We start from the raw sequence: 144,179 nt of genomic DNA on the forward strand, positions 1-144,179 counted from the left end.
TGGGGGCCCACTGTTCTTCACGTCTTTTTTTTTTAACTCTCCTGAGCTCAGGACTGACACATCTGATTCCACAGATCAATTAATCATCGAGCCCTTGATTAGTTCAATTAACTGTGATAATGAAAAGTTAAAAGAAAGACATGAAGGACAGTGGGTGCTGAGGTCTGGAGCTGAGAACCACAGCCTTAAGGTAAAGTATGTAGTAAAATATACTATCAGATATTGCTCACTGAATGTCATTATAGGAAAGACCAATAGCAATTAGCAAATAGCTGTGCTCTAAAATTTGTGAATTTACTTGCTATCTGGCAAGTGGCATTCTAGCTAACTCCACAGGCATGCTCAGACAGCATGGGACAGTGGCAAATTGTGGTTAGTCTTACAGAAGCCTTCATTAGCAATAAATCACGCTAGCTACTTTTGTTCCTAAGGACAAACTTAATTTCTAACAGCTAAATGTAGGCGTTTTTACGCATAGTGGTTAATCTCTTATACTAAATGTGTTGCACTTCTTCAAATGACAACTTGTAAAGTTAGAGATCCAGGAAATTAGCTTACTCTACTGTTGCAATTATTGTAAATCGCTCCTGAAAAAGGCATCTGCTAAATGCCTAAAGTAGTGTTACAGATAATTCTGTATGTATTTTTGTACTTTCAAATTACAAATTACTTGTATTTTAATTAGATACATTTTCTCACACCAGTATTTTCTATTTTATTTTAATACATTTGATGAGCAAAAGTTGTAATTTGAAACAAGACACTTTTTGATGTATTTGTGCCCATCTCTGATCACGGTCAGAGACACTGAAGTCGAGACAGTTTTCTTCTATATGTTAAATCCACTAAACACAACCAGACATATCAATACAATGTGCTATTCCGGATCATAAAAGTGTGTAAAATGAATGGCACAGTAATAGTGTACTTGATAGCTAACAATTAACGGTGCTATGTAGTTTGCCTTACTGTACACAAAGGTGGGCATTGTGGACTTTAGCCAACTGTTAGCTAGCTGCTGTTAGGAAGCTGACATACCGCAGTAGTTATCCTTAAATGAACTACCAGTCATGTTGTGATATAATCAGGTTGAAATGAAGGGTCACAGCAGAGGTCCATTGGAGAACAATCTCACAAAGGATAAATGCCAACATTAGGTTCTCAGGCAAAAGTAGGCTAACCATGGCAGAGCTGTAACAGTGTTAACACCGACAGATGTTAATAAGCATATCACCATGGTAATAATGTTATAATTGAAATATACAAAGCAATATGTATAGTAACATAAAGAACCATGGAGTAACATGTATGATACAGACAAACAGGCTAGTACAAATAACAGAGCACACTGTGCAGAGACCTATTTGTAAGAAAGAGCAAAAGTAGCAGACAAGAAACGAAACTGCCACCTTGCATGCACCAGTTCATGCACACATTAAGATAGCATAGAAATGTTCAGTAGAAAGTACTTGCTCTTCTGACAGTAGTTTTCTCTATAGCTCAAAAGGTCAGAGGTGCCACCTCAGGGTGTGAATAACCCCGCAAGTACTGGTCACAGGTTTTTAGCTGTCGAGCCTGGGTCAAAGCAATGGGAATTTTTCTCAACTGGCTTGCTTGTGAAACTTCTTACTGGGTCAGCATCCAAAAGGTCAGAAAAGATACCATGGCACTAGCAATGGGGTGGTAAACACTGCAGTGTACTAGAGGTGTGCACCCCCCAACCCCCTGTAGTAGTCTTGGATTTATGACAATATGATACGGCAATATTCCTTTAAAATATGTGATTAACAAGAATTAATCACGTAATATTTGCAGCACCTGTTTTGTTATTGTCTTCATGAATTTAACTTTTAAACAATAACATTAAAGGTGTCTCTTTTCATGAGGTCTGAAATTATGGTTTTCCACCGCTTGTGAACATGCAGATGACTCCAAATTGGACATAGACATCAACAAAAGCATCTAGATTGATTTGGGAAAATTTCAGTTGAATATTCAGTGAGGAAAGTTGTCTTTTGGCATATTGTGTTGTACCAAGATTTGAATAAGGCAGATTGAGAATCTTTGTTTTTGCTCAACATACCCAGGCCTCTGACTGTCTCCAATATAAGTATCTTGTAGGTACTAATTCTTTTGTCAGGGTAGATGCAAAACTTAACAGTATATATAGTGCTCGCCATGAGGTTAGCCAAGCTTGTAGTTGCTATAATGGCATTTGTCCTGCAAAAGTATACTACTAAGTATTTACAGATGTCACAAACCTATATAGCTTTACTTGGCATTGCCTGAACACTTCCTAGTTTTAGCTGTGGGCTGCTTGATTTGAATATTTCTAAAGTTTGACCAATGACCACTTACCAGTGAGCAACAAATCTGAGTGACATGGTGGAATGCATATGTTGATAATCAGATACTTGACTTTGTAGCTCTAAATAAATTTACTCAGCTTTAAATGCCAAAACTAAACAACATTATTAGAAACATGTCCCATTGGTCGGCTGGCTAACAGGCTTTAATTAGAATAGCTAATTTATCCCACCTATTCTATTTTTCTTTTCTAATTATCAAATTTAATTACGATACTATGAAATTAAAATAATGAAACAAAATAAAAACTTATGTAAAAGGGACATACATGACTTTGGTCTTCAAATTTCATGATTTTATGAAACCATACTTTTTATTTTTGCACTCTTATAACCGAAATTTCTTTAAGAATTACTACACGAGATGCAGTCTCTCTGTCACTAAGAAATATTTGTCAAGATGTGCACACTCGTTTAGGGTTGGATGTACAACTAGCCACTGCTCACCCTGTATATTGAAACACCTCTAGGATTTCAGGATGTAAATAACAAAAACTTTATTGGTCAACAAAATTATTTATGCTAGACTGAAATGACGTATCACAACAACCTCATTGACTACGTCGTTCAACTTCAAGATGGTATATGGGCCGATATATCAACAAGTGGATCTTCCCCTTTAAATGTTTGCAACAGGCGTTTTGTGTTTCCCCCAAAGCGCACCTCCCCACAAACATATTCTTTAGCTGTCAACCAATAGTAGCCAAGAGAATCGTCGCCTCCCATCATATTTTGCGCTAGCCTGAACTGTGTGAATACATAAGTACCTCATGGCAGTCTTTATCTGAAATTAACTTTCATCATGGCCGGAGGTATAATGATAAGGAATTTGCACAGACTTTTCAGCCAGTATCTCGGTGCTGCGCGACCATATAGAACTTGCCTTTATCACACCGAAAGGGGAGTGTACGGATACAGACCCAGGCAAACTGAAGAAGACGACACCATACCATCTGTAGGGACCCATACCTTTTCGTTAAACCAAGGTCAGCAGATTGTGGCTTAACTTTTCTGGTGACAGTAATCCCCTAATTTACGATGTAGGGGGCACGAGACAGTTTACCTCGTTTTTAGTTTAGTCACCATAGGTGCTTTGGCATGTCGACAAAGCAGGCCAAATAGCAATGTATGTCGTGAAGTTTTGAAATATTGTCGTTAAAGTTGAAATCAGAGTGCATTGCCGAATTAATTTAACACAGACAGGGTTCACATATCCACTGTCATTTTCTTATTTCTTGTTCTACAGCCCGCAATGACGTTGAAATCTGTGTTGCAACCGCGATGGCTAACTTTATGTTATGTACATCCATTGAGATTAAAAGAAGTTGGAGCCTGTTTGAGTTCATGCAGATTCAGTCAAAGACATTTCAATAAGGTTACTCAATCACATTAGCATTATTGTTTCGAGATAACGACTGTCAAATTATCTGTCACTGAAATGCCCGATTAACCTGTGTAGTGTGAGAGGTTTGCGCGTTTATACCGTGAATACCGGTATATTGCTTAAGACAGCGATTAGAATTGTGAGCCCTCCGAGCGCACCAATACAGACGACGGAAAACTGCTCTAGGGACTACAGAAGTGACAGTAAATTTGACAGTTTGAGCGATTCCATTTGGTAAAGGAATTTCCGGGAAGAGCCACATGACACTCGCTCGTTTTCAAATGGATAACGTCGACTTCGAGGAACCGCACATGAGTGATGTGTTTTTGGAGCACTCATAATAGTGAACAGTTTGATCAGTTTGATTCATTGTTCGTGCAGCTGCTTGAAATATTTCTCCTTAAAAGCATTTAAACTTTTGTGCATGAGGTGTATCTTTAGATGTGGAGAAGGCAACTGCGGAGCTGTGCAACTCCGGAAACTATTTGACTGCAAATAATTCACGCAATCAAGTCTTTGGTCCATATTAGGTTTTCTAATTATTATGTACTGCATAAAGCAGCTTTATAAAAAGATCCATTTCGTTTTGCATTGCTTGAACTTCACCGTGAACACAGGTTAAAGGAGCTTGAGATTCAGCACCATAAATAACTGCTCAAGGATTCCAGAGTTTTGGAGAGAAACAAACATGTGCAAGGTTACATGACAAATTGCTGAACGCTCATTCCCAAAATTCTGAGGCCTTGACCAGACATAAATTTAACTACAGTTTGCACTTGTTTCAGCTGCAGTTTCACTCTGTATCACCTGGGAACTTTCTCTCAAAAACATTTGCTACTTTTCAGGATCAGAATTTGCCTGTTTGTAAAGTGTTAGCCACGAGTTTAACAAAATTCCTTTCTTTTGCATTGTGTGCAGATGTCATCATGTAATTAATGAGTGACAATGTAAGGGTTTAAAGCAGCCATCCGGTAAGGCAGAGCAATTCTGTTAGGAGTAATCAGTGATGTGCTTTTGATTTGAATTCTTTTTGGTTTTACTTAATTTGTTGTCTTGTGTTAACAGATCATGGTTTGGCTCGGCTGGTGGAGGCTTACCGAGCACATGGCCATAAAGCAGCCAAAATTAATCCTCTACTTCCCGATGCACCGGTCATTGAGAAGGTACCTGAAATAAACCGGCTGTCTGGAACCCTCCAGGGACCCTTCAATACAACTGGTGCGTGGAACAATATACAACATCAACAGTTCTTCAACTTCCAGTCTTCCAGTATTGAATATAGTATCAGCCTCAGAATCTGTGCTGTGATTGCAGTTTTAGTAGAGATTGAATTAGTTATTAAAGAATCATCATTTGTATTCCTGGTTTGTACATTACCTGAGCCAGATGCTGTTTTCTGTTGTGCAAAATATTCCATAATACTAAGAAATAACAGTTGAAATATTGTTGTCTTCTAGTATGTAGTGAACATCTGCTTTCTCATGCCTTGCATTCAGTGCTTTAAATGTGATGGGGTAGGGGTGGAATGTGTTTTTTGTAAATATCAAAGTAGCAGTGATAAACACAATATTGAAATCTGTCAAAAAATGTCTATTTTGAAAAGAACAGAAACAGTGCTGCAGCCCAAAGTCCCCCAATGTTACAGTGCCTCAGAACACTACTACAGAGAAAACTGGGAAAAATAAATTAGTTAAAAGTAGGACAGCATAAAATGAAGGGACAGATACTGATGAATAAGTGAGTATGAGACATGTTGCAGGCCCAGGTCTGTCTAGGGCATGGTCCAGCCTTGTTCCTTGGCTGAAGCCCAGGCCTGGAAAGGTGGATGCTTGGAGATGGCCTCTCTTTCAGGACTGGTTGCTTAATGCTAGAGGCTGTGGTGCAGAGTATGCCAGATACAACTCAATGCTAGCGCTCCTAGTCTGGCTATACTGCTGCTGAACAAACAGCTTGTTTGAATATGGGCAGCAGTCAGGATCCAACCACCTTTTTCACAGTGGTTACAGGCTATGTAGAGCATCCAGGGGTTCATGATGGGCCTCTGGGGCCAGTGGATTGTAATGATTACCTCCAGTGTGTCTAGCCCAAGCTGAGACTGTCATGTATGTGATGTGTCACCTGATGGCTGTTACTTTCATTTTAGTTTGACTTATCTTTTATTTATGTTCTAACCATAGTCTTTTTTATTTGACCCAGTCTCCCAGTCACTTTGTTTTATTGTAAATCTGATAGGTCTACTTCTAACTGCTCTCTCTCTTATGGGATATCAGGTGTGCAGGTCAAAACACAGAACACAGTTCATCATCCCAACCCTAGGTATCCAAATCAGTGACTGTTAAATTTCATCTCTTGCTTGCACCAGGTTGAGACTTAGTACAGTTGATTACCACAGACCAAATAAAGCCAACTTCAGTTGTCATCACCTTCTGGAAGCACAACCAGTTTTCTGATAAGGTCCCTACTGTTGTTACCCATAGTGGACAACCGTATTAAACAGTTAAATGGAGACTGACAGCCATATTTAGATGTAGTGTAAACACAGACATAGTTCTGTAAGCCTATAGACTGATTTACTAAAGGCTGTTCTGACAGTCAGTAAGATGGGTATCTGCCTTGTTGTAAGCATTTAAACTGGTTTGTACTCTGACCTTTTTTGTTGCCCTGCTTGCAGTATCACATGTCTCGAGTTAAAAATCACTTTAGTAGAATGTTATTAAAAGTATTGCTTACATGCTGTATTGCCTTTATATTACTCTATCAAGGTGTGGTAAACATATATTTTGTAAAACAGCTCCTATTGTTCTTTTTTTTTATGGGGTGTGTGATGGCCCTCTGCTTCCATTTGGTGCCTACCAGAGGTGATTTGTTTAGTGGACAGGCTTGGTTAAGCCAGATATTATCCATGGCAAAAGAGAAGATCAAGGTTCTAGGTTGCAGTTCACTAGGGCTGAATGATTTGGGGAAAATATCTAAATTGCGTTTTTTCTGACAGATATTGCAATTTCGATTTGATTTGCGATATAATTTTTAAAAGTCAAGCTTCAGTTCAGTATTCACTGTGTAATAGATTTAAAACATGTGATGGAGCATTACCACATGAGATACCAACAGAATTTTAATTGCTCTATATTCTACTGCACAGACGATAACTTAAAGATATGGAATTGCTTCCAACATGTATGTATTGCAGTTTTTTAAATTGGCATAGAACATAGAACAATTGAACATGTAAGGGATAACGCATAGTCATTATCGAAAAATAAACCCTAAGATGGCGAACAGGACTCTGCTTATTATACGGTTACTTGCCAAAACGATAAAAGAAACTTCACACAATGTTTCATTCTAATGATTTTATTGCTGTTTCATGGCTACCGCTGAGTCCTTCCAGCAAACAGAACTTTCAAGTTGCAAGTGTTGCACAGCAACATGTTAGGCTACCTGCAGACTCATCAACTTTTTGCAGATAGCCTGTTTATTTCTGTTACAGTAAGTGAACAGACTACAGAATGATATAAAGATCAGAAGCACAAAACCCGTTGCCAATTGTAGCGGTTATTCATTTTTTTCATCTGTCACTATCAAGAAATATTGGACCTCCGAACGTTGGGATGGCCCATTCAATTTAGTGGAACTTTCTACAGTATTCGAGGAGCTGTAGGTCAGACGCGCTCCATAACGTATATCCTAAATCGCAGCCTTTGCGATTTGCTAATAGCATTGTTTCAAATTGCAGTTTCGTTTTGTAATTGATTAATCGTTCAGCCCTACAGTAGATTAGTGGTACTGGTGATTTGCCCCAGTGGTTGCAATAGTGTTGATTGTAATAAATGTCAGTTTTGGTGTGTAAGGGAAATTTGGAGTCTCCTTATGGAGAGTTGCTAAGTCTCAGAGACAACACACTTCAGATGTGATGAATAATTGCCTCTTTATTTCATGTGCATTGGAGAAGCACACCTCAAAGATGAAGCGCAGTTCTCACTGAGGTTAAGGAGTGCAGAGCTTTTCATACAGTAAGGCAAACAAGTCCAAGGACATGTGTGGGGGTTTGCCAGATAACTTTTCTCATGGAGCACAGGTATTTGGTGTTTGCTCCCAAGTGTTACAGACACACAGAGACCTTGTCTTCTACATTATAAATGCTCATTGTTTCTAACACACAGATGCATTTTGCCACATAAAGTAATAAAGCAAGCCCAGGTCCCTATAATATTAAAACTTCATCGTGACAATTAGTCATGAGGTACATTTTCCTCCTAAAAGTTGCAGTCATGATGCAAATCGATATTTTTCTCACAGGTGTTTAAATAAATCTCAGCTTTTTGGAGAATGAAGACAATGCACACAAGCTTGGTTAAAGTATGCTGTTCATTGAGACATTGTACTCTGAAGGGGTGTTCTGTAATGCGGAGAGGTTTTTCACACAATGCTCCTTTTTATCTCTGACCAGTCACTAGGTATTTGGCCTTGCTCATGCAATCAAACCATAATTACTAGCAATCTTTAGTCGCCAGACGTAAATATTTTCACACCCCCATATTCTTTTAGCGGAAATGTATCGACACAGAACTCTCTAAAACATGTCAGTTATGTTGGTAACAGACAGTTTCACAGAAAGGTATATGTAATGGCTATTTGTATGTATGTATGTATGTATACTAATTATGAATAAAAGAAAGGAATATTTAAAGAATAATCACATTCTCGCAGTGGTCAGGATTATTGGATTTTGAGCTGATGAGTTTGATGACTTCATGGACTGAATCAAATGGATTTTGCAACAATACATTATCTATATAGAATTGATTAAAAGGTAGTTATGCACTTATTATCATTATAATATTGTTATTGTGCTGTTTTGCAACAACTAGTGGCAAGTGAAATTATGTCATCAGTTGTTACCACACTACATATGTATAGTGAGGTGAAAAGAAATGATCTGTCTTCTTTATGCCAGTACTGCTCATAGAATTTCAAATATTTCAGAATCTGTGCTGTGATTGCAGTTTTCATAGTTATTCTGCTTAAAGAATCATTATTTAAATTCCCAGTTTGTGCATTAATACGAACACCTAACAGTTTTATTAACGGCTCTTGGTTGGCACTCCCTCCTAAGTCCTATATTGTTGTAATTGCTTATTTTTATTATGCTTAATTTGCTAAATATTTTCCAGATATATCTCTATGTTCAAAGTAGTAAAAAGCATTAAAAATTAATCAGATTAATTTGTAATATTGTCTCACCATTATTTTCAGAAGTGGGTATGACACTAGACTGAATAACACCATTAAAATGAGTTGCCTGAAAAGCACTGAAACCAAAGAAATATAATAGCCATGGGATTATTGTGATCATACCACGTACTAACAGTTTGAATGTTCCGGGAAGAGATTTTTTGAAATGGCACCTGAGTAATCATTGCTGGGACCTAATGAAAAATTAGTTTTTGCAGATTAAATGCAGAGTGCAACCAGGTTGCATCCAAAGAAGCTTTGTTTTAGGATATACTTTCAGGTGGAGTAAAAAAGTGATTTTTTTTTTTTTGTACATTTTGCTAAGATATATGAAGATGGTGCCCAGGCCCACTTATAAGCTTTGAAGTAACTGTATATTCACAAAGGACACTGTGGGCCATAGCCCCATTTTTTCCAGGACAGTTGCCCAAAGCATACTTTTGCATGTTCCGTTATCAAGGCAGAAGGACTAAACTGGGTCAAAGCAGCCCCCAAATCTCCAGAGTTGAATCCCTCCTAAAATTTACATTTGAAAAACCCACCACAGACATTCACTTGTTACTGCAGTCAAGAAGCATTGACAGAAAAGGCTTGTGACTACTATATAAACTCATTGTTTAACATTCTTTCCATTGTTATGTATCACCAAGGTGGACACACCTGCTGAACTACTGTATAAAGGTTGATGAGTTGAAAATGAGTAGATTTGCTAGTGTTGTAATGTTGATAAAATTAAATATATATATATATATATATATATATATATATTCCTTGCAAACAACTCCAATTATTATACAACTCATTAATCTAAAAAACTGCAGAGAATGAAAGATACATTTGTGGACTGGCATCTTAAACCTTTAATGGTAAATGGCTGTTCTTGTCATAGTATTTACATTTGGGATGCATTTATACTACTGAACTGACATTCAGAGTCACCTCAATAAGCATCAATACTTGCTATGTGCACAAAATCTGAACTTAGGTCGTCACACCTCGTTTCCTCCAAACAACTCCTACCACAGAAAAACAGATGAAACTGGTTTGTCTACATTCTTTGTCTATGCACTGCTGTCTGCAGACCGCCTGCAGAAAATCAGTTAAAGTATTTGCAATCAGTACAGTTGTTTTTCTATTAACCTATTTTTAAGAGATATTCACTAATGCTGGAGCAAGCTCCCATTCCTATCTGTTGTTATTTCACAGCACAAGCTAGGAGAAATAAAGAATTATAACATAAGCATCCTATAGCAACAGTCAAGTCTGCCTATTAGTTTCCTTTGCTGATTTGGGAGTATGCGCTGTCAGATTTGATTGGCTTCATGATTCCCTTCTCATGTAGACAGGTTCCCAACAGGTTATGAGATCACTATGTAGGTCAGCGGAGCTTAAAGAGCTTATTGCCGTGGTCTATGCCAAGCACTTAAATTGACATGAAAAAAAAAATGGTTTAAAGTGCCTAAGCTTAACATTGTGCTGAACCCATTGTCCCAAGGCCTTGGGAAGTGTCCACCTCTAGAGCCTTTTTTTTTTTTTTGCCCTTCTTAGTATCCTGGAAATGATGTTGCTCTTATCAAGGGGAGGGAAAAGTAGGAAATCCTGGAACCCTCAGCAATGTAGTCGATGCATTAGATGTTAAAATAGCTGGGGTTTCTTCCTTGTGATTGCTGTTGTCAAAGATGTGGAGGTTTGCAAGATATGCAGATTTTTTCAATTCTATTAAAGTCTGGTTCAGTGGACTTCCAGTGACTCTACCCTCTTTTCTGCTAGTGCAGGAAGCCATTTCTGTGAAGTGCAGGTTATGAAAGTCTTTATCATCGTGGCAAGCTCAGATCTTTTCAGTGTCAGTTTTTTTGTAGTTTTTCCTGTCATACACCAAGCCTCTAAATGATTAAGACTCTTCTGAAAAGTATCATGCTTCGATAAGATTGATTCAGTTATACTGGCCAGTACACATCACCATTAGTTGCACTCATAGGAAACTTTGGAGCCAGTTCAGCCTCACGTCTTGTCATTTGACATGTTCAGGTCAAATGTGTGAGGAGTATTAGTTTAACTTTGCAGCAGGGAAAGCAAATCAGAACGGTAAAAACATTGGAAATTGGTAGGTTGACACATCACAATTTATCAACCTTGGCATCAGGGCACGTAGTGTCTTGAGATGTTTCCATTCCTACATTGCTAGTGCATAAAGAGAACTCAAGTTTGGTGCATCATGATAGTTGTGAAATGCTTTTTGTGTACTGCTGAAGTTTTGATCAACCTTGTCCTGTTTGTTTTCACATTTTCCACTCAGGTTTACGCCACTTTGGCAAAGCTGAGGCATCCATTGAAGAGGTTGTAGCGTACCTTGAGAGTATCTATTGTGGGAGCATCTCTGTGGAAACCACACAACTCCAGACCCTACAGGAAAGGGAGTGGTTTGCTGACCGTTTTGAGGAACTCAAAAAAGAGACTTTTTCTACAGAGGAGAAAAGGCAACTGGCTAAACTCATGCTTGAATCACAGGTACCACAGAGGCCTTATCCAAACTTTTTTAAGACAAAGGAAAAAATGGCTCATTTTAATTGGTGATTTGGACAAATTAATATTCTGTTCCAACCTGATATAATTATGTGCTAGATTTTGTGTGACCCTTACCAAAAAGATTGTTTCACTAAATCTCTTCTGTGAACGGTAACTGATGTGTAGGCTGAATCTCTAATTTGCAAAAAGTTAAGGATGCTATATCTGTTTAAATTTTAGTCCAGTCACAGTTATTATGTATAAGCCCATTAGTAGTATTGCTTTCTGAAGTCAAGGCCTAGAAATTTATACATGTTCTGGTATGAGTATAAGCACACACAAAAAAAATGTTGGAGCTAAACTGTAGAATTTTGTAGCTTAGCTATCATATCTAAAATTAATGTGTACTTTTAGACACTCCTGTAGGACATTGGGTGGGGACCAATTACAAAAATATTAAGGAGACTAAGGGGTGTCAGTTGTAATAAGTCGACGACATCACGAAAAACATTAAGTTAAAAGATGTTACGATGTGTCTCATGATGATGATGATGATGATGATGATGATGATGATCGTCGTCGTCGTTGTTGTTCATGATAATAGTAATAATAATAATAATAATAATAATAATAATGATAATAATAATAGTAATATAGGGAAAGCAATTGAGATGAGATTTTAGTGCTTTTTAGTGCTTTTTAGTGGTTTAGTGGTTCCCTTACTGTGTCTTCTTTAGGTCACCTGCAAGAATGATTTATTTGCATCAGCAATTTATTATCATGTACAGGCAAATTTGTGGCCAGTGGTTGTAAAGGTTATTAACAAGATTGGAAAAGGTTTATCCACTTCATAGGGCTTCAGTTCGTAAGGTCAAAACAGTTTCAAGATTTATCTTTTACTGAATTTTTTTCCTCTCTCTGATGTGTCAGATTTGAGTTCTTCCCTGAGTTAAAATACAATGGATTCCTCTTAATAGTTCTCAAATAGAAAATAAAGATAATTTACTTTAACCACACAAAAGAGAGTTATTAACAACTCTTAAATGCTTCCAGCTGGCAATGTGAGTTGTCATGCATACATGCAAATTGTCAAGAGATGAAAGGTTATTGGAACAGCTGAAGTAAAAACAAAGTTTAAAAAAAATCTTTTATAGATTTGGGAAAAGAAATTGTCAGATTTGCAAAACAAAGTCAACAGTCCACTGTAAAAGACTAGTAGAATCATTTGGAGTAGTTGTGTTCCTAACAGGACAATGATTTGCATTGTGATGTTGTTTTAAGGAAGAGTTGGGAACAGTTACATCAGTACAGAATGACTCAATGATGAGTCAGAACACAACAAAGACCTCAACCTCTTTTCTCTCTTCCCTCATTCTGCTTGCTCCTCTCTTTCCTCCCCTACTGGAGTCTTGTCACCGCCTTCACATCCACCTCCCTTGAAGATCCTCCCATGAAGATTTAAAAAAATTAACATTTGAACAGACTGCCTCACCACTACGCTTACTAGGCGATCCTTCTGTAACATTAGCTTTGTTTGCCCCACTTTCCCTTTAGTCAGACCACAAAGTGAAGTTCGCACCAATTTAAGCATAACATGAAAATTTACCAGATTATGACTGAATTGGGATTTCTTGCATTGACAGAAAAGTTTATTTCATTGCCTTGGAAAGGTATGAAACGAATGGTACTCCCTGACTGATTTTAAATATTTGGGGAGACCACAGATGAAGCATTATGTAGTGTTTCAGTTCTGTGTCTTGTTTCTTTGCAGTTGCTTTAGAAATGAAATACTCTTAAAATGGACAAAGCCCTGATTATTCTGAGGTGGAATTTTACTCCTCAAATGCCACTGGGGTGTGTTCTGGCCCCTTTCCAACTACAGATAAAAGTTGACAGAAAAGCTTAGATCTGCTGCACTGGCGTCCAGCCTCTTATAGTTGTGGCTGATAATGGTTCTCTCACCCCATATTACAGCATCAAGCAAGAAGTGTCTGAGTGATATGATGAATTTAAGAAATGGGATTGCAAATTACACAGACATTATGAGTTATTTCCTGTTGAGATCTGTTCAGATTTCCTGTTGAGACCTGCGAAATAACAGAACCAAGAATTAATACATCAGCATGTTCTACAAAGACAATTTGGCTGAATATGGATTTTTGTAATTGCAATAACAAGACAGGATCATATTTTTTTTCTCTGAGATAATATTTGTTTTTGCTAAATTGAATATCTGTACCTGTTTTGTGTTTGTGACTTTTAAGGAGTTTGACCGGTTCTTGGCCACCAAGTTTGCCACTGTGAAGCGATACGGAGGTGAAGGAGCAGAGAGCATGATGGGATTCTTCTATGAGCTCTTCCGATCAGCATGTTATAGTGGGGTGACTGACGTGATCATGGGCATGCCACATCGTGGTCGTCTGAACCTGCTGACCGGACTGCTACAGTTCCCTCCTGAGGTTGACTGGAGTTAAAGTCTGCTCTCAAAATGCATGCCTGTTAAGTTTTAGCCTAGTGGATATGTGTGTATATAAAGACTTTCTTCATAATGCTAAATTTTAGTGTTGTGCCAGAGGTTAAGGCCTGGTTAAGATACCCGTAGGAGCTGAGACTTTACTTTTACTTTTTTACTTTTGCTTTTTTTTTACATGCTCCCTTTAGGTGACATTATTCCTAGTTACAACATTGACTTCCATTGTTATGCTGACGATACTCAGATTTTCTTACCTATCCAGCACAATGACCGCTCTGAATTGGCTAACCTTGAGGAATGTCTTACCCTAAATTTTGACAACTGCATCATCTCTCAAAACTCTTCAGCTAAAAACCTTGGTGTGATTTTTGGCTCTAGTCTCTCGCTAGTCACTCATATCAAGAACACAACCAAAACTAACTTTTATCACCTCCGTAACACTGCTAAAATTAGGCCCTTTCTAAGTATGGCTGATGCAGAAACCATTGTTCACGCATTCGTCACGTCTCGCCTCGATTACTGCAATGTTCTTTACTCTGGCCTGCCTGCCCCTAGTACCAATAGTCTTCAGCTGGTCCAGAATGCTGCTGCTAGAATTCTGACCCGAACGAAGAAGTTTGATCACATTACCCCTGTCCTGGCTTCCCTTCATTGGCTCCCAATTCATGCAAGGGCAGATTTTAAGGTTCTTTTATTAACATATAAAATTTTACATGGGCTTGCGCCTTCCTACCTATCTGACTTAATTACACCCTATAACCCACCTTGCACCCTGCGCTCTCAAGATTCTGGACTATTAGTTATTCCAAGAGTTAAAAAGAAGTCCGCCGGCAACCGAGCCTTTTCCTACCGCTCTCCCTTCCTCTGGAATGGTTTACCTACAGAAGTTAGGGAGGCAAACTCTCTCAATACCTTTAAAATGAGAAGAAAGACTTATCTTTTTTCTCGAACTTATGCATAATATAATTTTGATTTGACTTTGTTACAGACATATAAAGCCCTTTGAGACTATAAATAGTGATATTGGGCTCTAAATAAACTTATTATTATTATAATTATTATTATTATCATTATTATTTAAGGGACACAATCCCTTGAGTGCGCACGCACACACATACGCACACACACACACACATACAGATTTACAAATTTTTTATGATCAAATTGCGATAAAATATGTGTTCCCTTACTTGAGCGTAAACATATCCATTCAGTATTAACTTTAGAACAGAATTTTAGTGTCACTTGTCTGCATCTGTCTGCATTGTTTGAAAGGATTGAAATGAGCCAAAGGTCTCACCATTGGCTCATTTCCCACCATTTCAAAAACGTTCAAATCAAGACATAATACACAAGTATCAATGTATTTTTTATGAAACAGTTTAAAATGCTCAACAATAAATTGATGCAATACATACACAACTGATTTAGAAATTGATATAAAACATCGGCAGTTACGTTAAACACTAACATTTACCCCAGCTTTTCACTGAAAAAAAACACTGAGCGAGGCCTTTACTCATTCTCACTCATTATCTAAGCCGCTTATCCTGAATAGGGTCGTGGGGGGTGCTGGAGCCTATCCGAGCGCTCATAGGGCGAAAGGCGGGGAAACACCCTGGACAGGTCGCCAGTCCATCGCAGGGCAGCAAGGCCTTTAAATGTCATAAATAGGTGGTTTGATATAAAGCACACTCTTAGGTTCTGATCTGAAAAATGTTAAGAGGACATTATTTCAAAAATCTTTTCTAAAGAAATAGTAATTTCACTCTCTGCAGGGTTTCTCCAGGTTGCTACACATTTGGTTTTTCGGTGTTTCAGCTAATGTTCCGCAAGATGAGGGGTCTTAGTGAGTTCCCAGAAACCTCCCCCTCTATTGGCGATGTGCTTTCTCACCTAACCTCCACTGTGGACCTGGACTTTGGGGCAGGACATCCACTCCATGTTACTATGTTACCTAACCCCTCCCACTTGGAGGCCATCAATCCTGTGACACAGGGTAAGACTCGTGGCAGGCAGCAAGTCAAATCTGATGGGGACTACTCTGCACACCCACATGCTCAGCCAGGAGACAAGGTCATCTGTGTTCAGGTATTGCACCTACTGAAATTTAAAGTGAAATTTCCTCCACTATCAGACTTTCAGCATGCTATTCATAGTGCCACAAACAGGTTTACAACAGACATGTTTCTTCAGCTTCTGCAATCTGGATCACTTGATTTCATGCCAAAAGAAAATCTTAGTACCTGTTATGGTGTTTGTGGAAAGTACCTAAGAATAGGATAATGAAATAAGTTTTAAACATGTTACAGGATAAGGGAAGAAGTCGCAAGAAATTGGAGCATATATGTGAAGAAATAATCTCCACCTACTTTACTCTCACAGGTCCATGGGGATGCCTCATTTTCAGGGCAAGGAATTGTACCAGAGACTTTCACTCTGTGTAACCTGCCCCACTTCCGGGTTGGTGGCAGCATTCATCTCATTGTGAACAATCAAGTTGGTTATACAACCCCCTCTGAGAGAGGAAGATCATCATTGTACTGCAGTGATGTTGGTATGTGATTTTTGTAGTAATTGTATTCTGATATGCATGTACATAATATTTTTATGACCATTTTTGTGTAGAGTGTCATATGACAAATAACAAAAATCTCTTGGTGCTGACCTGGTATATCATTTCTTCTATATTGTGCAATCTGTAGTTTATGGAACACTTTTAAAGGTTGAGAGTTCGTGAAATGCACGGATGAATTTTTTTATTAACAAAACAGCCTCATTCATTTTGGTAATCACTTCACTTTTGTTTTGGAGACTCGTGTTAATTATTATTGAATAATGTTAACCTTGTTTTTTATAACTGAGTAATGTTTAATGCATTGCTCAGGTAAAATGGTGGGTTGTGCTGTGGTCCATGTGAACGGGGATGATGCTGAGGATGTGCTTAAAGCAACACGGCTGGCAGTGGAATATCAGCGGCGCTTCCGAAAAGATGTGATTGTAGATCTGTTGTGTTACCGCCAGTGGGGGCACAATGAACTAGATGAACCTTTCTTCACGAATCCAGCTATGTACAAAATTATCCGGTGAGTTATTCATCCAACTTTGCATGGGTGTACTGTTGAATGAAAGATCTGGGGATTGTGGTTACGTTTATTAAATAATGGGGAGGAAACAGATGTATTTTAATCGCGGAAGTGCCTGCATTTTTCTTTTTCACTTTTTTTTTCATTTTTTAGGTGAATAATAAAGCCATGACTTAACCATACAGATAGACATGTGATTTCATGTTCTTTGAACATAATTTAAACTCTTGTTAAAAGACATCTCTCACTCCCCTGCATCTAGTGTGTCAATTAGGTAGTTTTTTAGTGCCTGAAGTAATTTCTAGTGTTAGTTTGACTGAAGTGTTAACTGTTTTTTTTTTTTTTACATTTCATAACTGTCCAGCTCCAGAAAGAGCATCCCAGACTCATACTCAGACAAGCTCATCTCAGAGGGGCTAATGGCAGAGGAAGAACGTGGACAGATCAAGTCAGCTCACTATGCTATGCTCAATGACCGACTGTCCAATATGACTCTGTACAGCCCCCCACCCACCAACCTCCAGGGCCGCTGGGGTGACTTGGTGGAGCCACAAAATCGTGTCACTTCATGGGACACAGGTGCCCCAGTGGCCCTGCTGCAGTTTGTGGGTGCCAAGTCAGTGGACATTCCTGAGGAAATCCAGCTGCACAGTCACCTTAGGAAGACACATGTACAGGTAAAACTACATGAAATGTTCCTGTTTCAAAGGGGAAATTTTTATACCATGATAAACAGCATACTGTGCTCTAAACCAGAGGGCAAACACCTTGTAAATTGTAATATTTGAATTCATCTAAAACATAGGACAGTAATATTGAATTAAAAACAATTATGGTTAACTTAAGAGTGTGGGCCTCATTTTACTGTCATGCAAAGAGGACTCGCAAGTTTTTGTAAACATGGTCGTGGAGTTTTGACCATGCACTGCACCTTTTAATATTATTCATACTTTTGATGAATATGTGGAAAAGAGAAAGGTAAACTAAAAACCCTTTGATGAGCAGCAGCTTAAAGTGCTTTACTGTATGGCATAAAAATACAACAAAATGGAAATTAAAAAATGTAACTAAGCAGTAAAAACAATTAGTTAATATATTTGCAAATGGAAATTTGAACTGTATCTTGCCAATTTTATCTGATTTTCGTGAAACTGTAGACACATAACAGAAACATGGAACTTCATTGGTTATTCAGTCTAGAGCCAAAATGGGTCTAAACGGTACATCGTAACAAAAGCTTATGAAAAAGCATTAAAACTGTTTTACTACTTGCAGCTCTGGGTTAATTAGCATTGGTTGTGTAAGTCAAGTTTAGACCAGAGTTGTGCAACGTTAGTTAAAATTTGTAAATGTGGTTGTTAATGTTTGACAAGGCCACATAAAAGGCTTAGATAATTCATTTTTGTATATATCCGTAACTATCTTTTTTGTGATCTCAAGAGGCATCTAAAATCTAAAATCCATCAGAACACTACATTAGATTTTAGTGGACACTAAAATAGAATTCCCTTTGGGTACAAATATCTAATAATAGTGGATACAGACATATTAGTTTCAGTATTCTTATCAAATAGATATTTTTAGATATTGATAAACAAACTTATCAACTTCATAAAAATCTTAAAAGGCTGAAATTACTCCTACAGCATGATTACTTTTGTGGCAATTCTTGACAGTTTAAAAGTGCCGCGTGTAATTTTGTGGATTTTTTTTGTGGAAACTGTTTTCAGAAAATAAGGATAATTTGATTATTTCTTTTATTAAAAAATAAAAGAAAATTTTAAAATATATGTTCGTTTTTATTAAGGCTATGAATAATTTTGGTGAGCACATCACATTCATTTTGCATTTTCAGAGCAAGTCACAGAAAATGGGAGCTGTTCCTAAGTTTGGCTTTGCTGTGTGTTGTTTATGAGTGATTTCAGTCACTGCTCATGTGTCAAAGTGCTTTTTGCTCAGATGCTCTGAGGCAGCATGGGTAAAGTGTGATAAGAATTATTGATTATATATGTAGAATCTTCTGTCATTCACAATACTCTTTGTAACAGCTGAATCAGGCTAACACATCTAAGTACAATCACTTGAGAATACACCACACCTAGCATTATTTTACCATATAATCAGTCAGTGTTAATGGAATTCTGACAATAAAATATTAATTAAACTTAAATTTGTCTGTTTTCGATAAAAATTTGTAATGTTGTCATTGCAGCACAGCTAGTCCCAAAAATAGTGTCTGTTCTTGCAGATGCGACTCCAGAAACTTGAGGAGGGAGCCAAGCTGGACTGGTCCACAGCTGAAGCCATGGCCTTCGGCTCACTCCTCTGTCAAGGTAAACAGTTTTCTTGGCTTTGAGAGCATGTGGGTACTGTCTGTAGATACTTCCACTATAGGAATGAAAAGGAAAAAGCTACAAGTTTTGCTTTATTTGTTTATTTATTTATTCACTCATTCATTTATGTATTTATTTCTTACTTGAAGGTTTTAACATCCGGATCAGTGGCCAAGATGTGGGTCGAGGTACATTTAGTCAGCGTCATGCCATGGTGATTTGCCAGGAAACAAGTGAAATGTATATTCCCCTTAATCACATAGATCCTGAGCAGAAGGGCTTCATGGAGGTAAATACTAGCGTTTGATATTTGATGTATGTTCACAAAATGGGTGTTTTATAAGCAGGTCAAGGTTCAGTTAACTGGGCTGGTTGAAGGTGGAATGAGGCATATAATTGTAGAATGCTGAGGAAGGCCAACATTGGTAACAGAAAAACTACCAAAAAAAGACTGTTTTGGAGCATTTGTCCATTTGTATCTTGCAAATTATAGTGTTATATGCATGAATGTTATGATGGACATTACCAAAGTCCAGATACCGCATTAGTCCATTATAGCATTATTATATAGTCTTTTCTACTTTGGACAAATATTTTTGAAATCATTAATTTGCCATTGTTATATTTATATGTTTGTGTGTTTTAGGTGTGCAACAGTGCCCTGTCTGAAGAGGCTGTACTGGGGTTTGAATATGGTATGAGTATTGCCCAGCCTAAGCTTCTACCCATATGGGAGGCTCAGTTTGGGGACTTCTTCAATGGTGCCCAAATTATCTTTGACACTTTCATCTCAGGAGGTACAATCACAACTCCAACTTTTTTTGATTTTTAGGTGCCCTTAATTTTTGTCTGAAACGTTATATCATTCTGATATTTTCATTTCACTTCACATTCTTTACATTCTTTTTAGACAGTGTTGTCTGTGCAAGTAGCCCACATCATTCGCAGTTCAAATGAAGCATAGATATGAACGTAAATTTTGAACTGAAGTTGCATGAACATTACATATTAAATTACATGTTGGCTTGTCTAGGTGAGGCCAAGTGGTTGTTGCAGAGTGGCATTGTCATCCTGTTGCCACATGGATACGACGGAGCTGGGCCAGAACATTCATCCTGCCGCATTGAGCGCTTCTTACAGGTGAGTTCACCTGTTCTCTGGTTTCAGTTCTGCTTTTCTACTATGCAGAAGGCATTCAGTCATCACAAGAGTATTTATTATGAAATGTGTGTGCTAAGAGGACTAAATTGTTAGAAAAGTATTAATTAGAAAAAAAGTTCCAGTTGGAATACCTCTTTGGTGTTCAAGTAGGTTGCAGGTTAATTCCATATCTGTCTGTCTACATTGTTTTGAAAGTGCTGGAGTATGATGTGAGGCCATTTCACACTCAAACTGTGTATGTAGACTGCGGATCAATCTTGACTATTTTGAGTCAAAATGATGGAAAATACACAAAACATAGTCTTTCAAACGCTTGAATGTATTTTGTCATTGCACTCTTACAGTGCAAGTGGTCTACTTATCCATCTTATGTACTTATTGTTTCTGTACTACCATAATTTTGCTTGACCCCTCAGCCTCCCAACCCCCAGTCATCTGTGATTTCGTCATCTTTCTCCAATTTTAATTTGTCTTAATTTGTACTCAAATTAATATGTATAGAAAGAAATGTTTGTTTGTTTGTGAATTTCTGTGAACTTCTAAGATGTGTGACAGCAAAGAGGAAGGTGTTGACAGTGACACAGTGAACATGGGAGTGGTGCACCCCACCACCCCAGCACAGTACTTTCACCTGCTTCGGCGTCAGATGATTCGCAATTTCCGCAAACCACTCATTGTTGCTGGACCTAAAACACTTTTGCGTTTCCCAGTGAGTCAAGTTCTTGTTCTCTCTGTGTCAGTGGTTGTTTGATAGTGTCAGCTATGTAAAAGCAAAACCAAACTTAAAAAGCTGTTGTTATGAATTTCAAGTATGCATTTGACTGTAAGTGTCCTTGTTCCACAATCACGTATTTTGTCATCATGCATGCTAACATGTGAGTGTTTTTGCGCTTGCTGGTATGGGTTCATTTACTGAGCTGGAATGTGTTTAGACTGTAAGGATTAGACTGTGCATGACTGATTTTGTAAATCATTGAACAACAGGAGACATGGAGTACTTTTCTTGTCCTTCACATTAGGGGGCAGTATCTACCTTAGCAGATCTGGCTCCAGGCACATCCTTCAAGCCTGTAATTGGTGATCATTCAGTTAAACCTGAAAGGTAATTGTCAGATCTAGTCTAAAAAAGAAATATCATGTACACCAGAATGAACCAATGTAACATATCAAAAGAGTTTGACTTGTTAATGTAATGGTCAAACGCCCTAAAGATGTTCTTTTACCTAAATTTAACAGTGCTCTGTTGTCTGTGCAGTGTTCAGCGGGTCGTGCTGTGCTCAGGGAAACACTACTATGCCTTGCTGAAACATAGGGAGACGTTACCAAAGGCCACTGAGACCACTGCATTAATAAGAATGGAGGAGCTGTGCCCCTTCCCACTGGAACCCTTGCAGCAGGAGCTGTCTAAATATGTCAATGCCAAAGGTAAGCCAAAAATCAATGCTGGAAGCTAACCATTGGACTCAGCTTCACATTAGTGGCAGTGGCTCCAAGTTGTTATTCTGACATTAAACTTTATGCTCAGATGCTCGCAGTATTGAATTTATTGTTCACGTGTATTCATTGCTTTTATTTTTACAGTTGTTTTTCCTAAGATTCTTGAACAGTACACAATGTGTATTCTTGCAGAGTTTATTTGGAGTCAAGAGGAACCACAGAACATGGGCGCCTGGTCCTTTGTGGCTCCAAGATTTGAGAAACAGCTGGCCTGTAAGGTAAGGACCTGTGTTAGACTGCTCTTAACATGGTAGATATGTTGACCTGTTATTTAGCTGCATTATGTATATAATACAAATAAGCAAGTGGTTTTCAAATGTGAGGTTCAGGACAACATTTTGTCATGTAATGTACCAAACATTTTACAGTTGTGCTGGGTTGGTGAGGATTGATTGACGCTCCTAGTAATAACCCTCAATTTGTTTTCTTTAAACACTGTTCATGTACCACAGATTTGGCTAAAATCGCATGTCATGTGGAGAAAATTTGTAAATACTTATGACAGTCAGAAACTAGAGTAGTTTCTAATAACTTCCCATATCAGTTCAAGGCCAGATAATAATTTGAGTAGGCTGAACCTATATTGTGGCTTCCAACCACAGTTTAACATACTTCTAGGCTTGGTTTAAAGTATGAAACCAATAAATAAATAAGAAATGTTCACTGTGAATGCAAACCTGTTGCTATGAATTCTGGAAATTTAAATGGCTGGTTTTCCCAAAGGTGATGAAAATTTGCTATCTCTGATAAAATAAATCTATAATGTGTGTTTTAGACAACACGTTACTCACTTTTCACTACCATAACAAGACCTCTTGGTTGTACATATTTCCAATGTTAGCCCATTCCACTTAGACTGTGCTTTATTGCCTAATGCTCTTGCAAACTTTTCTGCACTGCGTGGTAGATGGCCTTCAAAGTGAATGCTGTTAAGCGCTGTGGTGGAGTCCTATCTGAATTTTATAACTCCTAATTTTAGCTCTTTTATTTAAAGGTAGTTTTTGGATTTCACAGTAGGTTCTTGATAAATACTTGATACTTGATAAATGTGGGTTAACTCTCTTGTGAACTTTATTGATTGCTAACTGATATTGCCCTTTGCCTTTCTTTAGTTGCGGTTAGTCAGCAGGCCTTCACTACCTGCCCCAGCAGTAGGCATTGGAACTCTTCACAAACAACAAGAAGAGGCAGTCCTGTCAGCCACCTTCAGTTGATGCAACTAAAATCGACACCCTGTTGAGGGTATCCTCCTACACTATCCTCCTACATCCTCCTATTTCAGCATTTCTGGATTTCATACTTCAATGATAACGATTTACTTCTTTTTGTCACATTGTTTTTTCAGTACAGTTTACACATTCGCAATGATAACACTAACAGTGATCACACAGGGTTGTAAAATTAAATTGCGGCCAAATGGATAATCAGATAAAACCTCTCTGTAGAACAGATGAATGAAACCACAGCAGTTTTCCCAAGCTTCTTAAACAAAATTATCCATCAGAGTACAACACAGCAATGACATAGTTTTACCCAATTTCAGTTGAAAATAGAGGGATTCCCTTTTTGCTTAAGTATTAAAATGAAGGAATTAATTGGGATGTAAGCGGAGGTGCTACAGCACAAGTAAACTTACCCTCAAAAATAAGAGTAATGAAAAGGCACTTAAGAATTTCATACACCACTAACAAATGTTTAAGCGCTAACTCAGTTGCACGTGGTGCTCGAGAAATGACATGATTATAAAATTAGGTTTGGACTGTCAGTGGGTTCTGAATTATTTATACATGACGTGATTGTTTTAGCTGCTGTGATGTGTGGTGTTTTGTAATATACATGAGAACTTTATTGTTTACATCTGATACAATAAATGGTTCCTAAAATAATGACTGAAGATTATGAACAAAAAAAAAATGGAATTAAAAAAATGGATAAAAAATGAGATGTTCAAACTTTTGTTGATTTGTTTATGTGGTTACTGAAAGAAGAGAGTGTATTGCTTTCTTTTACACTATGGAGTCACAGCATATAACTTATCATTATAGATCTCCCCTGATTCATACAGCACCGTTGCCATAGACAAAAGAAACACAACCATATGCCTACTTTCCTACACAGTAAAATAGCCATGGTATCTCTTATCACATAGGTAAGATCACTATGATAGTGGGTCGCCTACTAAGAAGTGGGAGAGGGACATAGCAGTCCTTGCCCACTGAAAAGAACATGATTGGTTGTGCTACCTCAGACACTTGGTAACAGGCTGCAAATGAAACACTGTTCTAGGTCTCGCCTCAGCTTTGAAAGCAGATTAGTGTGTGGTAACACCTAACCAACGATTTTCTTGAATTTGTAATATTTCAGTACTTCGTGTACCATTTAAGAGACGTGTACCCCATAGTCCTTTTGCACAAGCTTTCCCAACAGTCACCTGTTAACATATGAAAGACATCTCATGCAAAACAGCACTATTTACTTTTTACATTTACTTTTACTCAGATTTTAAGTTCTTCTTTTCTTCTTTACTTGCACTTGTTTTTTTGTGTCTTCAGATTCAGTTTATCTGTGAAAACTGGACTTGCACAGAAAATAAAGAAAGAAAATGGATACCTAACTCATTATCTGATGTATTTACAGATACAAGCCATTCATACAAAACAAACTGCTTGTTGATCTTTTACTACTACATCTTCCTTCTTTCTGCGTCTCCTTTCTTTCACTGTCGATGCCGTGTGGGTCTTTAGATAAATAGCAACTGCTTTTGTGTATTTAATTAAAGCATTAGCATGGATTCAGGATACATTTGTTCAACTATACCACTAAGTTGTATGTTCTATGGAACACTGTTTGTGTCTGCGTTACACATGATGATAATTACAGTTATGAGAGGATGAAATATAACTGTTAGCAGTGGCATATGGGACATGATAACGCTCCCTTTCCTGAGATGTCATACTTGTCATCATACTGTAGGCACCAAATTACATAACAGTATAAGATGTTCAACTTTATGACAGTGCGAGGTCTTGGATTGTTGGTTCCAAGGGCAAAGATCTCTGTACCATAGTGGTAATTTATTGTTGTCATTCATAGCTGGAAAGGGGAGGAAAGTTTTGCAATTAGTGGCCATCTTAGGTGAGCCTGTAACCTGACAGCGTACATGACCAAGTACTAAAATGGGGGAGTCAACATCTTCTAAAATGCTCCGATCTTCAGATGCATGACAGGCTGTCAGGACAGGTTGACGTCAGTGAGCTATTATGTTGTCAGCTCTGGGTATTCTATTGTTTGTGAGATAAGAAACTCTGCACTGATCTTTTAAAAATTGCAACTTTGAGGTTCTCCCTGGCAGAAATCTGTCACATTGATAGAAGTCTTATGGATTTGTTTCGAATCTTTCCTTGTCTTCATAATATAGATGGTTTTTAAGCCAGTGCTAATCAAAAGAAGGACCTCCCTTAAATAGATGTATTTAACTTGCCATAAAAAACAAATCTGGTATCAATATTTAAGCAATCAGTTATTTTAAGTTTTAAATGATACCTCAAAAACAAACTATTATTGTTTTAAGTCACTCAAAAAGGGGATGAAGCACTGAAGTTGCACTGAAGTACGTGAGTGTCTGAATAATTAATTTTAGCTCTGTCCATTCTTCAGTATTCTCATTTTAAATGTGGCAGCAAATTGCACCATTGTCCACAACTGAAATTGATGGTGGTCAGTTAAATATTGAGAACTGAACAATGTCACAAAGATGTATATGAATTATTATGGCCACTCATCAGTCTGGCCATGTATTTTTTTGTATATGAAGAATGTTTCCAGAAATATTCCTCAAGTGAATTCCATAGTAATTACAATCAAAAAGCATCATTTTGCTTCCTTTCTAGTTTGAAGAAGTATCAGACTAAATTCAAGGCACTCATTTATTGTCAACATTTTAACTTCCTTTTTCATAAAATAGATTTAGAAAAGCAAGGACAGTTAAGAATGCTTTCATGAACAGCATTGCCTAGCATTTCTGAGTAGAAGCCTTGTCTTCTGTTAACTTCTGCTTTATTTCATAAGTTAGAACAAAATCTGACAGACAAACTAAAATAAGTATATGTAAGAAACAGGCTGTTACTCTACCCAGGGAAACTTTATTTGATGACATACAAACACAAAGTGACAGTTGCACGTACGCACAGACAGACACAGTTGGAGACATATCCCACACATACTGGACTATTTTATTCTTTCTTCTGGTCCCGTTTAACTCCACTGTGAGCAGCTTGGAAATTGGTCCACACTTCCGTGTAGAGGAGTGTTCCTAGAAAGACCACTGCGGTGCCTATCCAGTGCCAGACTGTGAAAGGGTTGTGGAAGTAAAGGATGGAGATGATGAGGCTGAGGAACTTGCGCAGTGTCACCACCAAAGTCACAGTTAGTGAAGCGCACTCAGTGGTCAGAATAAACACACCCCGAATGCACACATATCTGAGAGGTTGAGTTAAGGTGAAAATTTACAACTCCAAAGGCGGTTTATTAATGAAAGCCCAGAGGACATCTAACAATAAATCTGATTTGTCTATTAGAAAAGATTTTCCCAGTTGCTAGACAGACACCAGTGGGCTCTGACCTTATCACACTACATGACTGGAAGTAAATCAAGGCTACAGATACATGGTTTCTGTGTTGTGTTGTGTTGTGTTGTGTTGTGCTGTGTTGTGAATTGGACCTCTCCGATTCATTTGTGAAAATCTGATTGAAAAGCATCCAAAGAAGAACCCAAAAAAGGACCACAGGGCAAGTCAAAGTCTGTATTCCATTAATCTTTTGAATCTCAGAGATTTTGTCCCCAAATTATCTAATAAATAAAATAATCCATATAAACTGTCAATGGCTGTTCCTTACACTTGTTGCACCACTGTCAATTGGTTGAGTTAAACAGATGTGACATTACAGGACTTGTATATTATCTGTTGACAATTTTGAACTGTTTCTCTGCTTATTGATTACGAGTACATATTCTATTAGATAGTGCTATTTGTCTGCATGAATACTTGTGTTCAAACCTTGCCCCCAATAATTTGGCAGGATTCCCACAGTTGTCATTTCATTTCTAATCCAGTATGTAAATATTATACATATTAATTTATTATACATTCATTACATATTCCCATCTTACACTGACTGTCTTTCATAAAAAATAGGCAAGTACATGTAGTGGGATAGTATCCCACTACGCCCATCCTGGGTTTTTAGAAAAACATCACTTGCCCAACTGTTAAACCTTACTTCATGAATTCCATGCCCCTCCACTTTACTGTGACACTGGATACTTGATTTTGTCCACGTCTAACTAAAAACACATGGGGTGGCAAAAGGTGTCAAAGCCCATGGTAAAACTGATACTATGATACCAACTGCTTTATCTCAGCAACAGTTCATGATGCAAAGTTCATCATTTCCTACCTTACTTTCCTTCTAATAAACACCCAGTCTCACAGGCACAGGTGCTTGGGTATGAGAACTGTGGGTGAAGATACCTTGATGATCAGGGAAGTCAATAACATCAGAGCTCAACTACAGTGTGCAGTGTGGAAGGTGTGACAGAGTGGAACATTTCCTGGCACATGTTAAGTCTTATGACACCACATGAGGGATGTCTGAACACCATGACACATTGTAAACACTGTTTCTGATGTTTCTATTAATGCTTTAACAGTTAAGGTTTTGTCACATGGATACTTCCAGAAGGATAATGTGGCATGTCACAAAGCATATACTGTCTAAAGATGGTTCCAGGGGCAATAAGGTGAGTTCAGTTTACTAACGTGGCCTGTACAGTCCCCAGACCTCAACCAAATGGAGCATATTTGGAATGAGATGGAATGGGCTGTTTATAGCCAATGTGTGATACCATCAAATCAGAAAAGACAAATATCATTGTGGAACACCATCTAGAATCTCATATGGCCATACCCTTTGAACACATTTGCTTTGTGTTATATTTACAGTTCTTCAAATGTAGTTTATTATGGCCAGTAGATGGCTTCTATGGGTCCAAGCACCATAAAACCAGATTTGGTAACGTTATTTGAATCAGAGAGATCTGGTCTTGTTGTTTTGAAAAACTGGAGTAATATTCGATATTACTGATTTCATCCTGCGTGAGATCAAATCTTGTTCATTCTTAAGTTCTTAATCTTAAATACCTTTGAAAAACCAGCCCTGGTTATATTTTTTGGTAATTACAGCATGGACTTTATAAGGATACTGGGTAATGACATTCATCAACAAGTAAAACCACATCACTGGAACAGACTGTCTGATGACAGGAATTTCCATAGCACCTTTAAAGAGAAAAAACAATTATCACAAAGGATGAAAATTGTGTCAAAAAACATGAATGAACATTGTGCGAGCATCAGTGTAGTAAACTCATGTCCTGAGCAGCCAGATAATTGCAAATATATCAGCTTCAGACACTAAAGGACAATTAAGAAAGATTATGAAGATTATGATTTGCTGAGGTTACTCATTTACTGCACTATCCCGGCTAGCCTTTGCTATCATGTTTTGACAGGGCGAAATTCTACTTACTACTTTGACTGAAGAGTACAGCATGATTATAGATGTCTGTAGAGAACAACAGGAACCCAGGCAGTGGTAGACAGTGCTGAAAGAAGAAAGGATTTAAAACATGTACATTTTGTTGTGTAAATTCATTCTTTTCCCTTCAGTCTTTTATCAGACATACAGAGTATGATTGTTGTCATTGACAACATATCAACATAAGTTTTAATTTTGCTTGTAGATTGGTTAACAAATGAAAAAAATAATTAACTAAGTCACTGTTGTGAAAAATCACAGAAAACCATACTGGGGGAGGTCCCTCCTCCATAAAACTTTGAAATTTTTAAGCACACCTCATGCACGAGAATAGACTTTCCAATAATGCCAAACTTCAGAAAACAGTGAAAGAAACAAGTTTTAGCTCTATTAAGTCCTTCATTTTTTCGGTTTGACAAGCGATACAATAACTAACTTAACCTCAACAGCAAGCTTGGGTCTGCATATCAGCAATCCACTTACCCACCTATACAGACCACCTAGCTAAAGGTGGCAAATTAGTGAACAAGCTCAGAAAATACTGATCCAAATTCTCCAAACAAATGGCATATCAACCAGTAATAATTAGACAGGATTATTACACATGTTATCAGCCTTCAATGCATACCTTGTTAGAAACACGTGGAATAGTTTCAACTGCACATGATGTATTAAAAATATGAGAGGGCAGACAGAAGCATACGGACTCACATTGTAGAAAAGAGCTTCCTTGGAGTGCTTTCCATACTGCTTGTATAACATCTCTTGGAAAATCCCCATTCTTGCTGACATAAGCAGGGCAAAAGTCAACATGCCAATACCTGTGCCAAGACAGACAAAACCTAGCATTTATATTGAGTTTGTGTGTGAAACATCTACAGTTCTGAATATTCTTCAAACCTGACATTACACAGCAGGTTCAGGTCAATGAGTGAAGGTTAAGTGTTCCAGAGCAGAAATAAAGAGGGGGATGCCGGCAAATACAGCTACCACAAATGAACTCAAGTTATGTTTGGATCAGCTGGCAGCACAGGTCTTTGAGATATCAAATTTCTTTTAGTGAAGTCAAGCACCTAAGGTGCATGAGCACAGTCTATGACCATCCATAGTTGTTATGAAAACTGGCACACTGGTAGGGGACCATGCAAAAATAACATACAATATTTTCAGGATGACTTTGGGAGGCCTATGGGTCTGGCCCTACCATCAGTGACTCTTATTTTAATTAGTAGGAGGCAGTAACGATAATTTCCCCTCCTACCCATATTTTCCCAGGTTACAACCATGCAAGCTCCTTAAGATACTTATACCCCTCTTCCAGCAATGCGTAAAAAACTACACTGGTTACTCACAACTTACTGTTGCTGCACACAGACCTGAGAGCCCTGCAGGTCTAACTACTTCTTCTGAGGCAATTGCAAATATTTGAACTCTTACCTGTATTTCAGCATTGACGTGTTAGTAGAGTTCTAACATTTTTGTCTGTAGTTGGCAAAGTTAACAAAAGGTTCACTCCTCTAGTGCATATGAGCAGATAATTTAATGTGGCTAAGAGGTGATGAATAGAAATGACTTTACTAAGACTGCACTATTATTGGCTAGTTCTTTGCCATGTAATCGATAGGCCTTTTATTATGAAATCTGATGTACATATTTGCCAGTCTACTTTGAGTGTAGATGCGGATGACTCATCTCACCTCTCCACACCCTTGGAACACAGGCAGTGGGGAATACTAATCTGAACCCGTCTGGGCGAGTCTGAACACTTTTCAACAGATTTCTAATGTTGCATATATCCTTGAGTGTCACCATAAAGCTAAAACTGAAAGTAGCATCTCTTGTCATTACATTGCAGCATGACAGTCGGTTTGCATGCGTGCTAATTAACTCCAAGCCCAAATGTAGACAACTGGTGAAGTACACAAACTGTGAACGACAGCTAACGCCCGATTTTCTCAAAACCTGCAGGACACGGTCACATGTTCATAAGACAAAAGGGTAATGTTTTAGATTGTAGACGTAGCAGCACTGTCTCAGATCACAACACCTGTCTTGTTATCATGAAATATGACACATGCTGTTTATTCACCATCAGAAAACGCTTATCTCATGTGCCATTAAGAGACTACCATTAAATTCATTTATGTTTTTTTGGGGGAGTATTTTTCTTCCTTTTAAGGCAGAGCAGGAATGTATGTGTGTCATATTAATATGTCTGATTGCAGCTTAGAATGTTGAAAGACACATTTTTGTTTCATAGCTGAGCATTATAAATTAGATATGGGATATATGGGACTCTCTACAGACACTGAGTACACTCAGCACTGACAATGAAAATGACAAACAGAATTAAGCACTGATTTTTATTACTTTTTTCAAACTGTTTCTCCGTATCAACCCAAAAATGTTCATGATATAAATCTAATTCTGAAGCCATGCATTCTGGATTAATATGTTTTGGAACAAAGTCTTACAGTGAGCAAGTCTGAGTGAGTGAAAAAGGAAAAGCAGTGATGATGTAAAACAGACTCAGAACACACACATACTGTATACAGCCACCCAAACACACAAGTTTCAGATATGTAGAAGCAGACCTACCCAAAAGCCAGTGCAAAAAGGCATGGACTCCTCCCTCCTCTGCAGTCCCATTTATATCATGCTTCAGATGAAATAAATAAAATAAACTCATATTATGACATGCAAATGACATTTCAGAGATTAATGTGTGAGACAGTCTGAGACTCTTACATAGAAATAGGAGATAAAACCACAGAGCACCCTGGCTGCAGAATTTTATTTTTATGTGTGCAGGAATATTGACTGGATTCATACCAATAATGAGATACATTGCTCATCAGTCTGGATATTCTGTTCATGTCAACATGGTGTTTCTTTCAGATGTGTTTTTTCTTTCAAAGACAACGGAGAAAATCTTACCACTTGTTTAGCTGACATAAAGGTGCAAATAAAGATCCCCAGAGATACCAGAGCTATAGACAGGAATTTACTCCTTGAATATCTGCATAGAAGACCATAATGTCCACGATTAACATTTCCTAATAGACAAGGCAAGTTACATACCAGAGGCCTACAGTGACACAGAAACATCTGACAGAAGACTCCCGAGTACCACACACAGTTAAGACACTCTCTCACAGTACAGAGCTGCAGCCTACATCTGGGATTCATGGTTGGAATCAACATCATACCCAGGGGTACTGCAAATGCAATTAGTATTCCCTTGTGTGGGTCTTTTGGCAAAGGTAACTTTGACTGACAAACTAGTAAACAGTGCTCTCCTCCAAGACTGTTACAGCATCGTGTTTTGCGACGTTTCACAGGTATTAGATGAAACATGTGCTAGTATCACTGACCTTGAAGGGGCTGCTTCAATGCTAGGATGAGACTTAAAAGAACTTCATGGGTAACTGACTATTTCAAATTTTGGATAAAATTAGGGAATTAAAAAAAAAGAAAGAAGAAACAAAACAAACAAACAAAAAAACCAAGACTAACGTGCTCCACAAAATCGGTCAGAAGAGTTACCTTTTTTTCAGTATGATAATTCCCAGTACCATGTTAGCAATCAGTGACCCCTACAGAGACAAGAGTTAGTTGCACGATAATTATACAATTAATGAAACATTTTACTAACTCTTCATCTTTCATACAGTTAGGGAACCAGGTAAGCAACCAGAAAGAGAGTGCACTGTTAAATCAGAGGGGACAAATGCAAGAAAAGCATGCCAAAATTAATTATAACACAAGAAGGTGTAAGAGGGTTGATTTCAAATTAGTTTTAGGATTTAAGGCATACTCACCGATCTGAAAATCATGTGGAGTGGCATTGCAATGTTGAAGTTCAGGGCATAATTGTTCATCACACTTACAGTGAAGAACATGGTCACCATGATCACATAGTTACTGTGGAGATTTAAAAAAAGAGAAGTGAAGGAATAGGACATTTAAAAATTGTCTTTTCAGGTCTCAGATTGGTACTGCTTGTTTTTAATATCTGACTATTACAAAAAACAGTATCTTACATAGATCAACAGAAAATGAAAACTAAATAACAAACAGTGAGAATAAGAGAATGGGGAGCTATCTGCACTGATACAATAGTATAAAACAAACATATATCACTAATCAACAAGTAGCCTGTCTAGTATTTTGTGGGACTAAGGGTTCTACTCCTACATCTCATCATGACTCAATGCCACCATCAAAGAACTACTGAACAATCAAGCCATACCCAGAGTAATACAATGTCTGTAGAATTTCAATTCTTTTTGAAGTTCTAGAAACTTGCCTTAAGTATTCAAGCTGTTCAACATCATGGTTCTGTTTGAAGTAAATATTATTTTTAACAAGATTGTAAAGCACACAACTTTTCAATATTCTTTTGAAAAGTTTTCATTCGGTAGCTCTGCATAATCCAATAGTCCAAAAATTAAAACAGTTAAGGATTTTTTTGTTTGTTTGTTTCCAAGTGGGCATCAGAAGTCAGAAATTTCAGGTACACACAGAGGTAGACCATATGGAGCTAAGTGCAAAAGTCCATATTCCACTGTCACAAACGCAGATAGTGGGAATAGAGCTTCTGTTCAATCATTGGCGACTGCCATACTCTCCCATTACAGGGGCAGGAAAGGCAGGATCTTGTTAATTCAACTCAAACTAAATGAAGCCACTGAGCAGAGAAGATTCCATATTAAAGGTCTCCTTCTTACGATCTCAAGCATATATTCATTGCAGTATTAACCCACAAGTTCACAGACATCACCCCTACTGAACAAAAATTCATTTACCCCTGGGCTCCTAATTCCATGGCTAATGGTTTCATGTCAGCTGGGCCACATAGGCTAACTGTCAACAACCTATGCATTCATGAATGGGCAAAAGTAATTGGCTTTCTGCTGCTCTGTTTCTTCTGCTGTATTATGCAACCTTTAAATAATAATAACAACAACAACAACAATAATAATAATAATATTTAATTTATGAATATACATGTGTTATTACATCGAAAATCATTGTACTCTGTGTACTTAAATCTTATTTTGTACTTAATCCTTATTTTGAATGTGACACAGCATAATCATTTTAAAAAATAACATGGGTATTTGACTATACAAGCATTAAAATGCATTCAGCAAAAATCCCCCAAAATAAAAAAAAAACATGCTATACCTTATGGGTATGGCTGGCTTCTTCCTTCCAAAATCTGTTTCAAAGATGAATCCCTCAAGTGCAATAAAGGCAAACTGAGCAAATGTTACAATATTCCCACATCCTGGGTGATCCCTGGAAAACATGCAAAACAGTTAGTCTATCTCTCATAAATTACTTTAGGCAAGTACTCACCATTGGCAGGTTTGAAGGACAATGAGCACACTATTCTAAAACAAAATTACAACCCAGGACCACTATAAAACTCTTATTTTTCTTGCATATCTTAACACTGGGTTCTATAAAACTTGATAAATTACTCCTGACACTCTCTGCATTGCTTGTGCTGTCAAGTTTAAATAACCAAAATGCTATTTTTGGTAACCAAATAGGCATGAGAGAATATGGACATTTTTTCCTTTTCATATCCTACAATCACATCTGGACAGATGAGCAAATATCAGCAAAAAACTTCATGAGGGAGCCCGTGTCCCCTACATGTGGAATGACCCAAATAGAGTTTCTTTGTCAAAGAGCATTTATCGAAATAGGCTAGGTAAGGAGAACAGTGTAACTCTTGAACGCAAGATTCTGAGGTGCACGCTCCAATGTGCTGTTGCTGCACGCATCTTATTACAATATGAGGAGCATAACACAGTGAATAGACTGAAATTATAGTTGATAAAAGTTGCTACTTATCAGTGTTCTCACTGGAATCCTCAATCATTTGTGCGTTTCGAAAATGAATCAACATTAATTTAGTCAACGTGTTGGATGAGCAAACTGACAATAAACTAAGAGGTTTCAATTGAATCGGCTGGGCGGCTGATGTACAATAACACTGACGTCGTTATAAGACTGTGCTTCCCTCCTATCAGATGAATGACTCGACGGACCTTCCTGAACGTAAACGTAACCAAACCGTATTTTAGCGAAGCAGCGAGTGGGGCTGCTTGCTAAAACAACATACTGTGTGGAAAGGGAGGGAATGAAGCAAATTATATTCATACACACACGAATGCAGATGCTCTGTTGAATCAGACAAATATTGAGCCGAGTGAGAGGACTCAGCGGAAAGTTTTGCACAAAATCAGAGAACGACCCAAATAAACTGCTAAAAAGCATCAACGGCACCAGTCTGAATCGGGTCAGTTACGAAAGATCAGATGCATGTCCGGTGTACTGTAATCACAGTCAGGTCAGTCATTGGTGAACCATATTCGTGAAATGCACAAACGCACCAGTGTCTGTTACTGGTACAAAATTGGACAGAAAGCATATTAAACTTGTGACAGTACTCACCTCACTAAAAGTTCCAAAAATATGACGTTGCTACAGCATCCAATAAAAACTAAAGCGATTGCAAAAACTGTATTCATTTTCACAAACGAGTCGCTAACTGTAAACAACCTTATTTTCACGGCATTTGTCAAACAGCAATCTTGTTAACTATACATAAACACTGAAAGGAACATCCACGGCTAACTTTGTGAAACTAGCCCTGAAGACGGATTAACTTCCGGCCCAAGGTCACTTCCCATATTTCAAAATAAAGGTCTAGAGACTCGGGAAGGGTATGTTCACTGCAATCATGCCTGCGTAGGCTCCGGCCTGTATGGGTTTTGCTTAACAGTCGCGAAATCTTTTGAAAATTACTTACTTGCGTGTTTCGATAGCTTCAGGGGATAATAACGCATTGGCTAAACTTGAACTTAATAGCCATATGTGCACAAAGTGTCCAAATACCGTGGCAGTGATGTGTGTGGATCTGGGTTCCAGTGAGCCAGCGTAGGGTATTTCCATGTGTCTACCTTTACATTCAGGTTACAAACAAAAGAAAATTAAATTTATGAAAACATTATAAAAATTAATTAAGGGTAGCTAAGAAAAATTTGATTTTTTTAGCTTAAATTTACAACAGTCTTTTGTGCTTGCTTTCAGTAGACACTGTTCACCTCATGGGTGTGGCATATTTAGAAGTGAACCCTGTGGGCTTATGCAGAATAGTTCCCAAGACAACCAGCATAAGTGAAGTATAGAGAAGTATATTTTTACACACTGTACTGACTGTCTTATTGGTTGGCAGAGCTACAGCGAGCGTGTCATTCATTTTTCTGGTCCAAGTCATCACAGGCTGCAATTCGAACAAACCATTAGATAACTGACTTTTAAATTCATTTGTAATCTCTTGTGCACCAACTTAAATATGACCACCATTAAACATGTTTATTGACATAAATGAAATACCATTCATTTAGAGTGTGAGCACCTTTTGCAGCAGTTTCCCAAATATGTAACAAATCTCAAAACAAACTCTGTGCTATATTGACCCAAGGTGCCCTCATTCCAACTCTTTGAATTTAGCAGTTGGGTGATGGTTCTTTCATTCAGAAAACAAGAACCATGGACACCGCAGAGAGAGTTTTTCTTGCAAATTTCTAAGTTGGTCATAATTTGTTTTTGATTTAAACTGTATCCCAGGTTCATGCATTTTCTTTGAATTATCTGTATTTTTCATGCATTTACCATACAAGATTGCATCATTGTTCTGCAATATCCAGGAGAAATCTTGAACATTTTCAGCTAGCAACTGCATAAAGTGCACTGTGTTCATGAAATTTAACACCACTGTCACAGACAGATCAGTCATAAAAGAAGCTGCAAGATACATTTTGCTGCAGTTTAATAAAGATTCTTTTTTTTTTTTTTTTTTTTTTTTAGCATTACTCATAACTCATAGTTTTCAGATGAATATGCTTGTAAAGGTGTAAAACAGTGTTGTAACTACAATGTAAATATTTTTATGATTTTTATTTATTTATTTTTTTTGGTATATTTTTTCTGTGATTCATTTTTATATTTTTTTAACAATTTTATGTTTGTAATGAACAAATCCTTAAAATGCGATCATGTAAAGCCACATGTAAAATCACATCATAGTGACCCAAGAACATCACCCAAAAACAAGCCAACTCAGTTTGTATGGCGGTTGTATTATTGAGCAGGATCAAGGCCATCATAGTGGAACTCTCGCCACTGCTCTGTACTCGCACGCGTCCTCTCATCTTGTTCTGAGAGTCATGAAGAAGAGATGGGTTTTGACTTGATGTAAATCAAAATGCAGTAATTTCACTTGTGATTTACAATGGGATGTGTATGATAATGAAGATAAGTGAATAAGAAATAAAACTTTGACTCTCTTTGGTTTACATGTTTGAAGGCAGAGTAAGCTCACCATCATTCTCCTCTTCTGCATAGCTCTCAAATTCATTTAACTTTTCCTCATGGTAATCCCTTTTTCGCTTGTCTGCGGCCAGCCTCTGTCTTTGCTCAGCTGTGAATGTGGGAAAGATGAAATTTTAAAAATTAACAAAATAATTTTATAATGAAACTCTCTGTTAAATATAGCAATGTGACATCATGCTACTGAACAAACAGAATAACTCTGATACAGATACGTGTACACACACCCACACACACAGGCACACACACTGACAGTTCGAAGTTATGTGTGATTTTGATAGTTATATTGTACTGTATATTATTATTCTTGCCCATTTTTGTAAAGCCTACACACTTCTCTTTATACTTAATACTCAATAAGATACAATCTATTCTTTTCCTGGATGAATTTTGAGAGTTGTGTAGTGTTTCAAATTACTGGGCACACTGATGTTGACTTATGTATCAAAAAACATGGCTATAAAATGTTGATAAGAGATGGGCTCTCCATGTTACCCTGTGGCTCCTGCTCATAACCACATGTGCTTTCTGCTGCAGTGCTCAGCAGTTAATACTCCCTTCTCTGGTGAGTACATTCACCACACATGACAAGCTAGCCATCTAATCATATCAGATCCATTCTGTCACATCACACAGTTTACATAACAGTTTGAATCCCATATCAACATTAGTGACTAATTAATAGCTTTTCTTCCATTTAAGTGCATGAAATGTCGTCATGTTGTATTACATTATTTGAAAAAAGGAGTAAAATTTAAGATCTAATGTACAAAGGTCCAGTCCACAAAATTGTAAGGTCACAATTGTATCCACTTAAGGGCTGTATCTGTAACTCCTGCTGTTAAAAAAAAGGATATTGGTGTAAATGCACAGTAGTTCTATAAAAAAGGGTGAGACCCTTTTTTAAGTAAATCAACAAGTAAGCCATGAAGAATAAAGTAATGAACATAAAGAGCCTTACCATCAAGTTCATCTTGCGACTTCACAGACCTCCTGCCACGTCGTTTAAAAAAGTTGGAGGCATCAGCCTCTGGCATGAACAAGCCCATCGACACACCTTAGGAAAATGTTGAAAGAAAGTTCAAGAGAAACCAAACAAATGTCCTAAAAAAAAAGATTTTTAAAGCTTGTTAAAATGCAGAGGAAAACAGCTTTGCAGTCACCTGGAGGATTTGCCGCTTTAGTGTCCATGTGAGTATCGGGAGCAGCTGCACCGTCAGCCCCATGGGACACTGTAGCAGATGAGAAAGGATATGGCAATTTCAATCTTTATCAGTTCCACTTATAACTGGTAGATCTTTTCTCATCTATTTTTGTGGCTGTCAGGATCCAAATGTTATGCTTCCTATAAACTGGTGGAGCTGAGATGCCCTGTGGAAATGCTGTCCCCAGTCACTTCATGTATTGCATCATACTCACAGGCAAAGAGCACAGCAAAAAGGGTGAGGAGGGCAGGTTGCATCCAGGACATTTTGAGAATGGTGTCCAGGCTGCAAAAGGATCAGGAACAAAGGTAAATGCTAAAATATGAGTCTTCGAATGGGGAGGAGCTTGTAGCTGAGACTAGTTGCTGGAATTTAGAGGGCCTATGTGGTTAGTTGGACTGTTGACAGGTAGAGAAAATGGGAGCCATCACAAATGTGAACTGTGTTTGCTGTTCATAAGTCTCTTTTTTCATATTCATGACTTTAGGATCATGAGTTTAACAATAATAATAAAGTCACTATTTACACACTATATAGAATGCTGACTGCCAAATATGAGTTGATATTTGAGCTGAGATTTCACTTTGTTTTGCATAAAATGGGACTTATGAACACCTTTGCAGGCACTTCACAAGTCCATTACAAGGCCTGCCCCTAATTCCAATCCTTCACCAGTGTTTTAAAGCTCCCAGTTTCAAATTTACAATTATTTTGCTGTACTCTAATATTTCCCTCACATTGTTTTTCTGTGAAAGACCCAAATCCATTCAGAGAAATCTCCACTGGATAGGTATGGGTGGAATTTCATAAGCAAGGACACACTACCACTCCAAGCTTGCTCAGGTGTAATGCTTACAGTACCTGGCCCTTCTAACAGAGTGTTGTTCTGCATACATGCCTTTTTTTAATCCCTTTCTCAACTAATTTGGAATGGTCAATTACCTATATTATCATGAATCCCCACCATGGTATAGCCTGTGTGGCAATCCACTGAGGACAAGAGCCAAGCCTCCTTTGATACATGTGGGAAGTGCACCACTGTCTGTTGTTACCTGCCAGTTTACAAGCGTCAACATAGAGTGTGTAAAGCCCTTTGTTTCTTGCCTGGATTCTGCGGTAAATGTGCCAGATTCACCCTGACACCAGGAATCGCCGAAGTGCAACATACCATGTCTGACTGACCCTTGCAAAACACAGTCATTTGTATTCTTTGCAACACTGAAAGAGAGTTAACTGAACTGAACTGAAGATGGATGGAGAAACTTTTCTTGGATGAAAAGACCTGGCTATTTAACTGTGGCTCTTTATGATTTTAAATTTTGTCGTGCCAAACTCGGCAAACCTTTCGTGTATTGACAGCTGACTAAGATCAGCACAGTGTTGCATCATTTGGGAGTGCACATGGCCATGGACATATGGGAATAGAAACTTGAGGACTCACTCCTTCTTTGTGGCACAGATGGAGAGGCACAAGAGAGAGGTACATATGCATTGCACACACCCTTTCAGAGAGCTTCTATGCAAGAGAGGCTCATATGTGAAGTTAGTGGTACCAAAATTTCTTGATCCTCATCTAACGAGAAATCATAATAGTAGGCTTCACACGTTAGCGAATCAAAAGACAAAGTGTAAAACCGATAGAAGAGTAAAAGGAGAAAATGCACAGAGAGACCCAAGAGATGGGAGCACAGTACACAAAGTGGTGTAGCAAGAGGGAGAATAAGTGACTTAACAAGCAACAAGTTCTCATGGAATTTAAATTTTAAACAGAGTTAAGCTGGAAGTGTTAGCCTGGACCGACTGCCCGCAACTTCAGCTTTCGTTTGAGATAGATGACAAGTTACCTAAAAAAGCTTTTAAAGCTTCCACAAGCACCACCAAAATGGACTTGGCAGAATCTAAACCTTTAGGGAAAACGAAGAAATGAAAACTATTCCAAAAGAAAGGGTTTTTTTTCTTTCTTTTTTTTTGAAAGTACTATAATATCGCATTATAGCAACCCACTTATGACTGCACATAGCAAACTGCATAACTATTCAGTGACTTAAAGGGAAAGTGATTTGGTCCAAATGCTGCCAGACAAGGTATGTGAGTGCTTGCTAAAAATAAATCCACCATCACTTCTGTTCTGTCTGGCTGCACTGCGTTTGCATAGGGGGAAGGTGAGATGGAAAAGCTCAAGAGGCTTAGCAACAGCTTGCAGCTGGAGATAATACGACAATGCTCATACCATAGAACAATATTTATTATATATAACGTAAGTATTTTTGTCTCGCATTCACCTACTTGATTTAACACATATTTAGTGTAAGTACCCATGAATAAAGTTTATTTAATGTAAGATTCACCTGAAGTTTGCCCACTTAAACAGGTATTCGCATTATTAGTTAGATGTGGGATGCACCAAAACAGTCACTGATTCCATGACTGTGTGTTTTCATTACATATATAAAACATAAAAGTTATATTTAGTAAATCTGAGAGACAACAACCAGTGCAACTGTGTGGTATGGGAGTCATTAAGATTAAAAAAAAAAAAAAAAAGAGCACAACAAGGTGCCTGAATCCCAACCTTCTATTTGCCTCCACTGCCTCCACTGTCTGGATCTTTCTTTTTGTCAACACAAGCAGAAGCTCTCTAAAATTGGCAGCATAGAATTGGTAAGGAGTTTTGATTGAATTTTACAATACTGAATGCAGTGACATTTAAATTGAAATTTTTTTTAGCAAACATATTCATTCTTGCACATTTGCCATGTAACACTGAGTTCTTTTAAATATTGTTTAAAGAAGTTTATTTTATAACAGTTAGTTCCAGTCGAGTACATTGATTGAAGAGGAGCATTCCAGAGAGTGCTGACATTTTACTATTATGTATCACTTTACAGATGTTCCAATGCAATTGTTGATCACACCAGCACAAACTTAATTCGCATTTACCGATAAAGTTTCTGTGTATGATAAATAAGAACCTAGCTAGCCTGCAGTTAGGTATGATAAACAATAGCTAGATAGCAAGCTGTCTGTATATCTAGCCCATCCATGTATGACAAAAAGTAGCTCGCTAGCCTGTAGTGGGCTATGATTGACAGTGGCTTGCTGGCCTACCGCATAACTAGCCTTTACATGTATGATAAAAAAGTAGCTGGTGAGCCAGCTGTCGAGTATGAAAGAAAGTAGCTAGCTAGCCTTTTCGTGTATGATAAAAAGCAGGGAGCTAGCTAACTAATCTGCAGTCAAGAAACTGCTGATGTGTTGCTTGACAACACATGTAAATGCAATCCTGAAGGAACTATTTTTTGCTGGCAGAGCCAAATAAACGCTAAACACATAATTTGTTGTCTCAAATTATCATTGCTTGATAAACCGCCTTGTTTGCGGAACTGTTGTATAAAAGCAATATCACACTCAAAGCCTGTGGCCTTGGGCCTATGACCGAATCACAGCCTTGCTGATATACAGTATAACAGCACAACCTCAACTGTGACATTCCTTACATAAATTTTGTTTTGATAAGGGAACCCTATCTCCTCCATGTATTCCACTCTTAGTCTTTTACTTTCAGAGTAGTGATGTGTCGTTCGTGGGCGATTCGTTCAATTTGAACTAATCTTTTGTATGACTCGGGAGTAACAAGTTGTCTAAGTGATAGATTTGTTCATTTTTTCCCTAAGCTAATACTATTATTACTGGTGAGGAGAGCTTGTAAGTCCACGATCTGTACCCGGAAACACGATCCGTTCTGCACATATGTGTACTGACCTAATTGGAAACACAACTTATTCCTGCACGATTTGTACCACGCATGTGTGAATGTTTTACGGCGGTGAGCATGTACACTTGACGTATGGCAGGCAGAGAGTTCTGCTCTGCACATGCGCGTAACTACTTAATTGCATAAAAACTAATTTATTCCTGCACGATTTGTACCACGCATGTGTGAACATTTTAACCGGAAACAACTGGCAGTCCCCAACGAGAGTCCGTTTAAAGATATTATGACATAGATATGGGAATGTTTCTATATTTATGTGTTATAGAGCGAGCAAGTGACAGTCATCATTTTTTATGCTGCGGATTAGCATTTTTGCAAGTTCCGGTTTGTTAAAAAATCCCTATGAGTAATGGGATTTTGGAAAATCGAGAAAATAACGCCCATGAAAATAACACCTGATTGACCCGCATTCAATTTTGTTCAATAAAATGCATGTGTAGATGGTCTCCGTAAAGACTTAAACTCATTATATCTCTAAAATATGTCTGTTGCCACCCCTCTGCTAACAGTGAAAAATAACAAGACTACATAGCAAGCCACCTAGCCAATGTGTCATCAATTTCACAAGGTGAGCAGAAGCTAACCATGCTAGATTTAGGAGCTAGCTTTACCATTTGGGGATCACAAGTGTTATCACAACAACCATGCAGTTGACTTAAGTAAACATCGATTACCTAAAGATTTTTTTCTTCATACATTATCAAAGACAAATGTGACCATACACCAAAACAGAGCTTAAACGATATACATTTATTGACACACACAACAGTTCACCTAATTACACCATATCCCATGATTAAAGCAAAGCGATGTAAAAAAAATCACACATGCGTTGAACAGATCGGACCACAGATATGGATACATGTATCCATATCTGTGGATTGGACAGTGTCATTAAAGAGATCGTCGTAAATTCTGAGCATGCGCTGACTTTGGCGCACGTGCAGAACGGATCATGCTTCTGGGTATGGATCGTGGACTTAAAGAGCTATCAGACGTTAGCTTGATAGCTGACGTTAGTTATGTAGCTATTGAATGGATGTTAAATTTGCCTTTCTGTTGGAACGAGCTCATACACTACACGTCTTCAATGACTAGGTAGGCTAAAATGAATAGCTATCATAGAACAATCATTTTTTATTGATAGGCACAGCGCTCTCATACGGGCAAATTAAGTAATCAGTCATTTCAACTGAATAACTTGGTAGGCTGTGGTTCAAAAGCTTACTTAAGAGCTCAACAAAGTGAACTTGTGCATATACTTTACCAGGTCAAGCAAACCATGTTGCTCATAGTGTTTGAGAACCATCTTTCTGTCATCACTCAGAAGTCAGCTACAGTTCCACACTAGTTCCAATGAACGAAATGAACAACTGACTAGAAAAAGGATTCGTTCGTTTTACTTAACGAGATTCAAAGATCTGAGTCAGTAAAAAGATCTGAATTTCCCATCACTATTACAGAGGCTCCATTTTTATTGACAAGGTCTTTCTGGGTTATTAGCTGAGTCAGAGGCTACTCAAGCACTCTCATTTTATTGCTTGTTTTTCAAAGCTTAGCATCTAATATATTACTATATGAGAGAAATTTTCAGTCCATTATTTTTCCCTAGAAACTAAAGTATAAATGTGTAATTCATTAAATGATTATCTCTGTCATCATGTTCTCTACTTTATTAATATATCATTCTTTTGTTGAGTTTTGGTGTCTAAAAGACACAAATGGTAGGGAGACTGTGTTGCAGTGTAGAGAATTTTTGTCAATAAGATTCTTCATCATCCATTTTTGTCATAAATGTTAGATTGATAATATATAAGAAAACCAATAAAGTAGTTTTATTTTGGTCATTAGTCAGTGTTTTTTAAAAATGCTCATTTAATGTACCACCAACCTCTTTCAAAGTTTTTTAGTCCGTTTTCCAGCCAGCATGCAAAATAAAACAAACTGACTATCAGGACTGAGTAGTGTGATTCTTTGTGTATGCAGTTAGACAGAAATGTGATCCTGAGTCTGGAAATCTGAACAGCAGTATTCAAATATTTACATTTTTTACAGAAGTAATGGATCACTGACCTTTTTTTCTCCAGGCATGTCATGTGCAATCATGAATGAAGACTCATACTGACACATTTGCAGGTCAAGTCTCATGCCGAAGTTTGCTCTACCTTAGACACACATGAGCTAACTCTCTCACTTTTTAAGATGAGAGAGTGAGATGACTACACTTTTCAGAAGACTGTAATTACTTTTCTGATGTGTGGTTATTGGTCCTTTTGGCGCATGTTCTTTTTTCTGTCTCATAGTATCATGTGCACCAAGAAAAAGAACACATGTAAGACTTGGATGTTCAAAACATGTACTTTGTTTTTGCACCATACAACTTACTTGTGACTGTGAAAGTTTGTATCAGAACCAGTTGTATGTTCATGAGTAACGCAAATGACCATCATCTCTGGAACCACCAGTGGCTTGGAAAGTTACACGCAAGTATTTGTTTCCATTGTTCTATTGCCATACTCTAAAAGGCTCTCCTACTATCGGAGAGTGCATTATATGTATCAGCTGTACAGGGTCAATCTCAACACCACTTCAACAATTGTTGTCTTCTCAGGAAAATTGCTAAAAAAAAGTTGTAAAACGAATCTTGATGAAGTGTAGTTAACTCATATATGTTAATAGCTGTGCATGACTCCTGTGTTCCTCGTTTTGCATTTGCCAGTTATGAGCAAGTGAGTTTATGCCAGGCAGTTACCTCACTATCTGTAATATTTATTAATAAGTGCAATAATGTTCTTTACCAGAAGAGAGCAGTGCACTCAAAGCATGGATGCAACTGTGCACAGAGCAGCTGCAAGGATTTATACAACGATTAAATCAATATTATTCTTCAGATCATCTAGAATACAGCATCATGTTCATTTCAGTATGTTATTGAGTTACACTGTGTTAACAACACAGTCCTCTGTTTTAGGATGCTGGTATTTTCAAGTGCTCACTCAACAGGCTTTGCGAAATAGATTGTTACTCTATGAAATATTTGGTATCATTTTGTATCTCAGCTGCTATGACACTATATTCAAAATTGTTGGATCATGTAAAACATTTGAATCATATCTATTGGACCTCCCATTATAATTTTTTAAAGTAGTTCACACAACAAACAGAACAAACAATGCATGATGCATTGCCAGGCAAACAGAGCAATCAACATAAATGTTTCAAAACTACAATCTCAACTGAAATATGAAAAAAACATGGAGGCGTCATTAAGTGTCTTGATCACTCAGTGAAGCTGGACACAAAAAGCACATAATGCATATTTTAGACTTGACCCACTGATATAAACACAAACACATAGAAGTCATGCTACAGTCTCCTTTCTTGAGTCCTGAATGGTAAAAGGTTTTGATCGATACACATTAAGCTGGGAGAAGGCACAGCACTATAATGAAGTAGTATAAAAAGGTTTGCTGATATTAAATTGATGACTGATTGGTGTGAGTTGTAGTGAGTTGTAGTTGTTGTTTTTTTTCATGTGCAGTTGATTTAATGTATAACTTTAGATATTCCTGTTGTAGGACCCCATACAGAACTGTGTTCACCATTGTCTTTTTCAGATGAGACAAAATTAATATTATTATGACTAATGATAATCATAATAGGAAAAAAGAGGAGGACCAGGGAGAAAAATAAGAAGAAGAGGAAGAAGAAGAAGAAGATAATGATCATGATAAAAATGACATTATCCTTGAGTGTTGAATGTCAGTTGCCACTGTCATGAATCCTCCTTGTCTGTCTGTTGGCTTAAACTCACCATAATCGGTTTGAAAATACCACAGACAAACACATTGTTTAAAAGGTGTGTTATAATGGAAATTAGATTATTTTTACATATTATCACTTGTTGCAACTACACCGCTACAGGGGAACAATTTGCACAAACATTTTATTTTATCTGTGTAGGCAAATTAGTGGCTAACACTGGTGCTACTATTGTACCAGGCCTTTTGTCCTCTGAGGAGTAGCATATTTATATTGATGATCAGTTTGGTGTATGTTATTAAATCCTGTGTAATACTGATATGGATCATCCATCAGATGTTCATCTGAGTCACATCTGAGCAATTCAGATACCCTGCTATGCTTAACACTGTTGTGGGCATGCAACATGCATTTCAGCTTGTGAGTAACTTCCATATTGACATGTTTTCTGACAAGTATTCTCAGTGTTAGAGTGGATATATGTTTATGTCACATTATTAAGGAGTTTACCTCTGAATGTCGACAAAAGGTGCACAGGATTCACTTTTAAGATGCATATTGTCGCTCATAATAAAAACAGACTTAATGTGACATCACTCATGTAAAGATAAATCTAAACTTGTATCCCTTCCTCCTTTTTACATGTCTAAGGGCTTATACATGGCTTTCTTTCACTGTATTCTGCTTAGCTGCTTGTGGATTAGTATGTCTTAAACTGTTATTTCTATTGCTTTGTAAATCATCCATTATGTAAAGTGAAGGTAAAACATTTGCAAGTTCTGAATGTGCAAAATCTCTTTCTTTGTAATATGGTTTCTTCTGTACCCATTGTAAAGTTTTGTTGTTGTTGTTGTTTTTGGTTTTTCAGATTTTACTTCAGCTGTTAAATTTGTAGGAACTAATCACTTCTAAAATAATTATAACTGAAATAGTTATGGGTATTTAAGTGTTTCGCAAAAGGTTTCACAGAAAGGTAAACATTATGCCAACTCCTTACCTCTCCATACAGCTCTGGATACCAGTAAATGAGAATAAAAACTCTTATGTTAAGGCAATTACTCTATTTTAAATATCTCCCAGTACTTTGAAAAATACCCTTCCATGGAAAAATGTCTCAGCACTGTCTGTTAAAGGGGAAAAGGTCAATAGTCTTAGACTTACAGAAGTATTCGGATAATTGAGTCAAGACAACAAACCTTGAGAGGGAGGAGTCTGTTGTGTAGTGTTTTTATTCTGTGTGGGTTTGCTTAGACAGAAAAAAAGCTTGTGCTTGTACTCCAGTCACATCACATTTCAGCGGGAAACACTGGTGATGTAATCTATCTGGTATGTGGGCACTTTGTACGAGAGCAGCTGATGAGTAATGAGCGAGATATGCTCTGAAAACAATACATGTTCCTAAGGTATGAGCGGAGCTGGTTTCCTTACTCTGGTACTGGTAGATTATATCTCTCTCACTGAAGGTTTTTCAGGCACATAGCTTCACAGCAGAAGCATGTAATAGCATGTATTCACTAGCTGTGCTGTATGGACCACACTGATGTTGTTTTACATATTTTTTAGGGGGACAAACACTAAACGTGAAGCCCATTATTGTTGTTGTTGATAGCATTCAGTGACTACCTGGAACTATAGTTTTTGTGATTATTACGCTCCAAACAGTGAGGTTGCTGGTTGCTGGCAGTCTGGGATAGTTCGTAAACACGCTATGTGGCTTCTCATAAAAATCGGCACACCCGTAGTCATGTTAAAGTCACATTACACAGTGACTTTGGTGTCCATTGGACCAACTCTCCACCAGTTCAGAATTACATTCAGACAAATGGCAATGCAAACTAATATGTAAGTGCATTGTAAGAGTTTCAGATTAAATAGGCAGATCTATGGGGCCATGATGACATTTGTAGCAAACGCATTGGAAACCCATTGCAAACTGACCATACTCTACCAATCAAACATATGCATGAAAATTTCTTATGTTAAACCATGTGACTGCTCACCTCATGAACCACCTTACAATCAATAGTCAATCTGCTGAATCTCTTCATCAGTTTGGTAGACAGCGTTTTCTGGTATAAACCTCTGGCCTCTGCTTTGAAGTTATATATCATGCAGATCCCCAGACAATCTTTCCTAATACATTCTGTACATGTATGGCTGCTTTCTATCTTTTGTGCATTTTGTACAAAGTCCCTAGTGTTCATTTTAAAACATCTCCTCTGAGACGTCTGTTGATATGCAGCTTAGGCTATATTGGGTCTGGGAGTCTTTTTTACTTGTTTACCATTGGAGACAATATGGTTTTACAATTTCCTGAATTTTCACTCATATGTCATGTACATTTAAAAAGAAACATCTTGAGTGGCCGGAAGACCACTCTCAGCACCATCTCTAAAAATCAGTTGAGTGTTTTTAAAAACTAAAACACTTGGCACCAGAGAGCAAAATGTTCTTAGTCAAAAGGTTATATTGATTATACATAATAATTTTGGAATGTTTCAAAAGACAACTCAACAAACATTGTGTTTTAGAGGACAGTGGCAAATTGCTACTTATTAAAATGACTAAAACAAAAATTTCAAAATTTGAAATGACCATATTTTTATTTGCCAAATTCATGGCATAAACTGGCATAAACCCATTCACTCTTCAATTGTTTTTTTCACAATGAGAGCTAGCACCATATCTAGATCATCTTTAGGCATATCTTTTTCTGAAATAGAAAGTGTCTGTGTAAAACTGTGGCTGAAAAGTGTTGTCATTGATTTTTTTTTTAAGGAGAATTCAGGTCAGAGTCAATGCTGCAATGATTGTTCTCTCGGATACTAAGACAAAAGATCCATTGCTACAAAGTCAAACAGAGCATTTGCTGTTTCACGTCACTTGCTGGGCTTCTTCCTATCCCCATGTCAAATACGTACTTTGTAAAAAGAAGTTAAAACACAGACGTGTTTGCAGATTGCCCTTTTTTTTACTTGTTTTTGTATATCAGTATCAGTCGACACTAAAATAAGGAGACAGCTTGGCTTTTAGCGGTCAAGACTTCATTGTGCTTATCTTTTTTCTTCAGCTCATATATGTTAGGATGGTCAAGAGTTTCACAGTTTTGACAAATTCGTGTAGTCGGATACTTTAAAATTGTATACTATACGCGTTCACTTATTTATTAGCCATGAAAGATTTGTCACCCAGTCTCAGTCAGAGAGACCACAGACACATCATCAGCGTCATTATTGTTGCAGAGGTAAAGATGGGAAAAAAAAAAAAACAAGCAAGACCACAGAGGAATGCCAAAAAGAGGAACAGGTCCAGGGAGGGGAAAGGGGAGGAGAGAAGACAGAAAAGGAGAGATGTTTTGAAAAGAGCAGAGGAGTAAGAGGGAGTGCATATAATATAGAAGGAGAAGTTAAGAGAGTAGAAAGTAAGAAAGAGAGAGTGTACAGAGTGAGACGTCCTTGAATAATGCAGGCACTGTGGAGCTCAGAAAGGCTGTTGCCACACGGCGAACTGCTGTATCTCCAAACACAAAGTGACAGGCTAGCGCAATGGGGGAGGTGCCTATGAAATATTCATCCTGCTAAGTAGGCCTCACCCCTGGTCGAGCTGATCCAAAGTGATGTGTAACCGTGTAATGCGCCGAGGCCCAGGAGAGAGACCCATATGTAATTCACTTCACTTTGGCGCTAGGACACACCGCAGCCCCCAGACCTCCACCAAAATACTCACCCATCATATTCCGCTCCAAAATACACACACGCAGACACACACACACATGTATTGGCTGTTACTTTATTTGTTACTTTGCGTACTTTACTCTGTATGTGAGAGGAGACCATGCGTTCTCATAGAAGTATTTAAAATATTCTCATTAAGAACCACTCACTCTTTCACTGACAATATGCAGTTATACACAGAGCAAAGAGCTGGATTAGGTTCTGGCATGACTATGCGTGCGTGCGTGCGTGTGTGTGTGTGTGTGAGAGAGACTGAGTATTCCTACCCTGTGAGAGTATTCCTACCCTGTGTTACAGAAAATGAAAGTTAGTGCTCAGTGCTGGTTGTGGAAATTGGCACACTGGAACATCAATTCCTTGAAACTCATCCTAGTGTCAGCTGAAACAAAATTAGCAAAAAATAAATTACAAAACACAAATAACAATACACGAATGTACAATATTGTGTTTTGTATGAAAGAAAATTGAGAAGACACAATAACAAAAAAAAAAACAACAGAGGAAAAATATATGAAGAGTAAAAAAAATAAGAGAGAGAAAAAGCATAAAACAGTTGGGAGTACAACTTTCTCTGAAATGTTTGCCTTGTAATTTATTGTTGTGGCTCACATTTTGTTTCTGTGCTCTTCATGTTTACTTTTCAGCTTGTTTGTTTGTTTGTTTGTGTGTGTGTGTGTGTGTGTGTATGTGTGTTTGTTTTGGTCTGTTTGCATGCCTTTATTTTCTGTGTATGTTTTGTAATTTGCTTATTTGTTTTGCACTTCCAGGTGTCTGTGGTTCAGATGACAATAGGTGAAGAACTAAAGAGATACTCGTCTTACAATCTGTTTCTTTCCACAAACTATGCATACAAGTGTATAATATCAGTCAATATCAGTTTCCAGTCAATCCTGACAATGTCGCTCATGATACCAAAAATCAAAATCCAGTTTCTGCTCTGACAAAAACTCTTGGCTTGCATTTGTTGAAGTTGACTTTGTCACCCACTTGTGTTATGTTCTTATCTTATATTTACTTTTATTCATTTAGCAGACACCTTTACCCAATGCAACTTCCAACAGGAGCAGAAGCATGTAGCCATTAAAAAGCTGCTTGTGGCATAAGTGCCATCACTAGATTCAGTATTAAACCACATAAAACTGCAAATATTGATAACACCGACGAGGATGGGATTCGAACCCACGCGTGCAGAGCACAATGGATTAGCAGTCCATCGCCTTAACCACTCGGCCACCTCGTCTCGCTTATACAATGTAAGTACAATTCCCGAGAATGCTGGTTTTGTCATCTGAGCATATTTCTTGTTACTTTTTGAGCAGTGTTTAAAAAACATCTTGCAGTAGTAAATTGTGAGGAAATATACCTGAGGAAGTGTAGCCAGAGTTTGCTTAGGGTATCCATAAGGGCTAGGTCACGCTGACATATGACTGCTATAGTATTTCAGTGGATGAACTGTGTGAAATTTTTCTCCAGTGAAATTTGGATGGTGTTATCTGACCCAGTTACATATCATTTCCTGTAAAGACAATACATTTGATGTGACACATTTTTTTTATATTCATGTTCTACATTCCAAAGGACATTCCATAAACTAGAACTGTCACAGATGGGCCTTGACCACCATATGTCTCTATGTATGGTTACCTTTAAGCTGTTGCTCATTTTTTTACCTCTAAGCTGATGCTCATTTTGATAGTAAGAATCTGCTTGCAGATTTTGCAATGTTATGGTCAGTTTTTACATATGTCTGTGTTCATTTGTTTGACATTTACTTCATTTGCCAGGTAATTATATTTATGTTTTTCTCAGTGTTTCTTTGAGGTACAAATTAGTCTCAATAGTTATGGCCCCTTAAAAACCTGGGGGGTATTCCAGTGGGTGGGTTTAGTGAAAACCTCCTAATAGAAGAGGCCTATTGCTTTGTTTTGCTAGGAGAATGAAGCCATACGGCTCTTCTATTAGGAGGTTTTCTACTTACTCTGAGTTAACTAACTCTGAGTTTTCACTAAACCCGCTTTCTGGAATACCCCCCAGGGTAAGAGACCTGCTTGTAAACAGAGAGAGAGAGAGAGAGAGAGAGAGAGAGAGAAGCTGTACAGCAGGCATTTCCTGCAAAGCAAAAAGATAAATGAGAGCATCAGCTTATTTGTTGAAGGGAAGTCCCTGATTTAAATCACACAGACTCCATCCCAACAGGAAACACTCAGTAATGATTCAGACACTGTGGACCTCAGCCAAATATAAACTCAGCTAACAATTCTAGGAACAGAGAACATTTTTTGGAGTAGTGTATGGAATGTTCCCCTGATGTCTTGAGTTTTGATTTAGTCAGTGTTAGGGCGAATATTCATTCTTCACTCCTCAACTTAGGCCTAACTGGGGAGTGATTACCATTTCCCCATAATTCTCAAATATTAACACTTTCTAAACATTAGAGTGAAATGTAGAAGAACACTGGTATGTTAAGTTTTCCGTGGGTTAGAAGGACATTCATTTTTATGCTTTAACATAACTTGAATGTACATACATTTACATACCATGCATTTACCATATTTACAATATTGTCATTTTATGATCTCTAAAACTTCAGAATAGTAATTAGGGGCCAAGCAGCGAAGCTGCAGGTACCTATTGTAATAGTTAGAATTTTTCACTATTATTATTATGACATTTTCTCCTCTGGAAGTCTATGGCAGCCCATGGAACCCCTTGGTGGATTTTGATGAAATTTGGCACATTGATAGAGGACAGTCCAAGGTATCTAGGCACCAAATTTGGGGTCAATCCATGCAGCCCTGTAGTGCCACCAAAAGGCCAAGTTTCAAGGTATATTTTTGACTTTAACTTTTGAACCCTTTGTCCTAGAGTTGTGATCTTTTCCCCCTCTGAATCATTGGGTCATGGTGAGTCAAATGCATCCATTGCCATCAATTTCCATCTTTTAGATTGTCCGCCATTTTGAATTTTTCAGGAAACCTACACTTCATCTACAAAGTAGTCTGATCAAAAGTTATATAAAGAATTTTACCAGGTCAAAGGATATGGCCACTGTCTTCCGAAGAATTTCAATGGTGAAGCCGCCAAAAACAGGAAGTGAGCATATCTCAGCAATGCTTGGATGGATCGATTCCAAACTTGGTACATGACATCGAGAGGAGAAATCCTGAAATCCAAGTTTGACTGCAATTTGACTACATGATGGCGCTATACCAGAAAAACACATAAAAATGTATTAATTAACTTACTAACACCGACATCACTATTATCAATACGAGGAAAGTCAAATATTGCATTCACTGATTGTGGCCTTCATACTCACTCAACACTCTCTTGGCCTCTAAGACTTTCACGGGAGTCTTTTTGGCCGCAGCTTGGCAGAAAGCTGCATGTTTTTCTGTACCAAACACCACCATATTATGATACTGGTCTCTACCCGCTTGTAAAACAGCACTGAAGTACAGCACTCGAGTCTTTAAGGACGTTTTTACTGGGGTGACACTACGGATGTATCCGTGGATATCCTGCTCTTCCACTTTAAGCCTATTGTTGGGAGAATCTTCAGTTGCCATCATTCATTCAAAAAGGTCAAAATGGACTCTAACTGTACCTCAACTTTATGAGCTAGACACACACACTGCACCACTCACGCTCCAGACAAAACACAGCACTTCTGATCATGCGCGTTTCCTTACTGGTTAGACAACAGACCACTAAAAATGTAGTCCTACCAGACGACATAAACAGTTTCACAGTCAGTAAAAAAGGCACATCACACTACACGTCTCTGAACGCATGATTTCAGTACAAAAACGCTTGAAATATATTCTCGTCGGGAGATCCACACAGACCTCTAAAATATAAGCATTCATGAATGGAACTTCAATTCTACGATGCATAACTTTCACCATGCCAAAATATATCTTGAAAACAATCATCTCACCATCACCTAAACCATGTTTTTCAAGGCTTTTTTTCGACTATGATACACATTGTTATATTACAAAACACATATTCTAAAAAACATTGCAAAAGATGATAACCTATAAATAAAAATCAGCATACATGGTTTATGCTCAATGACTACATTAACTGTATACCAAAGATATGAACGTCTTCTCAGTGCCTTAACGTCAATGCATCTTACACTGGCGACTCCAAGCGGAATCCAAGAAAAGCCTGGCTTCGTCGCTTAAAAGCAATAAAAAAGAACAAAACTGATGACAATAACAAAACCTGAAACAATTTTTAAGAAAGCACTTCTTGTAATTATATTGCAATTTTAGTTATAAAACCAACCTGACACTTTTACACTGGCTAGGCTGGCAGACAAGAAAACTCTTTGCGGTCATAATGGTCAAAGTCTATTAAGGTAACTCTGTACGTATTTTGTACCGATAGAGTGATGCCAAACGTTTTTCACATTCACTTACTCTCGCACATCAAATATTCAGATGAAAAATATCTCCACCACAGAACCCCTTGGTTGATTTTGATGAAATTTGGCACATTGATAGAGTTTAACCCAAGGTATCCAGGCACCATATTTGGAGTCAATCCACGCATCCCTGTAGTGCTGCCAACAGGCCAAATTTCAATGTAAATTCAAGGTACATTTTTGCTCATAACGTTTGAACCCTTTGTCCTAGAGTTGTGATCTTTTTTTCCCCGAAATCCTTGTGTCATGACGAGCCAAATGAAAGCATTGCTGTTAATTTCAACCCAATTAGATTTTCCACCATTTTCAATTTTCCAAAAAAACTACTTTTGCTAACCAGTCCTAAATTGTTGATCTTATCACCACCAAGTGTTGTACATATCATCTACAGTTACCTCTAACCATATGTTATCAAAAGAATTTTGCTGGGAGAAAAGATATGGCCGCTGCCGTCCAATGAATTTCGATGGCGAAAACTCCAAATAGGAAGTGAGCCTTATCTCAGCAATGCTTTGTTGATTGTCGCTGAACTTGGCACACATCATTGTTTGGCCGCATGTGGGTGCTATACCAAAAAAAACACATAAAATGTATTAAAATACCCGTAACTCCAGCATGAAAACAGATATTTCAATGAAACGTCATCACAGTATCAAGCCCAAACTGGAATATTATGACCTCCAGCTGTCGGCCATTTTGTTTGTCAGCCATCTTGGAATAAGCAATTTTCAATGGTAGGTCATAGAAGCCCTTGTTGGATCCTGGTGAAATTTGACACCTTGATAGAGGACAGTCCAAGGTATACAGTCACCAAATTTGGTGTCATTCCATCATTGCTTCTAGCACCACCAACAGGCCAAACTTTATAATACATTTTTGCTTATAAATTTTGAAGTGATTGTCCTACGTTTGTGATCCTCAATTGCCCTAAAACCCTGTCTCATGATGAGTCAAATGGATCCATTTGATCAAAAATCACCACATTGGTATATCTGCCACATTGAATGTTCCAAAAAACCTACTTCTGCAAACTAGTCCTAGACCGTTGAAACTATCACCACCAAATTTGGTATGTAGCATCTAGAGAGAGGTCTGACCAAAAGTTACCAAAAGAATGTTGTTAGGCCAAAAGATATGGAGGCTATCATCCAATGAATTTCAGTGGTAAAGACTCCAAAACAGGAAGCAGCCATATGTCAGCAACGCTTGGTTGGAGTGATGTCAAACTTGGTATACTTCGTTAGCAGGGCAATTACTAAGTACCCACCAAGTTTCATGAAGTTTGGCCACGTGGAAGCGCTATATCAGAAAAACACATAAAAAATGGAGTAAAAAGCCCATTATTTCAGACAAAAAACAGCTATTTTATCCAAAATTCTTGTGAATTATCACGGTGAAGGACCCTAGTTGGGAAATTATGAACCCTCGGTGTTGTCCATTTTGTTCTGCAGCTGTCTTGGTATTATCATGTTTTCCCTGTCTTTCCATGGCAGGCCATTGCAGTGCTAAGAAGATGTTCCTGGAATCTCCAAAAGCTGTGAGAGTGGATGTCAATGTGTCTGTCCACCCTGTGATGGGCTGGTGTCTTGTGCAGGTGTTGTTCTGATTACTCGTCTACCTGGTGGCCATGAGCTGCTTGGCCCCCTCATTGCTGCTTGCAGCTATATTTATTAATATAATCATATGTTAATGTTTTCTACACTGAAATGCTGACAGAACTTCACTACATCCATTCTGAATGAGCAAAGACAAGTTGTAAGAAACATACAAAGCTACCTTGAGAACATCAGCGATGCATATGTGGATATTTAACATGTTCTTAATCTGGAAGATGTTCACTCATTAAACAAAATGATGGCACATGATAATCCCAATAATGAATAATCCCAATAAAAATAATATCAAAATGTGAACAGTAGTATTTACTACTTTTAATGTGAATCAATCATTTTTTATATAAAACGAGGGCCATAATTAAAAATCAACTTGTTTTTGTGCTATTCTGAGATTTTATAAGAAAATGGATTATGACCACCAAGTGCTGACAAAATCTAGCTATCATGGAAATATCCAACGAAAATATTTTACTAACAAAAATGGATTTGACATTTGATAAGGAAGTGTTTGACTTCATACCTGCTAGGAGCATATCACAGTGGAGAAAATCATGCTGTTGTTACATGTGGGAGTCCTCTATTGCAAACATCTGAAGAGAGGAAAAAGAAATTTAGTAGGACCATGTTTGGTCCCAAATCCCACCTTTTACCCCAGGTTAAGATATAGTAGGAATGTTCTTTAGCCAGTGGTATTACTTGAAGTTCATAATTGAAGTAGAAGTCATAGTTCAAGTTGCTGTTGATGTTTTAACACTGAAATTTGTAGACATTTAAAATGCATTAACCACATACTCACTCCAACCAGCTGCAGCCCCCTCACCAAAAAATTACACAAAAAGGGCAACTTGATTCTAACAACACCTTTGTTTCTTTACCTTGCTGACACTATATTTCATAATAGGGTGCCTACCTTCAGGGAGTGAGAGACCAAGTTAATACGTGAGATAGAAATTAGAGAAAGGATTTGAGACAGTGTACGTATTGAGGACTTTGCTCTTCAACTGGCTGGGCCCCTTGTGCCCATGACTCACAGCAACCCCTTTCATTTTTGATGAGATTAGTTCTGCTGACTGACTCGACAGAGTTAGTTCTGCCAAGTGGTTTCTTGCCATCCTATATGTATCCTCAGCTGTGGAGAGGCTCCATGCTTCACATGATCATGATGGATTCTGGATAAGGTGGTAGGGCCATTGTTTGTGCTCTTACTGAGTGTCAACACAGGCAGACTCCTGAACCTCCTTTCTAGACCCCCAAAATCACAGAATGTAATCTAATAGATGGTGATATAAACATCTATGTGATGTCAGACTGTGTTTCTGTGTTTTCTCAGGGTTGTTTGATCATGTCATGTGAGGGGGCTCTCTGAGCTTAATTTTTTGGCACTCCACTCACCTGTAAAGCAGTAGCAGGGAACCAAAATTTTAGTATTTTTCATGATAATGTTATGAATGATATAAAGCTGATAGAGTAGAATAGAAGTACTTTATTGGTCACACACACCAGAGCAGTGAGCAGTGAAATGCAGCCTCTGCCTTTAACCCATCCTATACACCAATCAGCCGCAGGCACCTGGAGACCAACTCCAGGTCTATTTGCCAGTGCCTTGGTCGAGGTTACCGACAAGAGTATTAATCCTAGCATACGTGTGTTTGATGGTGGGAGGAAACCGGGGAGAACATGCAAACACCACATAGAAAGCACCTGGGACCTAAACCCAGTGCCATCTTGCTGTGAGGCAACAGTGCTGGCCACTGAGCCACAGTGAAGCCTATACACACACACACACATACACAGAGTGAGAGAGAGAGAGAGAGGTCTGCATATGTATACACAGAAGAAATGACTTAATCATGATGTGTACTGTTGTAGTCACAATACACTTGACACTTGTTTTGGACGAACTGCTAATGAAACCACCTAATTAAAGACCTTTACTGCAGCTGAATTTGTTTTTGCAATCCAGCCTATAATGCAAAGCAGCTACTTTAAACTGGCTTGCTATTGACTCTTACGTCAGTATTTACACAGATTCATTTAATTCTGTGTGGGAAAAGAGTGAATGCTGTTCTCCTCTCACTAACCTAAATTCCCTACCACACTGTATTGCATTGAAGGCAGTAATCTGAGAAAACTGAGCAGATGAGAGCATTGTTTGGAGGAGAGATTTGCTCTGAGTCCATATCAGCTAAGCCTGTGCTCCGTCACTGACAAGTTCTCGACACGATCCAGATGACACAGACCATGACTGCTTCAGCTAAGAAATGGAGAGGCTGACAGATATAAACATAGACAGTGCGTTTGGATTTGGAATTTCTGATTGATAATCTGATGAGACGTCTCTGATAAAGGTGTGTTTTTGCCCGTCAATGACTGACACTCATGAATGACCCCAGTGCACTAAGCCAATGAAAATGCAAAGGTCTATAAAAGCTATCTGGAGCTTGTAAAAATTTCACTTGGTTAACACCTAGTAAAAACTCAACAGGCTAAGAAAATTTTAGATTACACAAAAGGTAAAACAGTATCAAGTAATCCTTGTTGAGGACAGCTCTGAGAAGCATGTTTATAAGCTTTTAGAGATGAGAGAGTTAAATGTTAGTTAAAAATGAAAGGTGACTGAGTTAAATGGAAAATGTTGCTTGTGATTTTCCACAGAGCGCCTCTTTAACTCATGGTGAAAGACAAATCCACTTTATTTGAAAAACTGTTAACCACACCACAAAGTATAAACATTATTTAATGATATTACTGCATTGATGTTGCTGACCTTTTCTAAAAGTTTTTGGAGTCACTACAAATTAAATTTGGAATAAATCAAGAGTCAAATAAATTCAAGAAGATAAAACAAACACCAGGTTTGTTATCATACAGATTAGCAGAGGTTTCTCAAAGAGAAAACAATAATAAGTCATGGAAAGATGAATTCTACCCTACTTTAGATGTCATGGCTGAAACAATGGTCTCAAATATTAAGTACAAAGCAGGCAAGTACAGCTTCCATTTAAATAACATCTGAAAGAAAGAAAAAAAGGGGAAAAAAAACCCTCAAACAAAGTCATTGAGGTCCTGAATGTTTACATTCTTGAGGCAGCGCTATGATTAGAGTTTTTCATTATTGTGGTAACATCCTAATGTAGGCATCCATGTATGGAACAAAGCTGTACCCTCCAAGTCTGACAGTCGCCATCCAAGCATTCCTGATAAGATACACAGGAGAATGGTAACAGTAATGCCATATCCATACCAAAGTGATTAACAAGCTTATCCATCCATGCACAGAGTTAGGTACAAGATGGCGTATGTGATCTCTTAAAGCCTAAAAGTTTATTGCCCGAACAATACACAAATGTTTGTGTACTAGTTTGAAGTATTAGGCCAGAAGATGATGTAATAACCAACATCTGTTTGGACACTTATCTCTGTTACTAATTGTTCAGTGGTTTCTAATCTGTTTTTGACCATTTTGACTCCTGACAGACTGTCATTGCAAAATATAGTCAGATGTTTTTAAGTTTTTTTTTGGGGGGGGCAACTAACACTTAAACTTAACTTAACAGGGGGCCTCTCGTGGAAAGCTTTACGGTCTTTCTTTCTTCCTCTCTCTCTCTCTCTCTCTCTCTCTCTCTATATATATATATATGTGTGTGTGTGTATGTGTGTGTGTGTGTAACTATAGATTGAGCAATTGTCAATGCAGCACATTACATTAGCCAGGTCAGTCCTTGAAATGATAAAGAAGCATGAATGGTGGTGAATCAAAGTTTCAAATGGACTAAGTGAGGACTGAAGAGGGAAGATATATACAAATGTTTTGTTTATGTTTTTTTCTAAACTGATGCATTTTGCTATGTGATGAAAGTGGTGAGAAAAAAAAAAGTTAGCCTATCTAAAAGGGAAAGGGAGTTGCTCTGAAACGTAGAAAGGCAGGAAATGTTTCCAAGTTGCCCAGTAAGTAGACAGGGTGTGTAATGAGAAAGCGTTCTGGTCATAGATGATGAAATGGTAACTGGGGATACAGATGAAAGGGATTTCCAAACATAGATGTGGAATTGGTCGCCTGTCTGCTTCTTGCAAGAGATTTGTGACTGGATATTTTGAAACTGAAACTCAGAGAGAGGGAATCAGCAACTGAGTTGATGTATCCAAGGATAAGGGAAGCTTTGATGATGAATTGTTTACTGGCAGAAAGTCAAGTGAGAGAATAGAGGAGCTCTATGATGGGCTGAGGGTCTCAGTGGTCTTTATAAATGGTTTACATTTGTTTATGATTACTTACCTCCTTTTCTGTGGATCTTGATGGTGGAGAACCAGTGAGTTTAGAAGGCGCGACAAGAGAAAGCAGCATTAGGGATAATCCAGATGAGATAAACTGAATTGCTGGACCTGGCTAGATTTACAAAACTGAGGAGCAACTTGATCCAAATGTAGGGCAGCAGTGAGGTTTGGAATGAGATGGTGTCCAAGGTGATACCATGTAACTCTAAAGCAGTTGACGGTCCTGTGGATCACTGAAATCACTGTATATGTACGAGGAGATCAGGGAAATGAAAGGGTAGTTTACATAGGAGAAATCACTGAGAAAGCAAAAGATGAAAGGATACGGTACGGAGTCTACAAATGAGTTGAAGATCTTAGTGCTGCTCATGCAAAGAATTACTAGGCCTGCTGGCTAACAAAAGATGCAAATAATCTGGATGAAGAACAGCACCTTGAGGGCAGAATTAATATCAGCTTTAGAGAGTCAGTTTGATGAGGATGATGACATGACGAGTAGCGTAGGGGGTCATCCTGACTTGGCATGAAGTTTGACTGAGAGGATGGAAGAACCGTGGATGTCACAGAGGGACTCTCATGATGTCTTGCTTCACTTTCTTAACCAAAAAAAAAAAACCAAACAAACCCCAAAACAGGCCATGTTAAATTCTGAAAACAGAGCATAGGAACATGAAAAGAGAGGCAGAAAAAACAGAGGATAATCCAAATGTAGGACTATTTAACAAAAACTGATGAAGGTTATGTGAGTGTGGAGGAGCTGGGTAAAGGACAGGTAAAGGAATGGACTGTAAGGAGTTTGGACTGGGGGGGGGGGGGGGGGGGGGGGGGGGCACCACAGATGCCATGGAGCATGTGCTAAGACATAGAATAACCTCTGTCAATGAGATTGCTATACAGTATGCCGGACAACAAACAGAAGCAATTTACAATTTACAGTTTAGCATTTACCAGATGCTTTTAGCCAAAGCAGCTTACAATCAGTGCATCGGTCGGATGAAACATGGTGGCAAGGCAGCCACAAATGTTAAAGGAAGGCAACTTGACAAGTGAAGACCTGTTTAGGTTTAAACATAAAGGTAATACTCTTCCCTCTCACTAGTAGAGAGAAAGACTCCACAGACAGACACAATCAAGAAAATACACAGCCATATAAATATATGTATATATAAATTCTTAGCAATGGGAGATCAAGACTGAGCATGACACTCCCATAGAGATAGAAAGTCAAAGTAAATTCAGGCAATTCTGAGGTCGGTCAGAGGGATGAGGCCAAAAAATATGGTTATAAAAACACTCACACAGTTAATTTAATCCTGGTGAGTTAGCTGTGTGAGGCGTTGGGCATGCCAGGGTTTAATTCTCGGCATCAGGAATTCATACAAACACAAAATTTCCCTTGGCAGAGGGTGGAGGTGACTGAACTCATACCCTGGGTGGCATTAAACAGGGATGTCACAGACAGGAGATGGTGGAAAGGTTTATAATAAATCCCCAGAGGAATTAGATTCTTGCCTCTGCACAGGCTTACTAACGTGAGTAAATGAATAAATAAACATGCTATATACTAACCGTTAGCTATTGGAATCATATAATTCAACACTTTCAGTGCATGTGCAATGATAATGACACATTCTCTGTGTTTATGGGCTACATTCCTAATTTTTCTAAACCTTCCTTTCTTTAAATGCCAGCAATATACAATATGCTCAAAAAAATCCTCTGACCGCGGTATGTTTCGTTTGTTCTATTTGGCTCTTTCTTTCAACACTGTGGATTTGACTTGATCAAATGGCATTAAGATGGATAAAGTACCAGACTGTTAGTTTTAATTTTTAACAGTGATCCTTATTATTTAGAAATGACATAATGTTTGTACATGGTCTCCCTCATTTTAGGGTACAGCAAGTACTTTTTCAATCAACTCCACATCTGTCTCTTACATGACATTACTGCACTGGCACAAAAACAAACAAACAAACAGACAAACAACAAAAAAAAAAAACCAGCATCAAAGAGGTGTAAATACAAGTGAAGCTGGCCACCATGAGGTGAGAGAATTACATGGAATCAAACACAAGCGTTGCAAAAACATTTTGCGTGCCAAAATCAACAGTTTGCTACATCATTAAGAAGAAATCACGCACAGAGGCAAAACAGCAACACCAAAAAGTGTGTCACTGTTCCGAGATTTCTGGAACTCATTGTATATCACAGCTTTTTAGTTATTTGAAGAACTACATGAAGTCAGCACTTGGCAAGGGCAATAGGTAACTGGGAAAAAATCCTAAAGGGGAAAAGACCTGCCTCATTGTCCTTTACCTGTCCTCTGTGTTTGCACCCAAAGGAATGTGTAGAGATTACCGAGATCATCCATTTATGTGGCTTTCTTTTGGGTAGAGCCTGGGAATATTGTAGTCCAAGGATTCCCCTTGGAAGACACAAAGAGTATGTTCTCTCTTCCTTTGATGTGTAACAAGCTTCGGAAACTGATGTCATTCCATCGTGAGAGTGTAGCTGACCAACAGATTTGCCCATGTTTTTGCACGGACTTGCAGATTCCACACATCACTATATTTGGTGGCTCCCATGAAATGCACATGTTAATCTAATCAATTGCATCGCAGGCAAGCAAAGTTTGCTCTATTTCTGTGTTACAGCCTCAAGATGGACTGTTCTGAAAATTTATTTACTTTCTCACTTGACCCCTTTTCCACTTCCATGGGATTAAACAAGAAGTTTTTTTTTTTTTTTTTAAAGAAACCTCATTTTTATTATCCCTGTGCGCTAAGTTCCCAGACTTCAGTCTGTGACAGTCTTAGTAATGGCCTCCTCGACCATATTTGGTGGGAACATGCTGCCCTTTCAGATTTGTGAGCTAAGACTTGAACAGGATGTGAGAATACTCAGTAGTGCCAGTAGAATTAAGCACAGAGATGAGCATGTAGTATTGATGTGCATAATATGCGTGATATAATTTATTTTTCTCTATAGTTTTGCAGTGGAAGTTAGTTGTAAAATGGAACTGATTATTTTAGGAGGATAGTCCTGGCTCATTATTCTTTTAACAGAGACTTTGGCTAACTGAGATTCTGGGCAATCAGAGCCAACACAGCATTGCAGGAAGTGAATGGGCCTGAAATCAACCTCACTTACGTGCTCTCTCTTTCCCTCTCCTCTGTTTATCTTTCTTTCTCTTTCTCTGCATGATAGGCTGGCATGGATCTGTTCCCCATGGCAGCCTTTCTGGAATTTCCTATTTTCCTGTGATTGTGTTGGTGGACTTGGAGAGAGGGGTAGATTTTCAAATTTCCATGAATGATCTTAACAGGCCTGATCCGATCTCAGTAAATGTTTGCTCAAGTATAGAATTAAATATGACACATCATAGGGGGCATGCCTTTTTAGCACACATTGAGGAGCAGGTGAAGGCAGCTTGTTCATGTTTTTTTGTTTCTTTTTTTTATATATAATAATTTTCACACTTAAATATCTCACCCTTTGGAACCCTCGGCTTTTATTCAGCTTTTTTTGTCGTACCAGAAGACGGTCATCCTCCTCCACAGAGGCAAGGAGAGGAGTGTGCAGCAGAATGTAAACATACTGTAGTTTAGGACAGACTGTTCTGATGCTTGGCGTCTTAAATGTAGCTCAGATTTATGAAGCTGAAGTGGGGGAGAGGGAGGAAAGGAGTGGAGCTCTTTCATTTTCATGGCAAGGTTACTCTGACTCTAACTGAGAGGAGGACAGAACAGGCCTCAAAGTTCTTTCTTTCTTTCTCTCTGTCAAGGACAGTGCGGCTTTGGTACACATTTGAGCACAAGACTCCTCTGTGTTTTGGCTGATAATCGCAGAGGGGTCTGTCTGAGGCAGCAAACCCAATCATACAAAGCACTACTTTTAAAAGTCTCTATCTGATTCGATGTTGCTCTCGTTTATTAAAAGTTGTGAAGAAATGTCAAAAAGGTCAGATGGTGTTCAACTAACAAACTTGCTGAAGGATCTTTATTGTTGTACACAAACGAGAGAGACAATTTGTCTCCATAACGGCTCTTTGGGAAGAAACATTTTTACAACATCTTTATTTACTTTGTAGAGATGAAATTTGCTTTGTTTTCAATTTTAGAAAAATCTAAAAACAAGACATTGTGTCAAAACATTAACATCAAAACTGTTAAAATTCCAAATGAAAATGGATCAGATAACAGCCAAACACACCCATAATTGTGTGTAATTGTTAAAGATACAAATGCAATCTGACTCATCTACATAAACATTCTGCAGGAAACAGGGAGGAGGGAAAATCTTTTCCTCTTTACCAAGTAGAGACTTCAAAGTTTTTTTTCTCTGATGCGAAAATGAATGCTTGCATCATTTGCGCATGGAGGACACAGGGAACACAGAGTGAGTGTTTTAGTGGCTTGGTGAGACTAATGTGATTGGATGGCTTCAGTGAAGCGAGAGGGCTGAGGAGTGCAGCGCGAGGTGGCCTTTGGGACGACCAAGCTCTGCCTCCCCAGATAAAATTTAGACTCCATGCTATCTTGCAGCCACCATGTAGCAAAACACCCTGTAGCTCTCGGTGAAAATATGAAGTAATAAATGAACAAAAGGACGGGCTTGAGAAAAAAAAGGATTTTGTTAAAAACAAAGGAGAGGCAGAGGAAGAGAAGGAGGAGACAGACAGAATGGGGGAATTGGAGAAGAGTTGAATCTGGAATTGGAGAAGTCATTTGAATCTGTTATGATACATGAAGACTTTACCTGAGACCACAGGTCGTTTGACTTTTACAAATTTGCAGTCATGATGGGAGGAGATATAATTGAAGGTGATTCAGTTAAAAAAAACATTTTTAATAAGAGTAAAATGCTGCAATGTTCAAACTCTCTCTCTATCAGCCTTCTGCAGAGAATGCCCTTAAAATGTTTATAACATCGTAGAGTACCTAATGTATCTTTAGAGTGGTTGAGAATTCAAATAAGTAATGGGAACTCTAGTTACCAAATGTACTTACTTTCACTGCAGTAAGGGAGAAAATAGAAAACTTAATCAGATTCCTATGACCGACTGTCCATGAAAAAAAAAATAAAAATGGTGGAATAGTGCCTCCCAAACGGTGTCTTCCATGATCTTCCTTTATCTTGGGGGTAGCACGTTGTGTCAGGTGAGCTAAACCGTTATGTTAGGATTCAATCACTTTGGAGAGAAGGGGAGGTCTAATCTCCTCCTCAGAGGGTGTCTGATGTGGATAACCTGCAGCACACATAAGGGGCTTCTCCTTCTGAGCGTCTCGTGCATTAGCAGACAGTCAATGGAGAGTTATACACTAAACCCATGTCAGCTGTCTCAGTTGGTCATAAAATTCTCAGCTAGTCTTGTGGAATTATTTGATGGTTTAAAAATGGCACTGGTCAGAGTTGTACAAGCCTGGATGTGGTTCACTTTACTTTCTGACTCTGGCACACTTTACCCCGGAGACACAATAACCCACATCTCATTCTGTGGCTTCACTCACACTGAATGAATAAACTGTCATGAATGAATGAGTTACCATGAATGAACAAATGAACAAAGTACAACTGAACTAAAGTTGAACTGTTGTGGGGAACTCATGTCGTTCAACTTTAGTTCAGAGATGGTACTTGTAAATTTTATATCCTAAATTTAACTGATAAGTTCAGTGTTAGTCAAATTGCTTCTTCCCTCCGAGTCACTTCATCGATGTAATATTACGTAACCATCTCAGAAATTAGCAAGCAATAACTGATAGACGTGTTTTACAGTAGCATTATTCAGGATTGCTATTTATTGGTTCTGACCCTGGCTGATTCATCTGCCCAGTGTGCACTGTGTAAAAATGCCTTAAGGGATTGACCGCCATGATTAATTTTTGATGACAAACGTCAGTCATAAAACTGAACTAAATTTCCCCGTATCCTCTTTTCATTCACAAATGTTGAGCAAGTTCCATGAATTTAAATTCTCATTATTCACAGTCATTAAATTTTACAGACCAGATGCAACCAAAACACTTATGGGTATTATAGGCATGATCTTACAGTTCTGGCCACATTCCGAACTCCTATGTGGTTTTTCCATGGCCACCTGGAGCTTGACTCAAGGTGTAGAACCAAACGAGCTGACAGCCTGATTCCTGGTTTATTTCCACTGCAAGCTACAGCCCAGACCTGAAGTAGCATTACTATTCATTCTGCAAAATGTAGAACACATAAGAAACACATTTCATGCTGTTTCCAAATGATTTTATGACATCACTGGCAATCCAAGTGTTGGTAGTCCATGCTCTATCATTACAAACCAATGCTTGTTTATCCCACACGTTGGGCACCGTGTCCACCACTGACCATCCAAAGTCTATATGGGCTTGTACTTCCATACTTACACACAAACTTCTGATTTTTTTGAGGTTAGTTTGGTATTTGAATATCCAATCCAAGTGTTTTGGAAATAGAACTTTTCAGTCCACCCTTCTATGACATTTGTAAGACAACACACTCTTACACAAATCAGTGACTGTGACATTAACATCTTCTTGAGGAAGTCACAATGAAATGGTTTGAGTAGCAGGTTCCTGGTTCTAAGTAGGGCTGAAACAGCACCACACATTTTATGGCTGAAGCTCTGAAGCGAGGCCAATGGAAAATGGGAATAAAACGAGAACAAGATTTGGCCTGGTTCCAGGTGGTTCCAGATGCTAATGGAAAAGCAGCAACTGATTCATTTAGTGATACAATGAAACTGGCTAATATTCAAACAGATAGGCATTCAGACTAGAGTCCTATGGGATATTGCTGTGGATGCAGGTGTTTCCTGAATGATGGTTTTGTCTTCATTGATGTTTAAATAGACATGATGACATTGATATCTCAACTTCTTCCAGCTTTGTGCTCCTGCAATGACAAATATATCTCGAACTGTAGTCACATTTAACTGTCACCATCCGGAATTTAAGTCTGTGGTCATATTTAAAAGCAGCTTGTAAGTTGCGACTGCTAGCTCTTTTTGGCCAGCCACTTTATATGTTTCTTTCGTACATTATTTGTGTATTTATCCATAAAGTGACTCAAACAACCTGCAGGAGATCTACTTTTCACCCAGTACACCTACAACATGTGCTTATGCAGTACCTGACTCCTCTGAAAGATGTGTTGACTATGCCTCATCTGAGCCAGGTAGCCAAACTGCTTTTACTCTCTCCTCTGGCCTATAGTACTATAGGGATTCAAACCAGCAAACTTCCCCTTTGTGTTGTGCTCCCTTTACCCACTGAGCTACTGTCACCTCAGGCCACATCTGCTGCAGACCACGAATCATATCCGGTTGGATTCCATGTCCTCTGCATTCTTCCTCTGTTTTACTCCCACCCACTGAGTAAGCCTGATCCCAACTGCTTGGGAAAGCCTCTGCTCTTCCACCTCCAACTCAATAAGGCTTCTTCTCTTCTTTGAGTCATCTTCCCTCGTCCTTGGTTTAAACATGTATTGGGTACTATGTCCTGCTTTCAATATATGAATAAGCCCTAAAATATGTACTGGCAACCCTCAGCCATGCTTTAAAAGGATGCATTGATAATCAAAATGCAACATTTTAACTCATTAAAACACTAATGACACCCTCATTGAATAAACACAGATCTAGAATGATCATGCCAACAGCCAAACTAAAACATCTTGTGGACAAATGAAAGACAGGCTGAGCAGGAAGTCACTTCTGCCTTTACATATAGCATTCTTAAGACTTAAATGCCATCATGCTTAAAAAAAAAAAGAAAGAAAAAAAGAAAAAGAAAAAACCATGATTCCATAGTCAGTGTTATTGTTGTGCACCAGTAATTTGTTTGCAATTTGTTTAGCATGTGTTAAGAACATACGAGCAGAGGATACATTTCTGACCTAGTCTCTGAAACAGTGGACATGGGAAAGCTTTCATGTTTACAGGTGTTGTCTGTGCATCCATACCATCTGCAAAACCATGCATCAGTGTGTAAGGAGCACGCCATAGTTAACACTGCTGATTAAAAGCTGATAGCCCTTCACTAATTTCTTCATCATACTCTCGCTCACTCACAAATTGCATGCACACCATATACACATATTACCTCTCCGTTTCCTTTAACAGTGTTCCCAATGGAGAGCGCATATATTTTTAATTCGCGTTCCATTTATTTTGCTGGCTTCTTCTGAAAAGTGCCTGAACATGTGAGCGAGGTAGTTTTTAACTTCTGCTGGGGGTAATGAAGTGGAGGAATCGACTGTGTGGAAGAGAAGCAGTGAGATGGAAGACAGACCCTTGGAGGGCTGCTAAAAGCCTGCCTCGGGTTGTGTGTGTGTGTGTGTGTAAGTGTGTATGTATGTGTGCATGTGTGTATGTATGTGTTTGTGTGCTTTTCTTACTTCAGGCCAAGAACTGCAGTACTTTATCCCACTAGCGTAGTTAGTCACCTGCATTTGATTCCATGCACCATCACAATACACAACATCTCCATGTTAAAAAGGCCCACTGTCACTCTCATTATGAGTTACATTGTGTCTAATGTACTTTTTGCAGCTCATTTGCATTCAGACCTTGTCATGTGGTGGATATAGTCATAGGTTTTCTCTTTTATAGGTTTACAAGAGCTGTGATTAATGACGGAAGTGTCTTTTCAATGGCACTATGGTACAAGCTTTTTCACTGCATGCTCATGTCATGATACCTTCACTGAAAGGAAGCACATTTAAGATCTGGGATACAGCTGATCACTCAAATACATGTTTGACTCATGTCGGCCAACATTATTTTACATGATGTGAGCTTTTGTGATCTTGTATGCTGTCATCTTACATGCTTGTTCTAAGCTACTTCAACAAGAGTCACAGTATTCGTACAGTATTCATAGGAGCTTATCACTTGCTGCCTGTGACTGAGGTGAACATCAGAGCCTAGCCTGTGTCCTTTGAGAGTCACATGTGAAGATAGTGACAGACAAGTCCTTTTAAGGAAGAAAAAAGGGAGAGTCACGCTTATCTCCCACTCATGGTGTTGTCCCTTAAAAAAAAAAAATCCCTGCTGTAGCTTGTTTGATTTCTCTGCTCCCCCTACTCACAAACTATTCTTGTGTAGCAACCCCTCACAGTTTCCATGAGTGGAGTTCAGGCTTGGTCAAGTGATCAGAGGGGGAGGGAATTGATGATTGGGGACATGGCTGTGAGGAGCCATTGTTGTACCAGCACTCTTATCGAACGGTCGCAGTCAGTAATCACAGCAGGTTTCAATGCTAAGCAAATACCCAAACCATGTGGTACAGAATTGTTTGTGTTTCCTCATTCATTTTTTTTCTTTCACATTCATTTGTTCAGCTCAACAGAGATACTCTGCTAAGGCAGTGCTTTTTCTGAGGGGGCTCATCCCATAGAACGAGAGTTGTTCTGAAAGCACACCTCTTCTAAGGCTCTGAGTGAAGATTAAGGTTTGGGATAAACAAAGAAGGTGTAGGTTACACACCAGTACAGGTTTCACTTCATAAAGCACTAAAATGAAAGAAAATCTAAGAAATCTAATCTAAGAAGATCTAATAAAATATTATAATATCCCAAAGCCTCTATACAGTCAAAGGCATTGATGAACAAAAAAGTCAAGTTTTCAACTTTAAACATTATACACACACATCTCTCTGGTCACAGACACTCATATGTCTATTAAAGAAGCATTAATATTGTCACACTTGTGGATAGACTAATCCATTTTCCACAATACAATAATAGCACTATTTGCTAACTTCTGCTTAGTTGATTGGCCTTTGATGTGTACACGATCACTGTACAATGTTATGGGGTGAAACATAACAGATGTATTGAATAGTAGGATCAGAGAGTACGTGCAGCAGTTTCATGTCAAATCCATATTGGGACTAAAGAGCATGTTTGGGTTCATTCTACCACTGCACAGAGTGAGAGAGGTCAGAAGTATGTTTCAGTCCCTCTGTCTCTCTCTGCAGTCTGGTTCCACACAAGGGCTTAAAGAGTAACAATAGCTGGAAGTGATATTTGTCTTCGCTCAACATGCTTTGATGTTGTGGCCCAGCTTTCTTCCCTATAAGGACTGAAAGCATGACTTAGTTCTAATCCTTAGTAATAGACCCCTTTCAGATTGTTAAACTAATAAAAGCCTCAGAATTGGTAGACCACACAGGTTTATATTCATCATGTCAAATGGAGATCTTCCATCCTGATAAGCTTAACTGACCTAACAAATTTTCTGTCAGCCATTCTGCCTGCGCAGTTATCCATTTCTGCCCTATTTTTGTCAGGCTCACATTTTTTTTCTGGTCAAATTGAGTTTTTATGAGGTGTTTTCTCTTTAGAAAAGAGTACAGCAGAGCGCAGGTGATTGAGGTATGCTCTTTTTCTAATACTCTAAAAAAGTAAACGACAAATGTTTTGTTCATCCAGACAGTAGAGCATTCCATAAAAGGTCTTCCCTCATTCAATCTCACATGTTTACATGGGTAATTGTTCTGGGAGTGTGATGCATTTCCTGTGGAGGGTTTTTCTTTTTTGTTTGGCTCTGTAGCTCATTAAGCATCTCTTCCTTGCTCCTTACCGAAACATATCAGTTTGCTCTATACAATGAACATATTCTAAACTACCATCTTCCTATTTAAAGCAATTCTTTAAAAAGATGAAAATATCATGAAACACCATTTTTGAATAAAAAAAACAGAGCTTGTTTAAATAACTCTTACAAATCCCTCATGAGCTCACATCAACAGTTTTACCTCACAGCCGGAAAACCAGATGTTCTGCTGCCTTTTAACTGAAACTGTTTGTCAGGACTAGTTTCAGTCTATCAAGATGATCGTGTGGATTGGTAGTCCTTGCTTCCATACCACTGGCCATGAACACAAGAACAAATTCATCTGTAGGGGTTATGTCAAAATGAGTGGATGCGCCTTTTAACTGACATATTTAATCTGCTACTGACACACAGAAACTGCTGAGGGGGAAAGTTAAAAGCCAAAATGCTGGAACTTTTTCCTTTCAGATTAGCAAAGTAACTGTGGAGCCACTGACCTCAGTGCAAACAGCATAGGATGAGGAGCACAGGAATGGGAGGTAGGGAATCACTGTAAATGTCTGGCTGAAACTCTGGCAGCTGAGTGCTTGTTTGAGAAAACTCCTTAAAAGGAGCCTTGGCTTTCCTGTTACTATAAACCAGAAGTGCTATGTAAACCGCTCTTCATCCTTCTCTCTGCCAACAGTTTACAGACACTCTGCTTTCCCTGCAAATGTCCACTCTCGCTGTGTGTGTGTGCGTGTGTGCGGGCGCGCGCGTGTGTGTGTGCGTGTGCCTGTGTGTGTGTGTGTGTTTGTGTGTAGTGGGGGAGGATAACCAATGCCTGGCACTGTGAGGTCAGACAGGGTGCATAGGGAAGTGGTCCTGACTATTGCTAACCAGTTGTGGGACATTGAAACATTGTTTTTCGTGAAGTCATCCTATGAATGTTGTTTTGAAACTTGAGCACACAGCTGAAGCCAAACGATGATGCCAAAATTTCTGAGTTATTTGAATGTCCTGTCCATGATATTTTCTTACTATTATTTAATGAGTAAATGAATGGAGTGACTGCACAAAAGAGAACATAATAAAAAAAGAAGAATTAATGCACTTTAATGACGAGCACAGGACAGATAGACTCAGTATGTATTATAAAAAGGACAAATGAGGAGATTTTAAAGTATTTACCACAATGCTCTCTTGAGGCATACATGAAAGTGCAATAAGATGAACTGAATATTTTATAGTGAGAAGAAAGAATGTAATCTGACAGGACAGTAAGACAGTAGAAGTTGACTCCTGCTGGAAAAAGGTTACTTGGGGAAGTACTGGTAGTACTTAAGAGTCCAAGGTCTTGTGTGCAAGAACTAGCTTTGTGAGAGATCAAAGAAGCATACATCGAGGATTTCTCTGTTTCCTTGTATGGCTGAGTTTGTGGCACATGTTAGGTATTCCATTACCCTGATAATCATTATGATAGGACCAACAGTATCATAAAAATATCCAACAAATGTCCTTCAATATCTCAGACATCAGACAACCTCCCTATACATTACTATTTGACTTCAAAACTTACAACTCTACGCAATAAAGAACGTGACACATGACATGGTGGACTCTGAACACCATAACATTTCAATTATGTGAGAGAATATTATGTTGGATGCATCCAGAGACTAACAGTATTGTGGATGGCATTACGGGCGCACAGAACATTACAAGTGAACAGACAATTTGTCTCGAAAAAAGGCAAAATTTATCCCTCAGTTTGTCATGCTCTTCTGAACAGCAACTTTTATCTGTGTCAGGATTCTTGATATTTTATTTAAATTATTTTGTGTCTTTTGAGATTACACCATTATTTATTAATTTTGTGCTGTTGAAAATACTGCATTTTTCTGCAGGCTGAATGCATTGTCCACAACTTCACTTTCTTTTCCCTGCTGCGTTTAGGTGACAACCAGATCATCCCAAGAATTCTCACTGTTTAAAGTATTATGCACAAAATCCTCAAGTAAGGTAAATATTGTTGAGTAAAAAGAATGACTTTTACTTTTCTGTCAAACAAGCCATCGTGATTTGCTGCATTATGTATCTACAGGCGATTCTGTATTCCATCAGACTGCTGATGTGAAACCTGTTGTATACAGATGCAGATGTGCAAATGAACATTTATAGTGTATTCACAATGTTCTCTGTCTTCTGTCAATTTTTTTACAGGCCTCAGTCATAAACTCATCAAACTGCTAGCCATGGTCTTTCACGTATGTTGTTCTTATGTGCTTTAGTCCCGCGCTTCAGCGCCAATTCCAAGGAAAATTCCCTGGCTTCATTTGAGAGCACGGGGTCATGCCCTTACTGCCGGCCTGCATAAGAATGTTCTAATTCAGGTCTTCTCTCTCTCTTATCTCTGTCAAGCTGAGACCGCTGGAGAGCGTGATGGGGTGCAGTTATTTATACCCCCCTGAGAGGCTGATAGAGTTGCAGCGGTGAGAGAGTTTTATCACCCTGCTATACTTTGGGAAGGACGAGAAAGGAGGAGGAGGTGATCTCTCTGTGTGCCCTAAACTCTTGTGCTGCTAAAACCCACCCTTCATAAAGCTCTGTTTGTATCTATGGTATGTGAAACTGGAGGTTATCGTTTTCTGCATCTTAAGGGAATAATAAGTAATTCATATACAGTTGCACTGAAGTATTAACAAATTCAGTTCAAACAACAAACCATAAGATGAAATTTAGTTTGAAACAACAATGATTTTGAGAAATTCCTCCAACATGAATCTGATCTTTGGCTAAATAAGATAAGATAAACAACATGGGTAATAAGGTGCAGTTTTTACTAAGAAAAAGGAGCTATTATACTCTTCCAGATTAATAAAAGTCTGGCATACACATAAATTATTTTTTAAAATATTAAACAAAATATTTTCCAGTAATATTTACTGTCTTTGAGGATGACATGGACTGCCATTTCATTAATTCTGAACCGTTGTGTATAAACTGTTGTGTTTCTTCATCAATTCACCAAATCCTGTTTTGCATGACCTGTATTTGAGTGCTGCATTCTTTAATTGTGGACTTTCAGACTCCTTAAACATGTGCATGATTTGTAACAATCCTGGTTCTGATCTGGTAGATAGAAAGTAATTTGTGGCCTCCCTTTAAAAATAAGTCAATTGTGATTTGGAATGAGACGTGAAATGACCTGTTTGAGGAGTGCATTTATGGCTGTGCACTAAAAGTTCAAGAAACAAGTTCATATAACTGAGGAATTGGAAAAAACACTTCCAAAAACATTCTTTGCTGGGGTAAAGCTCTCCGTTAGTCTTACTTATGGTTCTATTGCCCAAATAAGAATTGTTTTTCATTTAGATTCTTTGCTCATGCGTTGCTGGTATCTGAAAACAAATCTGTGCTTTCATATGAGGAAAATAATACAGAAATTCAAAAGAATAGAAGTTTTTAGAGTAATTTGGGACGGCATCCAGCTGTGAATATGAGGTTTACTGTCAGCTGAAAGAGGTATTTTTCCACCAGTGCCTGTGGCAGCACACAACATCCACCATTACTTTAACCAAAAATGGAAAATAATCATAAATAACGCAGAGGCTGGGACCCTAATCTTGTCAGCATCGGATCTCACAGTGTTTTTTATATTCCTAGTTATAAGATGAGCGAACTAAATCTGCAGCAGTTCTTTAAAACCGATAACAATTTGTGCCTCTGCCAAAAGTACGACAGAGTGGAGAGGAAAGTGTTGCTGTAGAGACTATTTTTAGGCAAGCTGTAAGAAACAACACTGGGTCAATGATTACAAAAGAAGCCAAATATTTCCAGAGCCTCCCCCTTAAGAGCCCAGACTGATTGTGCTTGCTCACAAAGTCAGGAAGCTTCTTGTTCAAACGCAGGTTAACTGTGCTCTACTTCTAAAGGAGTTGTGGATAATGTCATTTTAACTCATGCTGTTTGGGGAACTCATTGAAATTCAATTAATTTACATACAGTTGTCCATTGTTTTCCCCATATATGTTATCTTACTTGTAATTTCTTGACTAAACAAAAGTTAATATGAATTTCACAGTGTGTTTAAGGGCCTGGCCTTATTCTTAGTATTTACAACACATCTGTTTATCTTTATTTTTCATCATCTCATCTTTATCAGGCAAGTCCCCCCCCCCCCCCCCCCCCCCCAACACCAATCTAAATGTTCCCTCCATTGGCCATTTTCAGGGCATCTTGTTTAAATGCAGAATCAGGGCTGTTCACAAAGACTGGTCTGTTTGCGTCAGAGATTTTGGGGGTGATAATAGGACCAGGCTAATGGTAAGAAAATCAGTGTTATAAACATGGGAGACCACCACTGACACTACGACTCACATTCCCATCCCTCTTCCCCATCTCTGTGTTGACAAGACTGGGAGTAAGTGCCAGGGGGTCAGCTCCAGTGCTCAGGAATTTGTCCTTTCCTGTGATTCCCGTAATTTTCAGGAGGGAGGGCCACTGGTCAAAAGAGGGTTAATTATGTGTTACGAAAAATAAAATCCAGCACCTGAAAATCTAAACTGAACACTGACTATTTACAGAGAAGATCGGAATACAACAGGGAGCAAAATATCAAAATTTCCTAGACACAAATAGAACCCAAACAGAAATGAGACCATAATATAAGCAGCCCCACAGTTAAGCAGATGTTATTTAATTGTGGTTTGCGGATTTAAAGGCAAAAAGCAGTGAGGCAATTGTTTTTATTTGTCCCTATTAAAGAATAAACAGAAATGCATTATGTGGACTGTTGTTGTTTTTCAATCGCTGCACAAAATAAAATTTACAAATGAGCTAGGCAAACAGCAAATCACACTTATTAGAAGTATTTATTGTTATTAAATATGATCAGCAATGAAGTATTATTTTTTCTTTTTTTTTTAGTTTATAGCCATTGACTGATGCCTGTAGGTCTCCACCCATCATACAACAAAACAACCAACCAGAAAGGCTCAAGGGTTGCACACATTTCGTGCATGTAAAGCTAGCCACGCACTTTTCACATGAAAACTACAATGTATTATGATGATGATGATGATGATGTAGTCATGTAGACTTAGAGGAAAGTAAGACAGACAATTGTATATACTCTGAGAGGTATATTAGTTAATTAAACAATAACATTTCCATGAGGCATGGAACTAAACGAGGCAATTTAAGCGAGAAATTACAGTTTTACCACGCGAGAACATATAAACCTTAATACAACAAACACAGAAGTTTTGACAGCACCTACGATTGGCCTAGAGCGTTCCCATAGACACAGTGATGTAGTCGGAAAGTGGGCTGGGCTTTGACCCAGCTGAGTCCTATCTGAATAGTCAGTGCAACTTCATTCGCCTTAGTATTTAATATAATTGTCTGGCAAATGGCAATGCAGAAAAGAAGGGACTGTGTCGTCGACCTCCACCTCTAAATTGAGCCTGGTTTCCAGTTTCTCTCTTCTTTGAATTTTCACTTCAACGAGCTTAATGTGAGCCAGGGGGACAAAATTCACTTCTTTTCCCTTCTCTCACCTTCACAGTGCACCTCTCCACTATATCACATTTAGTTTTTGCTCTTTAATTTTGTGGTACCTCCTTGGATACTTGGCTTAAAGCACGGCTTCACCTGGGCACCCCTTTTCTGAAGTCTCACGAGACGGCACCAAGATTTCTTCTGCAACTTTAACGCACATCAGGGATACTCCACCGACAGGAAAACATTTTTTTTCTTGTTCAAAGAAGCGTTAAAGTAACACAATGAGTCTCAAATCTGATTCTGAGCCGAACAACAATGTATCATTAGAAGAGGAGGTAAGGGAACAACGCTATTCTCTGATACGTAAAAGTTTTTTATAGCAAGCCACTCCTGGACAGTTGATATCTAATTCGTTCGGCAGTGCTATGTCAGTGCTATGAATCTGTTGCAAAGAAGAGATAGGTTAACTTTTGGAGGCATTGCGTAGTCGGTGGTACAGAGAGAAAATTCTTTCAGTGTTCATAGTGTTTTAGTAACCAAAACGTGCTGTCATCCCTCAGGATTGTTGTTTAACTCGGAAATCTTTAACATAAACAGATTAGGCGTTTGTTTGCAAAGGGTGTAGTTTTAAAGTAGTAAATCCTCGTTATTTCAAAGAACTTTTAACACGACGGCATAGTTTTCTTCACAGCAGTTTGTTTATTATCTAAAGCGGCCAGATATCTTAAACCGATAACGTATTGTTTATATTAGCAGGCACCCTGGCGCGGAAAAGTGTGATAGTGTATTTTGAATATAATGGAATTAGGTTTAAGGGATTTTCGGTTTTCTCTCCCTCAAGTGAGATCAAACGCATAAGCTATTACCTTTACCGGGTTTTGTTCATGTGAAGTATAGTAATTACAAAGCACAAAAGCAGTCTGTGACAGAATAAGTTCTTCCTGCTTTTAAAAGCTAACTTGACACAAAGTAAACGCTTTCTGTTTTCCTCCAGCGGAAATTGATATGAGCGCAGGTCTTCACATGTGTTAAAAAAAAAAAAAAAGCCCATCCGAATACTAAATTACCTAAAACCTAAATTACTCCCCGGAGTGTCACCTTTGGCTTCTGGTTTTGTTCCACAGAAATATTATGAAGGGTTTTCTCATTGTCAGCTTTGTTTCGTTCCGCAGTTTCAGTTAACCTGTTGTAAACTTGGAGTCACTGAGCCCGTCCTGACCTAGAGACTCCTGAGTTGTACCGCATAGACGCCGGTCTGTTTCTGACAACCAAGTGGGGAGCTGGGTCAGCGGGCCTGATTTTGGTTTAGATGGCACTCACATTAGAACTTAAGAGTGCATTAACGTACTGTAGCCGCTTTGAAAATCTCTATGAAACCTCAGTGTATCGACGTTGTGTTACGACTGGCAAAGGTCTAGTTGGGAATACTGAGGAAACATGAGCACAGCTGTTCCCACTATTGTTGCAGGGCGATAGCCGTGCGCTGTGGGTTTGGTGGGAGAAGGGAGCTCTTGGATACACCCTTGTGACGTTCATTGCTCAAGTGGAGCGTTGTATGACCGTATCAGTGTATACTGGACACCATTTACAATTTGCCCATGTTTATGACTGGACTTTTTCAGAACTAGAGCCACATCGTATGGTTTTCTTTGGGCCTTTCTGTTCATACACTACTTACCACATTGTGTCTCAGAGCTAGTCAGTTATCTTAATATGCATTTGGTTTACAACTCTGCATAAATCCTCAATTTGAGATTTATTTGACATGGACTGTGACATGTATTGACAGAGGGTGCCAGTTCCCCACTTAATGTGGGGTGTGTGTGTGCACACGCGTGCTCCTTCTAAACACTGTATTATATCAATTATATCAACATATTATATACACAACAAAATTATCTGCTTTAAACATTATCCAGTGTTTTATCAGAAGTGAGTTTTTTTTTTTTTTTTTTTTTTTTTTTTTTTCTTTTTAAGTGTAATTAAATCTTTGTTGCCAAACACAGTACCTATTCTGGACATTTCTAATTAAACTCCGCTGAAGTGTGTCACAGGAGAATCGACCATAAACATTGTGTCCATGTATGTTGTGAGTCATTTTTTGAAGGTAATTAAATATAGGCTTATAATAATGTTGTGTGGAGCCCAGGTCCTTGGGTCTCGCTTACAAAAAAAACCAAAAAACCTTGATTTTGTTCTTTTTTTTTTTTTAATATGCTCACTGTACCTGCAAATTTGGCTGAACATGAGGAATTTGTATGAGAAAGGGGTTTGAGTGGTTAAGCCTTTTGGTATTGTGCTAATTGGGGGAAACTGAGGATCTCACTTTCAGTAGTATAGTCTTGGTTTTAAAGGCATATTGACGGTAACTCAAGAGCAGTTGTCTTATACATTTTTTGTACTCTGACTTGTATTTGGATGTTTTCAAAAAGCGGGGAAGCTGGATGGATCTGTCGTTGTGAAGTAGTAATTGCTATTATAGAAGGATTAACCTGGCTTTAATTCCTCCTTGGGTAGTACACTCAGGGTCACTGAAATGTAGGAAGTGATGACTAATTTCCAGTGTATGATGTAGTGGCGGAAATTGTCCCCAGAAATCTGAGCCTACTTTTTGGATATAAAAAAAGGCACTTGAGTGCAGTTCCTTTATACACCTGAGATTAAAGGCCAAACGGAGATTATAATACAGTTAAAAATTAGTGTTTAAGAGAAATCCCCTTACCAAAATTAAGTCTTGTATTTTCAGGAGAAGGTTTTGGTAGGGGAACATGGCACAGAATGAAATGGCTTAATTCACTTGATCTTGTATGTAAACAACTACTAATAAAACTATGACTTATGGCCATATTTGTCTCTAATCCCAAAGTTATTTTAATGCATTTTTAGTTAGACCAAAATCCTCATTAGTATCTAGACTGTATGGAAGAGACTTATCCTCTGAGATGTAAATGTTGGCCAAATTTCTGATTCAGGTTAAACCATTTTTCTCTACAAATTTAAAAACACGACAGCAGAAGAGGCTCTCATGCTGAGATTTATTCATTCTTTTTGCGGTGGGTAAAAGGGGCTAGAGCTGCCTCATTGTAGGTTGGGTGCATGAGACTGAACACCGGAAATTGATACAACATTTTAAAACACAAAATTGTTTTACAAAGATTGAGCTTTGTCTCAGTCAGTTTCACAGGAAATTAGGTGAGTAGTATTGAACAAAATGCTCTTTGGCTCTCAGTACTTACTAGTTAAAAAAAAAAAAGTTTTGAAAACTGACATGAACCTGGTTATCCTTCACTGTGCCTCTCTGTGTCAGTGTCATGCTTGATACATTTTTCATCCATTCTCAGAAATCAGTCTGTCAATTTACCTTGTATTTAAGCTAAATGTATTAATACCCTCAATCTAAAGGGAGATTCCTGCATTATTTGCACTTTCCACACAGTAAGCCTTTATCAAAATACTCGCTCACTTCCGTTAGCTGTGCACACAAAATTCTTGGCACGCGACTAATGCTGCCCCCCCCCCCCCCCCCCTTTTCTTAATGCCCGGGATTTTTTTTCAAAATGTGCAGTTAACACTTACCAAAGTTGTCTTAGAATATAGAACATAAAGAATTTGATGTAAACAATATGTCACCCCCTTCACCTCACCCCCGACATACATTTGAAGCCATTATAGCACCAAAGTGGTTGGTATTCCACAAAGTGTTTAGATATAATAATGAAACTGGTTACTGTTTTTATCAGCCTAGTCAGAACAATTTGTTAGATACTCAAATGTTTCCTTTTCTTAGGTACGAACACTGTTTGTCAGTGGCTTACCAGTTGACATCAAACCACGTGAACTTTACCTGCTATTCAGACCATTCAAGGTAGGACAAACTTTCAAAACTGCAGGGAACTTTTTTTTTTTTTTTTTTCCCTCCCAGAGTAAAATGTTAACTTTTTTTTACTTGCTGTCATACAACATGTCAAGCATGCATTTTTATGCTCGGGTCATCTTGGCAGATGGAGCTAAATGTTTCTGGATGGAGTCCATTTACAGTGTATACTGTCAGGCACCACTCAAAGTAAATGCTTTTTTTTTTTTTTTTCTGCATCCTTATTTCCAGGGGTATGAAGGATCACTCATTAAGCTGACTTCAAAGCAGGCAAGCCCCATTACTTTAAGAATCTTTAAATGGAGAATTGCATCCTTTGGATTTTGTATGTTTTTGTGTACCTTTTCCATTATTTTTCAACAGATTAGTTTGTATAAAGTAACAAATATTGAATAATCCAGCCATCAGATTTCTTTATTTGATGGCTGGCTCATTTAGTATTTATCTACTTGGTTGTAATAAAGGGATAACAATAAACAGCTCATTTCATCTGCAAACATTCCAGATTCAGCTGAATTTATTTTGATACTTAATATGTTTTAAGTGTTTAATCTGTCCATATGCTATGTCTGTTCTCATGTGAATATGACAAACAATATCTTACACTTCCCTTGCAGTGTATGTGGAGTAACTGTCATTTTAACATTTATTCGATTTCTTTCTTTTGTCTCTTCCTTTTCTTTCCAGCCTGTTGGGTTTGTTACCTTTGACAGCAGATCTGGGGCTGAAGCGGCAAAAAATGCATTAAATGTAAGCTGCCATGTGTCTGTGTACGGATCTGAACCAGTGCTGAATTATTGATTAGCACCTACTCCCTGCACTCTCCACAACCTTCCTGGCCAGATCGGGCCACTTTTTGATTTATTTCTAAATCAAAAATATTTCTGTCTCTGGACTTATTCAAAAGAATTCCATGACGTCTTTGGACTTCTGGCCCTTTTCTTTCTTTTTTTTTCTTTCTTTTTTTTTTTTTTTATTAAGACTTCTACTTCACTTCTACTTCAAATACCGAGATTTCCTGCAGATGTCTCAATTTTTATGTTTAGCTTTCACACTTAGTGAGTACAGGTTATCCCATCTTTAATCACAGAATTACTGTCATGCCTTTGTATAAAAAAAATGTGCTGCTTTGGCAAAGAAATGTACTGTTTTTATGATCTATTTTTATGATGTCTGAAACCATGAACACACATGGACCACGACCTAGACAGCTCTAAAATTCCTCCTCTCACTCTTTAGCCGGATAGGGGTTAGTTTTTCATGGAGCAGCAATTCACTTACATGTTTCCACAGTCTGTGGATAGCCAGTCACCAAGGTTCACCTGCTAGGCTTTTCTCTGTTAGGTTTCTCACGACATCCGATTTCTCCCCAGGGCATCCGCTTTGACCCCGAGAGTCCTCAGACCCTGCGCCTTGAGTTTGCCAAAGCCAACACAAAGATGGCAAAGAGTAAGCTGATGGCCACACCGAACCCCACAAGTATCCACCCTGCTCTGGGAGCACACTTCATTGCACGGGACCCGTGTAAGTGTGCAGCTTCACCTAGGACACACTCACCAATTAATCTTTTTCATTCACCCCTCCCTCCCCTATGTATTTTTGTATTTAAGTGAACATGGATGAGTAGGGACATTCACCTTAAGGTTGCCCATTTTCATATGTTTGGACCTAGATTCATCCCTCTGGCCATGGGGGTTTTTTTGTTTTGTTTTTTTTTCCGCTTTCATTGTCCTTTTTTAATACTCAGTTTCCCAAAGATTTTAACATGCACAAAGTAACATGACTGTTTTGTTGTTGTTGGTGGTGGTGGTTTTTTTTTTTTTTTTTTTTTTTAATTAGTTTACCTTTCAGTCACTGGTCAGATGTTTATATTTATGCATATACCAGTAATTATAACGTGTTACAAAGTCATTAGTAAATCTGTCCCATTATTTCTTTGATCACTTGGGGGACTTCATTGGGATGTTATTAAAGGCAAGACGGCCTTCCATGGCTACAGTGTAGATATATGCAGTTTGTTGCATGGCCTTTTCATATTTACAGATTATTAGTGACATTTCTAGAACTTTCACCGGGGGGGGGGGGATTATAGAATTTGGCTTGCACACTGGTTTCTCATGAATTCTCCTACTCCTCTTTTGCACAAGAAAGTGATCACTCTGATGAGTCAGTTAATGGTAACATGGACATACAATGGGTTTTTCGATGCAGTCCCTGCATCTGTAGCTTGGACTATTAAACTTTGCCAGCCTCATCTCTTAAGTTTGAGCTGTTGAAGTAATACACTACCTCTTTATGTACTAGTGGGTGTCTGTGTGCCTTCAGATGACCTAACTGGAGCTGCACTGATCCCTGCATCTCCAGAGGCATGGGCCCCTTACCCCCTTTACACCACTGAACTGACTCCTGGTCTTCCCCACGCAGCCTTCACCTACCCTGCAGCGGCGGCAGCGGCTGCAGCCCTCCACGCCCAGGTGAGGGACCAACCGGTGTGTTTCCCTCTTCTACTCGTCTCTCTTTTTGCTGGTCAATCTCTCTGACATTCATTTTAGTCTTGTAAAATACACAAGTAAGCTTACAAAGTTGTTTTTTTGTTTTTTTTTTGACCCATTTTGAATGCTGCTTTTCTCATCGTCACCATCTGCTACAGACACAGATGTAGTCTTAGGAAATTGGAAATCCAAATAAAGCATGCCTGATTGCTGCTTCCCCCTTTTTTAAATGTTCTCAAATTAACATTCTTGCAGGTAAAGCGGTTGCCAAGTGATGCCATTGGACTGTGTTTCTTTTTTTTTTTTTTTCCTTGCCTCTGAGGTTGGATTATGCATTGGTTGAGTGAATCCGTAGCCTATCAAGGCCAGTTAAACTTTAGCCAAGACTTCCCTTGTTTGGACTTTTACGAGCTCTTGAAAAGACTCACGGAAGAGATCAGTTGTTTTACTTTATTTAGTTTTGTATTTGCACCTCCAATTAAATGGTTGACTTTACCTGTTAAGATCATTTTGATTTGTTTTAAATTGGGTTGAGATATAGCAGCAATATTTTTCCAAAATACTTTTCACACTGCCTTTTATTGACTTAATTCTATTCTTCTCATTGATTTGTACTTGACCAAGAATGTCAAGAACATAGCTTATGTTGCACATGTGTTGTGTAACATGCTGAGACTAGGCAATGATATGACATGTGGCTTATGACTGACTGAAGCAACTGTGCTGCAATTGTCTGTCTCTCTGGGCCTTATAAATGTTTAATGGTGTTAACTTGAACATTTAATCAGATGTGACTGGTTTAGAAAGCTTGAACCTGAAAGTGCCAGATATTGATTGCATGAATATCCTTTGTTGCCTGTTGCTATGGCAACAACCCAGAGCAGACTAAAGGTCAAGGATAAAAAGGTTTGTCAAAGCTTTACCTGTCTGTAAATGTCTCTTCAAACTTGGGTTAGGCTGTTTGTCAGAAGCTATGGTTCAGTGAGGTTGCGCCACACTTTTGTTTATCTTGTACGGCAGAAGATTGGGGGGTGGGGGTGGGGGGGTGGGGGGGTCTTGTCAAAAGCTTACAGTTTGGTGTATTTGGCTCTTTGTTATAGCTTGCCTTATTGTCCATACTTCTGTCAGTATCTCAGAACACAAAGCGTTGGCCATCTGACTGCACTTCTCTCCTTGCCTTGCCCTCTGGGTGCTGAGCCTGAAACACTTAAGTGTTGCTGCCACAAGTGCAAAAAAAAAAAAAAAAGCCTCAAGTGACTTGAAATGGCATTAGCTGATGTAGAGCTGGAACGACTGGAACTTGTAGTGATGAGCCATAACCTTTAGGGATTAAAGCCTGTAGACATATTGATCCATTGCTGCACCTGATTGATCACTGATGCGTGAGAAATTACCCAGCTCGACTTGGGATTATTTTGATTTGCGCAAAAATGGGCTGAACTTTTCATGGATATTATGATTTAAGTGCTTGTTTAAGTAAGCAGCGCCATGGTATTTACAAAAACAAAATGTGGCATCAGGTTAACTCTACAATTCTGATGGAATGCCATCTTTTAAATGGAATTACTGTTTAACCATGGGTATCACACCACTTTTTAACCACAGACATTATATTTACCCCCCTCAAATAGCAGAGAGAGAAAATACCTCCCAACATTACTGCAGTCAACAACGACCTGTGTGTTGTTGCACTGCAGTGCCTTTTTTTTTTTTCTCCTGTTGAAATAACAATGGTAGTTGCTTATTGACTACACTCATGTATAAACAGGCTAGTCCTCTTTGTATGAAGTTAATTGTAAGCCCATTTCCCAAGCCCAGCAGGGCTGAAGAATGTGGGGCATGTACCCAGAGCTTGTTGGGAGGGTTTGACACAGCGACGGGGTGTGGAAGTGCCAAACTCATTGTCCAGTGTTCTCATGCCCTTCGCGAGGGCATACAGCTCTCGTGCGTTTTCCAAGCAGTGGTGTTGCCACAAAAGCGCAGCTAATGGCAACTTGGTGAAAGATTTGTAGCTTGTTTGTGATGACTTTCCTGTTGCCACACTTATGATCCTCAGACTCCACTAACGTTGCCATGGTTGATCTAAGTGCTTACACTCTTACATCTTAACACATCTCATCATTCAGCATTGTCCATTGTAATCCGTTTTCGACTTTATCTGCTAGGTGGATCAGTGTTCCCAGAAACAGAGAACAGTACACTTAAAAGTATACTGCTCTCCATATGTCAGATTTAGGATTCACCTCTTACAGCACTGTTACTACACCATACCTAAAGTTCCATCGGCACTGAAAACTGTAAATTATTGTAAACTGTTTGTGTGCTTGTGCAAATGAGGGGAAAAAAAGGCTTAGCATTGGTCTAGCAGACTCGGTGTGAGTTCCATGTGGCAATAAATGATATCCATCTCCTCTTTTTAGATGCGCTGGTACCCCTCACCATCTGAAACTTCACAGCCTGGATGGAAGTCTCGGCAGTTCTGTTAGGTGTATAGTAAGTATCGCTTGTCTGGTGTTTCTTTATTATTCCCACAGTGGATTAGCTTGACAGCTGCCTTGACGTATTTATGTCTCATCAATAAATCTAATAAAAATGCATTTCTCTGCAGATACCATTTCATTGCCGTTTTTGTTGTCCTCCGTGGGGAGCAAGTTGTTACCGGGCTCATCGTTTTAATTTAATCAGGTTTATTTAATGGACAGATGCATTATGGACTATTTTCCTTGGATATCTTCTATAAAGGACTGAGAACATCTTGTGGATATTGATCTGAAGCTGGGATCTCTTTGGCAAAAACACTTTCGACGGTACTGTCTTTGCATTGTAAGGCCCCATGAAGGATAAGTCTTTGTAGATGTGAGTGAAAATGTTCTGTGCTCAAATTTAACATTCAAGCTGCTCTTTATGGTGTGTGGGTGTGTGTGTGTGTGTGAGAGAGGGAGAGAGAGAGAGAGAGAGAGAGAGATGGGGTGGGGGTGTGGAATAATCATTATGCATGACAATCATTATGCATGCCAACTATATGGCGTGTCTTAGGATGCAAAGTCCTTTTGTGTGTTCTGTAGTGCTTGTGTCGCCATAGTGTGAGGTCTCGGCGCCCCTATGTTTTCAGTATCTATAGTTTTTGCTTCTGTGAAGATTTTTTTTTTTGCTTCAGTTGCTTTCATGTCTAACTTTTCAAGGAAAGAGGCCAACATCTTGTTTCAGTCAAGACTTTTTGTTTGTCTGTTCAGAACAGATCACACATGCACTGCGTTTTCATTTTCTGTATTTTGATTGTAAAACTGTCCAGGATGGGCAACTGTGTTTGGTAACCCACCTCCTCTTGACCTTGAATGCATTCTTCCCCCAACAACCTGATCTTGCCAAAATACCAGTATCTGTGTCTTGAATATGTCTGGACAACAAAAATAAGTACAAGTATTTTTGTACATTTATGTAATGAATATTTATGCATTTTGTGCAGTTAAGTAATCTGCATAAAATGTTTAGTCTTCCCTTGTGTTATTTTGATAGATGTTTCTGTCTATATCCTGTTTTGAAGTAGAAAAGTGCAATTTATTTTTATTTGTCTTGGTGTTAAGTACTGAAATATTCTTACTGTGGCAGAACTGCTAGTTTAAATGGACTGCTAACATGAGATTGCTGTTTAAAAAAAAAGAAAAAAGTGGGGGGATAATCATATTCTTTCAGAATGTGAAACTGGATAATAAACAGATTGATCTAAAAAGGCTGATTTTCTTTGATTATTGAGTAGGGTAACTCTGGGAGCTATTAAATAGAATTTTGCCTGTAGGGGCTATTAATTTGCTACCGGCCTTGGTGGGCGTCTCGCAAAACTGCATTTTTGATCCAGCCAAAACCTTACATTTATTCACGGAAAAATGAAGAGGAGGAAAGACTTGGATTTCTTGTGAGACAAATTTCAATTTCAGGGCATTGATTTAATTTGTCCAATTAATTGGGTGTTATTACTTGGTTTGGTACCTCACCATGATCTCTCTAAGAACCACTGTTTAAGGGCCCTCAGCTAACCCTCTACATCAACATTATCAAACCAGAGCTGAAACAAACAGCAAACCTTAGCTATCACCTTGAAAGAACTGAGCAAATTGTGCAATTCTTTTAGTAAGTGCAGTCTAATAATTATGTGATTTAAACTGGATTTAATGTGTTCTCAAACTGCCAATAATGGGCACTGCTTTATAAACTGTGTTTCGTAGAGCTGTGCTCATTTATTGGAGCTTTAAGTGAGACTTAATTCTAGTTGACCTCTTCTCAGTTGCTGAATGCAGCGTTCAAAATGTTCATGCACACATTTAAAGGTTAAGTTCAATTTCCAGGGCACAGGAGTGTGTTAATGTTTGAAGTGGATCATCTTTAACTATGATTGCAATGTGGTCTATGCTCACAAATGATTCTCTAAAACCTGCTCAAAAATAGGGGTATTGAGCCAAAATGGATGTTTATATGACAATGTCAAGTTGCACTGTGAGCAGACTTCAACATCAGATACTGTCTCTTCCTCCTGCGTGGGTTCAAAACCTTATTTTCATCCACATGACAGCAAACCCACCTGCCGATTTTACTTTATTTTTGTCTGTCACAGGCCTCCTAAGCATTTGAATTAATTAACTTGAACTACGTTGGAGTATGACTTTAAACATTCAAACATACTGACACCGTTACTTAGAAGCCGCTCTCTTGGCGTACTTTATTTGAATTGATAAGATCACAGTAATATGACATTGGTGTGAGTGATCTTGACAAGCAGCCATTTTGCTTTCACTTCACCTATATTTAGAGCAGTGCTCATGAGGTGGAGGAGATACTGAGAGAATGGTATTTCAGAATTCTCAAGTCATGAAGTGATCTGCACCCTCTTAAACAGTGCAGATATCTTTGGCTTGTTACCAGAAAACCAGAGAAGGAACATGTCTCCCTCAGGAATGTTAGAGGATTGATAACATTATGATTAACGATATAGATGTGGAATCCCCCTACCTCAAAACAGATGGGATTTTCTTTTGCTGCTTTTTGCTACTCATGCCTGAGTTTATGACTCAAGGATGCTGTAATACATGTGGTATTTAGATTTGAGCAGCTTCAAATACAGGTACCTTAATGTAAGCTAAATATTTTTCCTTGAAAGACTAGGTGAATATATCGCTCAGGAGAATAATATGAATATCAGTCATATGAGATAATCACATTTTGTCAAGATTCAGTTATGTACTGAACAAAACACTTCAGTGGTCTTGACAGAACAGTTGTCTGTTATCTGAAAAATGTGCTCTGCCAACAGATGGCATCCTTTAAATAACTACATTCTGATCTGTCCAATTCACAGTGAAACAGACCATGTGATTTGTATGTGAACGTAAGATAAAATGCATTTTCACACTCAGATTTCTGTCAACTCTACATGTATATTTGACCTCATTGCATGAAACATTTTAACTTTTATGGCTTTGGATGTTTAGCCCTGAATTCAAACTTTAAGCAAACTTCAAACTTAAGGCCTAAGTATTATTCAGCTGCATTTTTGTGAAAACTCGTCCCCTAATCATCGTTTATCAGTTTGCCTTAAAACCTCAGGCAAGAAACCAAACTGTCCAACAAAATAACAGCTAAGGAATACATCTCTTGGACTGTTGACTTTTGCCTGAAGTTATGAAGCTTTTTGAGATTCTGCTCTATGAAATACTCCCCTAGGAGTGCACAGTCTTCCATGGGAGGTGGGACTGTTTTTCAAGGTATCTGACTTGAAGGTATTTGTGTCCTGTTTAATGAAACATGCTGAAGACATTAGAGCGCTGAGGACAGCCTCATACATTTGTGTAAACCAAATAATAAACCCCTAAAATTCATGATCTGCTAAATTTTAGAGAGCAGCACCCTGTCATCTGTAGAGGGTGCATCTATCCTTCATTTAGCTCTTGACTATGTTCTTTTACTTTTAAACCCTCCATGCTGTCACAGGAATAACATTTCGTTAAATGCAGCTACCCATAACATTTTCAAAAGTAACACATAGGTGTACCATGTGTCTTGGTTGTTCATCATTGTTAGATTTAAGTGTTCTATTGTAAAAGACACGGTTACTGCTACAGTCCCTGATTAATGATTACTCACTGCTATGCTCAATAGACTGCCTCGGGAAAACTTTCAACATGCACAGGTGAAATTCCAGTCATGTCTCAGTTCTTTTTCCCCATTTTGAATGCTTCTAAACAAAGGCTACTACACAAATCAATCAGTTATAAAACATATGTATCACGAAAAATTTAAGTACAGAAAAAGATACATTATCTTTAAAAAAACTACACAAATGTATATTAATACATGACTCTATACAGAAAAAGAAAAAAAGGAATAACTATGTAAAAAGGAGTATGAAGCATGGAGCTGTAATAGCAACATAAAGTATAGTATTGTGCATAAACACACATAACACATGCTACATGACACTGAGATGACTGACTGCATCTAACAACCCATTTCAGGTTTTAAACATCAATACAGCCTGACAGATATCCACTCCCTTATTTAGAATAGTAGAGAGGCCCTGGCCCAGATGTCTCAGTGCTAGGGCCCGCATATCCAGAAATGTAATTAACTGAGTTTAAAGAATTTTACTATCTCTAGAGCAAAAATGCTAAGAATATTTTTGAAGCATTCAAGTGTACTGAAGGCCTGGTACCCAGTGACACAAATGGAATCACAACTCAGGTTTTAGAATTATAGGATTCTCATCCTTTAGTATCTGTCTCCATTTTCTTTATATATGTGGAGGATTAAATCAAATGAGCCTAAATTAACCTACATTACTTACATTTACACCACAAGTTATAAAGTGAGGACACCAGAGTCATTTTCAGTGGATGAAAAATTGCAGTTCTGATGCATTATCAGCTAAAATGATACATTTGCACTGAAACAGTAAGCAGAGCAGTATTTTAGATCTTTATATCATATCTCCAGGGAACCATGATTAAAAATTCATTCTTCATACTTCATAATGTTACATCATTAATGCACATTTTGTGTCATACATCCAATATAGCAGGAGTTTGAGTGACTCACCCCTTGTGGTGTTAGGCTGTTAGCTGAGAGGCCTGTTAAGGAGATGTGTTCATCTCATGCTTTGAATGGAGCAGCTGCAAGGCGAAGGAGGTGGGAGGGTCCACGACTCTTGCTGTCAGCCCAGATAAAATCAAATGGCCCTAATTGATCTCAACCAATTGAAAGCTGAACCAGGGCCAGTTCAGTACTGAATGGTCTTACTAGACTACACTGAGTTTGTTCTGTCCATGTCCATGTCTGGGATTTAGATAACAACTCTGGATGTTCTGCGTTTGTAGTGTTTTTTTTTTTCAATGGAATTACATTTGTTGTATTTATTGTGTGAAATACATAAACTCTATATGCCCCATTTAGTATTCTTGCACTGATTTTGAGCATGTTCTCTTTCCATTCAGTAGCATTATATACAAGACATCACATCTCTCCAGAGACTCAAAAATTTAGGGGATTTGAGCTACTGTTTGTGTTTATACTGATATTAAGAGAGAGTGGCCCCATGATTAATTTTGTATAAATGTATTCTTGTGTAACCTTGAAGTTTACACACGGATTTAAAATGCCTTTAAAGTAAGCACAAATCCAATTGATAAAAATACAATTACACCACAATATAATATCCACTAGAGGGCAGCAAAGCTTATACTCGACATTGAGATACCAATGTCAATGTCTGATTATATTCACAAATTTAAAATCTCAAGGGGGTACTTGAGGAAAATAATATGGGTTGAAGGGGTTCAGCTGGCAAAAAAGATTGAGAATTCCTGCTGCAGTCTGTTGACCCCCCACAGGCTATCAAAATAACACAGACTCTCAAAATAACTTGTTGTATATTTGTCTAATAAATTAGACAAATAAATAATGCATACATACATAACACAAAGTGTGGTGCAGTATTTGTTTAAGCCCTCCTTTATTAATACATGCACACTTACAGACAGACAGATAGATAGATAGATAGATAGATAGATAGACAAATAAATGAACAAATAAATTTCATTAATTGATCTCAGTGTGTATATGTCATTTACTGACTACCTGCCTTTTATTCAGTTACTAACTAATTTTGTATTGTGGCTGTACTTCAAGTTCCTACATTTGTAGGATCTCCACCTTTGAACAGAAGCCTGATACAATAAACTGCTTCCTTGTGGATTGTTGTGAGAAACCCACTCAGAGGCCATGACTACCATCTAGTGGCAAGGAGTAAAACTGACTTTTAAGATTCAGAACGAAGGGGAGTCTAAACGCTCTTGTTCAGAAGCTTCACTAGATCAGAATTTATCAACCCCAGTCTTAATGATCAAGGCCTTTTCCGTCTCTGATGTGCTTCCTTTTTACCCACATTTATCATTTCTATGCTGTTCTCTGCACTTGTAACATGTCTTTTGTAACTGCACTTATAACATGTTATATTTTTATATATGATAGCTGCACTGTGAATTCTAGAATTCTGCTACTGACAACAACAACAACAGCAGTACTACTACTACTACTACTAGGCCTACTACTACCACTAATACTACTGCTACTGCTACTACTAATAATAAGAATACACGCAAACTATTTAAAAGTTTAAGACACAGCTCACATCCGTAAGTACAGAAACTTTCTCAGTACTACTTGTTTCACAAACACAATAGATTACTGATGCCTGGTGCCCTTACCTATGAGTGACACGGATCAGCGTTGTATTACTTGCCTGTGGGTTAACAACTACCTTACAGTCAGAGACAAATGCGCTGAATGAAACTAAGGCCTTCCCCTTTCATCACCATAAAATGAATCCTTTTCTTTAGGATTACCGAAAGCCATTAAACGTCACGTGACGCGAGCATCATCTGTAGTCTTTATCTCGGCTGTGCAGAGTTATAGCTGTGCCTTTAAGAGGACGCTCTATCTCCGTACAAAATCTCCATCGTTGTTTTCTCGAGGAGAAGCCGCGGATATGTCTGCCAGCTCTGCCTTCAATGATGAAAAGGGGGGCTCCTCGAGCGTCGGGGAGCCCGAATACGGCCACGACCCAGCTAGCGGAGGGATTTTTTCCTCCGACTACAAAAGGTAAGAGTAAAAGTGGCTGTCGATAGCTTGTTGTGGATATTTTTGTGTGTCAAAACGCATCATCGGTAGCTTATGGGGGAGGTGCGAGGTGGATGCAGTTTCCTGCCTGTGAAAATGCAGAGGAAACGGCAGGCGATGGATTTTATTTTTATTGTGTGGATAATATACACCATAAGCAACAATAACGTACTGAATACAAATGAAAAACGGTCGATTTCTTTGTGTAAGAAAGCAACCCGGAATGGCCTGTGCATCATGGAAACAGCGAGGCTTAGCCGGGCAGGAGACATACCAGTCTGTCCGTGATTTTGCTAGCTCTCTTGTTTGCCTGAACACATAGCACTGCTTTATTGGAACTTTTACTTCGACATGACATTCTGTATATCTGTAAGTAAAAAAATACGTAAATACGATTTCGGGAAATAGAAAACCTTTGAAGTTGTCCTTGAATGTGGGGGAGAAGGCTTTCACAGGAAGTTTCAGAACTAGATGCTGGACAGCGCTCCAGTGCTAGGATAGTAAGGAAGGATAGTTAACACCTGAAAACAGGCGGGTTTTTTGTTCGTTAGCACATCAAACACTTACCGTGTCTCCATTTCATGTAACTCAAACGAAGAGGTCAGATCAAACGAGAACTGAAAAAAATCACAGAGATTAAAGAGCCTGAGCTGCTGTTGCTCCAGCAAGACCTTCTTCTTCTTTCTTCCCTTTTCTTTACTGTGTGAACGGAGGCCTTACTTCCGGAGAGTCTCTGCCAGTTAAAACTTACTTCCATTAGTAATCTCTTTGTGTCTTTTTAGTCAGCTTTTAAGACAAAAAATAAAGGACTACATTTGAATAGAAGTCTCAGCATGATATCCTCACAGTTGAGTGAAGCTAAGCCCTTTATTTTGTTTTGACATTGTGGCAATATCTGCTGGTTCAGCTCTCCTGTTCAGAGACCTGATCCGGCTGTCTCTTTGACTTTGCCCAAGCATATGCAGGAAGGACAGCAGAATTCATAATCACTGTTGTGGTATTCAATAACGGTGTGTGTTTGATACTAAGCAGACACCAATACTCAGCAGTTAAGAGACCATTAAGCCTGAATGAAAATCAGACCAAATCAAGTACTGCAGTACTTTTCAGTACTGCTCAGGTGCAGAGACATCAGATTCTTGTCAAAAATGAGAACATGAGAATATCATGCAAGAACAATGCAAACATGATACATCACCAGGAAGCAAGTCCTGAAAGAGATGTTTTTGGTTGCCTCCCAGTGTTCTGTCTGATTAGAGGCAAATCCAGATTTTTTTTTTTCTTTTCTGGGCATCTCTTTGTCTTCTTTTACCATTTGACGTTTTTTTCAATCATCACTTACTGCCTAGACTATCTAGCAGCTACAAAATGACTTTTTTATTACCGCCTGATGTCTGTAATAGCATATTCTTTACCAGTGTAATAGATAATGATTGGTCTAATGTACATAGCTAATGTAGAATGCCAAGTGTTAAGTCTTAGGTATGGCGTTAGGTCCTGAATCACTGAGGTCATTTTGTTTTGTTAGGGTTTGTTTTTGTCATGGAGGGAAAAAACACAAAACACTGAGTTCAAGAGAATTACTCCTGTTACTCCTGATTTAGTAGTTATTTCATGCTGTATGTATATTGCCACTGCAAAAACACTACATATATATGTTTTCTTACTGTTTTTAACGTTAGAAATAGATATTGTGTCTTTAAAAAGAGCACTTCTCAGTGATATGTCAGCCCTTGAACCGGTTGAATGAGAATTGCATATGAGAACTGACTTTCCAAATTGCTCATATCAAGGAAAGAGATGGGAAAGCAGATGCTTTCTAATTTAGCCAGAACCACCATCCCTCCCTACTCATGTATGCCTCTTACTCTCTCTAGTGCTATTTTTGGAAGCGCCAGTTGCCTGATCAATGAGGGACCATGCAGGGCTTCGTCTCTGCTTTGCTGTCACAGTCAAAATCTCATCAGATTTGTTTGGCTTGTGCCCTGACTGAAGACTCTAAAACGAGTACTTTGCCCCTCCCCACTTTGATCTTGTTCATAGCCCAGACCACTGCTTTTGTTTGATGTCTGTTTTTCTTCCCAGAGCAATAACGCGCACTGTCAGTTTGCATATCTGATTTGATTGTCTTAGGTTTTTCCTGTTCCATTCCTCACCTTCTCTTTCATCTATCACACTCTTGTAGAGGTGGTGGCGACATCTATTATAAGCCGTGTAATGAATCACACTTTATGTTGTATCTACAATACAGTACAATCTGCATAATGGTCCATTTTACACTCTGAGTGGGTTTTCTCAGAGGGACTGGCTTGTCAGAGGTCCAAGCACAGCAGCAGTCACAGTGCAGAGAGCAGTGGGGTTATGTGGGGTAAAGTGCCTGCTGAAGGGGACATCAGCAGGACTGAGGCATCTTAGTTTAGATCTAAGTTCACATCGTCTGATCACCAGCCCTTTCCTCTTTCATCTGATCTAATAATTCTATGTTTATATGTTTTATGTAAGAGCGTGTTCCCGAATTAAACTAGATTTTGTCTCTGTATGTCTTTTTTTTTATCCCTTTTTGGACTATAGACATCACTTTTTTAAAAAAATATCATACAATAACAGTTTCACAATGTATATGTGAGTGTGTTATACAAATTAAAAATTGAACTATACGCATTGCAAATGATTTCATGTTGCTCAAATTATTAACAGAATTTAGTAGCACATATATCTAAAACAGGTTAACACTGACTCACATTCCTAGCACCATGCCGTCATTATCATGTAAGTCCACAGATATTCACCCCTCACCCACCCAGGTTAACAAGAGGAAGACATTTTACAGAATGCCTACACGGTCCTCAGTGCTAACCAGTACCACAGGTTACAATGTAATTGTACTTATTTTATAAAGATGTCATGTTTTATTGAGAGTGCGAAGAATGATCAAATACTGACAAATCTACCCAGAGATTAAAGGTGGATAAATTAGATCAGTTATAAGATGGTTTCAAAAATAAGCACAGTACTTATGGAATTTCAGGTGGACAGAGCTAGATCTAGAGCCAGTTATTGAGTGGTGGTAAGTGTTGTTGTACATAAGCTGTGTTGTTTGTTGACAGAGGAGATGTCTTGGAATAAGTGTGATATTTTTACAGTAAATGAGAAAAGGGGAAAAAGAGAAAGTAAATGTAACATAGGGCTAGTTTGAGGAGAAGCTGTGAACAAGAATAAAAAAATTATAACTAAACAGTTACCATATAAATGAGATAAATACTTAGATACATGTATAAAATGTGTTAATGCTGTGGTCTTCATAGAAACAAATAATACAATTAAAGCCCAGTGACTATTTGAAGTCAGTGTGTATGTGTGTGATTGTTCTAAAAATGAGGAAAAACATGCTGCTTGAAAAGTCTGAGGACCACAAAAAATGTTCTCAGGAACAGAGTAAAATGTGCTGACATACTATTGCACAGGATGAAATTTTAAAATGATCAACTTAATAATGTTAACTATGGGATTATGTGTTTCTGTCCATACCCTGCTGCAGCAGGTATGCACACTCAGCTTAATTGTGATCAGATACCCTCTCAGAATGTCCTGTGTCTTACCAAGGCAATGGGAAATATCAGCAATGGGGTAACTATGCTTCATTGTTATGTTTGGAAACCTTTCCTTAGTGAGCCTGTCACTGTGATTCTCACATCTACACCTGGAGAATTCACCAGACAGATTTTCCACCTCCTTCCATAGCTGTTTAAGTCTTTTTTTCTGCCATCTGGCATGCAAGTCAAAATATTCTCTGCATTTTTACTTTCTCATTTAGGCTCTGAGCCTCATTACACACAGACTCAAAATTTTGTCTGTTTTTTTATTTTTCACATCTCGATTAGAGCATCCATTCACAGCCATCAGGTGTCATTTTGGACACATCTTCACTTACATAAGAGGCACTTCACCGCTTTTTCTTAGGAGCAGGAAAGCACTGGCAAACACTGGAACACTGGATCTCTGATCTTAACTACATCAAACTGATTCTTCATGCATGTAGTGGTCTTTTTGTGAAAGACACATATTTTTTAAAGGTGCCTGGAGCCTGGTAATGTAAAGTGCTAGATACATATTGTCTGGTAGAATTACACTCAACCCATAACACCTGCTTACAGAAATCAGCATAATGATGGTTACTTTTAATGTTGTGTTTTCAGAGCAAATAGATTCTTTCGCACTCTTAGTTTTTCTGTTAGTGACGAACAGATGGTAAGGAAACGTTACATTATTTTAAAAGAAACTGCCAGAGTTCATTTCCGTACCAGCAGAGGGAGCTCAAGTTATTTCTACGACAATTGTGGAGGTATTTTGCAGTTTGACTAGAGTTCATGTGTAAACTGTGAGTTCAACAAAGCAAACAGTCTAAAGTCTATCACACACTGCAGTGCTCTCCCCCTCCTCTGTGTTTTTCATCTCCCCTGGCCTTTAATAACCTTTCAAAGAAATCCTATTAATTACTGTCACAGCATTGTCTGTCAACTGTCTGATTCCTCCTTAAACTGGAGACAGTTGTTATGCACCATAGCACTTACATGACCAGCATGAATCAAGATCCTCTTGGGGAGTTTTCCATTTTTCTGCTTTTTAGCATCATCCAGTTAAAATATTTTAACTTGCGTTGAGAAGGCCAATTATCAAAAAAAACTTTTATTAGTCCCCATGTTATTTTGTCTTTTTACGTGCAAATATTATATATGTTGAGATGGCAGTATATTTGTGCTATATCTCATCAGTCTTATTTTTTCATTTAAACAGGAGTGACAACTTCAGGGCACTGAGCCAGTTAATCCAATTTTAAGCTTTATGACAGTCAAATCATGAAACCAAGCGCAGGCATGATGGGCATGGCAGAGCAGAGCATGATTTGATCTGTAGAGTCTAAAGGACAAAAAAGACAATGTGATTCACTTTATTAACTGTAGGAAACACAGAATCTCAGTTGTTACAGAATTTGTTATTTTGTTCATTTTAGTGATTAAATGTGGGTTTTAACTCCCATTTCTCCAATGCACAGGTGAAAAATTTCAGCTCCACTCACTCTGCAGTAAGCATAGCAGAAGAGACTTCATGTCATGGTGTTGCCTTGGCAACCTGTCTGATGAGCCATAATGAATGTTGCTTACTGTACTGTACTTGCTCCATCTTATTTGGTTCTGAATTGCCAAGATCATATTACAGCTCTTCTATAATTCTGAGGGGGAAGTGACTGACATGTGTTTACAGTTTGTTGCCTTAAGATGTGTGTCAACAGGAGAATCTGAAATAGGCTCAGCACGTATGGACTTAACACACACTTCTTATGCGCACACTTACATTCACCTGCAAAAACCAGCATAATACACTCCAGTTGAGGATCCAGCCTGCGATGGTTTCACATGGTTGACATGGTGTAGGGTGGGGTTAGTGATTACTCTGCTAATGATTTTGTCTTCACCTTATATTGCTACATGCCTCCTCTTTCTCAGAAGAACACGTAACAGCGTTCCAAAAATCCACATGCAAAACAACTATCATGAATTCATTATCAGTCTACAGAAGTGCAGTGTCAAGGGCCTGACCTGAAGAAGGCTGAAAACATGTGGCTCACCTCAGTGTTCTGTGGACTGTGGGCAGTTCATGCACTTGACCTCTGTCTTACTGAGCTTTATTTTCGAAACTACTTCTCTATTTTATCTGTTAGGAAGTTAACGTTCTGAAAGGGTTTACTGTCCAGAACAGCAGGGGGAGCAGATTCCACTGATACTGCTCTCTGCTGTGTACCGTATTTGTCTGGTACAAGCTCTCTCTCTCTGTGTATTTGTGTGTGTCTGTGTGTGTGTATTTGTGTCTTCGTGTGTGTGTGTGTCTGGGCTGCATGCAGTGCGTGGCATGCAATATCACAGTCGTGATCATTCTGGCTCATCTGTCAGCCTGATTTTTGTTTTCTTTAGGAGCATAACTGCAGATTAACCAGAGTAACATAACACTCTCGTCATAATAAAATAGGGTTAATGTGTTACTTTGAGTACTGATTTAAAAATGGGTTTGCTATTGGTGCATTCAATGATGCAGTTAATCAGTTGGTTCGGTAGAATGTAGGCAGAAAGCATAAATGGCAGAAAGGAAGATGAATCAGGCGACATGGATGTCACGTTCTCCTCCTGACAGACCCCCTCCACAGATGCCTTTATGAGATGGCACAGATTTTTCTGGTGGCTCATACCATACAGGTTATGGGTGTATGGAAGAGGACAGCCTAGCCTAACATTTGTAATGCAGCACCAGTCGTTCTTTTGAACCAGTCTTGTAAAAATCACAGTCCACCGCATGTGCAGTCTATAGACGGCTTTAGCCCCCCTCCTCACGGACTGTCTTTCTCATTGATGTGTGTAATTTAGTACTTTAGTTTCAGTGCGGCGCTCTTCTCCATATATCAAACTCCTCATGTAAGCTACAAAGGAACAAGTCAACAGTTCTGTGCTCATGACTCCTGGCCAAAATGTTAATCAGGGAGAATGACTGTAGATTCTGGTTGTCTCAGAAGAGTTCATATGATGACAGTTTGGGATCTTGTAGTGAAGGCCGGTATATTAGCAGGTAATCATGCTTCTGGTTTACTCTACTAATTAATTAAAGGGAGGGTGCTGACAGAGACATGGCCCCTGTAAAGCTGTTACAGCTGAGTCATATCCTTCTGTGCGTATAGAGGGAGTGAGAGAGAGATGTGAGGAAAAGAAAGACAGTGTGAATATAGTGGGAGAAAGAGGGGACATGAGCAAGAGAGAGAGAGAGAGAGAGTTAGAAGGAAAGGTAGTGTGAATGAAAAAAAGGGAGGAGAAGAGGGAGGTAAATGAAGCAGAGTGTGAAAGCAGAGCAAAAGAGAGAGAGAGAGAGAGAGAGAGAGAGGGAGGGGGGGTGCTGCTAACGTGGCTGTGAGAGTGGGCTGAGCCATTGCCGTGGCTGAACAGGAGACACTGAGACGTCGGTGAGTAGTCGCAGCCAGCTCTCTCAGGAGATAGAGTCGAGAGGAAGGCGACTCCCGCAACAGGAGCCGTCTCTCTTGTCATACCGTGTCACCTCTTTGACAGCAGGCTCACCTACGCGGCATCTCCGAGGAGCTTGTTCTGGTCACGTCATTCCTTTTTTGTGCCTTAAACCCCTGGATAGAACCTGGGGTTTCTCTGTCTTCTGTCTGGAGTTCCTTCAGTTCACCTGAATCTGAGAGTCTTGGAAACAGCACTCTGGGAATGTTGTAAAGCTCATCGTTGTCAAGCAAGTCTTTCAGAAGTTTTTTTTGGGGTTTTTTTTTTGTCTTTTTGGAGAATTTTAAGAGTGAAAGAATTGCTAAGTTCGGGGGTCTCTCAGAACGATCAACAGGTGTTGGTTGTGAGCTTTTGTAGCTTTCGCTGGTTTTTGCTGATACTCTTTACTTCAGAATGACACCAATGCAGAAACTGCTCCAGCTGCCTGTTAATGCAGTAAACATAGTGAAGACAGTGCAGGGTCAGAATCAGGAGGAAGCCAAAAGCCCCGTTCTGACCCCAGATGGTGGGCAGCAGACGTGGTACAGCGCGGTCCAGCCAGAGGAACTGCGCCACCTGCGTTCCACAGGAGGGGGGGAACAACAGGAGGAAAAGGCTCCATTAGAAGAAGGGGTCACCAGCCCCCAGACCCAGCCACTGCGGTAGGGCTAACATACACACATAGAGACACACACACACTTCCTGCTGGTAGGTCACACACACACACCTGCTGTCTGCTTAAGGGTGCTCAAATGCTCCCGTGCGTATTTGGTAATGCACAGTAGACCTGTTATTGTATATGTGTTTCTGGTTTCTGTGTGTGTTTATGAGAGAGGGGCAGGGTGAGAGAGAGAGAGAGAGAGAGAGAGAGAGAGAGAGAAATGTTTGACTGTAACAGTAGCAGTACATTTCTGCTCCCTCTCCTCAGTGTTCAGTGGTTTGTTTGTTGTTCAGACACACTGGAATGGTGGTTTACTGTCAGCGTGGCTTTGTCACAGCTCTATGGTGCATTTGATGGAGATGGAGAGGCTCACAAAAAGGAGGAAACAGGATTACCAAGAAAGGTTTCAGCTCTCAGATCATGCTTCAGTTTTTTCCTCCTTGTAGCAACTTCCTCTCCTTGAAAGTCCAGGATTTCTTTCACTCTCAGTAAATTAAATCCAGTATTTTTTCCACTTCTCCTACACATCTTGAATTTGAACAGATTATCAGACAACTCTATTTCTTCACTCCCATTCATCACTTTTAATTCATGAGAAATATATATTACAGGAAAACCAGCCAAATTTTGAGAGCATATCGACAGACTGTTTTTGTTTTTGTACACAGATACTGTAGATAACGTTATCCGAGCATGCCAGGATTACTGTTATAACATTCTCTACCGTAATAAATAAATCCAAGAACCCTGTAAATTAAATAGTTCAGTGTTTGCTATGTGGTAAAAACTAGTATTAAATCCAAGTTATCTGTTTAACTGAAGAGATTTTAGAACAATTTTTAGGTACTGCTGTAACTGCTTAAGCAAAAGTCGTGTTTTTTTGATGTTTGAGAGTACCTGCTGTCATTTTGCTTTGAGGCTTTGCAAAATGACAGCCATAATTAAGTATTAGAATAGAAACTTCTGTTCTACAAATTTAGTCCCCTCTGCTACAGGTGAGCTACTCTGCTACTCAGTACAAGTACATCAAAACTAAATAAATCAGTAAGATCCAGTGCAGTTTCCATTCTCTCAGATAATTTCACATCAAGAGATGTATGGAATAAACTGCATGTCACCTGTTCACAGATAATTGCTTTGACTTTCTTATGAAAAACAGACATTTCCATCAGTTACTTTAAACATGCTCTGTAGGCCTGTTCTAGTCTACTTTGCCACTCTGAAACCTTTAACATGAACATAAAATAATTTCAAATAACACGACCCAGTTGTAGTTACCAGAAACTTGACTACCATCTGTGTGTGTGTGTGTGTGTGTGTGTGTGTGTGTGTGTGCACTATGTAATTAATTATGTATGGCTCTAATTATATGGACCAAGACCCGTGCAGGCGAAGGAACTGAAGATAAAGGGAGACCACAGTAATAAGAAACTCTTTACTGGTGTTACATTTTCCTGATCAGACATTGTTCCAGGTGCATTTAAACAAAGACATGAAAGATTTTTTTAAGAATGAAATTGGTGAAACATTGATCAAACCAGCTTCATCATTTGTTGAAGCTTGTCTTGGTTTGGAAAAGCACTGTAACACTGATGTGATAACTGTTTCTTTAGAAATCTTTACACAAATGCTTTGAAATTATACCATTTTAACACTGTAAAAACAAAATAATCATACGTTTCCAAAACATGCCAGAAATATCCTGCAGCAAAGCATTCAAAACAGTGTTATCCCCTCTCAAAATTTAGCAAGAAAATCATACAATCTAGCACATGAGTACAACTTATTTGTGTGATCGATGGTACTAAGACATTATGAAAAATCTAAAGGTGACTATGCTTTGCATTTTATTTTCAGTGCTGTAATATACAGCTGACAGAAGCATTGGATAGAATTACCATTCAAAGCACAGAAATGAAGTTCTAAACTGTAGTGCTTTATACTATTCATGATCTCTTGGTAGAGCTCTCCACATATATTAACTCTTCATTCAGTACTCAGTCTTTTCAGCTTCCACTCCACAGACATGTTACTGTAGCATTTTCAGTTAAAGTGTTTGTTTGTTTTTTTCTCAAGAGCACAACTGATTTCCTTTAAATAATGCTAACGGGAGAACTGTGTGAAGTGTTTTGGAAAGTGATTAAATGAGACTGATAATTGAGTTCAAGCAAAATCCCATCCTGGTTTCGATTATGAAAAAAAAAAAAAAAAAAAAAAAAGTCGAAAAACCGAACATGAAAAGTAGGAAGACACAGTATGGTTAGGGGGGTAAACACCAAATGTGCCCTGGCGTGCCACATTATCTGTTGGTTTTGTGGGGGCTGAGCAACTAGACTAGCATCTCTCCTCCGAGGTCCCCATCTTACAATATGTTCCTTAAGCCCAGTCAGCGCCTGTCTTTTCAGCTGTTCACTCACAGTCATCCTTGATCTCTGGTGACTCACAGCTCAGTTTCTCTCAGCCCCGTTGCTCAGTCTTCCTTTCACGATGTACAGTGCTAATTACTGTTAGAAACAGACCCCTGTCTCTTCCTGCCATTCACGCTGCTTTCCTGATCCCGCGAAGATGCTACGTACGTTAATGAATGGCACTTTTGTCGCTTAGGAGATATGACGTGTTTGAAGAAAACAACCCAACAAAAAAAAAACAAACAAGCAAGCAAGCAAATATACAAAGAAACAAAAAGTTGTTTAAAAAAAAAAGTTCCTCATAATGTAGGCACAGTTGAGGTGTGGATTAATTAATAAGCTTGTTGAAGTGCTACTGAGGTGTAGTTAGCAGAGAGACAACGTGGCATATTGATGTTATCATCTCCTATATAGACACAATTGAATTCATGTGAGAGCTTCATTCACTGGTGCAGATCATTTCAAATTTAAATAATCAACTAGTCACACTGAACTCATCCTCTGTGTGGAAACAAAGAAACTTTGAAAATCTACATTAGACACTGGATGAAGTCTTCCATCCACGTGTAGCTTTTCCCAGGGTGTTGTTCTTATGTACCTTACCTATTTTGGAATGGACTGTGGCCCTTTTTGAAATAATCTTCAAAAGAGAGTTAAACTAAACGTGTATTCATCCCAGTTCTTGTTCTGTGGCTATACCATACACATTGCAGTTTATGCTTTTTATTCAAAGTAAACTCATTATTTCATAAGAATTCATGGCTGATTTATGAATAACAAATATAACACACTCATTTAAAAAACAGCGCACTCATTACTAGCATTACTCTGTATCTTTTTTGTTCACCCTTATCAGATTGTACTGTAATTTCCTGGTGACTGTGTGTGGACATATCAAGTCATTTGCCCTTATAAAGTTCAGTAGGCTAAAATGTCGCCATGTAAACCTGATGTTTAGTTCAGGATTTAAAACCTACCTCTTGACAGAATGCCTATCCATGTAGTACTGTGAGTTGCTTTCTTTGATTGTTTTTTCTTTACTGTTTATTGACCAAGGTTACACTAGATTCTTCAGTAATTCTCAGATTAGATGTAAGATGTGTGTGTCTCACTGTTGTTGATGTAACTTGGGTTTGTGATTAAAGCACATTATTAGCCACGTGTGGTGTTGTGTTATCATGATCCTGTACAGTCTGTTTGATTTTTCACTTTCCTTATACTTGCACAGTAATGACAATAATTAGCTGTGCAGAGCAAGCAGCAGTGTAATGAAATACGCTGATTAAAATTCATAACCGAGAAACTGGGCCAACCTCCGTTGACATCACTGTCAGACAATGAAATACCATCCCTACATCTGTCCATTTGTTCTCTTTGTTATTTTTACCGTTGTTTATTGTGGTTTGACATGAACTGCTTGCCTTTGACATTTTATAGCTATTTTATAATGGACATGAGTGTATACAAGGTTATGTGTGTGTTTTTCAGTAAGTGAATACATTCATTTGAGTAGAAGAAAATACACTCCAAACAACTGCCTAGCTTTACAAAATTAGTTCTGTGTGTGTGTGTGTGGGGGGGGGGGGGGGGGGGCGGCTAGGTTCCAGCTCCTCTTCAGAAGAACATGGTAAGCCTAATGGGATCCAGACAAGTTTTGGGGCGTACTCAGCGTGAGATTAGTGAAGTTGGGAGAAGAAAATTTCATTTTAGGTCTCCTGTGTGTTGATTACCGAACACCTACAGTCATGCTATGCGGTTGGCCTTCATTCCCAGCTTGCAGCCCTACAAATCTTCTGTTCCTATGCTGCATAGACAGAGCCCTCTCCTTTTACAATTACAGGAGCTCTTAGCAAATGAGTCTGTTCCTGCCCAGACGTCTTGATTTGTTTACAAATCAAACAAAGCTGTCATTAAAGACGCAGAAGTGAACCACAGGATCCGAGAGATACCAGTAAATATCATTCTCATCCTGCTCACTCTCAGCCACTCTGTAGCAAAAGTTCTGTCTATAAATTCTATTAAGCAAAACAGAGTTGGATTTAAATAAATACATAAATTGCCAGAAATGTGGCCAGTAATGCACTGAAATGGGCATAAAGACCACCTGTCCCTTATTTTGCCTCATTTCTTACAACAGCTGATTAGTGTTGCTATGTGAGGTTTTATTATTATTTTTAAATTTATTTTTCTTTTTTTGCAGTACACTGATCTTCTGATATGTGATCTTTGAATGCATAGTTTAACTCCCATATGTGTGGGAATGCACATTGCAGCATTGTGGTTTCCACTTGTGTTTGGTCATCTGATAGAGCAGGCTTGGACCAAATCGCCGTTTGTCGAGCTCCTGTGTGCTTCTCCTGACAGGACATAGATTAGTCCTGACAGAACACAGAGGCACACCATGATTGTGGAGCAATTTATGCTGTTAGACATTCAGTTTCCTGACAAATTAAGATTCTGATTTGAATCAAAATCTTGTTTTCCTCTCACTAGCCTGTGTTAGAGCGTCACATGTACTACACTGCTCTGAAATGATCGTCTTTTCCAAGGCAACTCTATGTTGAGAAGTGAATTTTTCTTCATTGAGTCATTTCGATTTGGTTGGTTTGGAAAGATACTGTATTCCTGCACCATAATCTAAAGTGGAAATTATTTCAGTAGGCAGTGAAGGTAACTTTTCAGCAGTCTAGATGTCTCCTGCCTCTTGCTTCAGCATGTTTCTGACATCAAACAAACTAACAAGCACAAACTGATCAGGAGAGGTGTTGTTTGGATTCACAGGGGTCACAGACCGACATGGCAATTTGATTGTATATCTACAGGTAATAATAATGAATAATAAATCCTCAGTGAGAGTATGTCTAAACATATTATAACTAACCCTCTCACATTTCACTTTTATTCTAGAAGCGTTAGCTACGTACAGGAAGAACAAAGCCCATTGTTTTTCCTCTTCTTGTCAAAACAAATCCCCTAATTATTAGAACATACTACATTGAGAAATTAGAACAAGGTCTGGCTAGAGACCTTAAACATAACATTTCTTTATAAATAATCAACAGAGAAAATTGTGTACAGATCACCTACAGTTTATTAAAAACACACAGTTTCATTTGCAGAGATGACTCATCCCCATAAGCAAACAGTAAGCGACTGCAGAATGGCGGCTCACCGTAAATGCATGTTTAAGGTACTCATGCGTATAGGAAACTCGTGGAAAACGAGGGATATTTTTTTTTGTTCACTTACTGATCTACTCTCTACTGCTGCTTTGAATTTCAGAAACATCAAAGTGTGACAAACAGGATGCTGCTGGAGAAATCGGACTGTAGCTCACTAAATTTATCTGATTTTGTTGTGGAGGTCTATGGACCAAGTGCGTGTCTTGAGCCATTGTAGAAATCATTCACTGTTTTATGATTAGGTTTGTGGTATGGATTCCCAGTGGCAAAAACTGGCCCCCTGCTTGGAGGAGCTCAGGCTTTTGTCATTTCTGTCAAGGTCTGCCTTGAAAACAGGCAGGGGTAGATGATACCAACGAACGTGCTATTCCAGTGTCATAGCAACAACAGTCAGTTCAGCTCCCGTTCCATCCTCTGTTCTTCTGCACCATTAACTTATCATCTTACTGATTTACTGTTTTATTCCAACCTTTCCTTGATCCGCTCTACGAAGCAAACCCTTCCATTTAACATCTGTCGCCATGAAAGGAGAAGAAATTCTGTCATTAGTTTTAAAAGATGCAGGTGATCAGGCATCTGCGTGAAAAGTGACAAACCATGGTTATCCACCGATTTAAAAGTGAGGTTCCCTGAGAAGCCTCAGCTTATCTCGTACTGAAAGACAGTATTCGTTACAACAGAAAAGGATAAGCTGATGTATAACTGATATTCTGCTTACCTCACCGTCTTAAATCATCTTTTGCTTAGATAACAGTAGACTTTTGTTTTGGTTATGATGTTGAACTCCCAGAATGCATCTACTGCAATCTAATGTATGACACAGCAGCTTAAAGTTAGAATATCACTGTACATTCATATCTTTTCTACAATGTGCTTTAATGACTGCTAATGCAGCAACCGTCTTAGATGTTAGTTTGTCGGAAGGACACTGAGATTTCAGCCAAAAACACTTTAACCCCTTTTTTTGCAGAGAAACCTGCAGTCACAAGCCGCATATTCAGAATCGCCGTTTGCCGTCGCAGATGTTCCCTGTTACGCAGTGTATGGCAGTGGTTTTGTGCTACAAAGTGTGTGCCAGAGAGTACAGGAACATTCACCTTACATCTCATCAATCAAACTGTCAAACCAGCGTTGACTGCTGTCCTGTCTCCATTTCACTCCCTTTAGAAGCTATAGGCTTTATCCTTCAGACGGGAGACTGTCCACATTGCAGTCAGCCTGGAACCCCGAGGAGCTGCAGATGTAGTGCTGAGAAAGGTGCAGTGATCCTTTCACATAGATTTCAATACAGTATTGATCCAGCTATATGCCGTCAGTCCCCCCCCCCCCCCCCCTCCGTTGTAAGGGGGGTGTTTTTGAAGGATAGTAAATCAAAATAAAATATCGATGCAAATTTCAGACTAGGTGCCACGTTCCATTGTCCATGTTCCATCTCATGCTCACACAATATTTTACTTCAAAACACATTTCATCTAGGAGTTCAGCTTGTATTGTAAGAGGCAATTTAATGCTCAGTGACCACACCGCTCCCTGCGTGGCAATAAATAACTGTGACTCACAGAACCTTTCAGGCCTGTGGACGTTGTGTTTTATGTCATCTCGTCCACTCTGTGTATAAAAGACATAGGCACATTGGGTACACACAGGAGGTCATGCAGAGAGAGCCAGTCAGCCCTGTTTGTATGAAGCATTGTGAAGCTTAAAAAAAGAAACAATTTCATAAACCTTTCGTGTTCCAGCTGGATGCTGAATCAGATGATTATGAAATTTGAAATGGACAGTTGTGGAAATAGGCAGTTCTAGTTGTGGACTTGCACATCAATTATTTCTGGCTGCAAAACATTTTAAATTTACAGAATGATATTTTTGTCAGATAGATTAGTTCTGATACCTGTGAGCTGTTTAGTGCTTGTAAATACATAAATTAATAGTGATGTAACAGATCATCAAACAATCTGGCTTCTTTTATGCAGTCATCCCATCTTCTGTTCTGTTTTAACGACATTTTTCTATGACATATTCTCTGAGCATCTCAAACTGTTGTTTCCTGCATCATTCAAAGTAAACAATGAATCACAGATTTGAGTTTCAAGAACCTCTGTCTGTCAAATGGTGGCGTCATTGAGTAAGGAAGACACATTTCACATCTGCTGCATTCACGGGGCCAGACGGCCTACACTACGCCCGACTATTTCAGTACTGCCATACAATAATTTGACAAAAAAAGAAAACACTGTATCACGGTTGCTTCCTCCATTTTGGGGTTCTCAATGCAATAAACGATGCTTGCCATTAAGTATCAGACACGGTCGCACGGAGAAAGTGGATGATTACAGGGTAGATGATATTGTCTGAGTGTGAGACAGATATGCACACTTTGAAAAGTGCAGACCTCATACACTCAGCTCATGCATGGAAAATGGATTTGAAATCTATTCACTGTGACGTTTTTCATTCAGAGACACAGCAGCTCTCTCCTCCTGGTCTTGAATCACTTCCTTATTACGTACATTACAATACACGTGGTTACTTTTCTATTTTATTTATTCTTTCTTCCTGCTTTCTTGCTAATTTCCTCTTGATTTTGTTTCAATCCGACTAGAAACGGCTCAGAGATCACCTCAACCTGCAAAAACCATTAATAACTTCCTAATTAATGTACTGCGAACGCTGTTATTTTTTAGTCATAATTAGCTAAAAAGAAGTGCACACGTTCACGAAGGATGCGCAGAGAGATCAGTTCTGAAGGAACCGGTTTAAAAGCTCTGTGATCGGAGCGTCAGTGATACAAACCTGAGATTTGTGTAAGCAATGTGTGTGGAGGGGAAGACTGAGCACATCCAGATAAGTCCTATTCCTGTTTCTGTTTTCAGGCATGATGACTTGAAGGAGATGCTGGACAGTAACAAAGACTCCCTGAAGTTAGAGGCAATGAAGAGAATTGTAGCTGTGAGTATTGTCTGCCTATGCCTTTCTGCCATCCCTGCTTATCTGTTAGAACTTAAAACCACATGAAGCATCTCCACCACAAACTAATGTTCAGTAATCAGAACGAAGTGCTCTACAATTTAGACATTATAATTTAATCAAGAAAACTACAGTGTATGATAAGCATCTCAGTATCATGTTGTATCCCATTCCTCATTTTTTAGTAAGGATATGTCAACATGTCTTTCCTGAGTTACCTGTTTTTTTAATCTGGTCAGAGTAGACTTGCACAGGAGCAGACAACTGTCTGTGAGCCCACGGACACCCCATAAAATATTAACTAAATTTGAGCCTGTTCGTAAAGCCATGAAAAGGTTGGCTGCCCAAAGTAGTGTTTCATAACTGCATCATACTAGGGACTGTTTATTCTCTTTGCAGCATGTATGAAGAGTCTAAAAAAACAGACACACAAGCACATAGTTGGCCATTGCCAGACATTTGCATTGACTAATACGTAGGTCAATGTGTCCAACCACTTAAAAATGCCTCAGAGGACAATGTTAGCCACTCTCATGTAGTCTTTCCAACAGATTAGTGAGTTGCTTACTTTTAAGTATACGTTGTATATTTTATCATGGATGTCAATAAAAATCCAGTATCTCAGTGCAACTGGGAAACCCAAAAGACTGGAAACCCTGGCTTGCAGTGATGTAGAAAAAAAAAAAAAGACAGTTGGCCAATGTGCCACAGCTGGGGTTTGAGCTATTAATCTCAGATATAGGATGCATCTCTGCTCTGTGAGACAGTGCCTTTAATTGGGTGTGCAGTCTGGTTTTTAAGGGTCTTTTAGTAGAAAGGTTGCAGTCAGAGAAACAGATTATACACACAGACCTGTCCTGTCTTCCTGTATACAGCACCAGGCCTCTGTCTCACTTGTGCCTATGTTACGTGATTCGTTTCTATTTTTTCTCTTATTTGGTCCATAGGGGCCTATTGTATGTGTTAGTTTTATCATTTTTTCTTTCATCTTTTGTTTGTTTCTATTTTTCAGGTCAATGTCATAAAATCCTCTAAAGGATTACGGACAAAATGTTTTGTACACATTTATAACAACAGCACAAAATTGTTCTTCAAAGAAAAATAAACAAACTAAACAAAACCCTTCAGCGTCCATCACAGCTGCCCTTGCAGACGTCCTCAGTCAGCTGAGTTGATATGTGCAGTGACAGCTCAGATGTAATCAGTTTTTGCATTTTCTCAGTGTAACAATATCCTTTTAGCACCATTGTAGCTGCTCACAGAAATATATTGTTCATTAAATCCCCAGGGAAAACAGACATATCCGTGTTTCTTTAAGGTAGGGCAGCCCTGGCCTCGGTCAGTTTATAGTGACTGGAACTCTCCGAGATCAGGTGCAGAATCCCAAAACCAAATAGGTAATTGCTGTTATACAGCTACATAACATACGTGTATGCAATATACAAAGATTGTCACATGCTTAGGGGGAGATCATTTACATTTTATACAGTGACATTAAAACATTAGCCTTGTGTTCAGAGACCTAACGTTATCTAGTTTCCATTCAGTTTCCACTATCCGGTTTCAGTCCCGCCTTAATCACGCTGTGGGTTCGCTTGAATTCAGAATGTGGTTCATAGCCTACTCTTATGAGACAAAAACATATGGGCTGGAATATATACCTCACTACAGATGCTTTGTTTTGCAAAGTTGAATAGTTATGCTGCTAAGCAGCCCCCTATCACCATGACAAGGAGCCTTCTGTTGGGCTGCAGGAGAGGGCGAGAATACACAGACAGGTGTTAAATATTCATTATCAGTGTCAGTTTCCGAGCACCGTAGAAGAGCGCTAGCGTCTGAAATATTTAGCAAAGAGAAGGTTCTACAAGTTTGATTCTGATTTCAATTTTAGACTAGGAGGATGAAGGAGGAGAAATAAAGAGCTTGAGTTGGCCTTCGTGAGCTGCCTCAGGATCAGCCTTCCATTCACCATCCATCAGCCTGGTAGCTGGAGAGGGGCTAGCAGACTCATTAACCAAGGGGCCCATTTTCTGTCATAGCTAGCTTTATTTCAGTTGCTGACAGCCACCTTAAACTCCATTCTCAGTTCATACCAAACAGAACACAGTGTTTTTGTGGTGCATTGTTCTGTGTGCTGTAAGAAACATTCAGCAGTCTTCTTGATTCAGTTTCAGCTGATAATCAGGACCCTGATTAGATGAAGCAGGTGAGTTAGAACAAGGCCTCCAGGGACAGGATGAGGAAATACTCATGTACTGTATTGTACAGTTAGTGTCTGTTCTGGTCAATTCAGGGCCTTTGCCTTCTGCATTATTCTAGTTCATTTCCATGTAAGTGGGTTCACCTATTTAAATGACATGTTTAAAATATAATTGATCGTGCTCCCTCTCTCTCTCTTTCTCTCTTTGTGTGTGTGTGTGTGTGTGTTCCAATACAGATGATTGCCAGAGGTAAAAACGCATCAGACCTTTTCCCTGCAGTAGTAAAGAATGTGGCATGTAAGAATATTGAGGTGAGTTCTTTAGCACAAGTAAAAGCGTATTAAAACAATCTGATTCATTCGAAAGCTACAACAAAATCTGCCTAACATTGTAAAATAGTTCAAAGTACAAACTATACTAAGAATGTGACTACATCTTCAGTCATGCTCAAAATGATATTGAAGAAAATGTGTTTATATTAGATTGTTGAGTCATCAAAGTCCTATACAGAGGATCAGAAGGTCCCTTAGGCCAGTCTTCATTAGAGAGTCCAGTACTTAACCCTGTGGTGTCACTCACAGCCCTGTGTTGTGTGCTCTGTCAGGTAAAGAAGCTGGTGTATGTGTACCTGGTACGCTATGCTGAAGAGCAGCAGGACCTGGCACTGCTCTCCATATCCACTTTCCAACGTGGACTGAAGGTCAGTTGTCAGGAGGTTTCCCAAGCAATTACTGTAGCTCATTTTATTTACTGATTATGGAATATTTATGTGAACAAATAACCATAACTCTTGTTAACCTAGCGTAAAATTCAAAGTTTCCACGGTTGTTTTCATTTTTATGTAAAGTTATCATACGGCTCTTGCTGACTGACAGTTCTGTACTGATTCATATCTGTGAGACTGAATGCGGAGAGATGGTTCTACACTTCCCTCAGTCTTATCTCTGAACCACAGCCTGTGCCATCCAGGCTTACAATTGGTCTTGACCGGAATGAAAGATTGAAGTCTCTCCTCCTATACAGACTTGTGAAAAACAGCATCACACATTTTTGTTTGGTGTGATTGCATCAACACTTGCACAGTGAGATTAGTGACATCATTACGTATGGACATGCAGTCAGGTTTAAGTAAACAGAGCTGATATCACAATGTCTTTCCCCAGCACCCACATTTGGGAGCCAGTGGTAATTTCCCTTGTATGGTGTAGAATCACCGAGGTATCACTAGTGTTGATAACAAATGTATATCAACAAATACACCTGGGTGGTGGGAGGTTTTTTGAGTCATTTTAGACCCTGTCCATGCTCGACCATCTGCTGTATGCTGCTTCTGCCAATTCTCTTTGGCTAATGGTCATGGGTCGCTTTCTACTGCCACTGCCTCTTTCTCTCTCTCTCTCTCTGTCTGTCTCTCTCTCTCTTTTTCTTTATCATGCTGTCCCTCTATGTCTCTCTCTTTCTCCTTCTCTCCCCCTCACTTTTTCTCCATCCCTCTATCCCTCTATCCCTCTCTCACAATCAGTCTATCAGCTGGTCAATGCTCAGTGAGACAGAGAGCAGGGTTTTGATGGCAACACTAAATCATTCAGGTGACTTGCAGCGCAGTAAGTCATCTATTAGTGATGTCTCTTTTGTGGCACATTGGATCTCTTCAAGTGTATGACTCAATGGGAATGTATCTCCAAGCACAGTCAAGTGCATGTACATATTCACTGGCACACCTGGAACCACTGTGTTTAAGGTTTCTCTCCCTTAACACACATACTGGATCATTATTCCCCAGTCTCCCTCTTTAACTGGAGGCTTTAAGAACAGATTATCAGAATAGCTCCAGAATGCTGATTGGTTTTGTTTGTTTTCTGAGGCTAGAGTCTGTTGTTCTGGGTACTGTATGTCACACCTCAGGTGATATGTCACCGACTTTGTCAACAAAGGTTTTTGACAAGCAGCTCCAAAGACTGTACCTGGTCTCTTCTCTGGTCAGACAAACGCAATTGCAGATCTTACCCTAGATTATAGTGTCATCTGGTACACTTAAAAATAAAATGCACAGTCATTGGACCCCCGGCTCTGAATGCTGATGAAACATGGGAAAGAATCTCCCTCTAGAGGCAGTATGGGTGAAAAATCCATGCTCTTATCTTTCAGTATATGTCTATGGGAGCCTAACTGCACAGTGTTTGTTCTTTAGTTAGGGTTTTTCTGTAAGAATTCAGACAAGATGTCCAGTCATGTTCCTCGTTAGAATGAGAGGCTATTCACTATTTTAAAAGAACTATTTCCAAGCATGAAATGATTCATCATGACGGAAGATTCATCCTGTTTAATTTACCATAAAGAAACCAACAGTGCCAGGTTAAAATGTCAAAAAATAGTAGCACATTAACAACAAAATGTGTTTATATTAAGAAAAAAACCCACATGCTTTCTGTTCATGATAGCACAACGTTTGCTGCAGTAAAAAAAAATGAAAAGAAAAAAGAATTGAATGGAAATTGTGGCTGAGTTGGTGCCAGGGTTGAAAGAGAGTCAGAGATGTCTGAAGAATGGCAGCTCATAGCTCATTATTAAAGACTATAAGTTGAAGGTCCTCTGTACCAGAACCCAGCGAGGATGCTGGGAATTGATCCACTGTGTCATTCGCTGTCTGTGTCATTATTAGATTACAATGACTCAGTATCCGGCTGTTTGTTAGCTGTGTGGCAGAAGACTAGCCACCACTTCTCAGCTTCCTACAGACACGGCAAAGCACTGAGTGAGCAAGTACGCCTTCATTTTGTCTCTGATCCAAAAATACGAACCAGGGAAGTCCAAATTAGCTGAACTAATTTGCATCCAGAGATTTATAAGCATATGTGATACTTTTTTGAAGCCAGTCACTCATTTTTCTACACTGCGAGTTGTGTGATATCATTAAGTGGCATAACATGCTTGGAGGAAGAGATGTTTCAGTTAACCCTGTCACGCATAGTGGCCTGACTATCAGTCACCACAGCTGAATGATAGAGGGAGAGGGGACATGGAGTGAGAGAGGGAGAGGGGACATGGAGTGAGAGAGGGTGAGTGGGCTGTTTTTGACTCATTTACCAAAGGGAGCATTGTCTGTTGTTTTCCTGTGGACTTTGTGGTACAGCTAAGGATAAAAACTCTAAACCCAAAATGACGCGCACAGGTCTGCAGTGTTTGACAGTAATATAACAAGGAACACTTTAAACCTACAAGGAACACCTCTTACAATAATTAATATAAAGATAAAAGGTCAATACAATACACATCACAGCTTTTGAGGCTTAAAAAGGCCTTAGTGCAAAAGCATGAATGTATTAGAAAGATCTAAAGGTGCATAGCAACAGATTAACTATATCTTTTTTCTTATTTGGTTGTTGAAAGTGGTTCGCAGTGGGTCTCTGTGTGTGCTTCTCTTTATTCTCCTCTCATTCACAGTGGTGGTTTACATGTATTGATGAATAATGTTTATTTGTATGTGAAGGATTCTGCTTTTGTGTTGAATGAGTTATTTCTGAGACATTTCTGTATGTTTCAAACAATCGATTTGGTATGTGGATCCTGGGGGAAAATCCATCTTCTTCAAATCAACATTTTATTAAGGGCCAAAAATACAACATACTGGGCATGAAACTGGTGTTTCTGTCTGCTTAACAGGCATCAGATGTCTTCAACATATTTTTTTTTTTAGAATCAGCACATTCCCTAGGGCATTTTGCTCTGTTAATGTTTACATTTGGAGTGCGTTGCAACCTATATTTGAATGCAGAAGATAAAGGGGGAGGAACAACTGTTTATTCCAGAGTCTTTTTATCTCTTCCTGATGCACAGCTGCTGCCTCGTAGATTATAAAAGACAGAAACATTTACTGATAATGCTAGCATTTTTTTTTTTTTTAGAGAAAATGATTGTGCAGGTATGAAAGAGTTCTGATATTCATCCATCAGCACTCTCTCTCTCTCTCTCTCACTCTCTCTCTCTCTCTCTCTCTCTCAGGACCCAAACCAGTTGATAAGAGCCAGTGCCCTTCGTGTGCTCTCCAGTATAAGGGTGACCATCATCGTGCCCATTATGATGCTGGCCATCAAAGAGGCCGCATCTGACATGTCCCCCTATGTCCGCAAGACAGCAGCACATGCCATCCCTAAACTCTACAGGTACACCCTCTGCCCCCTTTACTTTATTTAGGACTGATAACAAACATTATTATAAAACAACTCATCGGACCCTGGTTAAGACAATCCATGTCTTAGCACCCCCAAAATGTTCCTTTGGCTATCCTGTTTGGTTTTGTGTCAGCTAAAGGTAAATTATTCAAATACCTAAATATGTATGTGTGAAGTACTGTGGTGTGAAGTGTCTCCTGTTTTCCTGTAACCTGTTTAAGCTCACAGTAGATCTGGTCCAATCGTTTCTTTTGCAGTCTGGACCCTGAGCAGAAGGATCAGCTGATTGAGGTTATTGAGAAGTTGCTTGCTGACAAAACCACAGTAAGTGGGTCTATGACAAATCACTAAAACATTGTGCTAGTTGTTAACACGGTGTACTCTAAAAATGCTTTTCACTGAATATTGTATTTATTTAAGAGGATCATTGTAATGCCCTTAGATACAAGCAGTATGTAGGTCAAAACACCAAGACCTCTCACTTTGAAAAGAAAATATTGAAAATTATATAATTTATCAGTTAGCAGATCACTATTCAGTTAATCATAAATATGATTCTTGAGAGTACAGTCTTTCTTCAGAGGTGTCCACACAAACAAGGCGGCTACAAAGACATGCACACATTTACACACACACTCACACACACACATATATGTATACTGGGGGGGGGGCACATAAGAACACCCTATGTTATGTGTGCTTGATTTAGCTTACACTATGTGCAAATATGGATAATATTTTTTTAGCTCACTTTATGAAATATCACTCAGTTTGTCAAGCAATCATATGTCTCAGTTAGATATGGGAAACATGCCATGGAGTGGTTTAGTCCTCAGCCACTCAAATAAATTAATTGTGTCTCTGTGCATTAGCTTTAACTTAGCTTTACAAAAGCTTGATTGTGTTATCTTCACTGTAAATCACGGCTCTGTTCTCTTTAGTTGGTCGCTGGCAGTGTTGTCATGGCCTTTGAGGAGGTGTGTCCAGAACGTATTGACCTGATCCATAAGAACTACCGTAAGCTGTGTAACCTGTTGATTGATGTGGAGGAGTGGGGCCAGGTGGTTATCATTAACATGCTCACACGCTACGCCAGGACCCAGTTCCTCAACCCTAATATCAACGTGAGTCTAACCCATATGCCAGCATGTCAGTTTTAGTACTGTGTGTGTGTGTGTGTTCCATGAACTTGTACATTTGAAACTGAATTGACATCAACCCCGTTGTGTGTGTGTATATGTGTGTGTGTGTGTTGATGTGTTTACATGTTTGTTGTAGCGTGTGAATGCATGTCTTTTTCTTCATCTCCTCTAAACTCCCTGTCCCGTGTTTCGGCAATGCAGGAATCTCTTTTGGAGGAGAGTGGAGAGAAAGCCTTTTATGGCTCCGATGATGAGGAGGGGAAAGAAGAGAAAGCCGATGCAGCTGCGCTGGCAAAGAGGAAGCCTTATGTCATGGACCCTGACCACCGGCTACTGTTGAGAAATACCAAACCACTACTCCAGAGCCGCAATGCAGCAGTGAGTCCATCACCAACTCTCTATCTCTCTCTCCCTCTGTCTCTTTCCACCTCTTTCACTCTCTTTTCTGCTTCTGTTCTTTTTTGTCTCTCTTCTCAGTTTCTATGTGTCTTCCCTACACGTAGGTGGTGATGGCTGTGGCTCAACTGTACTTCCATTTGGCGCCTAAGGCAGAGGTGGGCGTCATTGCTAAGGCTCTAGTCCGGCTGATGAGGAGTCACAGGTCAGTGATCTCAAAGGGAACAGACAATTCTTTATGCAAGAGCCTCTTTGGGGGTATTACTTAATTGTACATGGAACTGTGATGACACACATACTAGAAGGTGGTATGGTATTCCTGGTTCATATGACAGTGCTTTTTGCTGACCTGAAGATCCTTAATGACTGGTGAACAAAGCTAACCATGAGGTCTCAGGTCCAAATCATTGTAGCTGTAGTTATTGAAGTCTAGTAATTTCTATGAATTTCCATGTGGCATTTTTATGCAATGATCTGTTTTTACCTTTAGCTCTTGGACTTTGTCACTGAATATATGTCACTGAATATTAATACTCTTTTCCATAGTGAAGTCCAATATGTTGTCCTACAGAATGTTGCAACCATGACCATCAAGAGAAGGGTGAGTTATCAGATCTACAATTACAATACGTTCCAATACTTCCTGTATTTGCATCATTAAATTGCATTTCAAGTTCAAAATCCTTAATATGCTGTATGTGGAGAGCCTAAAATATTTGATGTCATTTGTAGCAGCGGACTTCAGAGACAAGCATGTTTGTAGCAGCAGACTTCAGAGACAAGCATGTTTGAAACTGCAGTATTTTACAATTGGTTTAAAGATATAATTTGGTGCATTTTGCCAACCTTGACAAGTCATTTTTTGTGAAAGTGCAATGATTTTTTTTTATTGTATTTGGTTTCATTGTGTATTCAGGGTATGTTTGAGCCTTATCTGAAGAGTTTCTACATCCGCTCTACAGATCCAACCCAGATCAAAGTCCTTAAGGTGATCACATATGACTCTAAACTAGTTGTAATAAATGCTTCACTTTGTTTGAAGCTACCAAATCTATGCTTCAACATGTTATGCTTGTAGTAGCATCTATCGACCACAGTCATTTCCATCATTAGCAGCTGTTGTCGTAGTTGATTGTCAGCAATTATATTTACATTATGTTTGACATTTTGAAAAAGTGTTTTGCAGCACGATTTGTTTCTCTCATTTTACAGCTTGAGGTTTTGACAAACCTGGCAAATGAGACAAACATATCTACTATACTGCGGGAGTTTCAGGCAAGTCGCTCTTGAAGTGCAAGACCAAAACTGTTTGCATATTTAGAGCATACTCCATGACTTATGAGTGCTGTTAATGGTATAGAACGAGTTGCAAGGTTTGGAGGTGATGAAAGCCTCAAAGAAATCAAGCTTAATTGCTATGCAACAGTAATGTTATTGACTATGTGGTTACGGTGAAATTGTTATCCCTCAGAGAAGCATTTTGAAGCTTAAAGTATATCTTCTTTTCTGTCGTGTAGACTTATATTAAAAGTATGGACAAGGACTTTGTGGCTGCCACCATCCAGGCCATTGGTCGTTGTGCCACCAACATTGGCGAAGTGAGGGATACCTGCCTTAATGGCCTGGTTCAGCTACTCTCCAACCGCGATGGTCAGTTCCTTGTGGTCCTTGTTTCCAAAAAAACTTGGTGTCCCTTCTCCCCAAGAGTACTGCTCTACATTGACTGAATGACACCAAATTGTAGCACTGCTAACAAAAGTGCAGATATTTATTTGGCTCTCATAAAGGTAAGTGTAAGTCATGGAAAAGAAAGAGAAAACAGTGGGTGATGTAAGACAGTGGTATATATCTAAAACATATACAGAGCTGTCAGGTTTGATAGCAGGTCACAGAAGAATGTGGTCCGTTCTCGATTAGACACTGAGGTTTGTGGTAATATAAAACTCTTGAATCATGAATAATCTGTGTTTGCAGAGTTGGTGGTAGCAGAGTCGGTAGTGGTGATCAAGAAGCTTCTTCAGATGCAGCCTGAACAGCACAGTGACATCATCAAGCACATGGCCAAGCTCACTGACAACATCCAGGTCGGAATCTTCTTCTACAGCCCACGATCGGGAACTCATTTACAGAGAGCAAAATAATTATGCTGGATAAAGGACATCAAATTTGAAATTGCATTTGAAGCTCAGTACACCACAGATTTGGACGTAATGTTGTTCTCCTGTTTGGCCTTAGTGAAGTATTGGTTTGACACATTCGGTTGCTCTGCCCTGCCTACGTTACAATTTTTTCCCAAACTGTATTTCATTTCAGTCCAAAAATAGTTTCACTCATGCCACTCAAGGTTCTTTGAAGTCTGGATGACTCAGAACAATACCTTGGAAACTTGTTTTGAATATTGCAATATCCATTCCAATACCCTCCACATAAATGCATGACTTTGACATTTTTCTCCTAACCAAGGTCCCCATGGCGCGAGCCAGCATCCTGTGGCTGATAGGAGAGTACTGTGAGCATGTGCCCAAGATTGCCCCAGATGTTCTTAGGAAGATGGCAAAGACCTTCACCAATGAGGAGGACATTGTCAAACTGCAGATCATTAACCTGGCGGCCAAGCTCTATCTAACCAATTCCAAACAAGTATGTTTTAATCATTAAACACTTAATAGTAGGAAATACAGCAGTAATATTACCAAATATGGTTAATATTGAACAGACCATGATCAGCAGATCTATATTCAAACAGACAAGTATGTGCAGAGATGCATGCATCCTTCCTCAGATTCATGTTAATGTTTGAGTTCAGGGCTTAAAGCAGAAATAAACAATCCTTTTCATCAGGAGATACAGCTGTTACAAACGCTCCTGACAAAGATAATTTAAGATGCTGAGGAACACCCAAATACCACACTGAGGTGTGTCAGATTAGGGCTGGAAGAGAGCAGAGTGTAGGAGAAGTATGGTCTATCCTGAGATGGTCCATTCTTAATGAATACTTGACATATAATGAAATATTGTCTTAAGACTCCCTCGGGTCCTAAATGTATGGTTTAATTCCGTAGCCTGTATGACAGATGTTTATGAAATTGCTAGTTTGGTCTCATTTGCAGGCAGAAAATAATGATACAGCTTGGGCTGCTTGCTCGCTCTTTGTTTACAAACAACCTGATAATGGCAAGATAAAACTTTGAAGTGGGTGACTCATGAAAATGTCATTGTTGGTGTGCTGGCTCGGAGGTAAAAATAGTATGCTTCCACGCACCTCCCAGCATATAGATGTTTTTGGAAAATAGCGCTATTTAGATTACAGTAATGCATATTGGCTAGTTTTAAGAGGGTAAATGGGTCCAATACCCACATTTATTATGTAAAATGAAGAACCAGTCACTATTTCATATGTAAATTTATAATTGCTCTGGACACCTCTGTTTGTTTTTCATTGTTGGGAATGAAAATAAATATCGGATTACAGTCAAACATTGCCAGTAAGTTAATAATGAATGTTTATTCAGTATTATTAAAATAAAACATGCTTTTGTGGTCTGTTGTTTGTCTCTGCACGAAAGTCATGGTCTGAAAGTGGTGTGGAAATTCAGGCCCCTAAATCCTTCCACAGTCTTTGGAGAGAGCTCACATATTAAAATGTTTAGATTAGTAAGTTCACAGACTCACTACACCTGTCCCTCATTAAGCTTACCTCAAACAGTTCACTCAACAGTGTCACACCCAATGTATTTTTTGCCACAAAATTACACCAGCATATGAATGTCAACATGTAAATGAGACATCTCAGGAGGTCCCTAAGTTTCAAATTAGCCATCCTTTACTGTGCCTGAGTGGATTTGCTGTCAAGAATGGAGAACTTACCGCAGCTGGTCATAGTCATTCTGCCTTTTCACGCGAGTTGATGATAAAAAATTAGTAATTGGCATTGTTCCTTAAGTCTCCCAAAAACTGAGGAATTTTTAGTGATTTCCACCATTTTTGAACATACATTATTGTCAGAATTTTGTATTTTACTTTAGAAAGTGGCAAATATCTTTTAGTCTTTAAGATGAATTGAACATAATACCTGACAACAGAATATTGAATATTTAACCTTTATATAAAGCTGGGAAGTCCTGTTCCTTTGTGTGGGCATTTATGCTGGGACAAGGTTTCCCTGTACCTGCTAATTCGACAAGACAAAAACATGATCTGTAAACTCACATTAGTCACATGGTCGGATATGAAGACCCCAGAAACTTCAGTCTTCCTTTAACTTGATGTTTCTCTTTCCATTCTCTCTGATACAGACCAAACTGCTTACCCAGTATGTGCTCAACTTGGCGAAATATGACCAGAACTATGACATCCGCGACCGGGCACGCTTCATTCGCCAGCTCATTGTGCCCACAGACAAGAGCGGCGCCCTGAGCAAGTACGCCAAGAAGCTCTTCCTCGCCCTGAAGCCTGCCCCTGTCCTCGAGTCTCCGTTTAAAGGTGAGACAAGTTCTCCAAATTATTTCACACAAACCTTATATTTTCAATGATACTCGGCCATCCTGTTTTATGGTGTTCTCTTTTCGGCACTGCATTTGACAATAGGGTCAAACAAATAACACTGAACTATTAAATGAAGATGAAATAAGATTCAGTAATTTTGCAAATGGTTTTCTTGCTGTTTTGAAATGGGTTATCATTGTTCTTCAAGTTTTGGGGCCTTTGACATTGTTAATCTAGAGCAGGTGTTCCCAAATCCCTCAGCTCATTATCAGAGGTTGATTTTTACCTGGGAATCAGATGTATTCACTCTCCTGTCAATCCGAGACTGTAATAGTTGACTGGGGCTGTGACCCTCTGGGACTGAACTCTGCTCTGGAGTACCCCAGAGTACACTAGGAAATGTAGTTTAAAGACCTACTTCTCAAAGTTTGTAAGAACTATTGCACTCTTATTTTGTTCAATGTGAACATCATTCTCCATAGCAGAATATTTGCATGTCTCATGACTGTCAATCTTTTGTTGTTCATTCTGCCTCTGGTTTTTGTGCTTTGACTTGCAGACAGAGATCACTTCCAGCTGGGCTCCCTGTCTCACCTCTTGAACACCAAGGCTGGTGGCTACCAGGAGCTGCCCGATTGGCCAGAGTCGGCACCAGATCCCTCCGTGCGCAACGTGGAGGTGAAGGATTCTGTGCGTGCAGTGGGAACAGTAACAGACAGAGACAAGGCCTTAGGGCAGGGGGCCTTCAGGGTGCTGCTCCGCCCAAGAGGGAGCACCATTCGAAACGAGTGCCCCATCATCACTTCCAAAAAATCGTTCCCTCTAAAAATGTTTTTCCTGCGGTCCATCAGCATAATATTCATCTCATCTTTCATAGAGATTCTCACTTTGCATCCTTCTCTATTGGCTCTTATTACCCGTAAAATGACATTGATAAGCGTATTTTCTGAGAATGCAGAACGATAGAAGTGAAGAGTTACTTCATATTAGTCACACAAGTGAGTTTTTCAATATCCGGCTTTCAATATCCATTCTGTTTGATGGAAGGAATGTTATGCTTGCAAGAGCAGAGAACTAATTTGGTTCCATTGCCATAAAGCGGCTCCATTATTTTTACCCTTGAGATTCAGGGGCCGTATTTGTGTCTCAAGCCTTTCTTTTAGTGCCCTCAGGGGTCACATCCACACCCGTCTGCTGCATGGCAGAGAGCAGCACCCACCAGCCATCCAGCCTTCATATCAAGTGTCACTCTGTATGAAACAATGGCACATGACATAGGAGTAGACTGTGCATAGCTTTCTTATAGGTGTCATACATGTTTTGTCACCACTAGTCATTCCTATTAAAGCATGTGCCATTTGTTTGTTTTTTTATGATGACATGTGGCAAATGAGGGCTAGGATCAAATCAAAAAATTTGTTCCTCTCATACGGGAGTGGACTTGTCTTTTGACTAGATTCTTGCCCTTTGCCTTTCATTTGAGTTTGAGTTTTTCCTTTGATTTTACTGTGATATTTCATGTTCACTCTCCCAGTATTTTGTGTTTGTTTTGTTTTGTTTTGTTTGTTTTTTCTTTGTCCATGAGCAATGCAGATTTCCAGGTCAGTTGGTAATATCTTCCACCGTCCTGCCCCTCTTTCTGAACCCCCTTCTCACGCCACCCAACTCCTCTACGGTATCCATCTCTAACCACATGACCTCTCTCTCTCTCTCTCTATGCCCTGGTCCACAGCTAGAGGACGTCATAAGCACCAGTGAAGGGCGAATCGGGTTACTAGGAGACTGGCGAGAGGTGGAAGCGGGAGTGCAGTGTGTTTTCTCTGCTGTCTCTCCTCTCCTCTCCTCTCCTCTCCTCCTGTCTGTATTTCTGCCACTGATTGGACAGGAAAGCTGAGGGATTAGACTTTAGGGACAGCTGGACTTCACCACAATAATGTAGTTGCATTTTATTTTTGTGGTCCCGTATATTTTTTTATTGACCCTGAGGGATGGTTCAAAAAGCAAATACAGTAGTGTGATGTTTTAGTGTAAAACGTAAAGTTATGAGGTAGTCTGTGTATATCCTAATATGTTTACAGAGCCGATCAAATTGGGTAGACTGTGTTGCTTCTAGGGGACCACAGATGTGGAAAGAAGTGACAGTTAGACAGTCTCTTTTAGTCTCTTTTTTTAGTCTCGCATTAGAAAAGCAAGAGATCGTCAGGGAACCAAGAGAAGAGTGTCAAGGCAAATTTTAAAGAAGCGCGTGTCAGGGTTTATGCCCCTCTAGTGTGGTGTTTATTTGTTTCCACTGCTGAGGTGTGAGTGCATGTGTGTGTGTGTGTGTGTGTGTGTGTGTTTCCCTTCCTAGTTTGGCCCAAATGCTTTCACACTGAAATCTGCTATTGTGAGATTCATCTGCCCCTTGGTTGTACTGTCTTGCCCCAGGACTCCTTCCATTTATGTTGCACCTCCATTGCTATAGTGTTAAGTTGTAAGTTTTGTTCAGTACTGCGGTGCTGATCGTGTCAGATGCTTGGGGATGCTACCACATCTCCTTAACATCTGCAAAACAGATTTGACATTTCCAATCTGTTTTGTAACCAGAAACAGTTGAGTAATAGGGTAAAATAAAAGATACTGAAAACATTGGAGGAAAGTTAATAAGTCACAAGGGAGTATGTCAGCAATTCAGTAACTGAATTTTAAACCATTCCCCACAAGTGGAGTGATTTATATGTTGTGTAGAGGAATTTATTTTTATATTCTATCATATTCTGTCATGACAAGCATGATTGGAGTGCACACAAACGCATGCAGGCACACACATTCACGCGCGCACACACATGCACACACACACACACACACACACACACATATGGCATCTGATATTAGGAAGAGCCACACAGACACACACACACTCATATGGCATCTGATATTAGAAAGAGCCACAAAGTAAGAATAATGCACTGTGCAGATACTTTGTTTTTCTGTTTTTTTCCAACACTTTACAGAATATGGTTTGACTTGACTGAAATAGAGTTGACTGCAAATGCACCAGTAAAGGTTTATCTGCAAACCTCTCAGTCATTTTGGTTAGAGATATCAGTACCTGAAATATGATCTACTAAAAATTATGCCCTGTGTGTATGGGACTATGAGTGATGCTCTAATTAATGTACCCTTGTCTCTTTAAAAGTGCAACCAAAATACTTGCCTGTACCTTTGACCTTTTCTTTTCTTTTCTTTTCTTTTCTTTTCTTTTCTTTTCTTTTCTTTTCTTTTCTTTTCTTTTCTTTTCTTAACTCTTCTCATCTCACGTCCATTCCATTCTTTTTCTTTCTCGTCTGCCAGGTTATTAGGCTCCTCGAAAGAGTCACGACTTTAACCAGCGTGAGTCAGTTAGTAAACAAAGAGCCGTGCCTCTTTGAGTCACAAATTGTAGCTCCCAAGTGAACTGCTTCTTCGCACCCAAGCGTAGCAGCTGTACTGTGCTTAGCTCAGCATTAAAATACCCCCCCCCCCCAAAAAAAGTTCTTCATCTTCTCTGTAACGCTCTTTAAGGCTTAATATCTTTGAAAGTGTGAAGTGTCCTCCTGGAATCGAAGAGTGATTATAACCCCTTTGAAGTAGCATCAGTAAGGCACTGTCAAAAGCTGTTGATTTACTCTGAACAGGAGGACATGAGTTACATTTCAAGGATATGATCTCTGTTAAGAGAATTCTTCCAGCTTACTGTAAATACAAGTGTGACCATGAATCCATCACCTCATGCAGTGAAACTGCAGAATGGAAAAATAGAAGCAAAATACATCTAAGCCTACAGACAGTAACAGATGTTGTCGTGATAATTTTGGCTTCATTTGAATTGGATAGTGCTGCAGAGGGAAGAAGCATTCATGGCCACTGATCGCTTCCCTTTATCTTACACTATAAAAATCACCTGCTGCTTTTGGCTTTGGAGACTGACTGCATCCCTGTTATCATCCTTCAGGTTCCTGAATGGACCAAATGTACCAGCAGGGAGAAGAGGAAAGATAAAAAAGTGGAGAAACCATTCTACTCAGACTCTGAGGGCGAGTCAGGCCCCACAGAATCAGCTGACAGTGGTAACCATGGACACCGGGTTATCGTGCTACCTGGCACTAAACTACTCAAGTGCTTTTTTCTTTAGAATGTGACATGCTAACAATCAGTTAAGAAGTCCAAAGTGATGAAACCTGCAAAGTAAGAACAGCCTTCTGGTTTCAACCAACGTGTTTCTACATCTTACGGCATACCAAAATCTTATGTTACACCAACAAAGACATATCTATTCAGTTTAGCTGTTTGAGATTGTGGTCCACAAACATCTGTACAAACAGTAGTTTTAGCCTTGACTCAGATGTTGGCTTTATCATGTTTACACCTCAAAATTTTAGATTGAAAAATTCCACCATGGATCAATATGATTCCACCATGAAGAAAATATGATTTATAAAAATACTCCCCCTGTGACTTTACTCTCTGGTAAATTCCAGAATCCGACTCGGGCAGCGCCTCGGAGAGCGGCAGTGAGAGTGGCAGTGGCAGCGAGGAGAGTGGGTCTGAGTCTGGGAGCGAGGAGAGCGAAGAGGACTCTGAATCTGAGGAAGAAGAACGGGACGAGGAGGAAGAAAAGAAAAAGAGAAAGAAAAGACCTGACAAAAGCAAAGCAAAGAAATCCCTACAGGAAAGTGCAGAGAGGTAATCTTAATTTAACTGTAATCTTAACTAAACTGTAATCCACTGAAATACAGAGACACAAGCTTTCGGAGTGTTTCAGTTACAGACTTAGTGAAAAACTTTGAAAAGCCGTGTCACAGTTGTCAGAAAACATGTTTGTTTTACAGCTATTTTAAAGTTGTTTTATAGTATGCTTTTGTATCATTCTTTGAGTGCTGACTGATTTTTTTTTCTCTCAGTGAACAGAGCAGTGGGGAAGAGCAGAAGAAACGAGTGAGGAAGAGCAAGGAGAGGAGGAGTGGCTCAGAGTCAGAGAGTGAGGAAGAGGAGGAAAGTGAGTCAGAGAGTAGTGAGTCAGAGTCCGAGTCAGAAGAGGAGTCAGAGTCAGAGACAGACAGTAAGAAGACAAAGAAGGTGGGCCTCCCACAGAGACTGGGACACATAGACGCACTGACACACTGGCACATAAAAGAAAAAAAAAACATTCCTCATATACAAATAAACATTACACAAAATGCACAGTCAGTGTCTGAGATATGTATGCCTACTATTCTGTGATTAGGCACCTGCATCAAAACCGCCTCCAAAGCAAACCAAAAAAGAGAGCAAGAAAGAGAAGAAGGAAATTTCTCTTCTAGATCTTGATGACTGTAAGGAAAATCCTTAAATCTGTTAAGTCGTTCATTTCAAGGAAATGATAATAAAAAACAAACCAAAAAAAAATGCTATGACTAAAACTACAATTATGGCCCATTTGTTTTGCCTTTGATAATGACAAACCCTGATTTCTCCTAGTTGAAACAACGCCCATTGAAGTGACTCCAGTCAACAACTTCCTGTCCAACAGCTTGGTGACAGACTTGGAGGGTTTGTCCTTGACAGACACAGTCATGAATCCTACGGTAAATGAGAAATTCCTCTGTCTGCTAAACTCTTCTCTACTGTGTGCATATTTATGTTAGGTATTTTATATTGAATCTTGCTTTGAACTGTTTGAAAGCATTCTTGTGACCTTCATTCTCCATTACGCTGCACTCAATCACTTTATAAAATAATAAAAAATCAACAGGCATACCTCATAGTTCAAAAGTCATTTTTTAGCAGGCACGTGTAGATTATCATTTGCTTTTCCACTATTTGCTTTTAAACAGTGGTTGTCTCCTCCCTCTTACATGAGTTATTTATCTGCACTGTTTTCTGTGAAATGCAAAGAGAATTTTTACATAGTCTAGTTCAGTTTGATTGGACTAAAATGTCGCATCATTGTGTCTACTCAGACCATCGCCCCCTCTGGAGCAGTGAAGACCTATGAGCTTCTGCACCGTATAACTGGGGAGGGTTTAGCAGTGGAGTACTGCTTCAGTCGACAACCCTTTGGACCTGACCCACACATGGTGGCTGTCCAGATCCAGTTCACCAATAACACCAGTTCTGAGACCAAGAACCTACACATGGAGGAACCCAAACTGCTGTCTGGCATGAGGATCAAAGAGTTCCCGGAGATTGGTCTGTCTTTACAGCATGAGCTCTTTTGACCTTTAATTCAATATTATTAATGCGCCAATATTAGGATAATTCATTGTATAAAAACTGACTTGAATTGTGCCATTGAAACTTTTGTCCTGAAGTTTACTTGAAGTAAGTTTAAGTCCCTAAACAGTGACCTTTTTGTGGTGATTTTTGGGTAACTGTGATTGTGAAGTCTTTGTTTATTGACCATAAGAGTAGTACCAGCTGTGTATCTTTTTTCCTTGTTTTTGGGAGAGTCAGTGTCTTTGATTAATGGTCTTGACCTACTGCTGTCATATAAAAGCAACCACATATTAGCATTTCATAGCATATATGGCATATTCTGTCCTGCAGAACCCATCTTTCACAGAGAAACCAGATAATTTGCTCTCAGACGTTTGATTTATAATTCGGTCTTTTTTCCCTTTTTTTTCACTTTTGTGTATATTGTAATGCTAATGTTTTTCTGTTACAGAGGTGCTGCCACCAGGTGAGAGTGCTACTGTGGTGATGGGCATTGATTTTTGTGACTCAACACAGGCAGCCAACTTTCAGCTCTGGTGAGGGATAGTACCTTCATTTTGCTAGTTTTATCATTTCTCTGTGTCTTACGCTGTTACCTTACTGCTAATAATTAAAACACTAATAAAATTTTAAGTATGGATGGACTTCTTATTATAATTATTGTAAAGATGTAAGGTTGATATACTTTTAAGTCACAGCTTTTGAGATATTCCCAAATATCAAATGGCATTTCTGCCTAGTGACAGCGATGAATATAAATGAATAATTGTATTCCATAGAAATAGCATGGAACATTTAGTCTGCAAAAAGTGTATTGAAAATGTTTTTTATAAGGTCGCTGAAAGTGATTTAAAATGAATGGTCTCTAAGAGCGCCACTCACTTTGCCTTCTCATGCAGGCTCTGTGTCATTTTCTGATCTACAGAGTCAGAACAAAACTCTAGCTTCCCTGCCTTCTCAACACTAAAAATTGGGCTATGGTTTTAACTTTTTTTTTTTCAATCAGCACTCACACCAAGAAGTTCTTCGTGTCAATCCAGCCACCGGTAGGAGAGCTGATGATGCCAGTCTTTCTGACAGAAAATGAGTTCAAGAAAGAACAAGGTAAGGTCTGAATAGAATGATGAAACTTAATTATGTTTCTGCATATCTATACACTGTCTTTGTTTTAGAAGGTTTGCTTTTTTTCTGTTGTACACTCATAATTGTCATTTCAGTCCATTTCATTCCAAATAGGATAAGTCTCTCTTGGTTAAAAAAGCTCTTTTGTTGTTATGAAGCCGTTTTGCTCTCACTAATCCTGGGGCCCCTGTTAGAGGGGTATTTGAGCCCTTGGACTGATTGTAAACCCTACCTTTAATTTTAATTTAGTTTTTCATCTGAAATACTCATTTCCATTACAACCTAAAGGTCACTCATAACTATGTTGATTTACTATTGTATTGGTGGTTAGGGACTCATTGACCACAGATTTCCAAGTGAGAACTTTGTAATTGTCAAATGTAAATATACAAATAGAGACAGTTATTGATTGTCAAGACAGGATTTTTGAATGATTTATAATCGTTTTGATGCTGTGGTCATTCATAAACACAGGAGGTGAGACGAAGTTTTTTACAGCTGGTCTTTACAGGATGCAAAGATACTTTTTGCCTAGTCTGTCACACTTTGATATACTCAATGAAGATCAAAATGTAAAGAAAAGAAACATTGGGAAATTGAAAAAATGCGATCAACCATTGAGACCAACAGCATCATGAGTTTAACTACCAAGATAGCCAAAAATCTGGATGCCTTTGCCGGGAGGCTGCCATTTGCTGTCGATGGATCCTCAGGCAAAACACTGACTAAACGCACCCATTAGAATCTACATAGATATTGTCAGTTGACTACAAAACCAACATTTTGCAGTGGTACTTTTGTGGTTTCAAGTGAGGAGGGCCGTCTTTAAGGGTAGGCCAAAGGACATCAAGGATCCAGAGAATCTTTGAAATATTCCAGTGTGATGATACTGATAAGAGGGATGCCACTCATTGTGACACTTAGCTTGAGAATTGTGCCATTACTTTTTATTCCTTTGGATAATTAATAAAGTATAATATTTCCCACATGCTGGAAAATTACAGTATAACTTGTTTTACAAATGTCCTACAATTCTTAAACAAACTATAAATACCGTACACAACAAGATACAAGTAAGGTTTGCAAATACAGCAGATTTTACTAATAGATACAACAGTGTGATTGCAAGGAACATCAGCCATGGTACTTTCATGAGATCATCTCACGCTGGAACTTGTTTACCCACTTAACCTCAGTCTAACCTTAATCCAGTTGCAGTGTACATTTTGGCAGCCAAGGATCCTGTGCTACAAGACACATTATGTTTGTTTATGAATTGTTGGATATTTGTGTAATGTTTGTCCTTTTTTTGTTAAATTTTGGCATTCATTTTTCTCCATTTGACTGTATATGTGAATTTTTTGTGAAGTTGACATAGAACATTTTACCTACAGAACCTCTGTGACCTCTTGTGACAATAAGCAGTACAGCAACATTGCATCTGAAGCTTTCATAGATTAAAAAAAAACAAACTCATCCATTGCAACATAATTTTTGCTTTATACTGACAAGCCTGCTTTTAAAGACTAGATTAAGTCAGTGTCTACATTCCAATGTTTGTGTCATACTTGTTTTTTTTCCTTCTGTATACCTGTATTTTGTATTGTGGAACAATAGAGAAGCTATTACAGTTAAGTCTTGGTAAGTTCCTCCGACAGGCTCGGTCCTTTCTGCTGTTAGTGTACCACCTCCCTCAATTTGCTCCCCTCCCTCATCATACACAAAAACCAACCCCCCCCCCCCCCCCCCGGCCGAAATTTTTCCTTTGCTTTTAGTTGAACCCTGTGCTCTTATTGCAGTCTCTCTACTGCCAGGATAACAGTGACTATGCATTTTCTGTGTCACAGAATGTCAGGCAAACTGACCTGCATCCCACCAAGAATGTCTGCCTCACACACTCCTTTAATGCTAAACTCTCCCACCCTGTCACATGGCGATCACTCCGGGAATGCCTAAACAGGATGCCAAGTGTCTTAGATATCCTGCATTTGGACTCATAAACCAGCACTCTTTTCACAGGCTTGATGTTAAAAAGTTGGGCCACGTGTTACTCATGTTTCAGCCTCTAACTTCAGTTGCTGAGTTTCATTTGTTGCATCTCATATCCGGCATTAACACACAGGTGACTCAGAAGTTGCATAGTGCAGAATGATACTGCTGCCTATTCATTCAAGCACTGTTGTCATCAATGCTAGTCTTCAATTAGTATTGCCTACTTAGCAAATGTCATCCTCTAAAGATCTAGCTATATATGTTCACTCCTCCCTGGCCAAACAAATCCTGAGCAAAACTTCTGTGCAGTATCTGATTTAGAGACATTTTTCAAAATTTAGGGACAGATTCTCTAGACAAGTGTTCTAACAGTAGAACCTCATCCATTGTAGTCCTGATTAAAATACTGATGCCTGTACTCCATAGATTATGTGTTTGGTTTCTTTCTTTTAATATAAGTCTAATGATTAGAATATACAATAAGTCACACCAATGCCATTCACCATATCTGTTTGTTGTTGTGATCCATCAATGAGTTAAAAGTGCTCAGGCATGCATCTTAGGATTTTGGCCCTAAAGGACATTTAGCATACACAGAATCCCCACCCCTGAGTATTAATCACCGCTGATAGAGAAAAGCTATATAGCGGGTGAGTAAGATGTGAGTGTCACATAAGTGAACTTGCCTTGAGGGGTTTGACTTTTGTAACTGTTTTTATGCACAGGTCAGCTGATGGGCATGAATGAGATCACAGAAAAGCTGACACTGGGTGAGAAATGTCAGAGTGATCACGCCATCGTCCAGAGGGTCACATCAGCAGCCAACGTCAGCAGGGTGCCCTGCGGCTCAGACAAGGAGTGCAGGTTAGATGGAACAGACCGCTCCAGCTCTGCTGAGCACGAAGTGCAAACAGAGAAATATACTCCCCTCATGCATGCCTCGACTCTTTTGGCGAGGAAAGTTCTTCATGTCTAATTTTAATTACAAAAGTAGTGAAAATCAGATTGAGAAGCAGAAGTTTTTTTTTGTTTAAGGGTGAGAATTTGATGACGAAAATAGCAATGCAAATACCTCAACCTTACACAAATCAGAGTGCAAATTTTTAGTTGTCTCAACCTGTCTTCTTTGTTTAATTGCCTGAAGGGAACCTGTCTTGAAGATTTTCATTTCCGCATCGTTCTCCCTAAAACCGATTTTAACAGGTCATCTTTTCCCCTGGAAAGAAATACCTCTAAGTTTAAATCCTCAGTTTAAAGCCTGTGCTGAGTAAAATTATGGCCACATCACATTTTTTAACAAAAGTGTTCATTTACCAAAATATGTCTGCAGATGACGAAGCTGGTTGTAAATCTCTTACAAGATGTAATTTTTCACGGATGAAAACCTTCAAATCATTCAAACCAAAAAGGACGAGCCTTACCTTCATTACACTATTATTATAATTTTGATAAATAAACTGAAGATATTCAAACAAATTTATCTCACAAAATATTGATTTATATGTAACATAAAAGTACTCATGTTTGTTCTCATATGATATTTGCATGTCTGACTCTTTTTTCTTCTGCTGTCTGTGTTTCTGACTTCATACTCTTGTCTCTGACTTTGATACTCTTACCTCAACACAGTCCTCCTGTTCCTCCTCCCTCAACTCTGATTTCCAGGTTTGCAGGGAAAACAGTCACCAGTGGGAGCCTGGTTCTGGTTACCGTGGTGACAAAGGAGGAACGTGCCGCCCAGCTCACTGTCAACTGTGAGAAGATGGTGATTGGCACGATGCTAGTTAAGGATATTCTCCAAGCCCTGACGCAGTGATGGTCGCTGCCCAATGTGACAAGTTTGACCTCCGTACTAGCACACCCCTCTTAGTTTTCCACCTCCTCATATTGCAGAACACTGTCAAAGCCTGATATCCCAAGGGTGACAAAAAAACATTAATGGAATTGCACATTATGTCATTTACAAAAAAAAAAAAATAAATTCCAGGTCTTTCCTTTGGAAATTAAATTCACAGAACTGCATGTTAACGACACAGACAAACCTTCAGTCAGTAGATTGGTTTTAACCATTTGATTCAGAATTGTGGATAGCTGTAATATTACTATGCAGCTAAGAGTGTCTGAGCCCCACATTCCATTTCTGCTTAGTCATCTGATCATTTCTAGTTTAGCCAGGTAGTGAAAGGGACAGTAATATCTAAAGCAGCAGTTAAAGGAAAAATGTTCTAGACTTCAGACATAATATGTATCCATTCCTAGAATGATACGAATCTAAACATTTTATCTGTAAAAATTTTGTCTGTAAAAGCTATACAAACTTGTGTCCTTATAGCCCATACCCCATCCATATTTTACAGTGCATTCAGATGACATATAGTCAGTCAATATTGTCATTTTTGGGACTCATTATTCAGCCTACCAGGAACCTTCATTTTTGTAAAACAAAACACTTAAGGCAGTGTTTTTTTACAATTCTTAATGCTTGAATGTTTTGTATGAAGAAATAGTTTGCAGCTACCAACACACAAGTTCAGTTTTACACTTAATACAAATAACAACCATGTAGAAAACCCATCACAAATAACAGACCTGTCCCAACAATGTAACGCTGCTTTATTGTTTTATTGTCAGCGACAATCAAAGGAAATGACATTAATCTACAACGTCTGATATACACAAATACATTTTCTCTTGGAATCACTCAAAAATGATTTGCTATAGTTATACTGACATGTTGTTAATGCTTAGTAATAAGCACTGAGTGAATGTAGAATGATGGAGATGGCTACTTTTTTGACTGTAGAGACAAGTTCTGCTCAAAGTCTTTTTTTCTCAGCCAATGCACTACGCATTTAACACCTTTCTGTGGTAACACAATAACAGAAAACAGGGTATTCTATCTATAATGTCAGTTAAATCACTCCAATCACACTGGCCACTGAGACTGTTATTATTCACGTCATCTACATGTTATTAGTAGCTTTTGCAAAATATCTGCAAGGCACTGCACACTCCAAGTTGAAATTTTCGTTAACATGTCCCTTTGAAGATAAATTGTACTTATGCTGAAAATTGTTTTCCACTTGGCATCAATACGTATTTAAGATTTAATGAACCCAGCAGCCATGTTTGGCTCCCAAAGGGAACTTTTTTTCCATGGCCAGCTGGTAATGCCTAATTCGAAAATAGCTGAACATAAAAATTAAAATTACATTTTGGCATAGAAATGTATCCAAATATATTGTTAACCATGTTCCTTAATATAATACTGTGCCACACATAGGTCTCATATCCTGTCCTCCCAAACCTTGTTAGATTTTGTCCAATGAACTTGCCTCTGTGATTTTCTGCAGTGAAATCTGCCTGAAGTCTCTTCCTGTTGCATTAAGCATGCATTTCAGTAACAAACACTCCATAACTGGAGGGAGTTCCCTGTGGCTACTTACTAGTGCTGGCATATGTAACCTTGAGCAATTAGCGAGAGCAGTCACCTGTCTGAATTTGGCCGCACTTTGCAAAGAATTGTGTCTGTGGCATGCAATGTCCCTAAAAAATGACATCGTGATGGTAAATTATCCTAGCTACCTGCTAGTATGTGCAGAGCACTTCAGACCAGAAGATTTAGGAGAGAGATTCTGGCTTAAACATGTGGACTATGTCTGGATATTGTCATGCGGTAGTAAGTCTGGATAACTGCATATCAACTGTTGATATCATTGGGACGATTTATTCTTGTGAGAGACTTAATTTTTCCCTGCTGAGTTTTCAACAAAAATGTGAAAATTGTCCTTGGTCACTACTGGCTAAAGTACTGGCTTCAAGTTATGAAACTATGATGTGTCCACATTCATGCTTTATTCATGATAATGTACAGGTCACCCTCATAAACTCAATGTCAACAACTGTCATTTTTTTCTCTCTCAGATTATGTTTGCAGTATATTATTGAGATCTGTATGTACTGTGTCACACCAAAGGTATCTGTTGCTGTCCAAGTGTAACTCTGTCATATAAACTTTGACTCCAGTAGAAATATGGATATTGTAGGATTTAAGAGAAATTTACTGCACTCAGTTTTTCTTGCACATTGTCTGTTTTAATCGCTCATGTTGTTTTATTGTTTTTGAGACGAAACATTCAGAAGAAAATATATTATTTAAAATGCAGAGTATAATTTTTATCATTGTGATATCTTTGTATTATTTAGTTTATCTCCAAATGTTATGCTATTGACAAGTTTTGGAGCATTTTTGTAGTGTAGTTCATGATAGAGAAATAAAGGTTGTATTAGTTAGATGACACACATTATCTGTGAATGGTTTCTGAACGGAGTGTTATTTCCAAAAGCAGATGAACTTTACCCAAAACACTGCAATATGATTAGATTAGATTGCCCATCATAAAGTTAATCAGAGCTCATTTGCATAATATTTCTCTTGATTATGTCCTTGTGTGATTGCTAATTATAACGTGCTGTTTGGATATTACATCTTAATTTATTATGAAATGAAGAATATCAATAAAAGTTTACTTGGACACTGGAGTGTGCACACCAGATTTGACATGTCTTAATACAACTATTATGGACAATGTACAGATCAGCTTGTTTTTTAAACCCAGAGCCACATACAAAAAGAAACATACAAAAGTTAAATGTAATTGAGGGGCAGGGATTGTTCATACACTATGTCTGGGTACCCAGATCTGAAACAGCAAAAAGGAAAAAAAGGAGAATTGGTGTTACTGACAGTGGCATTGAAGATCACACCTGAAATAAGTTACTATGCTGCTGATTAATAATGTTAACAATGTATTTAATGTGTTGTTAGAAGAGTGATGAATACGTTTCAGATACAGAAACTCTTGGTGTTGTTTAGCAGCAGACATCTGTTTTGGAGAATGGGAGGAAGAGCAGCTTGACATCACATCTTTTCACGGTCTATCAGAACTGTCTATCAGCAGTGAATATAATTTGATTTTCCCCATGGTTCAAATTACAGGGGGGATTAGGGGGGTCTGATCCTCCTAATTAAGACTTGAACCCCCCCCCCCCAAAAAAAGAAAAAAAACAACAGTTCGGGGGGGTGGGGGGTCGAAACATTTATATATCCTACGCTATACAACCCTGGAGAAAAAGTTGACCCTCCCAATTGTCATTGTATAATTCGCACTCTGATTGTCCCCCATCTGTGGGAGTGGCCTTGTTATAGCATGGATTCTGTCCGCTCAAGTTTTATCCCACCTGGAGAAAATAACAAGACACACAGAACTAAACCTAATGAGAGAGAAAAAAGCTCTGTATGGGTATCACTGCTATACATGCGGAGTATTACTGTATGTCATACCCCATACAGGGTATTACAGAGTGTAAGAAGCACCTTTCAGAGGTGCACTGACTTGGTTCAGTGTTTTATCTAAACTGCAGATATCCCAGATAGTAAGCCTTGACATATTGAAACTACATATAAATTCTTGTTCTGAGTATAGTTCAAAGTTATTGATCTGAAAAGCCACAACCAGTGCTTTATAAGCTGTACCCAACAGGTTACCAGCAAAATAAAGTTAACTGGCCAGCGCTAACCCTGTAAGAACCCTGTTCTTCAATTAATTAATGTCAGAGTGCCAGTCATGAAGAGTTGGATGAATTTTCAATTCAGATAGCTCTGTGCTATATACATATTTACTAGAAAGATTTCAGTTTGACAAACTCACTACAGTAATCACATTATTACCAACAACTGCATTTTAAAAAGTACATTACTGAAAGACACACTATTTAGTTCATTCAGGTCCAAACCCTTTGGATTCCAGAAGGGGGAGCAACATGTGTCCAGTAGCTGTTATGCAGTCCGTTCATGTAAACCATTCTGAAAGATTAAGAACCTGTTAGAGCGCACTGGAAGCTGTAACAACCACATTATAAAAGAGCTGGAAGCACCTAACTGCAAGAGGAGGTTTAGTTTTTGTGCAGGGCTCTTTCATTAAGTGGTAAATTCCCGTATGAATGCTCCTAATTGTCAATGCTGAAATCCATTCAAGGGCTTACTTAAACAGTACTGTGGGATTATGATGTATGTTGCACTGTAATTAAACATACAGACAGCACTAACCTGTCACTCACTGAAGCCTGAACAGGAAAGTCATCCTTTTAGATATATTAAAGGAAAATGCTGAGAAACCAAACTGAGGGTGTTTATGGTTATTATGATAAAACCTGGATATTATGCTAAAATGTTTTTGAACTGTGGCACCACTTTGAAACAGTACAGGTACTAGACTGCAGGGGCTTTGGAAAATGTTTTATGCGACAGGCAAATTCCCATTAAAGGAAAATGATCTTTAAATAGGTCAATGGAATTGTAGGGATTGTAAGAACGGTGTAAAACATTGAGAGAAAAAAGTTCTTTTAAAATGAAAGATAGAATGGGGTGTAGTTTTTATACAATGTGCTCAAAGGCCATCTTAATGACTGATTTTGGCATCTGGCATCAAAATGGCAGCTTCAGCTGATTTTCTTGTTTAAAGGAGACTTGGACACATATTGTTGCTGATTCATGCTGCCCCTGTAAGCACTCCAGATACAGGATCTGGCCAGAGACACAATTTGACTTTCAGCCTTTTTCAGACTGTCTTAACTAATCCTCCTTAAAGCACATCTTTGAGAAATCCTCCTTTTGTAGATATTGTTGAAGATATGCCATACTGTAGCTTGTCAGACCAAAATGGACGGTGGTAAATTTATGTTTTGATTTGATTCAAGTTTATATAAAATGCCACCACTCACTGCATTTTGTGTGAGCCTGAATAGTTTTCTTAACAATATCCATTGAGTAATTAAATAACTTGGAAGAAATGAGTTGAAATTTTGTTTCCTCGTCTGTGTTTTTCACTTTGTAACAGGGTGTGTCCAATCCAGAAACACCAAGTGAAAAGAAAAAACGTGAATAGGTGAAAAAAAAAAAACAAAGCCACCCAGATGAGCTGAATCATAATGACTGTAGGACCAGCCCTCCCCTCCCCTTCACTGAGAAGAGCTGCTGAGTCAGGGCTGGAACTGGAGGTGGCCCGGCTGAGACAACACACTCTAGACATCGGCTCACTCCTCTTTATTCAGATGAGTGTGTATGTGTGTGTGTGTGTGCTGTTTGGTACGGAAGAGAGAGGAGCTGCTGCTGCCCTGCTCATAACACACATACACTCACATACAGACAGACACTCTCACACACACACACATACACACAGAGCAACCACTCGACCGAAGGACGTGGAACTAGACAGCGGCTCAGCGCAGCACAGAGTCAGGGGAACTACTGGCACATGTTTTTGATCGCAGCTGGGTGGGATGTCGCTAGACGTCAGCCATAAGCCTCCCAGCGTCCAGGTCACATGCTTAGTGTGGCAGTGATGCAGACAAAGGTGCATGGCAGGCTCAGCAGGCACAGTGGCAGGTTTGTTGGTCACTGGGTTTTTTTTCTGTATATGGAGATTGTCAGGAGATGGAAGAGCATATGTGGTCTTGAATATAATGGATGTGACTGAGAATTTTGATCCTGGTATGGTCTGAACGCTCGCTGCCATCTCACTCACAGACCTACAGGACACCGACTCGGCTGCCACGGTTAGCGAGATGCCTTTCTCCCCAAGGGAGCAGGACGCCCCCCGCGGCCTACCCAGCGTCTCTGACCTGGGCCTCGGCCTTCGGTCCCTTGGCTTCGCTGGCTGGGACCAGCCCTGGGGCAGCCAAGATGATGAAACCCCAGCTCCAGCCTGTAGCCCTTCTGGTGAGTGTCCCATTCCCAATGTTAGTTTATCTTACAGATATTAGACAGAATTTTTGGCAGCGTCACTGACAGTTTCTCTTTTCTAGACATTTACAAGCTTATCATGTGTATTCTTTTCAAAAAAAAGGGCTTTTGTCTGGGCATTTTCAGTGCTAACTGTGCTGTGGGGAATGAGAGACTGTTCTGGAAGGACTGAGCTGAGCCTTAGTGCCAGCTCTAATCTCTCCCCCTCATTCAAGTTTAATCGATTTTAAATGCATCCGAGCTGTAGATCAACACCAGGCAGACCAAAATTAATGCCATTATGTTCACCAATGTTTCTCTCTAAACTTATGATAAAGGTGATGTTATTAATCAAAAACAAAGTATGCTAAAAAAAAAAATCCATCAAAATAAAGAGTTAATGTTATTGTGGAGCTTATATTTTCTGTCTATTTAAATCAAATTAGACTTGCTAGACTGAGCTCTTAAAATATTGGCGTGTACATATTTTAATGGAAAGTCCCACTGCACGTTGTTCTGACCCAGTTCTTATTATAGACTGCATCAACACAACCACATCACCCCAAACTGATCTCATTTGTGCTCTCATCTGGGTCTGTAATAACTGTGAGACCTGAACTTTATCATGGCTCTTCTTTTTTTTTTTTTTTGATTGTCATTTGACAACCCACTATAAGGCATAGTGTATGTTTAATAATAGCTATTATTTTATTTTGGGATATGTTCATGCTGTCCTGCAGTGCTTGGTGTCTTGGGTGGTCCTTTTTCCAGCCCTCTGGGCAACCCTCAGATTCTCCAGGGTCCTGAACTGCTTGGGACAGCTGACCTGCTAGAGAAATTCCCCAGCCTGGCATACACAAATCCTGGTTTTGAATCTCATTCCCTGCTTGACTCACGCTCCAGCAGCCCCGTAGACTCTGAAACCAGTGGCTTCAGCTCTGGTTCAGACCACTTTTGTGATCTGCTGGTAGGTGAATTGGTCACGTGAGCAGCCTGACTTTACATGGTCTGTTATGTGTTGTTTGTAATTCTTCTTTTGCAAATAGTTGGATTGTAATTTTGGTCAAAACTTAGAGGACAACAATTTTTTTTGACCAGTGATCTCCACTGCAATTGTCACAAAGCATGAAAGGCTGCATGTAGAGTGTTTGTTTGCTTATTCACTGATGGAGGCAATGTCAAGGTTGGTAGTTTCATGGAGACAAATGGTTAACATTAATTCTGAGAGAGCGGCCTTCGTAAGTGAAAGCGAAGGAGGATATTTGGCCTTTACACTGACATACCACCAGTGGCAGTTTCATGGGACAACCACTTCACACCCACTACACCATCCCAGCAGAAACAAGTTGTTTGCAGATCATCAGTCTAACAACCTGAGCAATACTGTGATTTTCCACTCACAGATAAGTTAAAACTCTACCAGCAATCATGTGTTTTTCTTTTCATGTGTGCTACAACTGAGTGTTAAGACTCTCTACATACAGCCTGATAGCTTTTATCTAGGACTCAGAATTAGGGAAAAAAACCTGATCTATTTATATATTGTAGCTTTTAAAGCATTTAATCCATTTGTGATACTGAAGATGTCACTGTTAGGACTAACACAGTCTCAACCGCAAACCATGGTAATGATAAATTGAGATGGTTTGGGTACCAAAACATGATAAGGGTTCAAAACATGGCTTGAGAAAGTACCCACCTTATTCAAAAGAAATGTAGATGTTTCATCTGTTTCTGCCGACATAATCAAAGACAATCTTCTGTTTCCCCTTTTTGCTAGTCATCAGACCTCCCAATCCAAGACTCATTTCCAAAGGCTTAGCTATACTGCCAATATTGGATAAATCTGATAAACCACAGCATAGGACTTTGTGATATATTGCTTATTCATTTCCTGCAGTCCTCCTTGCGGATCTCTCCTCCCCTACCATTCTTGATGCCTGGTGTGCAGAAGGACAATGTGAAGCAGAGCATTGGCACTCATTTGGAACAGGAATGTTCCCCTCTTACCCCCACAGCCCCTGCCCTGCCTGAAAGCTCACTGTCCAAGGGCTGGCCGCAGGCCGCGCAGTGGTCGAGCTGGGACAACAGCTCCTTCAGCATTGAGAGGGAGGCTCGGCTTCACAGGCAGGCGGCCGGTACGATGATTGTAATGATGTCACGAACAGCTAATGCAATGTGTTGACTTGCTAGTGACTATAATGTTCCTCTTTCAAAAGTCACAAACAAATGTATGTCCTCTACGTTTCTAGCCGTGAATGATGCCACAGTCACCTGGAGTGGACAGCTGCCAGCCAGGAATTACAAAAATCCTTTATACTCTTGCAAAGTATTCTTAGGAGGAGTGCCATGGGACATTACAGAAGGTGACATTAGAGCAAAGCACAGCTGACCACTTACACCCAGTTATGAGTGATCACTGATGCATATTCATGCAGATTTCACTTTTGTAGAACTATCCCTCTATCTATTTTTTCCCTCTCTCTTTAGACAGCCTTATTAACACATTCAGTGTGTATGGCCCACTGAGCGTGGAGTGGCCTGGTAAGGACGGAAAGCATCCTCGCTACCCCCCTAAAGGTAATCTACGCAGATTCATGTCTTTGTTCGGATTTTTTAAGGCTTATTATTTATTTATTACGAAACGCGCCATTTGGTTTGGTCTCTATTTTCAGGCTATCATGTTGTACCCATGGACTGGTGTTTAATGTCCACTCTATGATGGTGTCATTCATCCAGTTCTAACCATCTTTAGTGATCTTGATAATTGAATTTCCAAAATTTCTCTGTATTAACTCCTTGCTCCATGTTTTGTGTGTGCTGACTCCTGTCTGTTGTAGGTTATGTGTATCTGGTGTTTGAATGTGAGAAGTCAGTGAAGGCTCTACTGCAAGCTTGCACTCAAGACCTACTCCACACTGAGGACTACAGCGAGTATTATTATAAAATGTCCAGTAGGAGGATGCGCTGCAAGGACGTAAGTGTCGTGAACCTTCTCGTTCTCTTTTCTCCATTTCATATGGAAGTTTTTATATGCATTGCTATTCGTCGCACATATGATATTCTTGGTGCTTATGGCGATAAGCCGTTTTAACATTTCAAGTGATTTTCACTTTTCAAAATACTGACAATAGTTACATTTTGACTAGTCATAATAGTAAGCTGACTCGCCAGGAAACCAGTCTAGAATCATCATGATGATATTTTTAGTAGTTTCATTCTTCTCACATATCCACAATTTCATAACGAAAAGTGAAAATTCCACTATGACAAAATAATCAGATTAGTTGCTACTATGACCCAATTAAATATTAATATATTTCTGTCGATATGATTATGTTTCAGATATCAATAACTGCATTTTAAATATACTTAGTTAAAAAGATCCTAAAGTGATATTATCACTAGTCATAGCTGAATAACAGATATCTCAAATAAGAATAGTGGTCAGCCATAATCAGTAATTAGGTCCTAGATTTACCATTGCATCATCTTTAAATCAGAAGTGTTTGTTTTATCATGTTGCACCACAATGAATGACCCAAGAGTTGCATGGATACTTCTGAAAAGCATTAACAAAAAATGGTAGCTTTAAATGATAAACAACTAACTTATACATTTGGCTTAACTTTGGTTTCCACTGAAGCCTAGCCCTGTTTGTCCCGGTTCTCCACAGGTACAGGTGATCCCCTGGGTAATCTCAGACAGCAACTTTGTGCGCTGCCCATGTCAGAGGCTGGTCCCCAGTAAAACAGTGTTTGTTGGTGCTCTGCACGGCATGCTCAACGCTGAAGCTCTAGCCTTTATCATGAATGACCTGTTTGGAGGAGTGGTGTATGCTGGGATTGACACAGACAAGCACAAATATCCAATAGGTCAGCCTCCTGTTCTTGGTAACATCCTTAAAGTGTCAGACCACTTAGCATGAAACTGTAATTGCTTTAATGGAACCATTAGACATCTGAGTGGTAGTTATTCAAAATAAACTGCAGTTTTCAATGCAGACCAACTGATATGAGCCAACTTTTAGTGGCAGATGTTTTAATGACTTACTGGTCCAATTCTCTGAAGAGCACAGGTAATTGCCGAAATAAAGGAAACATGGAAGAATACAAAGTACATTTAAATCTGGTGTTTCCACACAGGTGTGGTTCCTAGGTTAATCAGGCAATAACTGTCCCATCATGCTTCGGCATTGAGAATATCATAGACAGGGCTGCTGTGGTCAAATTTTTATGAACACAAAACCACCTTTTGAGAATTTAATGGTGTGAACAAAACAGGCAGTGGTCCACTGAGCAGCGGAAGGAAGTCACACGGTCATTTTTTGCCCTGTTCTTTATGAATGCATGTGTAGTGCTCCTATATAAGAAACCTTTAGTTCTGTGTACTTATTTTCTATGAGGAAGGGTCCTAGTGATTTTGCTATGATGTGGGTCCATTTTCCTGGCATAGTTTATGTCCCCTCAACACCTTCAAATGCAAGGTAAATGCCAACCAATACAAATCCATTCTGAAAAATCATCCTTAGCATTTCTATCCTGATAGAAGGTTTCTCTTCCAATGTCTTCATCCACAGGACACAAATGGCCACTGTATGACTTGATTAGCATGAAAACAGTTTAAACCTTTACAACCATCTCAGTTAGCAGATCCACCCCATCTGAACAATTGTCACTATCAACAAGAAACCAAGGATTGATTTTTAAAGATGTTGCATTTCTTCGGTAGAGTTCCAGACATCTCTATGATCTGACCAGAACCTGTTCTAGTCACTTGTATTTGACCAACACCCTAATGTAATACCATATGTTTTTGTTTTCTTTATTTTGGCTTTTACCTGTGTTCTCTCCTTCCTCTTGCAAGCTCTGATCTCCAAATATAAGCTCTTTTGAATCCTAACAGTACTGTTTTTCATTGCTCCAGGTTCTGGACGTGTGACCTTCAATAGTCAGTGGAGCTATCTAAAGGCTGTTGGTGCAGCAGTTGTTGAGATAAAGACCTCCAAATTTACCAAGAAGGTGTATGGTTCTTTCAAAAACTCAATATACATAGAAATTATGATGCAGAATTTCCCAGTCCACCACTAGCTATGGTAGTTTTTCCTCAAGTAGGGTTTGATAATCTGCTGAGGTGTGGAGGCTTTTGCTCCAACCATACACAGAGGGTATGTAATCCAGGAATATGTAGTGCTTCAGCCAATGGTGTGCACAGGACAGCGCTGTCAATGATAGGAGAGATGTTACAACCTAGGTGGCCTTTGGACAGCTATAGTGAAATGTCAGAATTGGATTTTAAGATTGTTAAGCAGTTATGGCTGGGTCAGTCTAAACCTGAAGAAAGATTCAGACATTTGAAAAAGCCCCACAGGGCCAGTTTGCAGAGTACTGTTCTAAAGCATCTCTGCCCTCTCTTCATAGGTTCAAATCGACCCTTACCTAGAAGACTCCATGTGCCAAGTGTGTAATCGACAGTCAGGACCATTCTTTTGCAGAGACCAGGTAAGAATCCCACACTGAGTCAGAAGAGATGATGGATTGATTATTTCTTCATTTGTACAACATGATGAACTAGACAGTCCTGTGTGGTTTTTACATTCTATTAATAGAAATAGAGAAAATCCATGACCTTTCGTAACAATTTGCCGACAAGACTGTACACTTTTAAGTTGCTACTACGAAAACTGAGACTTGTCTTTCTACCTTGCCTCAGGCTTGCTTCAAGTACTACTGCCGCCCTTGTTGGCACAGGCAGCACTCCATGTGTGTGCTGCGTAGCCACCGGCCCCTGATGCGCAACCAAAAAGCCCTGGACTCCAGCTAATGATTACTGGGCGTGCCACTTTTCTGCTCACTCAAATGCCTCTGGGAAAACTGAGGAGCCAAATGTTGTGTTGCACGAAGGATACTCTTCCAAAAAGGATAACGTTCCCCATCCCTTCTTGTCTTCTTGTACTCCTTTACTTAATGGGGAAACCAGGAGAAAAATCAGTGTAGAACCTTCACTATTGCACTGCTATCTTACTTGCTGTTTACTTGTTCACTAAGGCACTATGCACAGTGAAGGGTTGGGTGATTGCAAATACCATCCCTACCACTCCCTTTTCCCATTTGTGCTACTCCCAGACATCAAGGTTTCATGGAAGGTGTTGATTGACAAACCTTCATGAATTTTTTTAGAGCTTTTCCTTTCATTTAATCTTGCTCTTGTTTTACTTCATGTTGGTTAATCATCCTGCAAGTTTCATTTTCCCTTGTCATTTGGGAAGATGCCAGTCAGTGCCTTTGGATCGTGATCACTCTTTGCCAAGCAGCCAGCCTGTCTATTTTTTGGTAATGCAAATTTGGATTACTTAACCAATTTGCATTTGTGAAATTTTAACTATTTTATTTATCCATCTGCATGATCTTAATATGGACATGTTTTATCTTTACCCCTCAAGACACTGAACCTCATGCACAATTCACACATACAGTTTGTTTTGATGATAAAACATGTATAAGGACAATTTAAGAAGTATTTTGACACATCAATATTTTAGCCCGCACTTTTTTTTTCTTAGTTTAAAATAAATGTACCATTGCCAAGGCATCATGGTTAGACCTCTATGCACAGGACATGTCATGTTGGTTACTTGCTTTGTGCAAAGCCAATTATAGTGAAAGTCCTGAAATTATTAAAATATTATGACTAAACCATAAAAAACATTACAGACCCAACTGAGAAATTGTACACTGATCAGTTGCCTAGAATGTACTGCCAACAGAATGATGATGTGAGGGAAACGCTTGTTGCCCAGTGAGGTTTTGCATAATGAAGGCAACATAAACAGTACAAAAATAGATTAACAGGCTATATATCCAACATTAAAATATTGCAAACATTAAAGAAATTATTGGAAATTTGAAGGCAAAATGATTGCAATTTCTTTTTAAATTTTTTTTTTTAGTTTCTAAAATTGGTTAAAAATTCT

The 144,179-nt window shown here is 38.9% G+C and overlaps 6 protein-coding genes and 1 non-coding gene across 10 annotated transcripts; 4 read left to right on the forward strand and 3 right to left on the reverse strand.

The window, feature by feature from the left end:
- The first annotated feature begins 3,122 nt into the window (after positions 1-3,122).
- dhtkd1 (dehydrogenase E1 and transketolase domain containing 1) lies at positions 3,123-24,647 on the forward strand. Its single transcript, XM_030768406.1, has 17 exons — positions 3,123-3,352; positions 4,816-4,968; positions 11,282-11,493; positions 13,755-13,949; positions 15,785-16,054; positions 16,349-16,520; positions 16,851-17,049; positions 17,414-17,726; positions 19,298-19,382; positions 19,532-19,671; positions 20,029-20,179; positions 20,416-20,522; positions 21,088-21,252; positions 21,563-21,645; positions 21,799-21,968; positions 22,173-22,258; positions 23,153-24,647. The coding sequence occupies exons 1-17, from the start codon at positions 3,169-3,171 to the stop codon at positions 23,252-23,254; spliced, it is 2,787 nt and encodes a 928-aa protein (XP_030624266.1). The 5' UTR covers positions 3,123-3,168; the 3' UTR covers positions 23,255-24,647.
- Positions 24,648-26,186: 1,539 nt separating this feature from the next.
- On the reverse strand, positions 26,187-35,280 carry slc35b4 (solute carrier family 35 member B4). Its single transcript, XM_030783998.1, has 10 exons — positions 35,109-35,280; positions 33,828-33,941; positions 32,459-32,561; positions 32,184-32,233; positions 31,575-31,656; positions 31,236-31,296; positions 29,349-29,458; positions 28,629-28,704; positions 28,303-28,378; positions 26,187-26,519 (listed from the first exon to the last, which is right to left on the reverse strand). Exons 1-10 carry the CDS (start codon positions 35,183-35,185, stop codon positions 26,273-26,275), a joined length of 996 nt encoding a protein of 331 aa, XP_030639858.1. The 5' UTR covers positions 35,186-35,280; the 3' UTR covers positions 26,187-26,272.
- A 1,499-nt stretch (positions 35,281-36,779) lies between these two features.
- On the reverse strand, positions 36,780-38,520 carry ucmab (upper zone of growth plate and cartilage matrix associated b). The gene is given in 5 exon segments (XM_030784713.1): positions 36,780-36,877; positions 37,042-37,140; positions 38,011-38,106; positions 38,213-38,281; positions 38,469-38,520. Coding segments are annotated over 5 exon segments (414 nt in total).
- Positions 38,521-50,683: 12,163 nt separating this feature from the next.
- trnas-gcu (transfer RNA serine (anticodon GCU)) lies at positions 50,684-50,765 on the reverse strand. Its single transcript has one exon. It is a non-coding gene; the product is annotated as a tRNA-Ser (tRNA).
- Positions 50,766-75,841: 25,076 nt separating this feature from the next.
- rbpms2a (RNA binding protein, mRNA processing factor 2a) lies at positions 75,842-85,940 on the forward strand. Its single transcript, XM_030777782.1, has 8 exons — positions 75,842-76,243; positions 79,696-79,773; positions 80,014-80,052; positions 80,470-80,532; positions 81,156-81,306; positions 82,108-82,256; positions 84,695-84,767; positions 84,883-85,940. The coding sequence occupies exons 1-7, from the start codon at positions 76,190-76,192 to the stop codon at positions 84,758-84,760; spliced, it is 600 nt and encodes a 199-aa protein (XP_030633642.1). The 5' UTR covers positions 75,842-76,189; the 3' UTR covers positions 84,761-84,767; positions 84,883-85,940.
- A 5,368-nt stretch (positions 85,941-91,308) lies between these two features.
- ap3b2 (adaptor related protein complex 3 subunit beta 2) lies at positions 91,309-131,239 on the forward strand. Of its 4 annotated transcripts, none has more exons than XM_030777522.1 (28): positions 91,309-91,421; positions 107,604-107,679; positions 110,135-110,209; positions 110,503-110,598; positions 113,901-114,061; positions 114,328-114,394; positions 115,012-115,194; positions 115,414-115,590; positions 115,716-115,813; positions 116,155-116,209; positions 116,525-116,596; positions 116,821-116,883; positions 117,126-117,258; positions 117,583-117,692; positions 118,072-118,248; positions 119,904-120,090; positions 120,653-120,783; positions 124,067-124,181; positions 124,593-124,797; positions 124,860-124,869; positions 125,041-125,190; positions 125,339-125,426; positions 125,572-125,678; positions 126,054-126,282; positions 126,761-126,845; positions 127,316-127,418; positions 130,154-130,287; positions 131,089-131,239. In XM_030777522.1, the coding sequence occupies exons 1-28, from the start codon at positions 91,309-91,311 to the stop codon at positions 131,237-131,239; spliced, it is 3,351 nt and encodes a 1,116-aa protein (XP_030633382.1). The 4 variants fall into 4 exon arrangements, with proteins under 4 accessions (XP_030633382.1, XP_030633391.1, XP_030633398.1 ...); XM_030777531.1 differs by lacking the exon at positions 124,860-124,869 and adding an exon at positions 121,826-121,885 and having other exon boundaries at positions 120,653-120,771; positions 124,593-124,755; positions 125,070-125,190; positions 125,381-125,426; XM_030777538.1 differs by lacking the exon at positions 124,860-124,869 and having other exon boundaries at positions 120,653-120,771; positions 124,593-124,755; positions 125,070-125,190; positions 125,381-125,426.
- Positions 131,240-137,007: 5,768 nt separating this feature from the next.
- On the forward strand, positions 137,008-143,029 carry cpeb1a (cytoplasmic polyadenylation element binding protein 1a; the record flags this gene model as incomplete). Its single annotated transcript, XM_030779291.1, has 10 exons — positions 137,008-137,203; positions 137,947-138,173; positions 139,107-139,344; positions 139,459-139,572; positions 139,697-139,786; positions 140,047-140,183; positions 140,883-141,081; positions 142,133-142,227; positions 142,627-142,707; positions 142,919-143,029. Coding segments are annotated over 10 exons (1,488 nt in total), but the record flags the coding sequence as incomplete, so codon positions are not given.
- Positions 143,030-144,179: the final 1,150 nt, after the last annotated feature.

The sequence above is a fragment of the Chanos chanos genome, chromosome 1, assembly GCF_902362185.1.
Source record: "Chanos chanos chromosome 1, fChaCha1.1, whole genome shotgun sequence".
NCBI classification, from domain to species: Eukaryota; Metazoa; Chordata; class Actinopteri; order Gonorynchiformes; family Chanidae; genus Chanos; species Chanos chanos.

Bases quoted from the DNA above. Each gene is read 5' to 3' on its own strand.
- dhtkd1 (XM_030768406.1), top strand. From the start codon at position 3,169: ATGGCCGGAGGTATAATGATAAGGAATTTGCACAGACTTTTCAGCCAG. The intron at 17,050-17,413 runs GTGAGTTATTCA...ATAACTGTCCAG, and splicing joins GCTATGTACAAAATTATCCG to CTCCAGAAAGAGCATCCCAG. The intron at 20,180-20,415 runs GTACAATCACAA...TGGCTTGTCTAG, and splicing joins TGACACTTTCATCTCAGGAG to GTGAGGCCAAGTGGTTGTTG.
- ap3b2 (XM_030777522.1), top strand. From the start codon at position 91,309: ATGTCTGCCAGCTCTGCCTTCAATGATGAAAAGGGGGGCTCCTCGAGC. The intron at 114,062-114,327 runs GTACACCCTCTG...TTTCTTTTGCAG, and splicing joins GCCATCCCTAAACTCTACAG to TCTGGACCCTGAGCAGAAGG. The intron at 116,210-116,524 runs GTGAGTTATCAG...TTGTGTATTCAG, and splicing joins CCATGACCATCAAGAGAAGG to GGTATGTTTGAGCCTTATCT.
- slc35b4 (XM_030783998.1), bottom strand. From the start codon at position 35,185: ATGAATACAGTTTTTGCAATCGCTTTAGTTTTTATTGGATGCTGTAGC. The intron at 29,459-31,235 runs GTAGGTCTGCTT...GTCTTGGCACAG, and splicing joins CTTTTTGCACTGGCTTTTGG to GTATTGGCATGTTGACTTTT. The intron at 28,379-28,628 runs GTAAGTAGAATT...TTCTCTTTAAAG, and splicing joins TGTACTCTTCAGTCAAAGTA to GTGCTATGGAAATTCCTGTC.
- rbpms2a (XM_030777782.1), top strand. From the start codon at position 76,190: ATGAGTCTCAAATCTGATTCTGAGCCGAACAACAATGTATCATTAGAA. The intron at 80,053-80,469 runs GCAAGCCCCATT...TTTTCTTTCCAG, and splicing joins TTAAGCTGACTTCAAAGCAG to CCTGTTGGGTTTGTTACCTT. The intron at 82,257-84,694 runs GTGAGGGACCAA...TCCTCTTTTTAG, and splicing joins CTGCAGCCCTCCACGCCCAG to ATGCGCTGGTACCCCTCACC.